The following is a 144,179-nucleotide window of genomic DNA, read 5'->3' as shown; positions in this document are numbered from 1 at the left end:
TGTGCTCCATGTTGTCCTTCCTAGGCACCATCCGCTGGGACTTGCGAGGAGATGGAGGAATGTTCCCGTGTACAGACCGCTGGTGGACCTGTCGACAATGGAAGAAAGACATGTCATACTGACATACAGACTTGACCGAGCCACTATACAGGAACTGTGTGCCCAGCTGGAGCCAGACCTGATGTCACCCATTCGCCAACCCACAGGTGTTGTAATTTAGCAGTGATTAGATTAAGCATTAGCAGAAGACATCTTGTATTTAGTAACTATTGTGAACATTTTGCGGAATCCATTTTGTATTCATGGCAGCCATTTTCTCTGCTACTTGCTGCCATGTGCTCACCATGTGCTCTGTCCTACCTTTCTGTTAACTGCTCTTGAAATCTGCCTAGTGACAAGTTATATTTAGCATCTCTTACTTTCGCACATGCTCAGTAAGGTCTGCAGCTGTTAGTCCTTGGAAACTGTTAGCTCCTCCTACCTGTCGACTGTGCATTTTCCACATGACTTTACATGTATACAAGTCTTGTTTCCATAATTGTACCATCTCCTTTTAGCCCCTGTGTGGGAAAAGGACCATGCTCTCTCAGTTCAGTGTGCTACTTCAGACATTACCCTAGGGTGCTGTTTGAACTGTAGTACCACCTCATGAGGTTAATAAACTTTTGTCTTTTATTCCAGTTTCTGTGCCAACTTCTTCCTACATGGTCTGAGGACTTTGTGCAGAGAAAGGTGAACCCCTTGCACTAGTAGGCCTTGCTGAGGCTTACTTCAACAAATTGGCGCCCGAACAGGGACTCATCGGCGACTCGGATGCCCAACGGATTGGTTGCGACGAAGGATTGGAATCTCGCTGCGGACGATCAATGCCTGAGGAGACCCGAGTCTTGGCAACCACAGCGTTTTTCCCTTCTTTCTGATTTGACCATCCAGGTGGCGCCGGTCCTCGACTGAGATCCTTTTTGTTCATTCGTCATGCAGTGACCATTTGGTCGCTTTTAGAACTTGGCAGTTGGAACCTGGACACCCTGTGATTGGTAAGAGCCGTTTTACGGCACTTGCTGTGGGTTTTGATGCCTGTGTTTGGTAATGTAGTTTAGCACTACTTACTGTGGCTCTCGTGATTTGGATGACTAGTCAATTTGTATTCTTTGGATTTGATATATAAATTGCAATTTATATAGGCAGGTAATGAGGAGAATTTTCTCCAATTTAATTTTGATTTGAACGGCACCTTAAGTGCTACTTTGACTATAATATTGCATATTCTGCACTATTTTTGGCATGCCTGTTTTTAGCGCACTTCGTAGGATGTGTTGCTTTTGTAATGGTACCAATTTGAGATTGGAAGAATCGCAACCGGCACCCCCAGAGGGGACGTCAAATAGAGATATGTATGTTAAACATTGTCTTTCTTCTATAATGTACAGCACATTATGGAATAAATACACCCGCGCGGATCCTGAGTTACGTTGGCCTATGCATGGGTCATTTGATTTGCGAAAGATTGAGTATGTGGAACAATGCATGTGTAAGCAAAAGTCTAGGCAAGATATGTTTGACTGTGTACGAATGTGGGAGAAAGAAGCGTGTGGACGAGTGAAGCGTGAGCAAGCCTTGCTTGAGAAAGAGCAGCGGAAGAATGTATATGTGAAAGCAATGGAAATGAGAAAGAAAGAAATAAATGACTTAAAGGAGCTAGAAGAGAAAGAACGTAAGCTACAGGTAACTGGCCAATACACTGTTAGGCAACCTCTCTATCCTATCCTAAATGAACCACATGATGATTTATTCTTACTAGATCGCCCTCCACCTCCGTATGTCGTCCCTTCTGCCCCTCATGAGTTACCTAAAGTCTCCAGTTCGGAGCAACAGAAGATGCGGGACAGTCGCTCTATGCTGCCTGCTGACCATGCGTCTGAGCTTAGATCTATTGCTCGTAAAACAATTCGTAGCGTTGTTTCTGCTTCTGAACTTTTAGACAACATGAAAGGGTGGACAAAAAAAGGAGCAGCTATATTTTACTGAGGCATTTGGCTCAGAAGTTATTGAACTATATCGGAAATATTCTGATGAGTTAGAGCCCGATGATGTAGCAGCTGATCATAAGCAAATGCGTGATGGTCTTTTTGTTTTGTCCCAGGTGGCTGATGCAAGCAGGCGTTTAATGAAATTACGTATTGTGGCAGTCCGTTTGCAAGAAGAGAAAAGGGCTCCGGACGCAGTTGCACGAGCATCTCAGACCGAAGGGGCGCAAGGTTCCATCTTTGAAACAGATAAGACTATGATAGTTCACGCGAAACCAATGCGGGAGGCCGCGCCTTCGTATGTTCCTCCTAAAGGATTGGGTACAAATGATGATAAAACTTCTGTTGATGCTAAGGGTTATTTTATTTAAAATTGGGTGTGTACTCCTTGGAATAGGGCAGATGTAATGGCACTTAAAACAGCATTACCTGACCCGCGGAAAAATCCAGCCGCCTTTTATGAGGAAGTTGAGGGAGCAATTAGTTCTTGTACTATGACTTTGGCTGACATTGATTTATTTTTCGGATTGATATTACCGCCAGATATGTGGAGAACTGTTCGTAAAATTGATGATCGTACAGTTTGTGGGGCATCATGGAAAGAAATAGAACAGATGGACGGGGATAGGGAACCTGTGAAAAAGCCATATCAGTTGATTCTAGATCTTCCTGCAGCCATATTAGTTAAGTTGAAAACGATTATTCCCCCTAAAAAGATAGATTGGACTGTTTTAGCGTCTTGTAAACAAAAAGCAGATGAATCGGTTTGAAGAAGCATTTCATGATTTTAGCGGTCAGTCATTGTCAGATGATACGGGCAGACATTTGTTCGTCGATAAATATGTTGCAAATCTGTTACCAGGAATAGCTAGTCATCTAAAAGCTATTGAAAGTTCATGGACTACCTCTACTCCGGTTTCTCTTTTGACTATGGCTCAGTATTATGAACGACAGGAATTAGAAGCAAAAGGTAGCGAGGAGAAAAAGATTAAAGAATTAAAGACGAAGGTTATGTTGGCTCAAGCTTATGGTCCGCCTTTTAGAGGTAGTGATAGAGGTGGACGTGGATCTTATGGTTCTTCTTACACTCGTTCGAATTTGTCTGATGATCAGTGTGTGTATTGTAAGAAATTTGGGCACTGGGCTGCCGATTGTCCAGCACTACGTGTTCAGCAGTGTTCACGTGGTCGGAGACAAATGAGAAATCGCTCAGGATATTCAGGACCTAGAAGAAGCACAAATGATCATGCTAGGGTTGATGCTAATACACGAGGGCAGGATGGGTTGAACACTTTTGATAGACGGAACCAATACCAGATGTCTGATCATGTGCAGCCTGATTTCCAAGATTCTGCTTATGCATAGGATTGCCTAGGATGGGGTAAGGAATCAGTTGAAGTTCCAGTAGATCAGAAGGGTCCCTATGTTACAGCACATGTTTTGGGTCTTACTGATCAGTTTCTGGTTGATACAGGAGCTACTCGTAGCGCCTTGTCTAAACAATTGATTCCAAGGGCTCCCCTGTCTGGCTTAACCATTACATCGATAGGTTTCGATGGAACACCTTCCCCTAGCCCATTGTCACAACCACTTGCATTCCATGTTGATAAATTTACTGCTCCATGTCCATTTTTGCATTCTCCAAATACACCAGACAATATTGTGGGTCTTGATATGCTCAAGTATTTCAGGGCTACAATACGATGCTCTCCTGAAGGGGTGCGTGTTATTTTAAATGGTAATCATCCTGTGATGGAAAGAGTTTGTCTTGTTAAAGAGGATGTTGCATTAGCTTCACTCCCTAGTACTTTGTGGGCTACTTCAGATACTGATGTGGGACAAATGATTATTCCACCGGTACATATTAGTGTCAAGGAGAGAGCTGTATTGCCACGTTTGCCTCAATACAAAATTTCACAGGAGGGCGAAGAAGCACTCACACGAATTGTGCATGATCTTATTGCAGTTGGAGTTGTCGAGGAAGTTCTGTATAATGTTTGTAACAGTCCGATTCTTCCTATTCTGAAAAAGGATACTGATACTAGGATTTACCGATTCATTATTGATTTACGAGAAGTCAATAAGATTGTGATACCACAATATCCTGTGGTATCTGACATCACGACACTCCTTACTTTGGTTCCCCCGACAGCAACTACGTTCTCTGTGATAGACTTGAAGAATGCTTTCTTTTCGATCCCTATTCATCCTGACAGCCGATATTTGTTTGGTTTTACTTTGAATAAATGATCATATAGATTTTGCAGAGTTCCTCAAGGCTATACGGAGAGTCCAAGTATTTATAGTCAGGCGTTAAAACGACAACTTGATTCCTTTGTTTTGTCTGTAGGTGTGGCTCTCATACAATATGTTGATGATATTTTGTTGGCAGCTGATACCCCGGAGCAATGTGAAAAGTGCACTTTGTCCTTACTTTCTTTTCTTGCTTCACACCATCATAAAGTGTCACGAAAGAAATTGCAATATTGTAGACCAAAGGTAACCTATTTAGGTCACCTTTTGTCTAAGGAGGGCCGTGCACTTACATCAGATCGTATTCAAGCAATTTTAGACACACCAGTACCCTCTACTCAGAAAGATGTTCGTGCATTCCTTGGTCTTACTTCTTTTTGTAGGCAATGGATATTAGGGTTTTCACACATTGCCAAACCTTTGCTAGCGCTTTTGACTAAAGATTCTCCAATGCCCCTCCCATGGACAGATGAATGTGAGACTGCTTTCCGGCAGCTGCGACAAGCCGTTTGTTCTGCACCAGTGTTAGGTACTCCAGATTACATGAAGCCTTTTGCACTTTACGTACACGAGAAAGATGGATGTGCATTGTCAGTTTTAGTACAGACACATGGCGATAAGCAGGGTCTCTGTGCATATTTTTCAGCAGTACTTGATCCTGTCGCTCGAGCGTTGCCCGGGTGTTTTCGTTCAGTTGCCGCAACCGCTGTCTCAATACGTCAGAGTGAAAGGATAGTTTTGTCACATAAGCTGTTGGTGCTAGTACCCCATGCGGTTGATGCTCTTTTAAATCAAACAAAGACACAACATTTAACTAGCGCCCGTATGACAGGTTATGAGTTGACATTGTTGGCTCCTCACATTACACTGAAGAGATGTGCGACACTAAATCCAGCTACTTTGTTGCCATATCCGGTGACTCAGCCTCAGTCACAAGAAACACATGATTGTATATTCCTTACCGAAGAACAGACAAAGGGTCGTGTTGATTTACAAGATACGCCCCTTTTAGATGTAGACGGGGAACTGTGGGTTGATGGGTCTTGTTTGAAATTGCCAGATGGTACGACCTCAGCTGCATATGCAATCACCACAATACACACGGTAGTGGAGACAGCTCGTATACCACAGAAGTCAGCACAAGCAGCTGAACAAATAGCTTTGACACGAGCAAGTGTGAACATTTAAACAGACAGCTGCTATGGTTTTGGAGTGGCTCATGATTTTGGTTTGCTTTGGAAGGAGAGAGGTTTTCTCACATCCCACGGGATGCAGATAATGCAAGGAGAATTAGTGCATAACCTCTTGACTGCATTGACATATCCAAATAAACTAGCTATTGTGAAATGTAGTGCACATAAGAAAGTGACCGATAAGATAGGGCAAGGTAATGCTCTTGCAGACTGTGTAGCACGTGAGACTGCGATGCAGTGAAGTACTACTTCTATGTATGTAGTGAAGTCACAAGCTGAACGTTGGCATAATGCTAGACAAGACGTATTAGATATACAGAAATCTGCTTCTGTGAAAGAACGTGAGCAATGTTCTAAAGATGGAGAATTTGATGATGAGGGCTGTTGGCGGAATAAGCAGATGGATAAATGGAAATTGCCTATAGCTTTTGTACAACCTATGGTTCAGATGGCACATGGTCTGGCACATGTTGGAGCTTCAACAATAACGAAGTTGCTTACGCAAGTTTGGGAGCATCCAGAAATTTCCAGTACAGCTAAGAGAGTAGTACAGTCTTGTTTGATCTGCTTACAATACAATCCTGGAAAAGTGACACGTACTCCTGCAGGAGGGTTTGCTACACCAACTGCACCTTTTGAAGTTCTACAAATGGATTATATTCAGCTTGAACGCTGCAACAATTTAAAGTATGTCTTGGTGGTGGTTTGTGCCTTCAGTAAATGGATAGAGGCGTACCCCACAAAGGATAATACTGCCATTACCACAGCGAAGGTGCTTTTGAAAGAATTTTTCCCTAGGTTTGGTGTTTGCAGACTTTTATGGAGTGATAACGGACCTCATTTTGTTGGGGAAGTTATTAAGTATGTCCTGAAAGGATTAGGGATCAAACAGAAGTTCCATGCGGTTTTCCACCCACAATCAGCAGGGTTGGTGGAAAGGTATAATGCTACATTGAAGCTGAAATTAGCGAAGATACAGGCTTCCACATCCTTAACTTGGCCGGATGCATTACCATTGGCATTATTGTCTATTAGGTCAGTGCCACACTCCCGACTTGGCCTTAGCCCCTATGAAGTAGTATTTGGGAGACCAATGAATATTTGGGGAGTTCCTAAACCAAAATCTGTATATGATGTACCTTGTGTCCTGATGAATGATTATTTGGCACAGTTAACCGACAATTTGGTTTCTATTCATCAACAGGTTCGAGAAGCACTTCCTGACAGATCTACAGGTGAAGGCCATGAACTCCGACCTGGTGACCAGGTGATGATTAAGTCTTTTGAAAGATCAAGCAGCTTGGAACCAAGGTGGCGAGGCCCAGAACAGGTGCTCCTTGCGACAAGGACAGCAGTTCGAGTGACGAACCGAAAGAATTGGGTCCATAGTACTCACTGCAAGAGGGTGCTACCTACCTTGGGGGAACCTGCTGTGCTGACCGATCATCGAGAGATTTTGACTACAGAGAAAGGCCGTGCTACATCACCTGACAAATCTGCAGAGGTCTTCCCGGACCATACGACTTCTGGAGTGTTGCGATATAATTTGAGACCAAGGAAAGAATCTGAAAATTGTTTTGAAAAGACTGGTTGAGCTACCGCCCTGGGTTAGTGAAACGGAGAGCCAATGTGGCAAGGGGGGTGGATCCGCCGTGCATTAGAGTAGTGACACCCGTCTTGGCCTGTGGTGAAGAAATCAGCGGCTGCCCAGGGATAAGAGCTCCAACAATTGTTTTTAATTCATTTCTTAAAGGGTCGATTATCACTGTTGCTAAAATGAATAACAAATTGATCATTAGTATTATGGGGTTTGTTGTTTTGGTGGTTACAGCAACAATCACCTGGTTTATTGAAAAGAAGTCTCCTGCTCGTGAGTTTTTTGTTGCCACTACTCCAGTACCAGAGGATCACTATTACTTTACGCTTCCCTATCAGGAGCAGAAGCACCGTCAATCGTACTTCAATAATACTTTCATTCAGATGTTGCATCATACTCATAATGCTACAAATACTACTAACTGTTGGGTATGTGGAATGATACCTGCGCATCAAAAGAAAGGAGGAACACCTTTCATTCCTCTTCCTTTTTCACACAATGGTTCTTGTCAAGCTTGGTACATGCTTTTGTTTGCATCTGGAAAACGTACAGAGGGCGGACTTCTTTTTCGCCTTAATAAAGTGTGCTACCAAGACAAAGATGGGTATCCCCAAGCTAAAGGAACTAAATGGGAATCGGAAGAGTATCAACCGGACAATGTTTCAATACCATATGTCTTCACAAATATACAAGACTCTGACAAGAAAGAACAATTTGTGATTTCTGTTACAAAAACTAAAGCAGATTTATGTATATGAAGCATTGGACGAATTCCATTAGAGATAAGCGATTGTACCTTGATTTTAACTATTGAGAGTGTAAATAATAGTAGTTTTTCAGCTTCACATAATACATATTTTGTTTGTGGTAACTATGGATATTACCAACTACCTGTTGGGTGGTCAGGTGTGTGTTATGTATCTTTTCTATTACCCCCTCTGTTTTTGGCTCCTGCATCATATCACCGAGATTTAAAACTGTTCAATGACATCATTAACAATAGATATAAAAGGGAAATAAGTACAAATGAGGTAGACCAAACGGATACTAGCCTGCAACAATATGTTGATTTTAATTTAGGATTGTTCCCCTTTGTAGGTGTTGCGTTAAACAGTAGGAAAGTGAGACAATTGACTAGGGTTGTGGAAGCTGTTACCAATCAGGCAGCTCTGGCACTTGGGAATATTACTGAGGAGCTCCAAGTTGCGAGGATTGTAGCGCTCCAAAATCGTATGGTACTAGATGTGATATTAGCTGATCGAGGTGGTGCATGTCGAATCATCGGTAGTAGTTGTTGTGTTTTTATCCCAGATCACTCACCTTCAGTATATGATGCAATATCTAAATTGCATAAAATTGCTGCAGAAATCCATACAGAGACTGGTACTTGGACTTTTTCTGGATGGTTTTGGGCTCTTGTTTCCGCCTGGGGCTGGAAACTACTGACTATCCTGTGTGTAATAATTGCAATATTTTTTACATGCTGAATCTGTATTCAGAGTGGTCCAATGTTCTGCTCCATGTGTATTACTGCTTGTATGCCTACCAAAAGAAATATTACAGAAATGAAGGCACAACATATGTTAGATAAGGAAATAGCTGAAATGATGAGCATAAATATACAGGATGAATATTTAGATTATCCCAGAAAGACGAACATCTTCAGCTAATGCTGAAAGGGTTGTCTGTTGTAATTTAGCAGTGATTAGATTAAGCATTAGCAGAAGACATCTTGTATTTAGTAACTATTGTGAACATTTTGCGGAATCCATTTTGTATTCATGGCAGCCATTTTCTCTGCTACATGCTGCCATGTGCTCACCATGTGCTCTGTCCTACCTTTCTGTTAACTGCTCTTGAAATCTGCCTAGTGACAAGTTATATTTAGCATCTCTTACTTTCGCACATGCTCAGTAAGGTCTGCAGCTGTTAGTCCTTGGAAACTGTTAGCTCCTCCTACCTGTCGACTGTGCATTTTCCACATGACCTTACATGTATACAAGTCTTGTTTCCATAATTGTACCATCTCCTTTTAGCCCCTCTGTGGGTATAAAAGGACCATGCTCTCTCAGTTCAGTGTGCTACTTCAGACATTACCCTAGGGTGCTGTTTGAACTGTAGTACCACCTCATGAGGTTAATAAACGTTTGTCTTTTATTCCAGTTTCTGTGCCAACTTCTTCCTACATGGTCTGAGGACTTTGTGCAGAGAAAGGTGAACCCCTTGCACTAGTAGGCCTTGCTGAGGCTTACTTCAACACAGGGATTCCCCCTCTGGTGCAGGTGCTGTCAGTACTCCATTTTTTGGCAAGTGGATCATTCCAAACAACAGTGGCCATTTCATCAGGGATATCTCAGCCTATGTTTTCTAAGGTTTTGTCCAGAGTATTGTCTGCCCTGATGAAATACATGCGGAGCTACATTGTTTTCCCTGAGGTGGGCGATTTGGCTACAGTGAAGGGTGATTTCTATGCCCTTGGACATATTCCCAACATCATTGGTGCCATTGATGGGACCCATGTGGCTTTGGTTCCCCCCAGTGAAAGTGAGCAGGTGTACAGGAACAGAAAAAGTTATCATTCGATGAATGTTCAGGTGGTCTGTTTGGCTGACCAGTACATCTCCCATGTAAATGCCAAGTTCCCTGAGTCAGTGCATGACGCGTACATCATGCGAAATAGCAGCATCCCTTATGTGATGGAACAGCTACAGAGACACCGTGTGTGGCTAATTGGTGACTCTGGTTACCCCAACCTGTCGTGGCTACTGACCCCAGTGAGGAATCCCCGGACCAGGGCAGAGGAACGGTACAATGAGGCCCATGGCCGGACTAGGAGGGTGATCGAGCGGACCTTTGGCCTCCTGAAGGCCAGGTTTAGGTGCCTGCATATGACAGGTGGATCCCTAATGTACTCACCGAAGAAGGTGTGCCATATCATCGTGGCCTGCTGTATGCTTCACAACCTGGCTTTGCGACGCCAGGTGCCTTTCCTGCAGGAGGATGGTCCAGATGGTGGTGTTGTAGCAGCTGTGGAGCCTGTGGAGAGTGAAGAGGAGGAAGACAATGGGGACGACACAGACAACAGGGACACAGTGATACAACAGTATTTTCAATGACACACAGATAAGAATCAACACCGGCATTTTACATGTACTTACAGTCTCCTGCCTCTCTACTGTCTGTGTTTCCCCCAAGTTTCTGTTAACTGAGTTGTGACTTTCCCTTCCGTTTTCAGAGATGTGGGCCCCACCGCGTGACCTCTGCTTTGTTTGCCCATGGACTACAGCTGTGTGACAGTGGTATGTTGTCATCACAATGTAACTGAACATTTTGGCACCGTTATGTCTAATACATTTGTTTAAAATACAAGCAGACTCCAGATATTTTTTGTGCAATAAGTGATTTTATTAAAGTGCTAAATTTAGGGACATGGTTGAAAAACGGTGATGGGTGATAGTGGAGTAATGTCCATGGCAGAGTCCAGTTTTCAGTCTCACAGGTGCATTGTCCATATGCCTGTGAAAGGATGGAGCAGGGGCAGTTTAAGGTTGGACAGGGTGACAATGTGGGACAGTGGGATGACATCAGGGGGTATCCTTTGCTGGCGGGGGTCTTGGCTTCCTACTCTGTCTTCTTCTGAGATCTCAGGCCCCGCTTGCGGGGTGGTTCTTCTTCTGCAGGAGGTGGGGTTCTGGTGGCCTGTCGTTGTAAGGGGGCCTCCTGTCCACTAGCGCCGGCGGAGGTGGTAGCCTGGTCTTGGTCCATGCTAGTGACAGGGGCCCTTTGTGGTGCCACATGGTCCCGCAATGTGGTGACTATCTGGTTAAGAGCCACGACGATGGTCCCCATTGCGGAACTAATGTTTCTCAGTTCCTCCCTGAACCCCATGTACTGTTCCTCCTGCAGTACCTGGATCTCCTGGAACCTGGCCAGTACCGTAGCCATCGTCTCCTGGGAGCGGTGGTATGCTCCCATGATGGAGGAGAGGGCCTCGTGGAGAGTGGGTTCCCTGGGCCTGTCCCCCTCTGTCGCACAGCAGCCCTCCCAGTTCCCCTATTTCCCTGGGCCTCTGTCCCCTGGACCGTGTGCCCACTACCACTGCCCCCAGGTCCCTGTTGTTGTTGGGGTGGTGGGTCAACCTGGGTGCCCTGTAGTGGTGGACACACCGCTGATTGACGTGCCCTGGAGACAGAGGCATGGGCCCGCTGGGTGGGAGCTGTGCTGGTGTTCCCAGAGGGGGTTAGGTCTGCTGTAGCCTGTGGCTGTCTGAGGGGAACCGACTGTCCCGAGGTCCCCGATGGTCCGGGCTGGTCATCTGGGTCCAGGGAGACAGAGCCGCTGTCATCACTGGGGGCCTCTTCTGGGGGTGGGATGGACATTTCTGGACCCTCCTGGGCGGTGTGGTGGCGTTCGGGTCCTGCAGGGGTATAAGAGTATGGTTATTGCTTCTGTGTGTGCCATAGTGTGCAATGGGTGGGTGGCCATGTACCCCAGTGCTGGCATTCCCTTGTGGGGGCTGCTGTGACGGTGGCTTGTGGGGGAGATGGGTATGTGCAGTGGGCATGCTTGGGTGATGGGTGTCCATGCTTTGTGGACGCATGCAGGGCTAGGTGTTGGGATGGGTGGGTTGTGATGGTGAGCCATTTGCAAGGAGTTGGTATGATGGGGGTGGGGGTGAGGGTGGGGGTATGATTTGGCATGCAGGTGGGGTGGGGGGAATGAAGTAGTGAAGATTTGACTTACCAGAGTCCATTCCTCCGCCTACTCCTGCGAGGCCCTCAGGATGCAGGATGTGCAAGACTTGCGCCTCCCATGCTGTAAATTCTGGGGGAGTAGGTGGGGTCCGCCGCCAGTCTTCTGCACCGCGATGTTGTGCCTTGATACCATGGAACGCACCTTCCCCCGCAGGTCGTTCCACCGCTTCCTGTTGTCGTCCCGATTTCGTGGATGCTGTCCCACAGCGTTGACCCTGTCCACTATTCTTTGCCATAGCTCCATCTTCCTGGCAATGGTGGTGTGCTGCACCTGTGTCCCGAAGAGCTGGGGCTCTACCCGAACTATTTCCTCCACCATGACCCTGAGTTCTGCGTCAGGGAACCTGGGGTGTCTTTGGGGTGCCATGGGGTGGTGTGGATGAGGTGTGGGGTGGGGTATGTGTTGTAGAGTGTGGTGAGTGTGTTGGTGTGTGGTGTTTTGTGCGTGGATATTGTGTGGGTGATGTAGTGATTTGCCTCTTTGTGATGGTCTACTCTATTCTGTGCTGTCTCTCTCTCGCCTTCAGTCGCAATTGTGGTCGTAAGGGTTTGTGGGTGATGTGGGTGTGTGTTTTATATTGTATTGGGTGTGTGGGAGTGGTGTGTGTATGTGTCTCAGGTGTGTGTATTTTGAATTGTCCAATGTGGTAGTGTTTTGTAAAGGTGTGTGTATTTTGACCGCGGCGGTGTGTACCGCCAATGGAATACCGCGGTTGAAAAACCGCTGCGGGGATTTGTGGGTCGGAATGGCATGGGCGTATTTCTGTTGGCGTGACGGAGGAGGTTTGGTCATCGCAAGTTTTTCGCTGGCCGTTGGTGTGGCGGACTTTTGTTGATGTCAGGTTTTTGGCGGTTTGCCAGTTGCGGGTCAGAATGACCGTGGCGGTTTACCGCGACCGCGGCGGTGTTATGGCGGTCTTCTGACCGGCGGTAAGCGCCTTTTACCGCCGAGGTCAGAATGACCCCCATAGTTTTCTTGGCCATTATCTAGATGAAGTTGATTGAGAGAGAAAGAGTAACAGGCCTTCGACCTTGACCCATTCACTCAATTAGACACAAATGACGAATGCAGACTGCAGTCACCCTCAAAATATTCCAGCTAGTGAGGGTGTGGGTGAACTCACATGCAGAAATGAAAACGCTCTCAACCAGAATTTGGAAGTTGAGAGTTCTGATATACAGGGGCACAATTCTATTTTGAAGCATGTGTGGGGGCTGAAAGATTTTCCACACAGCACTGACAGACACACTTTTGGAATGTAGCAGGCATTGGGGGGAAATACCACAATAATGAATGGCTTACCTTGTTAGAAAACAAGAGGTGATTTGCCTCCAAGAAACATGGGCCAATAGAGCGATTCATATCAATGGGTTTCGGTCAGTCATGACTCTGGCTATGTAGCAGTGGGGGGGGGGGTCAATATCACCTCAGGCGCTAAAGTAACTAAATGTAGGACCGACGCCCCTTACTACCAGCTAGTGTTGCTGTCTATGAAGGGCAGCCCGTTAATGCTTTTGGTTAATTTTTACCATAATAATTTTGTGAGATCTAACGTTGAGATTTTCTGCCCTAGGGAAGGCCATTGAGGAAATGGTTTGCTGCTTAGATAAGGATTTTGTAATTATATGGGGTTGGGATTTCAATGTCTCTATATGCCTTTATTCCATAGGGGACAATAGAATCTGTGGATTAAATGGTTAAGATGATTGCAACTATTTCTACTTTAACCACAAACCCTGTGGGGACAAGGTAAATATTCTTATGAGGACTCAGGATTTAGTGATGGCAAGTGGCATCTCACCAACCTTTACACCCCCGATATTACTTTTATTGGGGGTGGTCTGTAATTGATCACATAATGATGTCAAGGTCCTGGCAGGACAAACTGGGTGCATTTAAGTTTGTGCCAAATGGCCTCATTGATCATTATCCACTGCTCCTATCATTCCAATATGGTTTCAAAAAGAGAAGTTCGCAGAAAATGGAAGGCCCTGTGAAATACCATAGGAATAAAGGTGTGCTATGTAAATGGCAAAAAGTAGACAAATAAACTCTCCTAAGTAGGGTTGTGGGCAAAAACTTGGACACCTTTGAAACCTGCCTAAACACTGAGTTATGCCTGTCTCAGATCCTGGGAGCTTTTGCAGACATTGCAAGGCAGCTAGGACACATTTAACTCTACCTACCTAATCTCCTGAAATCAGACTTTGAAAATGGTTCGACAAATCAACCACTTATGCCCAATCAAATCTCATGCGGGTGTTAAAATCCACTCTGAGAAACAAATCAGAGGTCTCGAAATGCAGGGCTCAGTACAAGAAGGCAGTTTCAGCTAGGAAGAAAGTGATAAGAGAAGAAGCATGGGAGAAATTGACCATTGCCTCAGCTATTAATCACTGGGCACAATTTTGGAAAGTCATCAATACCCCTTTTTTAGCTCTGACGCAAACAAAGGTGTTGAGGTACACATCCCAGAGCAGACATGCGTCAGTTTTTTTACAAAGCTGTATGAAGGTCATTCGGATGTCTGCAAAACAACCGTTGTAAATGCCCCTGCCATACCTGGCATTAAATAACTGGACATTCACCTGAACAATGTCATACTAGCTATTAAGGGCTCATTGCCAGATAAGGTCCCAGGGCCAGATAGGGTCCCAGCTGATCTCTTCAAGTACAACATTGATCTTTGGGCACCAATTTTGGTAAATGTTTTCAGAGCTGCATCAACCTCTGTCCTCCCTCCATCATGGCCTAGTGCCATTATTGTACCAATCTTTAAGAAGGGAGACAGGAGTGACCCTGTTTGGTAATGTCCAATTTCTCTGATTGACGCCACCGCAACATTTTTGGGAGAATCCTCCTGGACCATTTGGAAGCCTGGTCTCCAGACAATAACATCATCTCCAAGTCTTAGTTTGGCTTCAGAAAGGCGGTGAGGACAGTCGACCAATGCTTGAAGCTCCAACTGATTAGTGAAACGTATGTGGGGGCGAAGCAAGGGTATCTTTGTTTGGCATTTATGGACCTAACTGCAGCTTTTGACAATGTGGACAGAAGCAAATTTTGGGCGATGCTAAACAATAAAGGTGCTAATCCAAAAATAATGTCCCTGTTGGCCCAACTCCACAATGATGTGGAAGCTAAGGTCAGATTTGGGCAAGAGGGGCAGTGTACCAGCCCCTTTAAGGTTAGGAAAGGGGTAAGACAGGGTTGTGTTCTTGCACCCTTCCTTTTTACATAAATGGTCTAGAGGGAGCTCTGCTTGACGAAAAGGCAGATCCCACTAGGGTCGCCGACAGACCACAACCAGTATTAATGTACGCCGATTATTGAGTTCTGATGGCTTGGACTGGGAGGGGCCGTCAAAAACTCTTAAGCAGATTTGTGGATTTCATGATGGGCTTGGGTTTGTCCACAAATAAAACAAAATCATACACTACCAAGAACTAGATTCCCTCAATTTTACATTGAAGGTATCTAACTGAACAGTGTGAATACCTTGACGTATTTGGGGATCCCCTTTGACAATGGGTCTAACTGGAAGCACCTCAGATAAATCAGGGTCACACAATAAAACCACGCAGTGGCAGCTCTACGCAAATTCATAATCATACTAGGCTGTGCACCAATAAAGCCCATTACCACCATCTATAAGGCAAGGCCTACTTTGATTGTCAGATATGAGCTGGGGTATGGGGCTATATGGGCTCATCATCGCTGCAAATAAGAGAAAATACATTTCTGAGAAGTCTACTTTCACTCTCACAGAGCGTTCCCGCTATAATTCCACATGCAGAATTAGGTCTCCCTTTCCTGGAGCCTGGGTTATGTACATTAAAGAGTCCCTGAGCAGCCTTGACTGATCAGAATTATTTTTTAACCCAACCCTGGGACCATAGGCAAGCAGGACATCCCAGTAGTAAAAAATTAATTCCAAGAGAAATGAGCTACTGATAGAGAGAGGCATGATCTGGGGAGAGGCACGGTGGCAGCTTATCTACCCTTATGTATTACATCTAAAATAGAACCTTATCTTTTAACTGTCCTGCGGCACTATAGATTTTTCTTGACCAGGTTTAGTCTGGGCCTGGCCCAGGTTTTAGTGGCTTATCCCCCTAAGGTGCACCACAATAGGGACCTAATACCCTGTCCATGTGATATGCGTTCAGAACAATTGCAAATGGATATGTTTTATTTTGTAAGCTGTACAAAGAGCAGAGGAAGATTTTTTTAATGCCACTTCTTAAATCACTAAATATCAGGAGGTGTAAGGAAGTTATTCTTCATCTGCAGTTACTCCAGTCTGATATGATCTGTACAGCTATTTATCGTGTTATTGCTGCAGCAATAAAATAATGTAAATATCTTGATTCTAATTGCTAAGAACCTTGCTAAAAATTTGTACAGCTTGGCAAACAATATTTTAGATGACCAAATGACTATCTGATCAGATATGCAGATTTTAAGAGGTTCCAATTATTGTACTGATCTTCTTATGTACATATATCACATTTGCTATTTGATGATGTACAGTTCTGCAAAGAATATTTTATGTACACATATTCTACTGCTATTTATTGATGGGTTTTTTTTTCTCTTATCTTTTTAACCTATTAATTAGCTTTGCACATATGCTCTTTTATGGATTTCTACCAAAGATCCAAATAAAGATTTTCTGAGTCTGAGAATGAACAATTACTAAAACTAAAGAATGAAGACGTTTTGGAGATTACTGCTATTGGCAAAATGGAACATCAAGGAGTAACTGTCCTACTCAGTGGAAAATTGCAAGAACAATTGAACTCTTGGGAGAAATCGATATCCAGGGCAGCTGGACTAGAGAAGTGTTCATGTTTCCTTAAAAACTATAGAGTAATTTCACTATGTAATTTAAGTGTTGAAGAAGGAATAGAAAATGGTGCAATGGGCAAAGTTATTGATTTGATTAATTTCCTAACCATGATGAGGTTGAATTCTGAACTATACATTTCTATCAGGTTGATGGTGTTAAGTTATGATGTGTTGTACACTTTTTGCAAAAACAGTTCCCAGTCCCTCTTGCGTATGCTGAAACTATCCACAAGTCTCAAGGTTCAAGTGTTGATGCTGTCTTTATTAATATTGGAAGTACTGCATTTAAAAAAGAAGCAATGTTGTATGTAGCATTGTCACAAGTTTGAAAATTGCCTGGTTTGTTTCTTGTTTGTTTTGATGAGAAGAAGTGTACAGGAAATGAAAATTGTGTGGGAGAGTAAAACAGATTAATAAGTAAATATGCTCCTCATTTAGGACACCATCCTGTTTATGAAAAACTGGTATTATTTCCAAAGCGGAAACTGACAAAAGAGTCAACGAATATTACAGAAAAGGCAGACAGCAAGGCTAAACAAAAGGTGTCAAGAAAAGAAAATTGTAAAATGATGGACATATTGTAGGTTACCAGTTGGAGAACAGTAATGGTGTAAACTGCTATGTTAATGTTGTTCTCAATGTTCTCTTCCATTTACCACATGTTGTAAATGTAATTCAAGCAAAACCACGGAACACATTATGCACAGACATGTTACACTGCCTTCAACGCTTATCTTGTGACAGAAGTGTAATATATTTTGCTTCAGCATTTGAGAACCAGTAGACAAATATCTGTAGTATATACTCTAAAAGCTCAACAAGATGCACAGGGATTTATTATGGTGATCCTTGGAGTTTTAGAAGAACCAGATATAAATAGATATATTTGGACTGAGTTATACATGGAACCCTGAGGGTGTATATTGCTCTTACTCATCTACTGGTGAAATCCAATCTGAGCAATTTCTCTACTTAACTCTGCGGGATTCCAATAGTGTGTCTTTTGATAAACTATTAAAAAAGAGTGACCAAAACATGACCTGTCCAAGTTGTAAATCAAATCTCCTGTCTACTTTGCTTATAAAGAGAAGTAATAAATACATTATAGCAATGTTTCAATGATACAGAGCCAAAACCGCCAATGTGCCACTCAGTCCCCTAGGGTGGTAACAGCCGCTGGGCTGGAGACTTCGGTCTCCAGCCAGGCGGCCGTCACAATCCCACCATCAGGATTATGACCCCGCCGACCGCCATGGTTTTCGTGGCAAGCGTACCGCCACAAAAACCATGGCATTAGACACTATCAGTGCCAGGGAATTCCTTCCCTGACATTGATAGGGGTCTCCCCTGACCCATCTCTCTCCCTCCACAGACTCCCTCCCACCCTCCCCCTCCCTCTCCTGCCCCGCACATTTACACACCCACACACGCACACATACACATTCATACAAACACGCATACCCACATCCACCCACGCATGCACACATACATACCCACACACCACAACACACACTAACATACATTGTCGCACACACGCATTCACAACACACAACATACATGAACACTCACATGCAGTCATTCACGCACGGATTCAACGTGACTCACACCCACATGCACGCATACAAACACAGACAAACCCCTCACACAACACCCCCACATATGCAAACAACACCCTCCACCCACTCTCCTGTCAAAGAACCCAACTTACCTGCTTGCAGGGGGTCCTCCGGCAGGAGATGGGACGCGGCGCTGCTCCCAGCAGCAGGATCCACCAGTAAAACACTGCCAGGCAGCTTCATGGCTCATGATACTGTCGGCGGTGTTTTGCTGGCATGGTGCTGCAGCTGGCAGCAGCACCACCTTACCGCTGTCCGCCGACATGACCATCTACGGTATTCCGCCAACCTTCTGGTGGAATTCCGACTACGGTCATAATGCGGGTGGGCGGCTGGTAGCCATGGCGGTGGTATGTTAGCAGCCGTCACCATGGAGGTAGGCGGGAAAGCCTCCCAATTCTTACCTAATATTCTTTCAGCCAAAATTCTAAGGAGGATTTGTGGAAAGAAATATGAGGTACAATCTTCTGTCTATGTGGATCATTTCTGCTTGAGATATCATTCAGCGCATTAGGGGTGATATTTTGAAAAAGATGACAAAAAATGTGGATGAAATATTTTCAAGTGATTTCTAGTAGAAAATATATATACAGCTTTCTCTCCACATGGATCATCACTGTTTAGGACATCATTCGGCCTATCAGGAGTGATGACAACAAAAAGATATCCGAAAATGAAATGTGGATGAAATATCTTCATAGGATTTCTTTGAGAAAATTACTTATGGTTTTCTCTCTATGCAGATCCTTGCTGTTTAAGACCTAATTCGGCCTATGAGGGGTTATGTCAACAAAAGGATATCCAAAAATTAAGTTTGGATGAAATACCCTGATAGTTCTGGAAGAAAACAAGTGTATGTTCTTCTCACTATGTGGATTATCATTGTTTAAGACATCATTCAGCTTATCAGGGGTGTTGTCTACAAAAGGATGTGGAAAATTCAAGTGTGGATTATATTTGTTCATAATTTTGTACCAGGTATAATAATAACCAAAATGTTTTTAGTATACAGCCTTTTGGTTAGTGTAGGAAGTGTGGCTTAAAAAAAATTACAATTAGTGAGTGCAATTCACAGTATCACTTACTTGTAGTGAAATACTGTGGAGTTATGTTTTTGTTCTATAATCTATATGATTGTTTTTCCCCACTGTTCAATTATGATTTTATAATACTCTGTTTATATGTAGTAGTACAAAGTCTGAGAACAGGAAAGAGAGAAAATAACATGTTTTACTATAACATCCTATACTGATCCAGCATAAGTAATGTATACTGCTTTGTTTCAGACATCTTCTAAACATACTACTAACATATATTTATGTTTTTTCTTCTTTTCAACAGTGTTTACAGACATATGTCATCAAACCTGTGCAGATAGTAGTAGTGGCAGAGACACATTTCTTTCAGATACTTATGAAGGCAGTATTTCATATGTGTTGCCACCAGTTTGTTATCTTGTCACTGACCCATACAGTACCTGACATGCACACTCAGTCACTCTCCCATGTAAGCACTCACACAGCTGTACAAACGCTACTTATATGTTCTCTCACTCACTCATTCAAATAAATATATTCTCACTCATTTACACATACTACAATCAAACAGTCATTAAATCATCAATACATCACTGGTACCCTCACCCATACACTATTCATGCACTCACTGATGACACACATATCCCCTCATGCACCCACTTATTCACCTATACAAGTCATACCCACTCTCAATCACCCATATAATCACTCATATACCACTCACTCACCCACAGTCACTCATAGACCCTATCACTCATCCATATAGCCAATCATTTACCCAGTCATTTACTCATACAGCTACTCACACACCGTATCACTCACCCAAACAGCTAGTTATGCACGCAGTCACTCACCAATACAGTTCTCATGCAGTAACTCACTCACCCATATACCACTCATTCAATCACTCACACACCCACTCATGCACTAATTGACTCAGCTATTTAACCACTCATATACCCTCTCACTCTCCTATACAACTATGCATGCACCCAGTCACATACTTATAGAGCTAGTCACATTCCCTATCACCCACCCTTACAGCTACTCATGCCACAGTCAATCACCCATATAGCTATCCACATACCCTATCACTCACCCATACAGCCACTCATGCACCCAGTCACTCACCCATACACCCACACATGCACCCACTCGACCCACTCATATACCACTCATATACCGAATCACAAACCCATACACCCACTCATGCACCCAAGCACTCATCCATACAACCATTCACACACCAACTCACCTACCCAGACAGCTACTCCTCACTCATACAGGTACTTAAGCACCCCATCAGTCCCCCATATAAGCAGTCATTAATCCAGTCACTCAGCCATGTAGCCACTCATGCATTTACTGACCAATAAACACAATCATGAAATGACTCACTCACCCATACAACCACGCTCATAACCTGTCACTCACCTGTCCATGCACTTATGCAACTTATAACTCAACCATACATGCACCCCATCGCTCAGCTACTCATGCAGCCACTCACTCACCCATACATCACTAATAAACTTACTCACCTCTAGACACACCGATGCACTCTCATAATTTCACATACATAACTGAAGCGCCCCCTTACTAACACATAGACACACTCATACAGTTAGAAAATCACCAACACACCCATTATGCACTTACTCAGCCACTCATTCACCAGTCATATGCTCAGTAAATATCTCATGCACAAACGTATGCAAACACAAAATTAAGAACACGTATGTAGACAATTTCAAACCAACATATGACATATAATTAATCTATTTTCAAACAGAATAGGAAGTTCTAAAATGTTTTTTGATTTTTTTTGTGTTTCCTAATAATTAAGTTGTTTTTTTTTTTTGTTGTTTTTTGTTCAAAACAAAAGTTTTCAACATAGTCCTATATAACAAACTGCACAAATCCTCCTTGAAGAATTGAAAAAAAAAAGACTTAAGAGTGTTGATGCTGTTTATGATGCTTGAGATTGATTGCTCCAAACACTCAAAATAGCCTTACATTTGAGGCAATGTTGTCCAGCAGCTGCAAATTCTGGAACAGTCACTGGTGATTGTGTAGATAGCACCGGTGCAGATGATGTGCCTGGTTGTGAATCCTGGTCTCTCAATATTCCAAGTAGAGTTCCCTTTCCTTTTGTGCTCTTGCAAGGCATCCACTATGCATACTTGGAAGGTGTTTCATCATTGATGAAGTACCACAAGAGCATTTCCGTTGGGATCCCTGAAACAGTACCTTTATGCACAAGGTGCATGTCACCTTGCGAGTGTTGACCTTCTCCACCCCCCTCGGAATATCAAAAAAGGTCCAACCGATACTCTCCTTCCTTTTTCTAGGATATTCTTCCTCATCAGAATGATTGCTTGGGAGGTCTTTATTTAGTGTGAAGCAGCTGCCATCTGTTAACGTTGCAAAAATAGTCAAGCACCAAAAAAAAGAAATAATAATTGCTGGGTAGAAGCACAGGTCTGTTCTCATGAAACACACCCAAAGGATGAGAAAAAAGGGTGGTGTCTTCCTTTACAAATAATGAAAAGTTATTCAATCAATCAAATACTGGTTTGCCTGAGTCACATGGGGGCCACGACGTTGCCTCGTACGCGCCGTGGGGGTGTTGCGATGTTGTAGAATGTATTACAAACACGATTTAAAAGTTATGTTTGCATTTATAGTACTTTTTGCATTCCATGACAAATCCTCTTACTTTAAATTATATTTCAAAACTGTATTTATATACAATTTCATACTCTTAAGAAAATATGCTAGAGTCGCGTCACCGTCGCGACCCCAGAAATACGTCATGGGGTTGCGTATGCATCACGATTCCGGTAAAAGTAGGGCTATGAAAAATATGTGACCCGCAACTGGTCCCATGTGACCAGTTGCAATGGGTTTGCAACTCCACAAATTAAAAAAAATATATATATGTATATATTTTAACACTATGTTAATATACACATTTTAGAACAACCAAAAAAAACTGATAACACCAGTTAAAAAGAAACAGTTACAGGTTACATTTACAAAATAACATTGAAAAAAAACCATAGAAATTCACTGAAAAATACAAGGGTGATAGCGACGTTATAGTTAGGAAATAGAATTTAAAAAATCCTTAGAAATTCACTGAAAAAGTCAAAGGTTACAGGGGCGTTATGATTAGAAAATACATAAACTATATAGAAATCCCCTGAAAAAAACAAAGGTAAGAGGGACGGTATTGTTATGAAAACTAATTAAAAAAAACCTTAGACATTCACTTAAAAAACTAAAGGTTTTATAAAAAAACTAAGATGTTTTAGTTAGGCTCAGACTTAACACAAACAAAACCATTGAAATTCAGCAGTTATAGTTACCTGAGTTAACTATAAATAATGGCCCTGCAATGCACTGCTTATGGCCTCACATATTACATCACTCATGACATTGTCAGTGACATCACTGATGACAGCACTGATGACATCATCCAGAGAATCTCTCTCACACTCTCTCGCACACCTGTACAACCTCTCATACACCCACTCACAAAACCCTTCACAGCCTATACAAGTACTCACAGACCACTCACTCATCCATAGAGTCTCACACAGGTCCATTCGTTCACTTATGGAGTCACTCATGCAGTCACTCATAAATACACCCACTCACCTACACATACAATCACTCATGCCCTCACTCACTCACCCATACAACTTCTCATGAACCCTCTCATTTACCCGTATGGTCACTCACACACTCTCACTCACGATACATTTACTCATACATCCATTCACTCACCCACACGGCCACTCACACATTCACTCACCTATACAGCTACTCATGAACCTACTCACTCTCCCACAACCACTCATACACCCACTCACTCAATCATACAGCCACTCATACACCCTCTCACTCACCCACACAGTCACTCACACAGTCTCTCACTCACTAATAGATACTCATTCATCTACTCCCTCACCCATAGAGACATGCAGACAGTCAAACACTCACTCACCCATACAACCACTCATACATCCACTCACTAACACATAAAGCCACTCATGTACCCACTCACTCACTCACTCACCCACTCAATCATATAGCTACTCATGCACCCACCCACACAGCCACTCATACAACAGATCACTTACTCACTCACATATACAGCCACTCTTTCATCCACTTAGCTATACAGGAACTCACTTACTCATACATCCACTCATGCACCCACTCGCTAACCCATTAAACCTATACACACATATAAACACATTCACACAGTTACACACATAGGCCCTCATTACGACCCTGGCGGTATAGAACCGCCAGGGCTGCGGCACGCGGGAGTACCGCCGACAGGCCGGCGGTGCCCCGCGGGGCATTCTGACCGCGGCGGCTTAGCCGCGGTCAGAGAAGGGAAAACGGCGGTCTCCCGCCGGTTTCCCGATGCCCCCAAGGAATCCTCCAAGCTGCGCCGGCTTGGGGATTCCGACTCCCCCTCCCGCCATCCAGTTCCTGGCGGTTCTCCTGCCGGAAACCGGATGGCGGGAGGGGGAGTCGCGGGGCCCCTGGGGGCCCCTGCAGTGCCCATGCCAACGGCATGGGCACTGCAGGGGCCCCCGTAAGAGGGCCCCAAAATGTATTTCACTGTCTGCCTTGCAGACAGTGAAATACGCGACGGGTGCAACAGCACCCGTCGCACCTTCCCACTCCGCCGGCTCGATTACGAGCCGGCATCCTCGTGGGAAGGGAGTTTTTCCCTGGGCTGGCGGGCGGTCTTTTGGAGACCGCCCGCCAGCCCAGGGAAAAACTCATAATACCCTCCGCGGTCTTTTGACCGCGGAGCGGTATTATGGAGGGCTGAATTCTGGCGGGCGGCCTCCGCCGCCCGCCAGAATCAGAATGAGGGCCATAATGTATTTTAAAAGCAGTATTTTAAATTAGTAGTATATCTACTCTAATAATGTAATCTTTGTAGGGCCTTAGTATATATCTGCTTAACAATTACAATGTCTTAGGAAACTCACTCACTGGATGAAGTCATCAGTGATGCCATTTGAGATGTCATCAGTGATGTCACTGATGATGTCATGAGAAATGTAATATGTGAGGTCATAAGCAGTGCATTGTGAGGGCATAAGTTATAGTTAGCTCAGATAACTATAACTGCTGAATTTCAATAGTTGTGTGTGATTTAAATCTGAGCCTAACTACAATTTCCCTTTTGTCTCTTTTAGTACATTTCTAAGGTTTTATAATTCTACTTCCTATCTATAACTTCCCTGTAGCCTTTGTTTTTTCAGTGAATATCTATATATATATATACATATATATATTTATGAATATATATATTTATGAATATATATATATATATATATATATATATATATACATATATATATATATATATATATATATATATATATGTATATATGTATATATATATATATATTCACTTAAGAAAACAGAGGTTACGAAACGTTGTAGTCAGGAAATAGATTTAAAATAAACCTTAGACATTCACTAAAAAAACACTCCTGCTGCTGCCAATAGGCAGAAACCAACATAGGACCAACCATCAATACGGGAGGAGATAGCTGCAGTAGCTAAAGTTGGAGGCAATGACCTTCAAATATTGCCAGCTAGTAGCCCTGGAATGAGAGGATCAGGAGGCACAGGCCCAGTCACAGCAATGTACCTCTGGCTGCCAGCCCTGCCTCCAGCTCATCCTCCAACTCAGCCATAGCACTGCCTGTAGCTGGGGTCCTCCACTGCTACCCATACTACCAGTGCCCTCCCCTCATCAGGTCTAACAACAAATCACTGCCTCCTACAATGCCTGACTCACTTCACACATGAGATGGCTCTGCTCCATCATGGGCAGCAGGACTTAGCCTGCAAAATAGATGTGCTCAAGGTCCTTTTTATTTATTTTTTGTTTTGGTGGGAGGGCATGTTGTGGGTTAAGTGGGTGATTGCACAAAGTTAGTCAATGGGTTTAGTTTATTGGAGATTGGACTTTGTGACTTTGGAGTTTGGATTTGTACTAACTTTTTGGGACATTTTGGCTTGGGGAGGAAGGCGGGCCTGTTGTTTCCTAAAAATAAATAGGTTTTACTATTTTTCTTTCATTATCTGTCTTTTAACTGCCAGTTGGTGTAGTGTACTTTATGATAGTAGAGTTGACCTCTGAAAACGTTTCTCAAATTTTACCTCCTAAACTTTCCCTGCCTGAAGTCTCTTGCCAAGTATTATTTCAACAATCTTCCTAAACCCTATTGCAGGGTTTCCCAAAAGGGTGGTCATTTTTATGGTGCTGGTACTAGTGTTCTCTTGCTGTGTGTCCAGGGAAGACATCACAAAGCGAGGTGAATCCCAATGGTCGGATTTATCAGAAAGATTCTTTGTTCATCACAGACAAACATTCTGAAAGAGATGGTATGAATTAGTGGGATATTGGCAAATTAGCGAAGACTTAGGCCAGACCACCATGAAAAAACGCTTGCACTAGTGTGTGCTATCTGTAGGACACTGGAACAGAATCAGATATTTTTCCAGTGTCTCGCGATAGTGCACACTAGTACAATTTTTTTTTTTCTGTGACTCTTCTACACTATGATGATGTGTTATTACGTTATCCCTTTCATGCCTGGGTGTGTAAGTGGGGCTACTGTGGGATCTCATATTGTTCAGGTAAGAACTAAGATCCCACAGTGAGTTGGTACCATTTTTCTCACAACTGCCCCACCAAGTGTGTAATCCATTTATGGTGTAAATTAAGTCACACCTCAATAAATCACACCGCCTGGGGGTAGACGGTTAGGGGTTTGATGAAGGGATGGGAATGGGAAGTTAGTGGAAGGTGTGACAGAGACAAACACTACACAACAACAATAATCATCAGACTAATGAGCAAGGAAATGAAGGACACCATTCAATTAAATTCATTGCAAACAATCCATCAGCCCCAGTGACCCAGGTTTGTAATTTGTGATTTATAAAGCGCGTTCCTACTCAAAGAGCATCGAAGCGCTGGGAAGAAAGCACGTGGTAAAAAATAGACAGAGGATAAGAAAACTAACAGAAATAATGACGATAGAAAAACATCCAATAGAAGAAACTTAAACGAACTAAATCCAAAGACCCTGATCTTGATGTACCAAAAAATGAACGAGGAAAGAGCCAAGTTTTCACCTTTTTCCTAAATTTCATATAGCCTGATCCTTTCCTAATATTCTGTGGGAAAGAGTTCCATCCTCTGGCTGCAGCTACTGTAAAAGCTTTGTCTCCCCATTTGGCTTTATGTGTGCGAGGGACCTGAATCAAGTGAGCTTGGGAAGACCCCAAGCTTCTTTTAGGTACATGCAGGAAGAGTCTGGAAGTCAGGTACCGTGGTCCTATTCCATGAACTGCCTTAAAAGTAAGACAGAGCGACTTAAACTAGATACGCTGCGCCACTGGTAACCAATGTAATTTCCTAAGACTCTCTCTAACTGATATACATCGTGGGCGATTAAGAACCGCTCTGACAAGGGAATTCTGAACTAATTGGAGTCTTTTTATCAGCCCCTAATCCAGATTAAGGAACAGTGCATTACAGTAGTCTATCTTGGACATTACCAATGCCAGGATGGCAGATACTCTCCATTCATGTAACAGATAAGGGATGATTTTTCTGAGCATTTTAATTGACCATAAACTGATGTTTACCACATGATTAATCTGTTTTTTAAAAGACAGATGTTCATCGAACAAGATGCCTAGTTTTCTAGTAACAGTAGTGGGCACAGGGCAGTTACCACATTCAGAGGGCCACCAGCGTGAGTTCCATAACTTCTTTCCAGGTCCAAAACATAAAACTTCAGTTTTGGTGGCATTCATTTTTAGCCAATTGGTCTTCATCCATTTACTCATTTCCACCATACAATTACTGAACCGATCTGCAACCTCCTCCCATGGCTGATTAATAGGAATAATAAGCTGGGAGTCATCAGCATAGGAAGATGGAATGAAACCAAAAGTACTAATTAGACTACCCAAAGGCACTACATACACATTAAACAATGTGGGGCTGAGTGAAGATCCCTGCGGAATCCCACATGGCAGAAGATAAGGTCTAGATTTGAAATCACCACAGCTAACTGTGGTCCATAAATTTGTAAGAAAAGACAAAAGTTTAAGCGCCTTGTCCCTCAAACCCACATGATGCAAACGGGACATTAATAGTGTGAGAGAGATAGTGTCGAAGGCAGCGGATAAATCTAAAAGAACCAAAACGGCCCCCTTGCCTTCATCAACCATCCTTCGAATAGTATCAGAGGAGGAGATTAGGGCAGTTTCAGTACTATGCCCTTTTCTGAACCCGTTTTGGGAGATATCAAGAGCATCCGCTTTTGTTAAAAACTCGATCAATTCAGAGTTCAAATTTCTTTCTAGAATCTTTGCCAAAAACAGGAGACGTGCTATTGGCCGCAGATTACTCATGTCCTGATTATCCCCCTCTGGTTTTTTCTTGAGGGGTACTACTATTGTTTCTTTCCAGATAGATGGGTACTCCCCAGACATAGCTACCTCTTGGTAAATGGAGACCAACATCCGTGCCATTAAATCCGGAACCAAGTGAAAAATGGAAGGAGGACACGGATCCAGAGGGGAGCCCAATTTAATTTCAAGAATCTTCTTTTTAATAGTATCCATGGAAGGGGGTTGGAAATATTACAATATAGCTAAATGTTCTGTCACTCACACAGTTCTAAAAATTATGATTGATAAAAGAAAATGATACTGTATATCAATGTCAAATTGGGCAGTACAGCTGCATTTTTCTCAGGATGTCCTTCCAGGTGCTTAGCTGAACTGGTCTGGTAAGGTAAGCACTAGGCAAGAGTATTATGGAGCTTTCACCCTTTGTGTCGAAGAGGAGAAGGTGTGTGGACTGTAAAAAAGTAACAATATTGTAGTGCCAAGGAGAAGGACAGAAGGTAAGCTTCATGAGGAGTGGAACAAGAGGCAGAGCAAGAGCACATGCTTCTGTAATCATGGTGACTAATATGTGATTAGCTGAGTAATTTGAGCAATTTTAAAACCAATCCTAGACAAGTAGGTGCATGTACCTGGCTGATCAATCTCACAACTTTCATACCATTCACCCCTGTCTCTGTCCAGTTACACCCCCTCACCACAACCATATAATAAAGGAGTTTAACATTTGAGCCAGGACAATACTCAGCATTTCCAAAATCAACACGTTCCAGTCTCCAATCCCTCAAATCAAAAGGGCTGATTAGGACTCTTGAAGTCATCATCGTGTTGGTTTCCCTTTGAAGTATATAACTTCCTTTTTCTGGCTGTCTATTGAGGTAGACCCACCATGAGTACTGACTACGAGTAATGAATCAGCCCGACTGACAATGAGATTGAGAGAGACAGACCTGTAGTGCACTGCTTTTAAAGAACAAGAACAGCAAAATTCTTTGAGCATTTTTTATGTTTATTAAATTAACAGACTGGTCTGGTCTGTGAAGAACCAGAAAAAAGAGTACAGCAATGAGTAGACCATGTAAGTAAATCTAGCTAAGTGTGAATGGGCCAATCACCTTCAGGCATGATCACCCATCAGCCCCAAACATTTCAAATCATTGAAGTAATTTGTTGAACACCCTCACTGTCTGCCACCACATCACTCATCATCACTCACACTCACTCAATACATATTACTCATTAGTGCAACAGTTACCTGTTCCAATCCAAGCACAATGGTTCACAATGGTCATATTGTATCTCCTCTGTTCCCATGGAAACAACAAAATGACAGTCTTGTTAATTGAAGGTCTTCACTGGGGCAGCCCTGCTAGGAAATAAAATAAAGAAGGATAGGCATGGGATTGAGGCAGGCATTGTCTTCATGTCCTTTAACCGGTTCTGTGCCCAGGACGTAATGGTTACGTCCTGAGGCACAGTGCTGCTGTGCCCAGGACGTAACCATTACGTCCTGGTCACAGAGCCCAGAGGGAGCACTAGCGCTCCCTCTGTGGGGTTTCCCCCCCTACCCCCCCAAGTCAGGGATGAAATGGGAAGCCCTTCCCCTTCCACCCCGACCCCCCCAACCCCCCCTGTGACATCAGCGCACGAGTGCGCGCTGATTTGTCACAGGGTCTCCCCCATCGTGCTGGGGGGGCAGAAACCTCTAGGCACCAGGGATCATTTTTTTCTTTTTTCTTTTTGTTTCTTTTCGTTCTTTTTTAGGTGGGGAGCGACCCCTTAGGCAAAGGTCGCTCCCCTAGGGGGCAAATTATATTTAGGCCATTTCGATGAGGACAATCTGCCCCCAAGGGGGGCAGAAACCACTAGACACCAGGGAGTTTTTTTTTTTTTTAACGTGAATTTCACGCAAGGGGAGCGACCCCTTAGGCAAGGGTCGCTCCCTGGGGGGGGGGGGGAATTATTTTAGGCCATTTCTGCCCCCCTGGGGGGTAGATCAGCCTATTTTGATTAGAAACCACTAGGCACCAGGGATTTTTTGTTTTTTTTGTTTTACAGATGGGGAGCAAATTGTATTTAGGGCATTTCTGCCCGCTTTGGGGGAAGATCAGCCGATTTTAGGTCAATCTGCCCCCAAGGGGGGGCACAAACCACTAGGCACCAGGGATCTTTTTTTTGCGCCGTCACGCAAGGGAAGCGACCTTGTAGGCAAGTGTTGCTCCCCGGGGGGGGGGGGGAATTTATTTTAGGCCATTTCTGCCCCCCCTGGGGGCAGATCGGCCTATTGTTATTAGGCCGATCTACCCCTAGGGGGGGCAGAAACCTCTAGGCACCAGGGCAATTTCTTTTTTTGTTTGTTTGTTTTGTTAGAGATGGGGAGCGACCCCTTAGGCAAGGGTCGCTCCCCTGGAGGAGCAAATTGTATTTAGGCCATTTCTGCCCGCTTTGGGGGCAGATCGGCCGATTTTAGGCCACTAGACCACTAGGCACCAGGGACCTTTTTTTTGCGCTGTCACGCAAGGGGAGCGACCTTGTAGGCAAGGGTTGCTCCCTGCGGGGGGTGGGGGGGCAAATTTATTTTAGGCCATTTCTGCCCCCCCTGGGGCAGATCAGCCTATTGTTATTAGGCCGATCTGCCCCCAGGGGGGGCAGAAACCTCTAGACGCCAAGGCAAATTGTTTTTTTTTTTTTTTTTTTAGTTTTTAGTTTTTTTAGAGATGGGGAGAGACCCATTAGGCAAGGGTCGCTCCCCTCGGGGGCAAATTGCATTTAGACCATTTCTGCCTCCCCTGGGGGCAGATTGGCCGATTGTAGGTCAATCTGCCCCCAAGGGGGCAGAAACCACTAGGCACCGGGGATTTTTTTTTTGGCGCCAATGTCACGCAGGGGGAGCGACTCCGTAGGCAAGGGTCGCTCCGGGGGGGGGGTTGGCGGGGCAAATTTATTTTAGGCCATTTCTGCCCCCCCGGGGGCAGATCAGCCTATTGTTATTAGGCCGATCTGCCCCCAGGGGGGGCAGAAACCTCTAGACGCCAAGGCAAATTGTTTTTTTGTGTTTTTTTTTAGTTTTTAGTTTTTTTAGAGATGGGGAGAGACCCATTAGGCAAGGGTCGCTCCCCTCGGGGGCAAATTGCATTTAGACCATTTCTGCCTCCCCTGGGGGCAGATTGGCCGATTGTAGGTCAATCTGCACCCAAGGGGGCAGAAACCACTAGGCACCGGGGATTTTTTTTTGGGCGCCAATGTCACGCAGGGGGAGCGACCCCGTAGGCAAGGGTCGCTCCCAGGGGGGGGGTTGGGGGGTCAAATTTATTTTAGGCCATTTCTGCCCCCCGGGGGCAGATCGGCCTATTGTTATTAGGCCGATCTGCCCTCAGGGGGGCAGAAACCTCTAGGCACCAGGGCAAATTGTTTTTTTGTGTTTTCTTTTTGTTTGTTTGTTTTTTAGAGATGGGGAGTGACCCATTAGGCAAGGGTCGCTCCCCTAGGGGGCAAATTGTATTTAGACCATTTCTGCCCCCCCTGGGGCCGGCTGAGCTAGAGGCCAAAATCCACTGGTAGCCACTGTTTTCTATGAAAAAATGTGATGTGTCCAAGTTGTGTTTTGGGCCATTTCCTGTCGCGAGTGCTAGGCCTACCCACACAAGTGAGGTATCATTTTTAACGGGAGACTTGGGGGAGCGCTGGGTGGAAGGAAATTTGTGGCTCCTCTCAGATTCCAGTACTTTCTGTCACCGAAATGTGAGGAAAATGTGTTTTTTAGCCAAATTTTGAGGTTTGCTAAGGATTCTGGGTAACAGAACCTGGTCAGAGTACCACAAGTCACCCCATCTTGGATTCTCCTAGGTCTCTAGTTTTCAAAAATGCACAGGTTTGGTAGGTTTCCCTAGGTGCCGGCTGAGCTAGAGGCCAAAATCTACAGGTAGGAACTTTGCAAAAAACACCTCTGTTTTCTTTCCAAAAATGTGATGTGTCCACGTTGCGTTTTGGGGCGTTTCCTGTCACGGGCGCTAGGCCTACCCACACAAGTGAGGTATCATTTTTATCGGTAGACTTGGGGGAACGCTGGGTGGAAGGAAATTTGTGGCTCCTTTCAGATTCCAGAACTTTCTGTCACCGAAATGTGAGGAAAATTTGTTTTTTTAGCCAAAGTTTGAGGTTTGCAAAGGATTCTGGGTAACAGAACCTGGTCAGAGCCCCACAAGTCACCCCATCTTGGATTCCCCTAGGTCTCTAGTTTAAAAAAATGCACAGGTTAGGTAGGTTTCCCTAGGTGCCGGCTGAGCTAGAGGCCAAAATCTACAGGTAGGCACTTTGCAAAAAAAAAAACTCTGTTTTCTTTAAAAAAATGTGATGTGTCCACGTTGCGTTTTGGGGCGTTTCCTGTCATGGGCGCTAAGCCTACCTGCACAAGTGAGGTATCATTTTTATCGGGAGACTTGGGGAAACATAGATTAGCAAAACAAGTGTTATTGCCCCTTGTCTTTCTCTACATTTTTTCCTTCCAAATATAAGAGAGTGTGTAAAAAAGACATCTATTTGAGAAATGCCCTGTAATTCACATGCTAGTATGGTCACCCCGGAATTCAGAGATGTGCAAATAACCACTGCTCCTCAACACCTTATCTTGTGCCCTTTGTGGAAATGCAAAGGTTTTCTTGATAGCTATTTTTCACTCTTTATATTTCAGCAAATGAATTGCTGTATACCCGGTATAGAATGAAAACGCACTGCAGGGTGCAGCTCATTTATTGGCTCTGGGTACCTAAGGTTCTTGATGAACCTACAAGCCCTATATATCCCTGCAACCAGAGGAGTCCAGCAGACGTAACGGTATATTGCTTTCGAAAATCCGACATTGCAGGAAAAAGTTACAGAGTAAAACATAGAGAAAAATTGATGTTTTTTTCACCTCAATTTCAATATTTTTCTTTTTCAGTTGTTATTTTCTGTAGGAAACCCTTGTAGGATCTACACAAATTACCCCTTGCTGAATTCAGAATGTTGTCTACTTTTCAAAAATGTTGCGGTTTCTGGGATCCAGCATTGGTTTCATGACCATTTCTGTCACTGCCTGGAAGGAGGCTGAAAGCACAAAAAATCGTAAAAATGGGGTATGTCCCAGTAAAATGCCAGAATTGTGTTTAAAAATTGGGTTTTGTGATTCAAGTCTGCCTGTTCCTAAAAGCTGGGAAGCTGGTGATTTTAGCACCGCAAACCCTTTGTTGATGCCATTTTCAGGGAAAAAACCACAAGCCTTCTTCTGCAGCCCCTTTTTCACATTTTTAAAAAAAAAACGAAATTTTCACTGTATTTTGGCTAATTTCTTGGCCTCCTTCTGGGGAACCCACAAAGTCTGGGTACCTCTAGAATCCCTAGGATGTTGGAAACAAAGGACGCAAATTTGGCGGGGGTTGCTTATGTGAACAAAACGTTATAAGGGCCTAAGCGCGAACTGCCCCAAATAGCCAAAAAAAGGCTCGGCACAGGAGGGGGAAAAGGCCTGGCAGCGAAGGGGTTAAGGCCATGGGGAGTCTTCTTCACTGCACAGTGGTTAAACTCCATTATGGCTATTTATGTGAATAAATGGTGGGGCTGCCTAAGTCAGACACAAAATATATAATGTTCCTCTAGCTATATTATTATTATACATATAAATACACACACACACATATATATATATTTTTATATTATTATTTTTTTGGCAAAGCAATTCAGCGATAATCTGAAAGTCCTGTGGTGTCCTACTCAGTCAGGGAAGTATAGTTCATCCTCAAACACAGGTTGTTTGCCCAGACGTTGGTCAACTAATCTACTTGTGTCTGATCAACTACTCTCATACTCCTCGAGGGGGTTTCAGGAACAGTACAATCATGTTGTATGAAGTGTTGGTTCATTTCAATAATGGTCAATGTCTCCACATTGGAGGAGAGAGACTGGTCCTTCTGACTGTGACATCTGTGCCAGCTGTGCCAGCTTAACAGACACTTAGCAGGTAAATTGGCTACTGGACAAGCCAAACACTTTATTGTTAGCCTGCTGAGCTCTGGCCAAACAGTCTACTATTTATAGAAACATTTGCTCACCAGTAAATACAACATGATTAAATAATTTATTTTAGTTGTTTCTGTTTTGGTGACAGTAAAGTCTTGCATACGCCATGAGGGAGTTTGTGATTATTTTTGTACTCTTTGTCTAGGGGTAAGTAGTCTTAGTGCAGCCTTGTGAACCTTTCTTTTGGCTTAAGTGATGTTAATGTAGCCTTGTTGGCACCTTTCTGTGATGAGTGGTTTTACTTCAGTCTTTCGAAGCTCCCTCTACTGAAGAATGGTGTTACAGCAAACTTGTGAAGCATGACCTGCACCAAGTTGAGGGGAAGTGACTTTAGTATATACATTTGCATAGACACATTTTCTATGTTAATCCGATGTGCTTGTTTTCCATAGGGTACATTATTTGCTGGTTCATAAATATAAGTCCTAATTACAGATTTCAATACAGGTTTTTCTTAATGTTTGCAATAACACCCTACTATTTATAGGAAATTGTATTCAACATTAAGTACAGCACAATTAAATAGTATATTTTTGCTAGTTATGTTATGATGTTAGGAAAGTCCCATACACCCCACATGGGAGTTTGCATCTTATTTTGGGCAAGTGGTGTAAGTGCAGCTTTTTGAAGCTTTCACTAGGGGGTGAGTGGTGTTCATGCAGCCTTATTGTCATTTAGAGCAGGCATGTGTGCATCACTCTACAGGAATTAAATATTTGTTAGCCTCTTTGTATGAGAAGGAGGAAGCTCAGTATCAGGAAATGTGCTGAGCATCTGTCAAATTATTTGATTTGATAGGAGTGTTTTCTGCATACTCACAGTACATACAACACTCCAATAGGGAATATGCTGCTCCACAAGTAGTTACAGTAGTACTCAGATAAAAGTAGTTGAAATGTCAATCACAATGCTGTGGTGATGTGGTTTCAACATAGAAATCTACCTGTACACTCGAGCTATGTTAATGACAATCTAATTTTTAGTAGTATAAATAAATATACCAAAAATGGTCTATAGTGAGTAATTTACAATAAATATCTTAAGTGTTATGAAAATAGCTAATGTAACTTTACTATACCTAGGGGCTATCAGTTATTGAGAAGTGCAAGTGTCTAGCCATTTCTTTTTTGGGGAACTTGTTTTTTAGGTGTATGTGTACATGTACCAGGGTAAAAATACACTCACACAAAGTGAATAAAAATCCAGTGGATGGAGTGGGTTGGTCTGTTGATCTGTTCATTTTGGAATGGGTAAGTGACATGTCAACAGACCAATGTTAAAAGTGTGTTGAGTGGTAGCTGCTATATATATGCATGTATTTTCTATATGATGTTTATTTGCACATTATTGAGCGGGCTAGGCAGTTAAATCTGTCGTTAGGTCAGATCTATAAAGGAGGGATAAGGATGTGGAAAATCAAGTAAAAGTATGTTCCAGTCAGTTGCTGCCAATTCTGGTTGACTTAATTGAGGGAGGGGTTTAATATTCTTGGCCTTGGAGTTGACTTTACTGTAGTCATATATAAACATGAACAAGAGCAGAATGCAGTCATTTACAACGAAGTCAGCCAATGGCTGAATTGGATTGATTCAATGCCTGATGTTGTACCCTGTAGTGCCCAGAATAAAATGTTACTGACACAACAACAGATTAGTAGATGAAGATGGCTGACTGAAAGTCCCTCAAAACAATTATATTATGTACAAATTGTACCAAAGCCAAAAGGCCTTGGCTAAGGCCAGACCTACAAATATCCTAAATTACGCAGACATTCAAGTCATCCTCTAGCCTCTAACCATCCCTATTACAGCAGAAAGGACAATGTGAGAGAAATACAATTAATACTGAGAAAATTATCTGCTTTCTGCAGCTGCTCGTACACCAGAGGGGAGGTTTATCAATATTTCATGCAATTCAACACAGCAAGACACCTTGCTTCAATGGGGGAAAGAGAGAGGGCAAGAATGTGTCATATTTACCATTATATGCTGAATTCCTGTAATCCCCTTGTGTTGACACACTTCTGGCTCACCAGCACCAATGCAGGCACCCTTGTGCCATGGTGCAAGGGTGCCTGCAATGCAGGAAGGGTAGTTTGTTTTCTGCAAAAAGGGACATTTTCCTGCACAAACACAATATTCTGAGCCTTTTCCTATTTCCATGTATGCTGCAGCACACATAGAAAGAGGGGAAAATAAGTTATTTGTCCATGTTAAGCTTCCCCTGGGAAGGCCTGCTATTTTGGCGCATTCTCAGCTCTACCAATTTCAATTTGATTTATTTCATGAATTGGAATTCCGAAGAGGTCCACATGCATAGATACTACATAAAATATCATATGACAATAAAGATAAAATTCCTAAGTAAAACTGAATAATAACATTACAATATCTGTGAAAAGTGATCCAATCACAATACTCCCCATCAAACTGATATTCCATAATCAATCTCAAACAGTACTGTAGATTTATAAAGTACATCAGATTAGAATATTTAGCTTCTATATGAAAAGACATTAAACTCAACCTCTCTAACTCTACAATATACTTCCTATAAAGTGCATCATACAGTGCAAAAAAAGAGTACCCTAGGAGAGGCCACTCATTACTTCCCCAACGCAAAGTAGTATTGGCTTGCATAAGGACAAATATAAAGCATATACTAAAAATCCAAAGTAAGAAGTGATCTGTAAGATGCAAAACAACCAGCCCTTTGCCCGTCAGATATTTATTACAAAATATTATCATGCTTTGCTACTCAGTAAAAGACCCCTCTTCCTTATTGCACTGTAAGATTTGTATAAAATGCCTCCAAACTGCTGGAGTAGTTCACTTACATTCATCCTGTAACCACCAATACAAGGAAAACTCAATATGAAAATTACTTGAAAAATTAAAAAATCCTAAAACAAAGTATTTCATTAGGCGAATTATACAATAATTTCATGGCCTCTCCAGCAGAAAGAACACTAAAAATCAAATAGAGGGGTTTCAACCACTTTTTCCTAAATGTAGCTAAAGCAGGACGAACAAATAATACATGCTTAAGATTCGGCACTCTCAATTGGCAAAGATCACAGATGTTAGAGGATCCATCCCATTTCGAGGTTAGTTCTCTAAGTGGCACTCTATCTAATCTCAACAGAATGAAAAAGCACCTCAACCCATGTGGGAGATTCCAGGCAAGGTATGGCTGAGAATGTTTGAAAATCACTGATTTCGTTAATATTACAAGTCTCCTCTTTAAAAGACAGAACTCAAAATCCAGGGAAATACCTTTGGATCGTGTCGCCTCTTTCAAGGTTTTTTTTAAAACAGTGAGTGGCAATGATGGAATCAGGTCTTGGTCAAGCTCAAGCAATTGCACAGCAAGATTATATTTCTCTTAATCTGCTGAAGATTTCTATGAACGCTAAGGCCCTGAGTTATACTTTTTGATGTTAAACTGTGCCAGTTGGAGAATTCTTGTCCAGAGCTGAAGTTCCTGTTTAATTATTGCCATCATCAGGGCCAACTGCTCCAGATGTTCGCATTGACCTTATGAGCCCCTCGATCTCAGTCACAGAGGGGGGACCAAAGCTATCCAATCCAGTTCTATTACTTGTACTCAGGTCCTCTGGCTCCATATCCAGATTTTCCACGTATAGGGAGAGTATATACTCCCTCAGTCAGCCTCTGCTATCTGATGGGCAGTAGAAGATTCATGATTTCCACAGCCTTCAGAGATAATAGCCCAAAGTTTACGGGAGTTTTTAGTCAAAGTGGCTTCCCTCAATGCGACCCACTTCTGTTCGGCCCCCTCCTTCCTTATACCTAACTTCATTCATGCTCTTCTTATTTTTAATAGGGATATTTTCCTAATCCTATCCTTAGGCTCCCATTCATACTGTTGCCTGACCAATTTATTGATTTCTCTATTGAGCAATAAGACAGATAACTTTACTTTCTTTTGAGCAAGCTTAATACGCTTAGGCTGATCACTTTGAACTATGTATCAGAGAAGTTTGGTGAAGTAATTTAACGGATCCCCACTCCATTCGCCAATGTATCTCACTGAGCTTTCAAGTACTTCTTTAACAGATAATATTTTAGCAGGTGTCCATTAGCTTCTACTCATTTTCTCATTCCAACTAATGTCCTTGCCCTTAAAACTCCAGGTCTCTATCCAGGATAGCTGCATTTTTTATGACCGGTCAAGGATCTTATGATCACTAAACGGCATATCAATGATTATCATATTCTCCACTAATTAGGTGATAACATAGGAGGCCAGAAAGTAGTCAATAATAGAACTTCTCTATAGAGATTTATGTGTAATGACTGCAGGAGAATCTGAACGAAAACACCCATTAAGATGATCCAACAAAGGTTCCTCAAACCTTTCAATAAGATGTACCCCCTTTTATCCATCCTAATTCTGGGGGGGATAAGATGGAAGGGATATTAAAAGTGGTTGCCCCTCTCTGAATCACAAAAAATGGAGAGAAATAGATTAGAAATTTTACAATTTAAATCCCCCATTATCAATACCTCATAAGCACTTTCATGTGGATTTCAACAGATAGCAGAAATATGAATAAACATATGTAATAAAGCTATATCATAATCCTTATCTGGTGGAATATAGACATTTACTATTAGCAAGGGAGTTTTCCTGCCATTCTCCAATATTGGGTACACTCCCACTATCTGAAAAATATTTGAGGAGACTGGAAAACTAACATTTTCCTATTTATGGTTGTTGCTTAACAACATAGCTATACCCCTTTTTGCGTGTCCTTTCTTAAAAGGCTGTGCCTTTAGACATAGGACCGAATACCCGGGACAGGTAAAATCAGAGCTCCAGGCTCTGGGATGCAGATTAAATCAGCCTGTAGAGAACTAAGGTCTAATTTTCCAGGATGGTTCCTTATTCCTGCGGCATTCCAAGAGACCACTGAGGGATTAAGGTTAATGGCTGGGTTGTACGAACTTTCCGTTTGCCAGAGTGCTATTTAGAGCCCCCTCCAACCAACTCCAATTTTCCTGTTTGGAACCTGAATAATGTGAAGGAGCATCTTCCATAAACTTCACCATGGAAATGGGAAACTTTCGCTTTTTCCAAGGAGGAAGAAGTACGGTCAAGCACTCAGTGGGGATTAGTATCATTCGAATTTAAGACGGGGGAATGCTGATAATTGAATGGAATTTCTTTTCCCCATACTGGGACAACATCTGTGCCTCTATGTTTTAACTTCTCACAATTAACCAAGATTAGATTTATAACAATTTGGAGAAGAACCAGACTTTTGTCTTTATCACTCCTACACTCTGATCAGGAAATACTTGAGAAATGTCACTGCTTTCAATAAATGTTAGCTCCTCTATATGTGTGAAACAGGAGATTAAAAAGTAACAATTTGAAATTAAATTCAGATCAAATAAAGCAGAAAACTCTAGACATTCAGGGGTCTCCGTATGTCCTTTAGTAACTTCCTCCCTATGGTTTACTTCCCCTCCGTTATAAAGATCGGATGTAGGGTTCAATAACACTGCATTTGCGCTCACATTACAAAATAAGATGGCACGTGGATTTAAATCAGACACCATGATCAATGTGGCTGGAGGATTAGTCTGTTGTACACCCCACAAAAGGGTCAAGTCTTGCTCTCCCCGTGGGGGAGGAGATCCAACGTTTCCCATGTCCTGGTGGGAGGAAGTTCCAGCAATGCCCATGTCCACAAACTTAACCTTGCTTGGGTTCTTTTTAGAGATTAGCCGTTTTCCCTTTTTTCCCCCTTTTTTTATTTTTTCTTACCCATTTTCCTCTCTTTAACAGGTTTTATGGCCAAGATCCAATTTTGCTCTGCCATCGACGAGTCAGGGTATACTTTGGGCAGAAAAAAGGGAAAAGGGTCCACCGGAGGGTTTAGCTCATTGTTCAAGATAACAGGTTCAAAGATGGTAGAAAGGGGGCTGGAAAAAAGATTTTCCAAGGAATAGACAACACTCTCTTGGAGAAAGGAATCCTGTGAATTTGAACATTTCAAATGTGCTTGTGGCTTGCCCACCTGAGTTCCCTGATCAGAATGAGTGGGCCGATTACATGAATTCACAGGCACACAAGAGTCCGAGGAGAACAAAATTGGTCTAGGACCTTGACACCCCAATTTTTGATGACCATCCTTTGCGGCCATTAATATTTCTCATCCAGGTCTGGTTTAGCATTCTTTTAATCTAAAAGGACTTTCAATATGGATATTAGTATGTCTTGAGTATGATCAGAATTGTTTATTGAATTTTCTAAAAGTACCAAAATCGACGATAGAATTCTCTCAAGACATTTAAAGGACTCTGAAAATACTATGGCCCTCATTAGGATCTTGGTGGGTTATCCCTCCGAGATCTGTGCTTATGGTCGACAGAAGACCGTCAGCGCGAAGAACCCTCCACTGGCAAAATAATCAACTTCCAGCTGGGTCGGACGGCGGCAACAGTGTTTCCGCCCACTGGCCCAGCTGGAAACAGGGCCTGAACATTGACGCCGGCTCCAAATAAAGCCAACGTCAATGTGGCAGTGCAGCAGCACCCATCGCGCGTTTCACTGCCTGTAATTTGGGAAGTGAAATGCGCTATGGGGCTGTGCATGGGGGCCCCTGCACTGCCCATGTCAAGTGCATGGGTAGTGCAGGGGCCCCCAGGGGGGCCTGAGTCACTCATTTGGTGGAATGCAACTCATTTTCCAGAGCCTGGCAGATCTGAAACGCCGCCAGGCTTCCTGGTGGCGGGAGCCTGACGGTGGCGGCATTTCCACAGTGGTGGTTCAGCAACTTTTAGAATATGGCGGTCTGGACCGCCATGCCATTGGCGGCAATGACTGCCACCGGTGGTGTGGCGATCCAGACCGCCATGTTCTTTATGAGGGCCTATATATTGATCTAGAGGGCCACTCAGACGATTCTCAGAGAACACAAGCTCTGGCATCAAGTAAGACAATAATGGGGAGAGTGAATGATCAGTAGGAGTACTAGTAAACAGCCTTAGACCGGGGAACTAATTTTCAGTTTACCATCCAAAGGCGTATTTGGACAACTAGCAGAAAAATTCCTTGCACCATATATGCAGTTCAAGTCAATATCGGGGAGGGTAAAATCCCCTTCTCCAGAGATGCCAACCACATTTGCCAAGATAGAGATGTAATTCACAGAGTCCCCCCCGGAAGAAGAGGGCTTTTCCCTCACAAGGTTTAAATCCACATTCTTTCCCCAATTGTCCACACAGCTAGCGGCTAAACCGTTTACTTTTATTGAGGACCGGTTCTTCAAGTGGCTCCTCTTGGACTAAAGGGAGGAAGGAATTTTTGCTTTTTATGTTCAAACGGGGAATACCCTTATTTCTTAGGGGAATAAACTTGGCCTTTTTACATGCCTGACCAAGAAAAGTCCTGCTCCTATGCAGGCGTTTGGCAGTCATCTTTGCAAAAAAGAGACTCCCTTGCCCCCAACCAATACCAGTACCTTAGTAAGGAGAGCACTGTGAAGAAAACACATTAATGTTAGAAGAATGTAATAAGCTGATACATTCGTCTTTTCCAAGGAGACAAGCACATTATGGCGGTCATTACGACCTTGGCGGGCGGTAGGCGGTAACCGCCGTGTGGCCGCCAATGCGGCCGCACTCACGCGGCCCTCATTATGACATTCCTGCTGGGCCCGCCGGCCCAGCGGGGATGAGGCCGCAACATAGGAGCCGGCTCCTAATGGAGCCGGCGGTGTTGCGGCCGTACGACGGGTGCAGTTGCACCCGTTGCGCTTTTCACTGTCTGTTATGCAGACAGTGAAAAGCTGGCCGGGGCCCTGTTAGGGGGCCCCTGCACTGCCCATGCACTGCCCAGTGGCATGGGCAGTGCAGGGGCCCCCAGGGGCCCCAGGACACCCCTTACCGCCAGCCTCTTCCTGGCAGTGCAAACCGCCAGAAACAGGCTGGCGGTAGGGGTGTCATAATCCCCAGGGCAGACCTGCTTGCAGCGCTGCCCTGGCGGATTATCACCGCCGGGGCTAAAACGGCGGGAAACTGCCGGCCCTGGCGGTGCAACCGCGGCGCTTCCGCCGCGGTCGTAATAGGGCTGGAAGCACCGCCAGCCTGTTGGCGGTGCTTCCTTCCTATTAGCCCTGGCGGTCTCGGACCGCCAGGGTCAAAATGACCACCTATATCTCCAATCAAGGAGACTCCCAGAAGGGCTCTAGGGATAGCGAGTGCAAGGGGCAGCCCTCCTGGGAAGAGCTAGAAAGAGCTGGCTGCACTGGCCTAATGTCAGCCGCTTTCTCTCCACCACAGGGGGCCACAACTCCAACTTTACCTTCTTCCCCGAATTAGATTCTTTACACCTCCTTCACTGCACTTAATCAGCCCTTATTTGCACTTTTGCACACTTCTCCAACTTTTGCCACTCAACTTTAGTGTCACTGGCCTTTGAAGGGCACACGCTCAAGGGTCCACACTCCGGGCTGTTCTTACCACTGTCTCTGCTTCATTTCCTCATTCAAAGACCATGTCCAGCAGGTGGCAGGCAGCGTCAGGGATCAGGCAAGAATCAAAAAAGTAAAGTCCCCCTGCCACCAACAGCACTGGAACCTGGAGGGCTGGGGAGCCTGAGGAGCCTAGAGAGCCTAGAGAGCCTGCAAGCCTAAGGGCTGGGGCGGACTTGGGGGTGCTTAGAGGTGCTCCTTGCACCACCCCTGATGCCACTCCGCTCTGCCACTCCAAGCTGGGGCTTCACCTCCTTTTGTGGCTCACGTCTTCCTGTGGCCTGCGGCTGCGGCTAAACCTCCCATAAACTCAGTCTGGGGGAGGGGAGTACCATGCTCTGCATGTCAGAGCGCCATACACCTTTCTCCTCAGCTCGTGACCCACGGCTCTTCTTTCTGCTACTCCTTCCTTCCTGCTGCAGGACTGCAGGGGTGTACCACACACCACCTTCTTCTGCCTCTTGCAGCTTTCCTCTCTCCGCTGGACTGCGGACTGTGGACCGCGAACTGCAGGGAGGACCGGGAAGGTTGAGAGCACCAGAGGATCTCAGGCCATAGGGCAGCCAGGTTGACCCGGCCTCAGGAATGGGTGCATTTCTCACCAAACGCCACAAGAAGCTCCACGGCAAAGCTACACTATGCCTCCTTGCGTCTATGCGTCAACATTTAATGTTTCACGTTGGGAACATTTTCAGGTTTACCACTCTTGGTGTGGGAACACCCAGGCTTCACCCATGGAACACTTCCCTAGGGCAGAGTAATGCAAGGCAATGACTTGCTCTGCCTTGTATTACTCCAGATTTACCAACTACTTCAGGGCCATGCAAGGTGGACTTGCATGGCTTGGTAACTCTGACTTTAGTGGTGCATTGTCCTTGTGCTGTATTTCATGATTCAAGGGCAATGCAACACCATGATACATCTCACCCTGGGTCCTAGAGAGTAAAACACCACAGGATAATAAGATACATATGAAAAAAAAAAAAAAAGTAAAAGAAGCAATGGTATCCCTATGCCTCCACCACCCCAAAATGCCCATTACCCTTACATTATTTTCTCTGACTCACCACATGGACCTGCCCTGAATTTCCAACAACATCCAAACAAAAATAATAAAACCCTCAAACAAAATAACATTCTGGTGTCCTGACATCCTTAAACATCATTTCATCAAAAAGGGAAGAACTGAATTAAACTTCCTCGATTTTTCAAAAATCAAAAGGTGGACGATGGAGCAGACATTGCAGATAAAGTATAAAGGATGCTTTCTCTCCAGCTTTTAATCTAAAATGACCAAGGAATCAACAGAAAAAGCAAAGGAGTCTTGAATACTGGAAACGTAATTTTGTACTGTATACGTATTAACCTCACAGTATGTACAACCATCCACTAAAGTTGCACATAATGTAAATGTTGATAACTCTGTTTACATTCCCACCTAACACCCGCATACATCATGTTACATAATCCTGTAATATTGCTATTTTGGCATCACAAGTCTAATGTGAAATTTGATAATGTTATGCAAGATTGTACCAGTGTAATTATTGAGCATGAGCCCAAAAAATATATGAAATGGGAAGACAATAAATAGAGCCGTCAAGTGGCACCATCTCATTCGTGACATTTAGCCAGTCCTGACGTTTTAGCCAAAAGAACATTGCATCACAACTCGTCGTGGAGTAAAAGGACTTGACTGACTAACGGTGTCGAATGTAACATACAAACACCACAGAGTGATGGGTGTTACTCTTATATTAATGTAATGGTACTTACTCGGAGGCCCAAAGAGGCTGAAACCAGTTACTATCTTAGAAGTTTTCCTAGCCTGGCATTTCGGGCTGAACTGTTCTTATTAGAGCAAGTCTAATTTGGATATGTGTGACATTTGCCTGGAGTGGGCAAAATAATAATGGATTGGAATGTGGCCTGAGTAATTATCAGTGCATGAGGTGAATAGGAGCATTCTGCCCATCACTTTTTGTTTTATTTAAACACATGCCACATGGCAAACCTTTTATAATAAAGGTATTATTTGTGTGTTGCTCACATTCTGGGACGGTGCCTTTGTTAATCTGAACAAGTACATCCTGCTCTGTGTTCATTCCCAGTGGAAAGGTCCTCATTTTGTTTCAGTGAGCTAATCAATTAAATGGTCTATAATTTCCCTTCCTTTCAATTTCCCCTAGCCATACTTATTACTGGCTGAAGATAAATTGTGAGAAGAACAGTACAGTAATCGTTCACTTTCAAACTGAAGATTCCATTTTAAAGTCGGGTGCATAAATTTATATGCCTCATAATACAATTATCGAGTCAATTACAATAATGCAGCTAATTATTATATATATCATTGATCTTTCCTCAAGAAACCCTCATGCATGCAAAACTACAACCATTAAAAAAATTAGGGGCATATTTAAGAAAAGTGGCGCTGCACAGTGCAGCACCACTTTTCTTGCACCCCACAGAGCCCCCCTATCTCCACCATGTGTGTGTCATATCTAAAATACGGTGCACCATGGCAAAAGTTGGGGGACTAGCATCATAATATTTGATGGTAGACGGGGCTTTGCAGGACTAGTGTCATAAATTTTGACGCTAATCCTCCAAAGCACCCAGAGGCCCATTGTACCCAATAGACGCCTTCTTTCAACGCCTGCCCTGAGCAGCCGTTAAAAGTGGCGGAAAAAAATAATGCAAAGAAATCTTTTGAATTTCTGTGCGCCATTTTTTCAGCCCCCCTAACGGGCGAATGCCCTCTTTGCATACATTATGCCTGGCACAGGCATAATGTAGTGCAAAGTGTTACAAAGTGGAGCAATGCATGCATTGTGCCACTTTCTAAATATGGCGTTGTTGACCTTCTTACACCACATTATCGTAAACAAAAATTATGCTAATGTGGCATTAGAATGGCGCTAAGGACCCTTAAATATGCCCTTTACTGTCTTAGCATTTCTATGGAAGTGCACCCCGACCCATCCACCCCTCTGTACTCCTTGTGAGAAACCAAAGACGGCCTCATTGGATGGTTAAGAATAAAGAGAAGTGCACACAAATAGTTGAGATTACTTGAGTTCTTTGTAAAGCACTGTAGCACTCAGTCATTAATGGCCCTGTATCATTAAATTATTTTCAATAAAGCGTCCATCATTCCAATGCTCTTATAATAAATATTATTCTCAGATTTTCCGGGAGGCGTTCAAATACCTGAAAAAAGAGATCAAGAACCCAACAGAAACGAAGACACTTAAAAAAACTCACTTGTCCCTTTTGATCATGGATCATAGATACACATATTTGTACTACTATTACATATAGATATTTCACCTTTCAACTTCTTGAGAATCTGCGATGTGATGACTTGCCTGTTAACGGAAGTAGGGCTGCAGGGATGCTAACTTGGAGCCGATTTCCAACTGAGGCCCATATTTATACTTTTTGGCGCAAACCTGCACTAACGCAGGTTTGCATCAAAAAGTATAGGCCGGCTAGTGCCATTCCTAGATGCCAGCCAGGCGCCATATTTATGGAATGGCACGAGCTGGCGCTAAGGCCCTGTTAACGTCCCAGGGCGTGGGGGGAGCCGGGGTTTGTGCACCAAATTATGGCGCTACACAGTTTAGAGGCAAAACAATTGCCTCTAGGCAGTGTAGCGCCATTTTCTGGCGCACAAGCCCCATGGACATGGCTCCTGTCTCAGTAAAGACAGTAGCCATGCCCACCACCCCAATGGCCATGCCCAGGGGACAGATGTCCCCTGGGAATGGCCAATGGGGCCAATGCGATGCAGGGGACACCAAGTCAGGGCCACGGAGCGGTGTTGGGTCCCCCATCCTTAGATGACCTCCTAGTGTGGGTAGGGGTGGGTGGAGGTGTCCGTGGGGACAGGGAAGGGCACCTGTGGCAATTTCCATGGTCTCTGACCATGGAAATCTGCACCTGCCCAGGCCCAGGCATTAAATAATGGTACTAAGCAAGCTTAGCGCCATTATTTAAGGCCCCCATCCCCTCGTGCCAGATTTTAGCACGGGGGATAAATATGGTGCAAAGGCCATATCGTCCTTTTCTGGACAGAAACGCCTACCTTACATCTCATCTATAACTTTGGCGCTAGATGCGTCTAGCGTCAAAGTATAAATTTGGAGTTAGGTTTGCACTGAATTGGCGTAGAAAAAATGATGCTAATTCACCACAAACCGAATATAAATATACACCTGAGTATCAATAAGAGAGTAGCTAGGGAGCCGCAAGTGACTGACTGTGAACATTAACAAGTACATCTCTCAGTTTAGGTGTGGGATAGCAAACTGCATGTTCCCTTTGCAAAAAAGGCTGTCACGAAAATGGTGAGCAGGGAGTGGCAGATGAGAACAAACTTGGAACACGCTTTGTTCCACTGACATGGAGTGGTATAGAGTAAAGTGGAGGGTTGTGGAGGGGTGTTCAGTGGACTGGGGTGTCCTGGACTGCTGCAGAGCTGTGTGAGTACAGTGGAGTGTTGTGGAAACAGTAGAATGCTGTGAAGTAGAGTGGAGCAGAGTGTTGTACAGAGTAGTAGAGTGCAGTGTCATGGAGTAGAGTGGAGTAAAGTGGAGTACAAAGCAGCACAGTAGAGTAAAGTGGAGTGGTGTGGAGTATTGTAGAGTGGACTGAGTACAATGGGGTAGAGTGGAGGAACATAGAGTGGAGTAGAATGAGAAGAGCGTCATAGAGTGGAGTGGGATAAATTGTTGGAGAGTTGGGTGGCATAGAGTAGCGTAGAGTTGCGTTTTGCAGAGTGAAGTACTGGGGAGGAGTGCAGTGATGTATCATAGAGTAGAATGGAGTGGTGTGGAATTGAGTAAAGTGGCGTGGAGTGGCATGGAAGGGGGGGAGAAGAGTGTTGTAATGTGCAGCATTGTAAAGTGGAGGAGCGGTAAGTCGAGGGGCATAAATTGGAAGGATGTAGAGTGAAGCAGAGTGTCATAGAATGGAGTGGCATAGAGTGGAGTAGAGTGTCATAGAGTAGAGTGTCATATAGTGAAGTGGCACAGAATGAGACAGAGTGTCATGTAGTGGAGTGATGTAAAGTGGATTGCCGTAGAGTGGAGTATCATAGAGTAGTGTGCTGTAAAGTAGAATGTAGTAGGGTGAAGGGTGTCATGGAGTGGAGTATCATAAAGTAGTGTGCTGTAGAGTAGAGTGTTGTAGGGTGAAGGGTCATGGAGTGGAGGGTCATAGAATAAAGTGGAGCAGAGTGAAGTAGAATAGAGTGGAGTGGAGTAGGGTAGAGTGGAGTAAAAAGAAGTAGAGTGTAGTAAAGTGTTGTAGAAGTGAAGTACAGCAGAGTGGCATAAAGTGGAGTAGGGTAGAGTGTGTCGAGTGTTGTGGATTGTCATGCAGTGGTGTGGAGTATCATAAAGTAGATTGGATCAGAGTGGCGCAGAGTAAAGTAGAGTGGAGTAGAATGTCAGAGAGAGGCATGTAACGGCATAGAGCAGAGGGTTATAGAGTGGAGGAAAGTAGACTGGAGGGTCATAAAGTGGAGTAAGGTGTTGTAAAGCACAGTAGAGTGGAAAAGAGTGGAGTGACTTAGAGTAGCATAAAGGGCCATATTTATACTTTTTGACGCAAAACTGCGCTAACGCAGTTTTGCGTCAAAAAAATTAGCGCCGGCTAACGCCATTTCGATGCGCCGTGCGGGCGTCAAATTTATACTTTGACGCATGGCGGGGCAACAAACAGGTGGGAGTCATTATTTCGTGACGAATACAGCGGCGTCAAGTCGTAAAGGAAACCAACGTTAACGCGACGCAAATGACTGTGGGTCGATTTACGACAGCGCAACCCGGAAAGCGCTGTTTATTTTGACGCATTTGCGTCAAATTTACCCGCGGAAACTGCCCTTTCAGCAGAGGAGAGCCAAAATGGATCCCAGATGCCACAACAGACCCCAGGAAGATGACAGCAGACCAGGAACCAGCCAGGATGATCCATACAGGAACCAGGACATGTTCAGAAAAAAAAGAAAGTGTCGCTTCAGTGCAGAGGAGCAGGAAATCCTGGTTAAAGAGGTGACGGAACACCAGCACCAATTGTTCATCACCTCTAAATTGCCTATCAGTAGGAGAGAGGCCATATGGAAACAAATTGTGGACAAGATCAACAGTGTGGCTGAAGAACGCAGAACAGTCACCGAGTGTAAGAAACGCTGGCATGACTGCAAACGTAGGACAAAAGAAAAAATGGCCAGGAACAGGAAGGCAGCACTGCAGACTGGAGGGGGGAGTCCAGCACACCAGGAGGCCCTGGACTACATGGAGGAGATGGTCGCAGCCGTCATCCCTGAGGAGATCGTCACAGGGATTCAAGGACAGGACAGCGCAGACTACCACGACACAACGCACATGCAGGGTAAGTCGCATGGGGAATCATAATACAATAATGATAACTGCAACCGGGGGGGAGGAATACCTACTCCACAATGCATGTAACTCAGCATATATATGAAGTGGCATGGGTAACGGGGCACGGCAGGGGGGCATGGCCAGCACAGACTGAAGCTGGGGCACGACAAAATACAGCACTAACAACAGTCCCATGGGGCCATCCTGTAATCACAACAATGGAGCCAAGGGAAGGCAGCGACAGGTGGGAAGGCCACTACGTCAAACTTAGATCCAGGCACTCGTCAGTCAAAATGTATCCTACATAAACTAGGTCCCCATCTGTAATCCAGTAGCCAAAACAACAACTGCAATGTAACTGCGACAACAGTTGACAATAACACCTCTGATCTCTGTGCAGCTATAGTAGCAAATGGCAGGAACCTCCCCATGGAACATACATACCTAAATTAGGGGGTGAGGATGACATCTGCAACTATTTATAGAAATAAGACAAAGGCACCAGTACACTCAAATGCCAATGTCCATACTTGACACATACATCAGCCAAATTAAATAGCAATAGGAGCCACACAGCACTAAGGACACACACATGCTGCATACGTCAGGGTCCCTCACGTGCCTGGCTAACAAGGCAACATCACTAATGTCATACTGCTCAGACAACAACATTGAGGAGGGGACACATGCAACTGGTCACTGAAACACACCTGCACAGTCTGAGAACCAAATAGGACCTTGATACGATAAACAGGGCAATCCAATTAAACACACATTACCCAACATCATCTTGAAACATCAACAATGTTTACATCCATACCACATCCTAACATTGCCATGCATAGGATATGCCACATAACATGTACATTTAGGTCAATGTGAATAAAAAGTGTTTGGGGCAGGTCCTGAGAGGCAAGTGTGCTGCCAGGGCATTCACAACACCCACAGCCAGTCAAAGTGTAGTGTGGTAAGTTTTACGTATACTTTGCGCATTAGCTTCAGGCTTTAGGCCTTTGTGCACCTTGCCCTGAATGTACTTTTACTCATTTGCTAACAGCTTAGAGCCTCTGTGCACTTTGCACTAAATGCTAATTGTTAGGCTTCGTATCAGTAATTTTGTAAATAGCCAGTTCTACGGTGTTGTTTTTTAGTCATATCAGACTGTTTTGCCTACTTCATCACTGCAGTTCTCCAGAACATATTCACTCTGTGCTCCAGTCAAGGATACAGTCTTGTACATTGCCGATAGACGTGGTAGGAGTTCAGATTTGGCGTTCCTGCGTAGGGACACTTTGTCATCACGATGACATGTTAGTTATAAAATCACTTCCTTGTCCCAATACACGCAAGAGGGAGTTTCCGAACAGTGAACCACAACTAGACGCTGCCAGCCTTGCTGCAGATGCTGAACCAGATCACAGGCCATTGCTCAGATATGAGGGCTGATGTCTCCCCAGTGATTCAGACAGGCAAGCTCCAAGCTAAACATGCTGTGCTCTAAATAGAACAAGCAGAGGGAGAGTAGAAACAGTTAGGCACCAAGATAGCTTTGTTCAAATGTTTTACACTCCTGGTGACTATTTAAATTCTACCATGTTGTATTGTTTGGGTTATTGTGGCTCACACCGAATTATCTAAAAGTCAGTTGTTTTATGAAATCATCATATAAAACCAATGTGGTCTTTGTCATTTGTATATGAGATCATACTGGAAAAGAGAGAATTGGTTTGGATCTGAGTGACCACGACTTCCCAGAGAAGTTCCAAAGATGTCATGCGCTCGGCTGTCTAATCATTTCTTTGCCATGGGAGACATGAGGCACTGCTAGTTAGCCAGAGCAAAAAAGAAAGAATTAGGGTGACAGAGTTATTTACAAGTGGGTCAGACTCAGTCCCCCACACCATTAGCTATCCTGCTGCCTAGAAATCCAGTAATCTCATGTAGGATAATGAGAGCCCACGCGACAAAATGTCTCTCCATAAGAATAGATATACACGGAGGGACGAGTAGGACAAAAAGATGGCTATTCCCAAATTTGGACAAAGCAACACCTAGAGGCAATTAGGCAGACAAGTCTGATAACTCAATATCATACATGTGACACACAGGTGGGCCTTAGGCCTATAACAATGCCCATATGAAGGACAGCAGATACCAATACCAAACCAGAGCACAAAGTTAAGTCATCCAAAGGCTTGCATCTTATGGCAAAATTGTCACAACACAGACACACTAATTGTACCCTCTTTCATTGCAGAGGAACATGGATCTCCTGCAGATATGCCTGTCCCTGATTTCCCTGATGACATGGATGACGAGCCCATAAATATTTCCCAGGAGACCATCCAAAAGGTCCTTGAAAGCCTCCAGACCCCACCTTCAGTCACAAGGAGGAGCACAGAAGAAGCAGCCATCACAGAAGAACCACCCACCACCCCAATTGTGAGACCTGCCAGCTCCAACACAGCTGAGGACTCTGACGACACTGGCACCAGCTTTGAAAGAACTGTAGTTGGTGTCCAGCGGGAGCTGGCCAAGGAGGTGCGGGTGGAGATGCAAAACATGGCAGCCAGCCTTGAGGGGGTGCGTTCGTGCATGACGTCATTTGCAGATCAGGCAGCTGCTACGGAAGCCCGAACATCTCTCTTGCAGGAACTTGCCAAAACACTGAAGGTAATCAGCACAGCTGTCATCCAGTTGACACAACACCTACAACTGCAATCCAGTCAACGTGTGCACGAATGCAACATTGAACCCCTCAGGGCCGACCTGGCTGCCTACCATCGTGATGTGGCTGCCATTCTCAAAAACCAGCAGGCCCTCCTTGCTGCAGTACTGCCCTTAATAACTCCACAGGGAGCAGCCCCCGGGATGTCTGCCTCCACGTCTTCTAACACTGAGGTGTGTGTTGCCCCTTCACAACCAACAACAACAAGGACAAACCAGGCAACACACACATCAGAAGAAGAAGACATGGAACAGATCACATTCACACAGAAGAGTACCCGGAAGCACTAGTCCCTGCACCATGGCCTACTTTGACCAAGGTCCTACGTTTTGACAAATGCCAGTCTCACTACAACTACACTCAATGACTGTTCTGCAATCCACTGTATGACTTGTCAGCATTGCCAGTGAATGTCTCTCTCCTACTATTTGCCAATTCCTGTCCCTCTGCACTGTCTGTGACATCACCCCAGCATGTCAGGAGCATCATCCACACCCCTTCTGTAGGATCACTATGTAAGAATGCACCAGAACGGACCCAGCAATCATGGACAATGGACATTTTGCACTACAGCACCTATAAATAAATAGCACTTGCACACCTAATATGTCTCTGTGTTATTTCACACTTCAACTGTGCAGTACATAACTCCAAAGTGCCTGTGTGGCAACCATGTAGCTTGTCAATACAACTGTCCTGACATCATGTAGTCTGATACATCTGTGCAGTGGCCAGGATTGCATCATAGCCTTACCATACTGAGGAGAATAACTGATGAAGGGACTAACCACACACAATCATGGTGTTTTGGACAGAATGATGCACCATCTATAGCAATTCTAGTCAACTAATGGTGGCTGAGATATGTAGGCACCATGCAATACTAAAACATGAAGTTATGCTGCAAAATGTAAGCAAACATAAACAAATAACACTGCATCAATCACCCTTTCTGAGTATACTTCCATGAAGGAAAGTCATGCAGAATTAGCACACACATGATGTAGGTCAGCAATGAAGGCAACAAGACGAGAGTGTTAACAACACCTCATCTACAATGATCTCCCTGAACATCACACTGCAGTCCGACCTATGAAATTACCCACAATAACAAGTCTGGAAGCACACCTTGTGAAGTAGAATACATACTCACCAACACAAAACCTTGGTGATCAATGCAAACTACCAATGGTGGGTCTCCCAAATGGTGGATACTTACCAAGTGATCACAGGGGTAGCTGGCATGTTAAACCTCCATTTTCTGGGGATGGCTAGCACAGGACACTAATGTCATACAAAAACATTCACCTACACTGATGTCAAGGCCATGATAAAGTAGCACCTAACGCATCATGTAAAGGGCTAACTATATATTTATTACTATTTATTCACACAAGAGGCAACTCAGGGAAAAGTAATACCTACACTAATCTAACCTGACTACTACTAACCCACAACTGTCCCTAACTAACCTAAGCTAAACTTACTCTACACATATAACGAAACGATCTAAACATCAACCCCCTACCCACCATTATGAGACAGGACACATGCAGGACAACACTTACTAACCTACACACATACTATACTATCCTAAACAAGCATATATATATTATTATTTTTTTATTTTATTTTTTTATTTTGGTTTTTGTATTTTTTGTTTTTTTTAAAGAAACAGGAATCCCAACATTGACCCCCACCCACCCACCCACCCAAAAAATAAAGATAGAAAGAATAAGGACCCCCCACCCTCTTCCCTAACACTAACTAAGCTAATTACCTATACTAACCTAATACTAATCCCCAAAACCCAACTATCAATACAAAATAGGAAAGAGGAGAGAGGGGAGGGGTAAAAGTAAAACAAGGCAAATGTCCTAGAGGTTGGCCCTCCGTAGGGTCCGCCTGATGGAGCGAACCCTTTTTTTTATCTACGCCACATCCTGGCTCAGCTTGTCCACCTTATTAAACACCTTGTCCAATTTACGGCTCAATGCCAGGAATGCGGCTGGGTCCACAGGAGGGGCTGATGCTGTCTGTGTGCCGGCCGAGGTGGACCTTGTGCCAGCAGTTGAATGCCCACTGGACTGTCCTGGTTGTTGAACATGGCTGGGTCCAGGTCTGGATGAGGAGCCAGGGTCAACTGTGCCCGACGTTGCTGGGGCCACTTGGGGAGACCTGGTGGATGTGGTGTTGGTGGCTGTTGTGGGCAATGTAGGCCCACCCTGTGGTGAGGCCCACCATGCCCCGGAGGCCCGATGTAATTGAAATTTTCGGGCCATCCTCTGGTACCCCGACTGCACCTGCAGGATGTGCCAGTATCGCATGGCACGCCTCTCAAATTGGTGTCTATCTGCGGCACTCATGTTTGCAGCTGTGAAGAGAAATGGCAAATATTTACCTTTGGAATTGCATTGGGTGGAGTAGCACAATGGGTTATTTGTACATTACTTGTAATGTATTTGTTGCAGCAATTGTCACAACATAGTTCACTTAAAGTCTCAGAGGAAGTACATGTGAAGCCTGCATACATAAGGGCATCTCACACCTAGTATATCCATGTCTCTACATGATGGATGACATCAGCCTAAACTACTCATCCAAATAATGCCTAATGCATCTGACATTATGGCTGAACCTCTTCCGCATACTGACTTCACTACATATGTCACTCTATGTGATAACTATCACAACCCTCACTCAATGCCATTTGTAATTTGTGGTTTGCTAATATTGAACCCATGGGCCATAACCGAATGTGTACACTAGGGGCTAGATGTAGGAAGACGGAAAATTGCGACTTTCAATTTGCTATACAGAACGGTGTCTCCGACACCGTCTGCGAGTCGCTATGGGGTCGCAAAGACCCATCTCATTAATATCAATGAGGTGGGTCCCAATTTGCGCCCCCTTAGCGACTATGGGCACTCACGGGGATGGAGGCCTGCTGGGAACAGCAGACCTCCATGTCCGTGACTGCTTTTAAATAAAGCAGATGTTTTTGTCCCCAAGTGTAGCCCGTTTTCCTTAAAGGAAAACGAGCTGCACTTAGAAAAATAAACCAAAACCTTTATTTTCGGATTTTTTCAGGGCAGGTAGTGGTCCCTTGGACCACTGCCTGCTCTGCCAAAATATTTTTGGGTCCACTCACAAAGGGGAAGGGGTCCTATGGGGGCCCCTTCCAGTTTGCGAGTGGGTTACCATCCACTTCAAGTGGATGGTAACTGCCACTCCCTTTGCGACCACGTACTCGGTCGCAAATGGAATTGCATACCACTGCGAGTCGCAATTAGGAAGGGAACACCCCTTCCTATTTGCGAGTCGGAAATGCATTTTGCGAGTCGGTTCTGACTCACAAAATGCATTTCTGCATAGCAAACAGACGTTTGCCACTCGCTAAGGGCGATATTTGCCGTTTGCAACTTGAAAACTGTTTGCTACATCTGGCCCTAGGTTCCAAACAAAGTTGCAAAAGGTCACAAGTACGTGTAACATACTGGTTGCTACAGTCCTAGGTACCCTATCCCCAATCACATGGCAGTCTTTGAGGGTGGGGTGGGAAGAACAACCAACAATCCCAGGTTCAATGCACACCCAGGAGTGTATAGAAAAGTCAACAAGTATGTGCCTTCACACACAACACCAATGAAGGGCTAGCAACACGTTGGAGTCAGCCAAACATTGTCATATCCAAGGTCCACACATGTCAAAATGCTCTGACTCAGGCCAACATCACATACTATCATTGAGGCATGTTTTACAACACACACACAGGAGCAAGAACACTCATGATCATGAGTCAACTGAACACCTAGGCCATTGCACTCTAGTCACACACACTTCTAGTTCAACTAGTGGAAGTACATGCCCCCGGAAGCTGCACATTTCATACAAGCCATTTGCCAAAGCTATCTGGGAGAATGTCAGTCTGATATGCAGACTCAGTTCAAGCCAAGTCCCAGAGCAACTCTTACATTAACCAGTGTATTCCACATGACTCATCCCATTCCCCATAGCGGCCCAACTGGAATGACCTACAGCCCCTAAATCTGAGAGATGGCTAAGTATTGGTCTACAGAAACAGAAGTGATATTTGAAATCCCACTATAGCAACAATGCCAATGAACGGCCAGAGCATCAAATCATGAATTCTGTTGAACACACAGTAGTCCATCATGCATCACTAGCAAACAATTAATATAGCACTCAGGCCACACTCACTGTAGGTATCGGGGTCCTCAAAATGTGCCACCTCTCCCACGGTGTACGGTGCTGGTCCACATGTAAAGCATGAAAGGAAGAATATACTCAGACTCGGTGCACTGACAAATAATTGCAGTTACTATGACACTGTGTGAATATGACATGGTAATGATACACTTTCCCACATGCTCATACTGCATGGATGAATTTTTATTCAACATTAACATTGGATGAGTCTCCTGCTACAGTTACACACCCTACTACACACATGAAGTGGCCAAGGCAGTCAGGTGTTGTCAAAGATACCCCTCCATTAGTATGCCCCAACAATAATGGCTTGCATACATCTCATCATGTGCATCCCAGAGAGACATCCAAAAGCTGTTTACTTGAGGACTGCATGACCCCTCACAATCAAACAGGCTAGGTGGACATTTTCAAAACACAGCAACCAGACACACATGTGACATATGTGTGGACAACATAGCTAACTTCATGTGACGTGAAGGCACCACACATTTATAGCATCATCATGGGTTTACAATTTTCTGTCTAGCTATGGCGTCAACATATGTAAGTATGTTGTTTCTACATGACTTTCTCACTGGCCAATATGACCTGTAGAGTTTAAATAGAGGCATTAACGTGTCGCTTGTCTGACACAAAGGCAACACTACATTACATACAGCTACAGGCATCCGGTATGTGTTGAAAACATGAGCCATCTGACTGCTAGCATTGGTCTTCCTACACATTGTGCAACAAATACACATTAGGGCCCATATTTATACTTTTTTAGTGCCGCATTTGCGTCATTTTTTGACGCAGAAACGGCGCAAACTTGCAAAATACAATTGTATTTCGTAAGTTTGCGCCGTTTTTGCGTCAAAAAGCGGCGCAAATTTGGTGCTAAAAAAGTATAAATATGGGCCTAGGTTTCCCTAGCATTACACACAGTCAGCTACTTATCTAGCAGATTGGCTAACAATCATCACATGTCCCCACACAGATTTCTTTTATTCACATGTAATTGATTTGTACTCACCAACATGGCCACCAATCCTGATTCCCAGGTGGTCCAGCAGGTCCTGCTCCCTGGATATGAGATCAGCCCAGCGGTGCTTTAGTTGATGCTCATTCCTCATGCTCCCGTACACCCGGACCAGGTGATGGCGCACCTTCCCCCACCGGACTTTACGTGCCTCCGTGTGATACCCCTGTATCACACGGCCCCCAGCCTCCAGCATGAGTGGGAGGAAATGGCAAACGAGCCAAATGAATCCCCCCAATTCCTCCTCACCCATCCTGGCAAGCCGAGGCCTACCTGACATATTAACTAATTTAAAGGAGAAAAATGAGATAAACAAGTAAAAGTGGGAAATGGGGAAAGGTAGAGTAGTGAAGGAAAAAGAAAACTTAAGAAAAATAGCCCAACTAACCCCAAAGTTAAACTACCCAGAACAGACTCCCACAGACAATACAAACAAATACAGGATTGGACAAAAGTACACTAAACAGACTGAGACAATATTAGACAACAAGACTAGGATCACAAAAAGACAAAATACAAGGTACACAGGACACAAAAGCAGTTAAACACAGGACTACACTTTTCACACAACCACACAGTCTAGATAAATCTGAGACTGCAAAGTGAAAGTGAAAGTTAACTCCCAGTACAGATTTTGTAAACAGGATATCCTATTACATCACTTCCTGCATAAAATGGCCGCCGTTTTTATTTTCCCGTTATGCGTCATATTTTCACGCATACACATTGTGCGTCATATTTTTTGACGCATAACATTGCACATAATGCAGAGTCAAAATGAATTTCTTCATTGTTCCCTTACATTATTGTGAGGCTGAGTTTACAGTTCTAGTGTAGAATTAATAAATTAATAAGGTACATGACATGTCCACCATATTGTCCATGTTGCGTCAAATTTCCACGCATACAGCATGGGCGTCATAATTTTTTCACGTACAGGAGTGCACAGAATGCAGAGTCAAAAAATATGATATGAAAATTAATAAATTAATAAGGTACATGACATGTCCACCATATTGTCCATGTTGCGTCAAATTTCCACGCATACAGCATGGGCGTCATCATTTTTTCACGTACAGGAGTGCACAGAATGCAGAGTCAAAAAATATGATATGAAAATTAATAATTTGATAAGGTACATGACATGTCAACCATATTGTCCATGTTGCTTCACATTTCCACGCATACAGCATGGGCGTCATAATTTTTTCACGTACAGGAGTGCACAGGATTATGACGCCCATGCTGCAGAGTGCCATAGAGTGGAGTGTTGTCGAGTGGAGTAGAGTAGCGTGGAGTGAGATAGAATGGTGTAGAGTGGAGTAGAGTGGCATATAGTGGAGTAGAGTGTGTAGAATGGCATTGCATACAGTGAAGTGTTGTAGAGGGGAGGGGCGTAGATTGGAGGGGAGTAGAGTGAAGGGGCGTAGAGTATCATAGAGTATTGTAGTGTGTGTTGTAGAGTGGTATGGCATAGAGTGAAGTGGATTAGACTTTCGTAGCATGGATTGTCATAGAGAGTCATTGAGTGGAGTGGAGTAGAGATGAATAATGTCTCAAGGAGTGGAGTAAAGTGACATACAGTGAAGTAGAGTACAGTAGAAGCAAAAGAGGGAAATAGAGTGTCCAAGAGTGGTGTAGAGTGTCATTGAGGGGGTGACATAGAGTGGAGGGGTGTAGAGTGTCATAAAGTGGAGGACCATATAGGACCATATTTACAAAACGTTTAAGCAGTCACAAAGGGTCCCGTTTGCTGAATCATGCCATTTGTGACCACTAAAAAGCATTGTTGGATGTACAAATGCCCTATTTGTGATTTGCAAATAGGGCTTGCCAGTGGGTATTAGGAATGGATGTGTTCAGGACCTCCCTTCCTAATACTGAATCACACAGGTATGTGTGAATGTATTGCGACCAAAATGCAGACGCAAAACATTTACATTTTACCAACTCCTTGAAGGAGGTGGTAACTCATTCGCAAATGGGAAAGGATCCCATGGGACCCCTTATCCTTTGTGAAAGAGGGTGAAAACATTTTTTTGTAGCAGTCCCATGGACCAGGGCCTACTCTTTTTTATTTTTGAAACCCATCATGTTTTCTTTAAGAGAAGATAGTCTGCATTTAAAAAAGAATTGCTTTATTGCAAAAGCAATCACAGGCATGGTGGTCTGCTGACCCCAGCGGACCACCATCCTGGTGATTGTTGTGATTCACACTGGGGCACATAGTGAGACCTACCTCATGAATATCAATAAGGTGGGTCTATCTGCAATCCAATGTGACTCACACAATTGTCAAACTAACATTTGTACATGGGTGTTTGTGATTTCCTAATTGCAAATAGCTAAAATTCAGAATTAGGAAATCGCAAAAAATTTTTTGTACATCTAGCCCATATTGGAGGGGTCGTGGAGTAAAAAGGTGTAGAGCTGGGTGGAGTAAAGTGTTGTAGAGTGGAGGGGCATAGAGTGGCATAGAGTGGAGTAGAGTGGCGTTAAGTGGAGCATCATAGGTTGTCATAGCATGTAAAGTCTTACAGTGAAGTGACACAGAGTGGAGTGGGGATAGGCTAGAGTGTCATGGAGTGTCGTAGATTAGAAAGATCTAGATAGAAGTAGAGCAGGGAGGATTACAGTGGAGTAAATTAGAGTAGAGTGGCATAGCATAACTTAGAGTGGAGTAAAGTGTTTTAGAGTGGAGTAAAGTGTTTTAGAGTGGAGTTGAGTATAGTGGCTTAGAGTGGGATAGAGTGGAGTGGAGTGGCATAGAGTGCCGTGGAGTTTCATAGAGTGGAATGAGTGTCATAGATTGGAGTGTCATAGAGTGGGGTATCCTAGAGTGGAGTATAATAGAGTACAGTGGGATAGAGTGGAGTATTGTGGAGTGTCATAGTGGAGTGCTGTAGAATGAAACAGAGTAGAGTAATGTAAAGTTGAGTAGAGTGGCATGGTGAGGCAAAGTATAGAGTAGAATAAGGAATCATAGAATGGAGTGAAGTGATGTAGAGTGGAGTACAGTACAGTGTCAAAGTGCAAAATGACATAGGCCCTCATTACAACCCTTGTGGTCGTGGTATAGCTGCGGTAATACCTCCGACAGGCTGGTGGTAATAAATATGAAATTATGACCATGGTGGAAACAGCTCAGACAGACAGCCACTTTAACATACCGACCGTCAGGGTGGATACAATAGGCACCATGGCGGTAACCAGTAACAGCCAGGCGGAACAAAATGTTCCACCCAATGTATTATAACAGGCCAATCCACCACCTTTTCCGCGGCAGTACCAATGACTGGCGGAAACACTGCACAAAAGGGAAACAACTCACCTGTGGATACTCAAGGAAGAACTACGCCACCATGGAGCCCGAGTTGCATGTGTTCCCCATGCTCTTCTACTTACTGTTCCACTACGAATACCAATGCCGACGAAGACGACCACAGTGAGTACAGCTGCCTAGAACACAGGAGAGGTGGGGAGGAAAAAGAGAGTGACACACACACACGCAACATGCAACATCCCCACCCCAACACCACACACACAAACAGATGCAGTAACAGTACATATTCACCCCATACCCCTCTTGAATAATGGACAAAACAAATTGAATAAAGTGAGTGTAATAAGATAAAATAGTAAAAATATGTGCATCCAAAACAACAAGTATATAGATATATAGAAATGTAGGGTCACTGCCCAGTCCTCAATGTCCGTGGGCCACAGGGCCACATCACATAGTCCAAGGCCCCACCTAACTCCTGCAACAACATGGAGAGAACACTGCAGGGACATCAGGTTGAAAATAGCCAGGCACCTCAGGGGGGACGGGGAAAGCAGCCGGAAGATGGTACAACGCCACTGGTCCTGGAGGGGGCAACATGCCCATCACTCTGTCCTGGGGAGTGCAAGGCCACATTCTCTCAAGTGGGTGATTTCCCCACATGCTCTGGAGGAGGCAACATGCCCTGTGATTGGTCCTGGGGAGTGCAAGGCCACAGTGTCTCAAGTGGGTGACTTGTCCACATGCCCAGGAGGAGGCAACATGCCCATTACTCTGCCCTGGGGGCACATTATGCCCAGTGAACTTCATCCTGGGGAGGATGGGGTGAGTGGACGGCTTCTTCCACTGGTTCTGGAAGGGGCATTGTGGCAAGTGAGCTTCATCCTGGGGAGGAAGGGGTGAGTGGATGGCATCTCCACTAGTTCTGGAGGGTGCATTGTGCCCAGTGATGCTGATCTTGGGGAGTGCAAGGTCACAGTCTCTGAGCTAGGTGTCATACCTACAGGATTTGCATGGGCCAGGTCACACAATAGCCCATGAAGGCAGGACTACACACTGTCTGCCGGACCGGATGGCTGTTCAGTGGTGGCAATGGTGGTGCTGCTGCTGGTAGTGGTTAGGGGATGCTCCAGCCCTTCCCCTGAAGCCTCAGAAGGCTGCCCACTGGGGCTGCTGCAGCTGGTGGTTGTGCTGTCAGTGGTGGTCAGAGGCTCCAGCTCTCCCCCTGCAGCCGTGGATGGCTGCCCATTGGGGCTGCTGCTGCTGTTGGTGGTGCTGGTAGAGGTGCTGGCAGTGGTGGGGAGAGGCTCCAGCCCTTCCCCTGTAGCCTCGGACTGCCCACTGGGGCTGCTGCTGCTGGTGGCGGTGCTGGTGGCGGTGCTGGCAGTGGTGGGGGGAGGCTCCAGCCCTTCCCCTGCAGCCTCGGATGGCTGCACCACCATAGTTGGTGGTGGGGGCTCCGACTGAGTCCCTGCACCTGGGCCCTTGTTTCTACAGCCTGCTGTTGCAGGCCCCTTGCCCTTCCTTCCTGCAGCTGGGGCTGCCTCCTTGCCCTTCCCTGACGCACTTGGGGCTGACTCTTTGCCCTTTCTTGACGCACTTGGAGCTGACTCCTTGCCATTCCTTGATGCACTTGGGGCTGGCACCCTGTCTGTCTGGCTGGTGGGTGGCCGGGATCCTTTGACCCCTGGAGAAGTTGGGGACACTTCCCATGGACTGGGTGGCTGAGGTGCTTGCCTGGGTTTTGACCGCCCTGGTCTGACGTGAGAGACTGGGGGGGAGGGCTAGGAAAGAGGTCAATGGTGGCGAGGAAAAGCTTCTAAGGGACATTGGGGCGGGAAGAGGGAGATGTTTTGGAAGTGGAGGAAGAGGGATTGGTTGTAGGAGGTGTCTGTCTGCTGTATTTGGGAGAAGGTGCATGGGCTGGATGCTGTTGTGAGGTGGATGGCTGTTGGGTGTCTTAGTGCCTGCGTTTGTGTACTTTGGGAGGAGGGGGCACAGACACAGTGGGAGAGGACACAGGGGACATGTGCATGGATGTGGGGTGGTGACTGCCAGTGAGGGGTGTGTACTGATAGGGGTGCTGGTGATGGAGGTAGTGGATGAGGATGTAGTGCATGCAGATGTGACACAACTGGGAGGGAGGTGGAGGATGAGGAGGAGGGGGCCACAGTGGATGTCGGTATGTCTGCTTCTGGAAGGTGTTTGTGTGAGTGCCTGTGGGATGAAGTGTGGTGCTTGTGTTTGCCATGTCCACTCTTGTCTGTTGTCCTGGGTGACTGCTTGTCTGCCTGTGTGCTTGGGATAGGTTGGGGTTGAGGGGAATGGGATTGGGTAGAGGAAGATGGAGAGGGGAGGGTGGAAACAAGGACAATGCCTGCCATCAGAGAGGATTGATCACTGTTGGGCCACCAGGCCAGTGTGAATGCCCTCCAGGAATGCATTGGTCTGTTGTATTTGGGCTGCCAGCCCCTGGATGGCATTCACAATGGTTGACAGCCCAACAGAGATGGATCTCAGGAGGTCAATAGCCTCCTCATTCAGGGCAGCAGGGCTAACTGGGACAAGGCCTGAGGTGCCTGGGGCGAAGGAGATGCCCACCCTCCTGGGTGAGGGGGCACAGGAAACTCGCTGAGGGGCTGCTGGGAGGACGGTGCTGGAATGGGGGTGGCGGCTGTACCTGTAGCTGGGGTGGTCACAGAGGTGTCCGCCACCACCAGGGAGCTTCCATTGGAGGAGGTATAAGTGTCCGAACTGTCCCCTCCTGTCTCTGCCGTGGTGCTCCCCTCGCCCTCCGTCCCACTGGTGTCCTCACCGTCCGTGGATTCGGCCTCCTGGGTCCTGTGGGATGCAGCTCCTCCGTCACTTGTGCCTCTGCTCCTCCGCCAGATGATGCTAATGCCCATGAGGACAGGGTGACAAAACAAAAAGGGGGGAGAGACAAAGGATACACTTGGTCAATGACGGCATCAACACCACCGTTGGCGTACACAACACACTCGCACACAGGGAACAGCCCTACACACTAAGCAATGTACTGCCAGTCAAAATGCTAGTTACCAGCCCATGGATAGGGACACCTAATGCCAATTGCAGCATACCTGAGACCCACAGACCCCTGCCCAGTACTGGATGCCTACTAGCTTGTTTGGAGTACTTTCACATCAGAACCCTGCACAACATTGGACCTACCCTGCAATGCCAGGCCTGGCCTAGGGCAAACTACAGAGCCCTCCCCCACACCTGGATACCTCCCCACTAGGCACAAGTTGTATATTACGGTACTATACTTACCCCCTTGTTGCTGCTGTGATGCCCCCAAGTGCCCATCCAGCTCTGGATAGGCCATCGCCAGTATGCGGTCCATCAGGGGTGGTCAGGGTTTGACGGGCACCCCTTCCTCGTTGGGAGGCGATCCCCAGCTGGGCCTCTGCCATCTTCCGTTCCCAGAGTCTCAGGTCCTCCCACCGTTTCTGACAGTGGGTGCTCCGCCTGCCATAGACCCCCAGGGTCCGCACGTCCTTGGCAATGGCACGCCATATTCACTTCTTTTGATGGACGCTGACCTGCAGAGGAAATGCACGCAGGGAAAGGTATAAGTCACACCGTCCTGCCAGTTACACTCATGGCCTACCATACCGCTTCCCATCCTCTTACGCACAGACATGGCATAGCATACATGCAGCACGCTTCCCAGGGCCAATCCACCCACCTCCCCGTATGAGGCCTGCACACACAGCACTCCATGCATTTAGTCCACATGCATCGTACACATGGTGTATTCACCTGTTGGTATGGATGCCCATATAGCAGTCGGTACTGGGGTAAGACCCCATCCACTACTCTCTCCAACTCCGCCGAGGTGAAGGCAGGGGCCCTTTCCTCAGTGACATGAGCCATGGTCGGTTCCAGATACAGTTCACAGCAGCACATGCTGTATAGGTCCTCTCCTGTTGAAGGTCAGGTAGCAAGTAAGAGAACAGATAGAAAATGGCGGTCATGTTCGCTGAGATGTGTACCATCACCGCCGGCGTACATCACCATTGGCCACTGTAACCCATAGGTCCCAATATAAACCAATGAGGAGCTGCACGGTGGTTCTCGACCACCTCCCACAACGGCGCACAACGTCAGCAGAATTACCTCATTTCCACTTGCCCCACCATACAGGACAGGTGGGCGCCATTTCGGGGGGGGGCAGGCCATGAATCCTAACTGCGACACAGTACACAAATGCACATTCTGGACATATCCCACCACATTAATGTAACAATCACTAAATATATTGCTCTGTAGTGGTTATAATGTACAGAAAATGACCAACTACTCACTCCTTTGCCTCATAGATTGCAACCGCTGTGGATGAATAGGAGATGGAGACATCCCCCATGTACAGACCCCTGGTGGACTTGGCAACTATGGAGGACAGGCACATTATCCTCACCTATAGACTTGACATGGCCACAATCACTGAGCTGTGTGCCCATTTGGAGCCTGACCTAATCTCTGCTATCTATCACCCCACTGGGATCCCCCCTCTTCTGCAAGTGCTATCAGTGCTCCATTCCTGGCAACTGGCCCCTTTCAAGTGACAGTGGGCTTGGCAGCAGGAATGTCACAGCCAATGTTCTCAATAGCGCTGACCAGAGTGTTGTCTGCCTGATAAAACACGTGCTGCTACATCGTTTTCCCCCAGGTGGAGGATTTTGCCACAGTGAAATCTGATTTCTATGCTATGGGACATATCCCCAACATAATTGGGGCTATTGATGAACACATATTGCATTTGTCGTCCCCCCTTGCGAAATGAACAGTTGTTCAGAAATCGAAAGAGCTTTCACTCCATGAATGTGCAGATGGTGTATGTTGGTGTATGGGTATGGTGTGGGCCCTAAGGGTTAGTGTGTGGCTAACAGTTGTCCCTCGATATTTGCAGGTGACTCTGGTTACCCCAACCTTTCATGGCTACTGACCCCTGTGAGGAATCCCAGGACAAGGGCAGAGGAATGTTACAATGAGGCACATGGGCGAACAAGAAGAATTATAGAGAGGACCTTTGGCCTCCTGAAAGCCAGGTTTTGTTGCCTCCATCTAATAGGTGGATCCCTGTGCTACTCAACCAAGAAGGTCTTCCAGATCATCGTGGCATGCTGCATGTTGCACAACCTTGCCTTGCGTCGCCAGGTGCCTTTTCTGCAGGAGGAGGAGGCTGGAGCTGGCCGTGTGGCAGCAGTGGGCTCTTTAGACAGTGAAGATGAGGAGGCAAAGGATGAGGATGAGGACAACTGAACTGCAATTACTCGTCAATACTTCCAATGAGACACAGGTAAGACAGTGTTGATACACATATAATTGACAGTTTGATGTGTGCCATTGTGACAGGCTGTGCATTCCTACTTCTATGGCCACTCATTGTACCCTTTGGCATCTCTTTTTGTAGATATTGGTGCCTCACTATTGCTCCTGGTGTGTTCAGTGCATCCAACTACAGGTCTTTCCAATGTAAACATTACTGTACAGTTGAATTGCATTCTTTGAACCTTAGTTAAACGAATAAATTTTGACAAATCTGACATACACCATACTTGTGTAATATCAAAGTGTGTTTATTGCAGTGCTCTGAAGAAGAGGGGGTAGTGCAATGGGCTGAGGTGATGGTGGAGGAAAGTCCAGGCCAGGATAGAGTCCAGTCTATTTGTATCACAGGTGCATTGTCCAAGGGGGCATAGCAAGTGGAGCAATGGCAGTTCAAGGTGACAGGGTGGGACACAAGGGTAACAATCAGGAGAGTCTCATTTCCTGGCTGGGGTCTTGGCAATCCTCTCTGGCTTCTGCCTGGATCGCAAGGAACTTCTGCGGGGTGGTTCTCCTTCTGCAGAGGGAGGGGTGCTGGTGGCCTGTTGGTCCTGTGAAGGGGCATCCTGTCCACTAGCGGCAGCGGAGGTGGAGGGCTGTTTGGTGGTTTGGCTAGTGTCAGGGGCCCGGTGGTGTGCCACTGCCTCCCTCATAGTGTTGGCCATGTCTGCCAGCACCCCTGCAATGGAGACCAGGGTGCTGTTGATGTCCTTCAAGTCCTCCCTGATCCCCAGGTCCTGTCCCTCCTGCAGCCGAACGTTCTCTTGCAACTTGTCCAGTATCTGGCCCAGGGTATCCTGGGAATGTTGGTATGCTCCCAGGATCGTGGTGAGTGCCCCTGGAAGGTCTGTTCCCTGGGCCTGCCCTCCGTCACACAGCAGTCCTCCCAGCTTCCCTGTTGTCCTGTGCCTCTGTCCCCTGAACCGTGTGCCCACTGACACTGACCCCATGTCCCTGATCGTCCTGTGTTTGTGGGGTGGCCTGGGGTCCCTGATGTGGTGGACACACTGCTGATTGACGTGTCCTGGGGACAGAGGTATGGGCCCACTGGGTGGGTTCTGTGCTGGTGTTTCCTGAGTGGGAAGGCTCTGTGCTGGTGTGTGACTGTGCCTGGGTAACCGATTGTCCGGAAGTCCCTGATGGGCCAGGTTGGTCATCCAGATCCAGGCGATCTGAGATGCTATCATCAGTGTGGGCCTCTTCTGGGGGGGCTGGATGTTGCTGGCACCTCTTCGCTGGTGACATTGGCTGTGTCTGTGGGGATGTAAATGCAGTGTTATTGTTTCTGTGTGTGACATCATGTGCATGGGTGAGTTGCCCTCAATGGTTGTTATTTCCCTGGCAGCTTGGCCTTGTGTAAGTTGTTATTTGGTGGGCTAGGTGATTCTCCCTACTGTGCATGCTGTGGTGATAGGTGTCCATGCAGGTCTGTGATGGGTGTCCATACATTGGTGTTACATGCAGAGCTTGGTATGGGGACGAGTGGGTCATGATGTTGAGGTATGTGGGAGGCGGTGGAGTGATGGGAGTGAGGGTAATGGTGGGGGTATGTGATGGCATGCAGGTAGGGGGTTAATAGTAATAGAGAGTTGACTTACCAGAGTCCAGTCCTCCGCCTACGCCTGCCAGGCCCTAAGGATGCATGATTGCAAGACTTGCTCCTCCCATGTTGTTAGTTTTGGGGGAGGAGGTGGGGGTTCACCGCCAGTCCTCTGTACAGCCAGTTGGTGTCTTGCTGCTATGGAACACACCTTCCCCCATAGGTCGTTCCACCTCTTTCTGATGTCATCCCTTGTTCTGGGGTGCTGTCCCATGGCGTTGACCGTGTCCACAATTCTCCACCATAGCTCCATCTTCCTATCAATGGATATCTGATGCACCAATGATCCAAATAGCTGAACCCCTACCCGCAGGATTTCCTCCACCATGACCCTTAGCTCCACCTCAGAGAACCTGAGGTGTCGTTTTGGTGCCATGGGTGTGGTGTGGGTGTGTAGGGGTATGTGTTGGGGTGTGTGATGTGGGGTGCCTGGATGGTGTATAGGTGATGGTGGTATGTGGCTGTGGTCTTGTCTGTGGTCTTGCTATCTCTCTTGTGGCAATTGTTTGTAGTCGTAAAGGGTTGTGGGTAATGTGGATGTGTGTTTTATAGTGGTGTGGGTGTGGTGTGTGTATGTGTGTCAGGTGTGTGTAGTTTGAATTGTCCAATGTGGTGTTGTTTTGTTTGGGCATGTGTATTTTGAGCCCGGCAGTACGTACCGCCAATGGTTTAGCGCCATTGAATGTCCGCCGCACTGATTCGTGGGTCCTATTGTTGTGGGCATAGTTTTGTTGGTGTAACGGTGTGGGTTTTGCTACCGCCAGTTTATCACTGACCTTTGGGCTGGCGGACTTATGTGTGTGGCTGTATAGTGACGGATTGGTATGTGTATGTCATAATATGGTTGGCGGCTATCTGCCACCGCGGCGTTATGTTGGTGGCAGTCGGCATGGCGGTAAGTGGATTTACCGCCAATGTCATAATGAGGGCCATAGTGTTGCAGAATGTTGTGGATTTTGTGTAGAGAAGAGGATTGTAGAGTGGAGGGGCAGAAAGTGGAAGAGTGTATATGGAATAAAGTGTTGTAGCGTGGAGTGCTGTACGGTAATGTGGAGCAAAGTGTCATGAAGCAGAGTAGAGTGTAATATTGCAGAGTAGCATAGAGTGTTTGAGACTGGAGGGTCATAGAGTGAGAAAGAATTGAGTGGTGTAGATAGAGTGGAGTAAGGTGTTATCGAGGGAAGTGGAGTAGCTTGGAGTTTTAGAGTGGAATAAAGTGATGTTTAGAGTAGTAAGGTACAGTGGAATAGAGTGTCCAAGAGTGGCATAGAGTGCTAGAGTGCCAAAGATTGGAGTGTCGTAGATTGGAGTGGCATAGAGTGGCTTGAGTGTCATAGAGTGGAGTGTTGTAAAGTAGAGTGGCATGGAGCGGTGTGGCCTAGAATGGCCTAGATTGAATGGTGTAGAGTGTCATAGAACTGAGTGGCATAGATTGGTGTAGAGTGGAGGAGAGTGATGTAAAGCGGAGTGTCATAGAGTGTAGTAGAGTGGAGTGGAATGTCACACAGGTGAGTATCATAGAGAAAAATCATGTAACATAGAGTAGAGTACAGCGTTGCATAGTGCTGTTGAGTGGAGTAGAGTGGAGTGTTGTGGAATGTTATAGAGTGGAGAGGCATGGAGCGCCAAATAGTGTAGTGCAGTAGAGTGGTGTAGATTGGAGTAGAACAGCATAGAGTGGAGAAGCTGGCATAGAGTGGAGTAGAGAAGAGTGGCATGGAGCAAAGTGGCATAAAGTGGATTAGAGCAGAACTGAATAAACTACTGTATAATGGCATAGAGTGGAGTGGCGTAGAGTGTAGTGGCATTTAGTGTCAGGTAGTGATGTAGATTGGAATATACATGGTTTGGTAGTGCACCTCCAATACAGACAACACATTTTCAGTTGACATGACCATCACTTTTGCACAGACACAGTTTTACTGATAAAACTATACAGGCACAAATGATGTCTGGAAATGGTATCACCTAGCTTCATTTGTGCTTAATTCTGATATATTCTGAAATATTTTTATGGTTACTTTACGAACATTTAAATTTTGGTGTGTGCTAGAAAATGTATTTCCTTTCACACCCCACATTATCAGATACATCCTCTCACTTTGAAGTCAGAGAAAGAAAAGTAAAATAAAGCTGCCACACAAGACAGAGCCTGATGTGTGACCTCTGTCCTTAATTGTACAGCAAATGTGACAAGATAAGAACAACATTTAAAGGCTGCTTTAAAGAAAGTGGGCACTCGTGGAAGAATACATTAAATAGGCTAGGCTCCACAGGAGAGACAAAGACATACTGGGCAGGCTAAAACAAATAAAGACAGCAAATATAAATTAAGCAAATCTGAGTTATAATCCACAAAGCCAATTGTAAGCAAAAGCTGGAATGAAATCCTAGGTCAACATTCAGAATGTCCCCAAGATGTCTTTAGCAACCATACAGTTCTGCTGTCTGGTAGGCTTCGATCTAATAAAATGAACCTGTGGTGTGTTAGTCCCGTCAAATGAGGAGGAAATAGAAAGGAGGTGAGGATCAGGTAAAAAGTCAACAACCATTAATTCCGCAAATACATCACAACTCTGCTATCCTCCGTTGTCAATAGTGGGTGGAATAGCCAAACAAATTAGAAAAAGCATGCATCATACTCCAAAAAAAAGCTTGCCTCTTACTACGGTCGGGTGCAACTTTAGGGTTGGAAATTGAAACGTGATCCATCATGACAGATTCAATCTAAAGAAGAACAGGGAGAAAAGTATTGAAATACAGGAAATTCAGCTGCGGCCATCAAGTGAATAGTGTGGCCAATGAGTACTTGTGCCAACCTCGCCTTTTTAAAGGGCTCAGAACACTATAGCTGCAAACTTATGTATTTCTGAGAACCCACCAGTCAACGAAGTGAGATATCTGCCGTCCCTATTAGCTACTTTAGTGTTCCATCCTTATTTTTTAGCATCACTAAGGACTATTCCTCTCCCGCAGATTACCAGTTTTTGGGAAGTTATCATATAGCAACAGCGAACATTACACACAACTATCAAAATATTAAATAAATCTAGCATCATTATATTTATATCGTGTATAAAATCCAACAAAAAGTAAATTGAGTCGAAATAACATAAAGATGTCAGATGTATAAAAGGGAGGACATGGGTACCAAGCAAGCCTAAGTGTACTTGCAGTGAGGATCACTGTAAAATGACAAATAGGGAGGATTTATATTATATTCTCTAAGCGTAATTCAAACATAGCTTCAGAATACTAGTTCACATTTACTCACACTGCAGATTATTGCTCCTTAAATTGTACATTTCTGCTTCGATCACACCTGCTGTACGTCTTAATAATGGTACAAGGGTTGGCTGGCTCAGTATTTTGTTCCATTATGAAGTTAATATTGAACCACGTTAAAGGTCGTGACTACTATACTTGGAATTGTGTTTAAAGACAAGTAACAAGGTTTTTTCCAGTATTAATAAAACTACATAGGTGTCCTATTCCTCGAAAGTGTCATAACACGTTGCCTGCAATTATCACAAAATTCATTACAGTCCCAGCAAAACTGTCAAGGTCTCAATGTATACGAAATGTAAAGAACCTTCTAAATTGCAATAGAAAGTTTGATGCACACTACCAGGTGGAGTGAGGAAGCTTGGAATGCTTAACAGGGATTAAATTGCAGCTCCTGCAATCGGCCTCTTCCATATAAACTAAAAACGTATCTTAAAGTCACACAAAAATCTACAGCTATTAAGAGTGCATGTTAAAGGGTAGGATAAGGGCGGTGATATTATGGGAAATGAATGCGGCACACAAGATTCGGATCAGGGAGTTTAGTTCAGTTTTTATCGTCTGTTTTGCATATATTGAGACACTGGATAGGCCATCTGTTAATTAATGTCTTTGTCTTATGTCTCCTCTTCTTTCCCTCCTAGGCGTTGGGTCACGGTTTATTGGCTGGTGGAGGACCCTCGAGTAACAGAAGAGACAGCCACGGATTTGTGGTCAGATAAGTGGTCTTATGATATTTCTTGTTTTTAGAACTAAAGCGCAGGGATGGGAAGGTCTATGTCTGTGAAGGGGGAAGAGGTAGTGAAACACCACACCAATCCCTTAATTTCCCGTGTATCTTTTGTTGACTGCATATATTATAGTGCACCCTTTTCCCTCAGCCCCTCCATCCCTGGCCCTTTTCTCTCCCCATGCTCTTTTGAATCCAGTGCCAACCCCGAGCCCGTACCTGGCTAAGGTGTTGCAGTGGGTCCTGACTTTAGGGTCTTCTGCTTGAAGGTCTCGTGCCTCAGGGGAATCTGTCAACTCCTGCCCTTCTTTTTTTTGCTCATACTCTCTTGCCTCTTTTCTCCTTGTCTCCTCATGTCTCCTTTCCTGCAGCATGCCATCTTGTCTCCTTCTCCTGCCGCTCGACTTCCTCCCTCCTTCTCCTCTCTGTTTCTCTCTCTGCCCATCCACTGTCCTGTAGCGTTCTTCTCCTCTTCACGTCAGCCCGCGTTAGCAGAGCGCATCCTGGTGAAACCCAGCTCTGCTCGGTGCCCCCGGGGTACTCCGTTTTTGACTCAGTGAATACCATTGGAGGAGCGCTCTCCGTGTCCTCCCGTCCACAGTGCACTAAACAAAACCACCCTAAATCAGTTTAAAAAGAGAGGGCCTTCAACACCTAGTATTGGCAGTCTTCAAGCAGACTTAGAGTGTCTTGAGTGGTTAGTCCCAATGACAGCATCTTTTCTTAGAAGCCTCACAGCAAAGGCACGATTCAGACCAGTGTTATTGAAGTATAGACAATATCAAAGTTTGCCTTAAAGCACCAGGAGTTCCTTGGCGAGTTACTGGCATAATACTCCACTAACAAGATGGCATAACATAAATTTTCTTTTGACAGACTTGGTGGACTTGATTTCAATATTGAACCTTATATTTACCAAGATTCATGCAACACAACTTAGCAAGCCACCTTGCCGCTCTGTGCTGTATTTACTGTTATATGATGCATTCTTGATCTCTCCCTATGCTGGTGCACAAACCGCTGCCTAGCATCAACGCAAGCACTGACACAGGCACCATTGCACCATTGTGTAAGGGTGCCTGGGTTGTAGGCAAGATTGTTTTTGTGTAGAAAGGGACACCTCCCTGCACAAAAACAATCATCAAAGGCACTTTTCTCTTTCTACATGTGCTGCAGAAGACACCATACTTAGGAAGAGGAACTAACAATGAGAAATAAAGCTATTTCTCATTCTTGCATCTCTATCAGGAAAGCAGACAATTCTGACACATTCCCAGGTGTACCAGTGTGGGCAAATCTGGCAATGTGTTGCAACGCAAGGGTGGATACCTGGGAACACCCATGCTCCACCCACGGCACAGTTCCCTGCTACAGTGTAACACAAGGTAGCAATTTGTGCTGCCTTGGGTTACTCTAGATTTATCAAGGCACTCAGGTCCAAGCATAGCCTCGCATGGCTTAGTAAATCTCATATAGGTTTTGCTTTACCCTTGCATCACCATGGTTGATGCAAAGTTAATGCAAATCTTTTGAAACATATGGGCTTGAGTTTGAGGTATCTACCAGAATACCCTTCGTCTTCACTGGAGAAGGAAGGCAAATAAATAGAGATGACAATACAAATAACTACCACAACCCAACTGTAAAGATGACGCACACACGGATGGATTGCTCAACTCTAAAAAAGTACTACTTGTGAGTTTTATATACTGTTGATGCCTTGAAAAAACTCATAGGCTGCATTTCTAGCCACAGAGTGAAACACGCTTTGGCAGGCATTTCTACAAAAAGTGCATTCTAAATAGATACTTGCTTTTTAATATTAGTGTCAACTGCATTTCCACAAAGTTCTGTTGGACTGTTACGTAGGAATAAAGGGCATTCCCTGGGGCTGCGCAGTATATCGCATTCTACTACAGAAAGCTAGTAATGTTGGCACATTACAGAGCAACACATCACGAAATGTTCTCCAAAGACCAAAATAAACAGGGCCTTCAACAAACCTAGGATTGGTAGGACTAAGGCACTGGCTATGTGATCTGTTTGAGTGGAAGCATGTCTTTCTCAGAAGCCTCACACCAACGTTTTGAAGTAGGCAACACCAAACGTTCGGCACTTAGCATTAATTAATTTGTTGGTGAGGTCTAACTTGACAGTTCAAAAAAATCTTCCTTTGGCTCAATTGATGTTACAACTGTTTTAAAGTCGATAATCAGACATGTTCCATGCCTTCATTGAACAAGGAATGTCAATTTTGTCAGTAGGTTATTCACAATTTCCCTGCATAATCTCGGAGTGTCTGGATAAGAGCTACATGGGAATGCTAATAAGATATCTAACTCAATAGAGATTTTGAATCCAATTGTCATCTTCTATAGAGACACTAGGCATAAGGACAACACATCCACAGTGATGTCAATGCACAATGGACAGCCACTGAAAAACTCACCCTCCACTGGCATGCTGAGCAAACAAATAAATCCTTGATATCCCCCGAAAATCAGAAAATATCAGTTTGGACGCAGAATCATAACTACACCTATTACTAAAATATTCTCTGTTGTACTCGTGTGCTAGAGCCCTCTGAGGTGACCAGTAAGTGGTGTGTTTAGTCATTGCACTAAGGCCCAGATTTAAGAATAACGAACAATTGCGCTAACAAATTACCACTAACACCATTCCTTAACGCCATCTATCCCCCATATTTAAAAATGATGCACCAATGTACTACGGAAAGGTTAGAGCCCAAAACAATTACGCTAAGCATTGCGATACGCCGAAAGGAAAAATTACGATAATGCTGTAAAAGTGGCATTAGAACCTTTTGCAGCACATTTTTTGATGCTATAGGTGTGAGCACCATGTTTAACACCATTAGCATAAAAAAATGCACGAGCAAGAAAAAATCGGGAGACAAGATGGAGAATGCAGGCCAGGAAAGACCACAAGGAGATTCCAATAAGCCCAGTACGAGTTCAGAGGGAAAAGCAAAGTCCCTGGGGAAGGAGAAGAGGAAGCAGGGGTGTTGCTTTAGTGAGAAGGAGAATGACATTGTGGTCAGGGAGGTGACTGAGAACCAACACCAGCTCTTAGTCACCTCCCAAATTCCAATAGGTAGGAAAGAGGCTATATGGCAGACAATAGTAGATAAAGTCAACAGAGTGGCAGAGGTGAAGAGGACTGTCACCAATTGTAAGAAGCAATGGCATGATTGCAAACGCAGAAGTAACGAGAAACTGGCCAGGAACCGAAAGGCAGCACTGCAGACTGGAGTTGGAAGTCCTGCACCACAGAAGGACCTGGATAAGCTGGAGGAGACGGTGGCAACGTTCATCCAGGAGGAGCTGGTCAGTGGAATCGCAAGATAGGACAGCGCAGACTACCAAGACCTACCACAAACGTACAGTAAGTTAAAGGGGGGGACTATCAGGAACTTCACAAATGGCAGAAGGGGGAGACACATAAGACACACTGAATTTTTGCAAATGGGTTGCATCAGGCACATAGTACCAGAATCAAAAGGCCCCATTGCCACAGGAGCCTCACTTTTAGTGATGCTCTTGTGGTGCTATGCACTCCGCCATATACACAATGTGGTGCTAGGCACTTACTGTGACTTAACACCACCTTGTAAATATGGCTGCTACACACGCACCACTCTCCCTGGAAGGTGTGTGCAATCAGTGTGGCATGCAATAGCAACACCGATTGCATATTGTTGTTGCCCCAGATTTAGGACTACATGTAAACCTGAGGCTACGACTAAATCCAGGAATACCCCAGGGGTTGTGTTAGGATGGAGCAACAAGACGAAATGCTTTCTTCCACCTCGTGTCATTGCCCTTCTTATGTGTGCTGCATCCTGCAGAACACATAGAAAATGCAAATGCCCATAAATGACAGAATTTTCAGCAGGAAGGTATCCCTTCCTGCCCAAAGTCCATTCCCCCTGCAGCGCAGCCATCCTTGCACCATGGTGCAAGGTTGTGTGCATTGGCAGTCAGCAGCAAAAATTGCGCTGCTGTAGGCGCCAACACAGGGCTCTGCCATATACGCTTTAAAAGGTGCAGCCAACCATACTGAAAGTGACGGAGTGTGGCACTGCCAAATGTGGTGCTACATTGCACTCCGTCATTTTCCTTGAAACCTGGGCAATAATCGGCCAACACTTCAGATGGACCCATACCTTCCCCCTATATGCACCAAGCATTTTTCACCCACCCTGGCAATCGCTTCCCTGTTGCCACGGATCTAACTGTCCAAATGTAACACTCAGTGTGAAACATGTCCTACACTAGTTGCACAGGGTAGTCCAACAACCTCCATGCACCATTTGGGAATGAGCACAAAAAATGAACAAATAAAACATATGAGCATGTCTGTGATCATTTGTGCTACTGTACAAGTAGCTTCCATTTCACCATGTAACAAGGTTGCCTGAGTTGTGTGAATGGTTGGCGTTGTGCATAAAGGGACACCTTCATGCGTAAGAACTGCCACAAGTGGCATCAATGTTCCACTACAGGCCCAATGTCACTAGTCTGTAATGCAACAGTACCATCACACAAATAGTTGCCTATGTGGATCCAAGCTTCCCATTCCCCTCGTGCCATATTAACAAAGTCAGAAAATGCATGCATTGATCCACTTTGTGCATCCTTACACCAACACATGCCTGTGGCAGATGTGTTGTATGCAAGGAAATGTCCCTTATGCAGGGAGGGAAGAACTAATGGGGCTGACAATCCATAAAGGTTGCACTGTGCCATCTAATTACCACATGCGGGAGGCCTGCTAAAGGCAGATGACAAAGTGACACAATCATTTTAAGCAGTGACCTCCCTGTGCTTTGCTGCACTACTGCATTCATTCATGGTACCAATGCAGTAAAGCACCAACATTGTGACAAAACTCATTAGACTACTGTGGGAATGTTCACTGTGATGAACAGGAATGTAAATGACGGGCTACCATGGTGTCAGTGGCTGGGGCAAGTGGTCTGCATGGAATATGGTGGTGTGGGATCAATGCACCAAATACCTTGAAAGGTTGGCTTATGTGTGATGCACAATGCAACACATAATAAACAACCACAACCTGGGGTCTGTAACATGTCACTGAGCTGAAAGTAGCAAGTAAATGATGAGCCATGTAAGCAGCCACTGCAATCAAAGATTGACCTTTCACTATCCCATTGCATAGGATGATGCCTTACCTCCTGCAGATTTGCCTGTCCTGGATTTTACAGATGACATGGATGACCAGCTGCCGACCATAAATGAAGAGACTCTCAAGGATGTCCTAGGTTCCTTCCAGATATCACCTCCAGTCGCAGGGAGGAAACAGTGTTGTGGGGTCTCCATATGAACCACCCAACTACCAACACACAGCACCAACCAGTCCTGCCACAGCCCAGGACTCTGAGGACCCAGACATTACCTTTCAGAGGACAGCGTAGGAGTCAAGCGGGAGCTGGCACAACAGGTGCGGGTGTAGATGGAGACCATGGCAGGCAGCATAGACAGAGTGCTGCCATTAAATGGGCACGCAATCCCCACTATGTGGACTCCAGCAGTCCCTGGCTGATATAGCTGGTGTCATGAGGCAGAGGCTTGAACAATTTCCCTCTTAACGTGACAGCAGAATGATATATATCAGTCTGGGAGCATATAAATGTCGGCATTGTGTGAGGCAATGTCAATGAGAAAAGAATCACATGACGTGTGGCTTACTGTCAGACACAAAGGCACACAGTAGGACTAAAATATGATAAAGGCAACCGATAGTATTGTGGACTAAAAACAACTTACTGAGCCTTCCAAGCTTGTATTGTACATATATCCATGCAAGTTGACATATGGCATAAATGTTTCAGAACTCACGTGTCAGGAAATTTCCCTGGCAAATGTAACAATACAACAAGTATGTGAGGAACTGAAGAGCATATTTAAGACTGTAACAAGCAGCTGTCAGTGCGCCAGTATCCATACCCTAAATAAGGTGGACTTTAATATGCGTAACATTAACAATGGCAATTGATTTTGCATCATTACCTGTCAAAGATTTTGTATCCATACACAATCTGAGTGTCAGGAACTGCGCTGAAAACTGTCTTGAGTAGCTGATGTCATAGTGCTGCCAGAGAGCTTCTTGGTTATTGAGGATACATATAGTCAGACATGTAAATCAATACTGAATTCACACCTTAAAGCATTTCCCCAACTTGTCCAGTGCAAACATGAGAACACCCAGATGGTCAATCATCATGGACACCTAATTGTCAAAAATAACAGAATTTATTGATGCCTAAAAGCAGAACCTAACTAACTTAACTTAACTTAATCCTACAGCTATCTATCCTAATCTAAACGTAACCTATACACATAATGTCACTCAATAAACGTTGTTGCCCCCAACCCTTATGAGACGATAGACATGTAGGACAACATGAACTAAAGCTACATATATACTAACTAATCCTATGTCCTAAAAAATATATATTTTTTGTATTTTATTTTTGTATTTTCTTTTTAAAGTACATATACCGCTAAACACAACCCCCACCCAACCACCCCAAACAAAAACAATGCCTAAATCCCACCCACCAATCCCACCTACCAAACTACACTAACTATATCTTACAACTGACCTACTCTATCCTACCTATCCTATGTCTAACCTCCTAAAACCACCCAAAACTTTAAACAATGCAGACTGGGGAAGGGAAGGTCCAGGGAAGTGGTGAATGGCCACACCTGCAGCTTCTTCAGCTTCCTCTTGATGTACTTTAATATTTTGTCATTTCTGGCATTATCTTTCTCAAGTCTGGCCAACATACCCTTGACCTCAGCCAGGTCTTTAAGCATTTCTGTCTCAAAGCTGGACCCAGTGGCAGATGGTGGTGGCTGTTGTGGTGCTGGTGGCATTAGATGTGGTGCAGATGTTAAAGGTGCCAAACCTGATAGAGCAGTACGGACTCTGGGTGCTGAAGACACTCCTTTAGTTGGGGGGATTGCAGGCTGTTGAGCTGGTCCACCATTAGGGAAGGCCTTCCACGACCCAGATGACTTTTCAGTGCGCTTCCTCCTTGCCATCTTCCTGTAACCAGCCAGACCTTGCAAATGTGCCATAAAAGTTGAACACGTTTTGAGAATTTCTGTTTCTGGGCTGGAGTCATTGTGGCAGCTAAAGCACGAGGAGAACATGTCATCAGTAACTGTGTTGGGTGGAGGAAGAACAAGCATTCATTGCAAACAGCATTTTCTGATGACACATTTTGTCAAACCAGTAGGCCAACAACAAGGGCCAGAGACAAGATTATACTTGTCTGCCTAGCAAGTCTCTAGAGTATTTTTTACATGTCACGGGGATAATGACTCTCCAAAGTTGCACATTAGGACCAAGATGTGAGAGGGTCTAGGGCCTCCTTGCACCACATTAGCATTGTAAGCAATGTGGCGGTTATAAGGCACAGCAAGGCCAAATGGTCAGCAGAATATCAGCAACGTGGTGCATTACCTGCATTGTGCCACTGTGTCACCCCTTGAGCCACATTAGGCTGTTGCCAGGCATGATGTATGCAAGGGTAGCATTACCTCAGTAGGGTGACTGCCAAAATGGCACACTGCAGTCTAAGAGATTCAGATGCCTCATTGTATTTTTGCACCTTTTCTTGCCAACTCAGAGATGGAATTAAAAGGGGGCAGGCCACTGGTCTGTACAATCCAGGGTTGGCGTTAGATTCTCTTGCACTAACCATGAATTGTACATCATTTCCATCAAGATGTTAACCACAATTGGCACATACCCAGCGCCATGGTGTGGTGGTATATCATATACAGCACACACATAGTGGTGGATAAGGGGCACTAAGGACCGCAAGAGAAGTGGCGCAGCACTGGGTGCAGTGCCTATTTACTTGCATCTGCCCTTGTCTGTGCACAAACTTGATACACCTCCCAACTACCAGGTACACACTCACCATGCACATTTCATTCACATGTGATGTGGCCATGCTTGCTCACAACTATCATGATGGCTGAAACCTGTTGTTTTATATGCACACATTTTATTTGCTACAATCCATCTACTTGGCCCACATCCATCTGGAGAAGACCGTAAACCTCTATGTGTACTCAAATTACTGTTGTCCTTCTCAAAAGAGCTCCTTGCAGGTCTGTTGCCTTACTTTATCATTGAAGAGCAGTGAAGCACCGGTGGTGCAAGTGTCTCCTGCGAAAAGCCCATGAAGAGCTCTACCCAGGTATGTATATTGTACCATGTCCTGACTACATTTGTGCCATGTGTGGAACATAGTGCAGGAACAGGTGCTGTAAAAATATATGTTTTTAACATCTATGGATTGTAGAAAGCCAGCACCTCTGACACATATTGTGACTGATATCAGAGTGTGGTAGCACATGTTGGCACCTGTGCATCATTCAAATTATTCCACATCCTCTCCATACCATCAGATTTGCTAAGATAGATGATAGTGTCCAAATTGACACACAGTCCATTTGTACATGGCTTAATACACATCAAACCCTCTCAGACACAACACTGTATGTACACATGTGACATACAAGGTGACACTTACTGGTTGCATTGTGGTCACTGAAAGTGGAAATCTCATCTATGGTGTAGCGTGGAGGTCCGCCTGCAGGACATGACAGGAAAACATGGCTTTGTGATTTGTGAACAAAGATTAGCATGGACAACTGTTACACATTGCACTTGTTTAACTGAGTGACCTAGTCATCTCAGTGTTAGGAATGACCCACTGCTATCTCCAACATGTCAGTCAGACAGACATAGGTAGCACCCAATAACATGTATAGCAAAGTGACTCACCCATACATACATGTCTCTGATTCATACATCACACTTCCTGGGGGACAGAACACTGTTACTTGTGGTAAGATTAGGGGCAGTTTATAGGAACATGTTGCTGCACCTAGTGCAGCGCCACTTTTCTTGTGCCCGTTAGCAACCCCCTACCAACACCCTGTGTGCGCCGTATCTAGGATAAGGCACACCATGGCGCAGGGTGGGGTCAATGGCATCATAATTATTGACGCTATTGAAGTACCGTTCTGGGTTAGTGCCAAGATTTTGTACGAAACCTGGACAGTACATAGGGGCCCTTCATAATTAATGGTGTGCCCCCTTTTGCTACCTGGTCTAGGAAGGTGTGGAAAATGCCTGAATGACTTACACAAAGAATTCTCTTGGTTTTCTTTGTGTCCTTTATTGTTTTGACTCCCATAATGGTGGAATGGCCACCTTGCGTACATCGTGCATGGCACAGGCATAATGTTGTTCATAGTCTCACCAAGTGGCACAATGCATCCAACTTTATCACACTTTCCATTACAATATGCCTGCACCAGCCATCATGTATTCGAAGTTGGTGTTTGCCCGTTAGAGGGGGGGGGCTGAAGAAATGGCACATAGAAACCTAAAGGAACATTTGGCCTCATTTTGTTCTGTACATTTTGACTCCTGCTCAGAGCATGTGTTAAAAGGGAGAACACCCTTACATTTTGGTGGCCTACTTTGTACTTATCAGGGTTTTTATCAATTTCATGGCAATAACCCAGAACAGTAAATCAATAGCGTGAATTTATGACGCCATCGCCCCCTAACCTGTGCTGTGTCACACCATATCTTAGATACAGCGCACACATTTCAGCTGTAGGGGGTGATGAACAGGGTGCAGCGCCACTTTCTTTAAATCTGCCCGTTGATATCCTCACCTTTCTCATGACATGAAGTTGTCCCTATGCCCTAGTGTCATGCACACGCACAGGAGGATGTTGCTATGTTACAGGTTTACTTATCAACAGGTCCGCCAACCTGAACCACCAGATGATGCAGGGGATCCCCTTCCCTGGCAATGAGGTCCACCCACCGGTGCTTGATCTGGTGATTTCTGCGCTCCACCTTGAAGTCCCTGCACAGCTGGAAAAGCTCCTTCCCCCAGCACAGCTTCCTGGCCTCCTTAGGGTAGCGCATGATTACAATGCCTCCATTTTTCACCATATTGAAAACTTACCATATTAACCCCCAGTTCATCAGGACTCATGCACTGTGCCCTTCCCTTGCCAGACATCCTGCTGTCTCCCTCCACAGCAACCAATAACCCACAAAAAATTTATAGAATACCCTTCTAACCCCAAGGCAAACACCACACAATACAAATACAATGATAGGACAATAACACTGCACAAAACTTGCAAGTACAACAAATTGGACTGAACAACAGGACACAGCACAAAACTCTCAGCAACCACCACTCCTCAATCAGCACCTGCTCCACACAACCACTTTCAACCACAGACAGTAAGACTGCAAAGTAAAAGTGAAAGTAATTTCACTTTACCATGTGTGCAGCCAAGGACTCCTGTAACCTCACTTTCTGGGTGTATGCATTACGTTTTCTGATTTGCATTGCTTTTTTTTACACATGACAGCCATTCGTGTAATTTTTTCATGAAGGCTGACAAGGCCTGTCGACTTGCAATTGAAGCGCATGGGCCAGGCATCATTTTTGGCATGTGCGATGTTTGTAAGACAATATTGTGCCTCCAAAAATGTGATGCATATTGGCATGCGTGGATTTTGAAGGGAAGGCTGAGACCACAAGACATTTCAGAAAAGCATGGTGCCAGGCGTCATCTAAGTGTTTTGCGATGTATGGAGATGTACCATATGCATCAAAAATGTTGACGGATACTGGGTATGTGTAGATTGTGGAGGGAAGGCTGAGACTGCAAGACAGCTCAGATGCGCATGGTACCAGGCGTCATTTTATTGTTTTGTGATGTATGGAGATGTACTATGTGCGTCCATTTTTTTTGATGCATGAGAGCTATCCGTGGGTTTCGGTGGAAAGGCTGACAGTGCACCCACATTCACATCCATTGTTACAGGGGCTTTACATCTATGTAGTTTGTATGATTTTGCTACATGTTTGTGCATGTGCATATAATTGTGTACCAGTAACATAGGAATGTGTTACCACATGCTTGTATGTATCTGTGCTGCATGTGAGAGCTGATACTGTTTGAAAAAGTGCCTTGTGTGAAGGCTCTTTGCCACATACATGTTTACACATGTGCACTGAGTGTACATAAGTGGTGCTACTCATGTTGTGGGACTATCACATTGTCTTGGCCGAATTCCGACTGTAAATCACTATACACAACATAAGATGGGAAGGACCATGTGCAATACATGTTCAGGCATATCATACCCTTAACAAATCTTTATAAAAGGGTGTGGTTGAGAAAGGCTGGGATAAGATCCTGTAAGTCATTTCGATGCGAGTGCAGGTATGTGCACACTCTGGTGTATTGAGAGGAACAGAATTAATGGTGCAGAGCAACACATGTAATGTATGGTTTCCCATGCATGCAAAATGTTGGAGATGGTATGCTGACATGTGTCATTGTTGGTATCTATGTGACATGTTTCTTTTGTGGAAATATATGTATCATATCTGATAAGTACTGCATGATACAGTGGTGTGTTTGTGGATTGGAAACATATCAAATCTCTATTCCATCTAGCTTATAGGTAGGCCATTGTTCCAAAGCTGTGTACTCAGATATGTGTAGAACATGTTTCGCAATGGGGGCATTTTTACTGGTCATGATAAGTTGTATGTTTTCATGTGACACATACACATATTATCATGTCAATTGTACTCATTTGTCCATCTGCAAATTGACAGCACCAAGCCTGGTCCACCTAGCTGGGACATGTGTGGACATATTTAGGTGTTATGTGTGAACAACATACATTTTCAATGTTCAGTTACGCAAACTTTGATGTTATTGGCAGATAGATGAAATTGTATTCAATCTGTATGGCAGAGTGCTGCAGTGATGGCACCCTAGTCATCAATGCTCAAGTGGCAATTTGAACGGCCATACAGGGCCATTGTTGCATGTATGAACACCGGGTGACTGTGGTCACCTCAGCTCAGTTCACAGTGCACCATCAACAGGCCTCAAGAGTCAATGTAACCTACTCATGGGTTTGACAGGCCGTTGGGTGGTGATCTGCCATCCTCATGGAGGATCATCATGATGATCCTTCCCAGGCTCCTTTACCTATTACAAAATTTCCCATACCCGGTCCCTAAGACTTGGTTCAAAGAAATAGATTCAACGGCACCCTAGTTTCTCTGGAGCGGCACCCGTCCTAGACTGGCCCTTTACACCTGCCAACGGGACGTCTATGATGGGGGGTTGGGAATGTCCAACATCCACCTTTACTACATTGCAATGCATTTGCTCGCAATCAATGACTGGGTGGGAGGTGGCTGGACTGACCCCGCATTCCGATTGGAGCTTCAAACACTGAGCTACCATGGAGTTTTTGATGCCTTGTACGGTGGCCCGATCCCTAAGACCGGTCCGGAAGTGACAAGAAAGATTAGAATGGGGTGGCGTGAGGCCCAAAAGGTGTCGGGTTGGTGGGGTCGCCTCACCCAGCAGACTCCTCTCTGGCACGGTAAACTACTTGCGAACGTCGCAGGACTGGAGGGATTCCAGAGGTGGGACAACATAGGAATCTCTACGTTGTGGGATGTCTGGGAGGGAACGCACCTGAGGTCCTTCATGGAGCTACAGGGACTCTTCTCGCTACACAAGACACAATTCCATAAATACCTTCAGCTTCACCATGCTTTGTCCATGCACATACGAGAGGGAGATTGTGTCCCTGTATGCAGCCCTTTGGAGGCAAAAGTGTTGATGGGAAATTTAGGCAAGTGTGGAGTCTCCCAGATATACCGTTCCTTACTGGTCAGCACTACCAGTCCCCTGGGGGGGCTCCGCCAGAAATCGGAGGATTGGGTGGGACCAATGGAGGAGGAGGACTGGGTGGAGTCATTGATGGCCCCTCGGGTATTAACAATGGCCACGCAATTCCGTTTACTTCAGACCCTATATCTACACATGGCATACCTCACTCCTACTAGATTATATAAAGCAGGCCTCCAACCCACAGCTAACTGTCCCAGATGCTCCGGTCCAGACACTGACTTTTTCCACATGGTTTGGGCATGCCCAGTTATAATGATTTACTGGAGGGCGGTCATAGGAGAGGTCTCTGAGGCCCTGCTGGAAGATATTGATGTGGCCCCATTACCACTTCTGTTGGAGGTCATGGGCGAGCTGGGTCTAAGGAGAGCAGACAAGATTTTCTTGGGAGTGGCATGTTTGGTGGCTAAGAGAGACATAGGGGGTCATTCTGACCCCGGCCGGCGGCGGTAGCCGCCGGCCTGGCTGAGACCGCCAGAAGACCGTCCCGCGGTCAAAAGACCGCGGCGGTCATTCTGGGTTTCCCACTGGGCTGGCGGGCGACCGCCAAAAGGCCGCCCGCCAGCCCAGTGGGAAACACCCTTCCACGAGGAAGCCGGCTCCGAATGGAGCCGGCGGAGTGGAAGGTGTGCGACGGGTGCAGTAGCACCCGTCGCGAATTTCAGTGTCTGCTAAGCAGACACTGAAATTCAAAGTGGGGCCCTCTTACGGGGGCCTCTGCAGTGCCCATGCCATTGGCATGGGCACTGCAGGGGCCCCCAGGGGCCCCACGACACCCCTCACCGCCATCCTGTTCCTGGCGGTCGAAACCGCCAGGAACAGGATGGCGGTGAGGGGGTCGGAATCCCCCATGGCAGCGGAAAACCGGCGGGACCCCGCCGGTTTTCCGGTTCTGACCGCAGCCATACCGCCGCGGTCAGAATGCCCTCAGGAGCACCGCCAGCCTGTTGGCGGTGCTCCCGCCGACCCCGGCCCCGGCGGTCAAGGACCACCGGGGTCGGAATGACCCCCATAATGGCAGAGTGGAAGGCCGGAGTGGTGCCAGCTTTGAATAAATGGAGACGCGGAGTGGACTGGTGCGCACAATGTGAGAGGCTGGTGTATGAAGCCAGGGGATGCCCAAACAAATGCATCAAAGTGTAGGGGAAATGGGATGATGCGGCGGGCTCTTAGCAGGGAAGCAGTGCAACTGGGAATGGGATACCCTCATGAGGTTGAAATATAAACAATTGACTATTATTTATTTGTATAGAACTGCTCTTCGATGCCCAGAAGTGGTCCAGGGACCGACCGTCCGCAAACAACAGTTGGTGTTCTGTTATGTGTATTTTTATTTTTATTTTCTTGTTTTCACAAAATCAATAAAAATCTCTTTATTAATAAAAAAAAGAAAACAAAAAATATTCCCCTTCTCATAGGTCCCAGAGTGCACCACATAGGGACCTCTGGAATAGACCATATTTGCGAAATGACCAGGGGCAGTGTTCTCACAGAGATTACTACTCCTCTAGAGGAGGAGGTATGGCCCATATTAGCAGCCTTTTCATTTCCCCAATGGTCAAGGGCATGACACCAATTACCTAGGACGTAAGTCTCTTGTAGGAGAACAATATCAGAGGAGTCTGGTTCGAAGTCCTGGAGCACCACTCCCCGTTTGACTTTGTTGCCATACGTCATTGACATTCTTAGGGTTGACTTACTAACTTTGGACATCTCACTGTATGGTTACTGGACCACACAAGGGGACAAAGCTGTTTGGGCTTTAGACTTGTAAGAGTGAATATCCTGTGTGTCTCAGCTATGTTGACTGTATGTTTATTGCCTGAACATTAAAGACAACAACTATCCAATAACCTCTCTTCATTCATCACTCCCCCCTTCCTGTTACACTGTGCTTCAGAATCCAAAATGCCCACCTCCCCAACTGCGCATAGTGCCTGTTCTCCTAACCAAATACAATGCTAACTAGTAAGCATCACTACCACCTTCTGGCACCAAGGCATCCCCTTACTGGAATGCCTTTACCAAGTTGGTGTTTCATATTCTCTGTCTCAATCTTGCACCAATCACTGACTTAGGTCCATTGCAGGCTGCTTCCAGCCCACCCACATGATGCTCTGGGTGCGTCTCCTGTGCCACATTAACAATCCCATGAGCCCCTGTCATCTCGTCATGAGTCCTAAGATCCATTAGTGTGATCAGGATGATGCCTCAGGCTAGGCGTAATTTGTTTTGACCCGGATCTCCACTTTAAGTGTTCACTATTCTCTTTTGCCATGCCACCACCCCGGCTCTTGTTAGGGGGGTCGCAGTGTCTTGACCCTCTTGCCACATGACACAATCAATCCAGCCAATCACGACCAACTTCTGGAATTGATAAAAAGTGTGTTTTGCGTGTTGCAACTAATCATAGCTGCTCCTGATAAGTCTTTGTTCACTTGTGGCCCCATTCCCTCAGAGACCTTTCACCTAGAGGCAACTGTGGTGCAGCCTCTGGACCCAAAGACTGAAACTGGGGAAGAAGGTAACCCAAGGATTACCTATATGCAATGGAGGGGCACTGCAAGCTGCTTGGAGAATCACATCCCTGTATCAGATGTTTAGGAGTCTTGCTGTGATGGGACAAGGATGTACTCCAGGTTTTCATGGTATACCTGGGATGCGGAGGGCTCCCTCCACCTAAAAGATTTTTGGAAGTCGATGTATTTGCAGCAGTCTCAAGATGAGATCGTCCACAAACAGGTCCAATGCCGGACCCTGGGTAGTTGGAGGTACCACTAGTATCCGAACATTATTCCTGCAGGGCCAGGCCTCCAAGTCTTCCAACTTCTCTCACAACTGTTCTACTGTAGCTTCACATCTTTTGCCATACATGGCCACATGCTCACATTTGCATTCCGCAACCTATGTAACATTCCCAATGAGTGTACTTTGGTACTGTGATGACTCATGTCACCTATGAGTAGAGAACACGACACAATCAAGTTTTCTATGTAATTCATCACAGATACAATTTGCCAAGGGTCTGTGGCTTGCTAGTACATTGCTTGACTTACATGCACATTCCAAGGTGATTGGGTGTGTTACATCTAGACATTTATGTGCATTGATCCCTGTATGTCACTCTCTTGCTAATACATGTGAGTGGCACTGAGAGGTATGTTATCAATACTCACAACTGATATTGTCGTTTCAGATTTAGCTAGTTTACCTAGCAAACACAAACCTACCATTGCATGTTCTTACTATCCTTTACCTACCTAGCCCATACATCTGTACTGCAGTCTTCACATATATTTCCTGGTTGGCTACAGGCATATGTCAAGCCAACACACTTGGGTGATATGTGTATTACAACTTAAAATGTATTAGTTACAGACAATGCCTACATTCCACCAACACATTCATGTTGTGGTGATAACAAAAAATATGTCTAATGTTCGTGACTATGGGGCAGATTAAAGTGAAGTGGCGCAGCAACCAGTGCAGGGCCACTTTACTTTACCTTCTTGGCATCCTCCTTCCGCCACCATGAGTGTGCCGTATTTTGCAGACTGCACACCACGGGACAGGATTTGGGGCAATATCATGTAAGGTATTTGAAGCAACTGATTTACTGTTCAGGGTCAGAGCTAACCCTGAACAATACTCAGGGTCCAATTGGTACCAATGTTGTGCCCCCTTTAAACAGCTGCTCTGAGCATGTGTTAAAAGTAGCAGCAACATATGGCACAGTTGTTTTATTTAGATTCCAATTCACCATTTTGGTTCGCCCCCAACTACTGTACCCCCCTTCTATACTTAATGCCTGTCACAGGCATTTTGTGGCACAAGGTGTAAGGAAGTGGCCCAATGCCTGATTTTTGGCACTATGAGTTTCTGCTGCATAGATATTTGCTTAGTTGGGCCATATTAGCATAAGATATTTGAAACTAATGTAGAACAAGGATGCACTAGTCCCTTTTAAATCAGGGCCTATATTCCAAAGCTGTTTACAACTGTTGTGGTGTAGTCATGGTCTCAGAAATATGGGCAAGTTACAATTGGCATGTGATGGTGTAAAAGTGTACACCATGTACATTCTGAGTTTACATGATTTTAATGATGTATTTACATGGTGATTCTTGGAGTACAGTTCTATGTGAAAGCATTTTGCACTATTAGTTCTCTTCTGTACACTACTGCAGCAGTGTTTTGTTGCCCTCCCTCCAGTTGTAAACCACTGTTGTCATCCTCCTCATTGGGGACATCTACTAGTTCATCCCAGGTGACATGTGTGCGTAGACAAATGTTGTGCCAAATAGCACACACAAGGATTATTTTGCAGGCAAGGAGTTGTGCATATAACTGGCCTCCTCCTGTGAGATGTAGGCACCTGAACTTTGATTTAAGGAGAGCAAATGTCTGTTCCATATCATTTCTTGTCCTTCTGTGGGCTTCATTGCATGCCCGCTCTGCATCTGTTGTTGGATTTCCAAAAGGTGTCATGACCCATGACTGGATGCCATAGCCTTGGACAGCTGCCAAGTAATGTGAGAACATGTGTCAATCATGCACATTAGTTATTTACTAGTTTCCATAGCCCGTATTTGTTTTGATTGGAGTGGTGTATCAGACTTCCATCTGGTATTGTGTGTGTTCCTGTATGGATGGGTGGTTGGATTGGTCTGTGGTGGTGCACTTTCTGATCATGGGTTGTGGGTTAGGTACATGGTGATTGTAACTTGAATTTTTGTCAAACAGTTAACCAAGGCCAAACGTGTGCGGTGTTCTCTATATCTGAGGCAGGGGACCAGATTTACAAGGCCTTACCACCTCCTAGCACAACATAAGCCTCATTTTAATGAACATTTTTATGGGCCAACTAGACAAATGATGACAGGGTCATGTTTACAAAGTGGCACTAGCCATGCAGTGCAACACTTAGTGAATCTGTGTGCCACATTATACCTGCACAAAGCTTCATGTATGCACAGGGTGTGTTCCCGCTTTGGGCAAAGGCTAAAATGGTGCAGAGGAATATAAGAGGTTTGAATGTGTAGCTTTTATCAGATACTTTTGACGCCTTCACAGAGCAGGCGTAAGTATTGGGCACACCGTTGCGTTAAGTGTGTCCCTATGTACTGTGTAGGATTTGCACCATGCATTTGGCATTTATCCTACACAGTCCATCTATGACATCTATCTTGTTGACACTATTGCACCTACTCTGCGCCGTGGTGTGCCATATATTGACTACTGCACACACATGTTGGGTGTAGGGGTGCGCGAGTAAAATAGCACTGCTTTAGATGCTGCCCAACTTTTCCGACATGTGGCCCTTAGTGGCTTCACTTTAGACCTGGACTGTCATGTATAGTCTAGTTTGTTGACATTTTTAACAAAAATTAACGGCTCTCACTCCTTTCTAGGTGCTGAAATATTTGATTTATGGTTTAAATAATACTGACATATTCAACATTTAGGTTGAATGAGTACTTAAATGCTTAATTTAAAATCACTGTTTTAATAGCTTTTTTATATTTTTTTATGCAATAGAGTTATTGCATTGACATTTTACCATACTCGTATGTACTCGGGATACATTTCTTCAAGAAAGGTCCCCATGTTAGCAGCTGCCGTGCAACTGCTCTTGAGAAATGTCAGGAAAATGAGGGCATAACAGAACGGAAGTTGTTTTTGTTGATTAGCGAGTGCTTCCTGATTGGTGAATAGTGAGGTTAATATGTACAATCACTTCATAAAATGCTGGCAGAACAAGTGACATTGATGTGCTGCGTTGCTTCAAAAAGAGAACGCAGATCAGTGTCATAGTTTTAAAGATACGGTACAGTTCTGTTCTCTTCCAGCGCCGGCACCATAGTGACTGCATACCTCATAGTGCCAATGCAAGCACCCTTACATGATGGTGCAAGGGTGCCTGCATTGTGATTAGGACAGTTGTTGGCAAGGCAGAGATTCCTTCCAGCACCAAACTATACGTTGATGCTATCTCCTCTTTGAATGTGTGCTACTGAATGCACCCCACATGCAAAAAAGGAAACAATGTTGGATAAATAAAAATACTTCTCCTTATTATGCCAGCCTCAGGTAGGCTCACCATTCTTTGTAAGTATGGGTTTGTGTTAAAATGGGCGAATGCCAGGAATACCCATGCCCCACCAATGTTTAGCACACCTGACTCAAGGTAATGAAAAGCTATGCGCTGCCTTGCATCAAAGCCAAGGAAAGACACATAACTTGGGGTTTGCTTCGCTTTGTACATTCCAAGATTAATTTTCATCGAGCTGTGCCAAGTAAGTCACACAACTCCGATTCAAGATCTTAGGAAATCTGGATACTTGTGGATAAGCTGAACTGTATCTTTTTGAAAGACTCTAGGGGATGTCCATTGATCATATGTAGTTGCATTTTCTGCCACATGCTGCTTTCTTAAACATTTGTTTACAAGAATTCATGTATTTACATTGAACTTCAGATTGGGAGCACAAAGATCAACCATAGTTACCACAAATCCAAGTCAGCAGCTTAATCTTAAAAATGTTGCAAAGACTTCAAAAAATACATCCAAAGATGCCATGTGTCTATCTTTGAATGTATTTGTAATGTTCAACCAATGCTGTTCAATGACAGCCTGCCTAAATGTGCATGCATACACATCAGCTAGCTTTAAATGCATTTATAATATTTGGATAAATCCTGTTTTAAGATGGTGACTGTTGGGATGGTGTTTGGGGCTCCACTCACTTGGTAATCTAATGTGTGCATTGAGACACATAGGCCTGTCCTTCTCCAGAGATATTACAAAACTCCAGAGATATTTCAAAACTTTGTGGTGGTCAACATTTCTTTTAGAATATCTTTGTGGTGTGATGATAGTTTTCCTTTTGCACAAGTAAGACACTGGATCGGACAATTAATTATTATGTCATTTATTTTATTCTTTTGAGTTCAAATGGTATATTTGCAAACGGAATTCGAAGAACTTTAAGTAGAACTCCTGTAGTTTTGAGAATTGGATCCACAGCATAAAAAGGACTGTACTCTCCTTGCTATTTTACTAACAGGATGTATGGCATTTTGGGGCCAATTCACAAAGGCATGCAAAAGTACATAATAATGTACTACAATAAACTACTTTAGGTGGTTTCATAAATGCTTTTGTGTACTGGTCTCTGAGTCTCTACTACCCATGCTAATTCCCTAAGAGGCCTTTGACTATGTATCCTCTCTACTCAAAGTGTCAAGTGTGGACCGGGTATTATTCAGCCAAGGTGGCAGAGTCATAGTAAGATAGATCCAGGAACCCAGAAACAAAGGAACCACAACCAGCACAATTGTGACCCTGTAGGCCCTGTCTTCCCTGTGGTCCCTGAAATGAGGGTCTGACAGCTCCACAGATGCAATAGTTTAATGAGAAATTATAATGTTGCATGTGAACAGCATGGTAGGTGCCAAAAAATAAATAAAAAGCAATGTGAGCAAGGCACAGCACAGAGGGTGCTTCAAGCAGGAAGTACTAATGGAGCACAGAGAAATCAGGAGAACAGTTAAAAAAATATCTCAGGAGGGTAGGGCAGTGGAAGCAACAGTTGAGGAGAATTTAAGGAGTGGCCTGAAGCAATACAGGGAATGAAAGGATGTGAAGGGAGACATAGCACACAAGAAGAAATCAAGAAAATGCATGCATTCCCAAGAACTGCAGAAGTAATATAAAAATGTAGTTCCCAATATGCAAGAAATCTGTTGTAGTTGGATGGCTGGGTCTTCATGTAAGTGCTGGGATCCACAGGATGTAAGTACTTTACTTAATTTGAGGTTATTTGTTTACCACTGCAGTCTAGTTCTATTAGGGCTGTTAGGTGGGTGGAATGTTCCCTTCTGCCTGAAGAATATGGCAGAATTTTTACTAAAGTGTGTTAATATTTAATGTGGAGTTCTGGGCAAATTTTGCAACCGTCACCTGATGGAATTGTTCTCCTGTGATGTTTCAGAATATGCAACCTGATGAGCACAAGTGATTTGGTGTCACCTAGCATGATTTTCTAATGCAGGTGGTCGCTGGCATTCACGAACAGGCGCATTCAGAGGGCTGCAATTCGAGATTCGGGTGGTCGCTGGCATTCACGAGCGGTCGCATTCAGAGGGTTGCAAGTAGCAAGGTCAACTCAAATGGCAACACGTTCTTATGCAACTCATAGTGCAGTTCACATTGATTTTCAGTGCTGCTCACAGTACCTGAGCTAAATTGCAGCATGAGCTGCATGTTTTCCATCCATTGGCAGAATAACGAGGAATCTCACAGAGTTTTTCTGTAACTCCACAGAATTCTGCTGACTGAAACTTTAGAAGTTCTTCACACACCTATTGCCCACTCAGCCCATATACACATACACATACACACACACACACACACACACACACACACACACACACACACTACGGACACACACACATTCACACACACAATGGACACACACACACACAATGGTTCTACATCTTTCTTTTTCCTTACACACACAGGACAAACATCAAACCAATGCACAAATGATCCAGAACAAGAAGACAATTACCCAAAATTTCTCCATCTTTCACAAACAATACACAAATGCCCAGAAGAACAATACACTCCATCACACTTGCTCATAAACATGCAAAAGTGCATTCCAGAACTCCAACATGGTCAACACCCTGTCACACTACTTGGCCAAACCAAAATGACCATGTGCCAGATGGGAGAAAGCATCTAAATCTGCACCCAACACCATGTCTTCAGGAAGCTAAACAAACACCAGAAAGAAAATCTCACACATACTACACTGACAGCCTCCAGTATCAATCAACACAAGCTTTATTCGGTCACATTTAACCATCAAAGCAAGAAAAATTGCAACAGATAAAATACTAATGTACATGGTAAATAACCAGATAAAAGAATTTAAAAGAGAGAAAAAAGAAAAAAACAACAATCATAAGAATAAAGAATAAAAAACAAAAATACGTATATGGCGTGCGGCCGCAAGGGACTAGCTAGCCACCTAAATAGAAAGGGAAAAAGGGAAAAACTGTCACTCATCAACAACCTTGATACAGCTTGCAATATCTCATATTACTTTTAGCATCAATCAGGAAAAAGTCACAACAATCATAAAACCTTTGTATATAATAAATGCTAAATGAGCTTAAAAACACTAATCAATTGAGGACAAGTTAATTTGCTGTTTTTACGAATGTACCATGCGGCCGCAAGGAACTTGCTGACCGCATAGATTAAAAGAGGAGAACTATCTCTCATTAACATCCTATGTGCAACTTTGCAGTGTCTCAAGCCCAGGATCCTACAAACTTGGCGAATACACCCATACCTAAAATGGGCATACAAACTTTTACTTAATAAATCGGGAATTAAATCCAGGAAGGGTTCAAAATGGGGATACCATTTGAAATCAAGAAATTGTGATGTCAATCGACCATGTGACATGCATAACACATGTTTGTTCACAACGTAGGACTAGTAGACTGAGTTCAAATGTTGCTTTAGCACCCTCCCTAGGTTATAGGGATGGGTCCAGAAATCCCCAAGTCCCAGAATCTGGAACCACCTTGAAACATGCTTGAGCCAGGGGATAGAAAGTGCATTCGGCCTGCCTAAGATGTCTTGTAAGGATTACTTATATACAGCTAACTCGGGGGTGGCCCAAATGCGCACCCAAAAAAGTAGAGGTCTTAGTGCTATTACATCGGAAATATGGGGAAACCCGAGGTCCAGAAAAACTGGAATCAATGGTGTATTGTGAGGGCATGCAAGAAGAGCCCTTGAGGAATTATTTTCTCCTACAGTTAGTTTGCTAACATTAGAGATGCCCAGATATCAGCACTGTAGGATGCCGCACCCTGCGCCTTTGCTAAAAAGATCTTAATAGCCGGAGAAACAGCTTTAACAATAGTAGAATTGTAAAAACGCAGTATGGCCCCAGATCTATGCTGGAGAAGCGTGGCGCTCTTGTCAATTTGTACCTCCCAATGCATGCTGTTTGTGATTCTTACTCCCAAGTAATCGATAGAACATACCTTACTTAGGGGAGCCTCATTAAGTGAAATAGTGCATCTTCTGGTGGGGCCCTACTAAAGATCATAAATGTAGTTTTACTGGCATTGAGCTCCAATCCATTATCTGCGCAAAATGCACTAAACCTGTCCACCAAGACCTGAAGACCCATAGGGGTTTTGTAGATCAAAAATGAGTCATCAACGAACAGAAGAATCTGGATTTTTTGGTAATTCAAGGAGGGGACATCGTTTTGGCAAGCGGACACAACTTGCACCACTTCATTAATAAACAAAGAAAAAAGAGTAGGGCCGAGAAGACAGCCCTGTCGGATCCCCCTCCTAATATCTATTCAATCAGTAAGTTCTCTCTGATTCCCCCATCTCACTCGCGCATAAGTGTTCTCATGCATCCTATATACTAGGTGTACTAAGTTCTCCAGGATACTGATTTTGCGCAAAACTTCCCATAACTTCCCTCTGGGGACCAGGTCGAAGGCGGCTTTTAAGTTCACAAAAGCAACATACAAATTTTGTTTTTCTAGAATGACATATTTCCAGAATAAAAGGGAAAGCCTAAAGACCTGGTCCATCATACTGATTTTTGAACGAAAACCAGCCGGGAGTGGAGATAATACCTGGTTGTCTTGAACCCATTCCATGAGCCTATCTAGGACTTGCTTAGCAAAGATTTTTGGGAGGTTGTCGATCAGACTAATTGCTCTGTAATTTGAAGGTAGGCCCACATTGCCATTTTTGTTTATGGGAATTATTTCCGCCCCATGCCAGGTTTCCGGGATAGGACCACCTGCTGCTATAGCATTTGATAATGAGTTTATATACCATGACCAAATAACAGGTTCTGATTTAAACAAATCCCCCGGTATCTTACTGGGGCCAGGTGCCTTAGCCGGTCTTAAAGAGTTAATAGTGACTCTGGTTTCAGCCATTGAAAAAACAATATCTTCTACTGAACCATCAGCAGATGATCTGCAGTCACCGACCCCATGGCACAATCCAGCCTGAGATGAAGACATAGGGTCCTGTTGGGTGGATAAGGCATAAAGCTCAGTAAAATGGTCCACCCATCTTTCGGGCTGGATGTGCATGCTGATAGTACTGTTACCCCCTCTGTATCTACTAGCCATCAGCTTCCAAAAGGACCCATCATCTTGGTTCTTAATTGCATCCTGCATCCCCTGCCAGGTAGCATTTTCCCAATCTTTCTTGGCTAGTTCCAGGGCCTTGTTGTACCTGAGCCTAGCATCTCTAATTATCCCCTGAGATTGCGTATTAAGGGCTGATTTTAAATTGAGCTTCGCATCAATACAATCCTTATTAAACCATTCCCTAGAATGAATATTTTCAGGGGGATGCCTAGAGATGGTTTCCTTGAAGAAGTTGCCCTGTAGGGTACTAGCCATTTCTGCAGGGATACTCAGAATTGGGATATTGCTAGCCTCTTGCTCATCAAAACTGGAAAGTAATTTAAAAAAAGATGAATCAATTTTCTTAACCAAACATGGATTTGACATTACTTTTGGCCAGCGAACACAAGTTTGTCTATGATTCAGAAGGGGGGTCTGAACATCAGTGTTCCCTGAGTTCTGGACTCTACCAAACGCGTGGCTAGTTAAGGTAAGACATAGAGGTTTATAGTCACTATCATGACGGGGTTCTACCTTCATGTCTAGAGTGCTAGTCCAAAGCCTAATATCCACCAGGAAATAATCGATAACACTGGAAAAGGGCCCTTGTTTGAAGGTGGGGGCAATGTCTAAATCAGATCTAGTGCGGCCATTACATGCTCTTAGTCCAAATCTAGAACAGAGAGAAGTCAACTGCGAGGCAGCACATGATCCGGTGCAATGGACATTCTCATTAAGTTGGGGAATACCCCAGAATTCATCCTCCTCGATTAACAGGTTGCTATTAAGCGGATTCGGTTCAAAAGTACAGTTCATATCTCCTGCAACCACTAAGAAAATTGATGAGTGCAGGTGCTCCATGTATTCTGTTAACTATGCTAGTACTTGGGACTCTATTCCTCGAGAAACAGACCTTGCAAACATGTTAATCAGAATCAATTTAAAGCCAGGTTGAAATGTCAATTGTACACCCAATAGATCATGTGAATTAAGACATAGGGGGTCATTACAACATTGGTGGTATAAGGCGCTTACTGCCGTGCAGAAGACCACCAATACACCGCCGCGGCCGCGGTAGACCGCCACAGCTATTATGACACACATCAAGGAATCCGCCGAAATTCAGACACCCACACAACACCGCCACACCAAAGGTCAGCGATAAACTGGCGGAAACAAATCCTCCACCTCCATGCCAACAGAAACACGCCCATGCTATTACGACCCACGAATCCACGCGGCGGTCTTTCAACCGCGGTATTCCGTTGGTGGTACACACCGCCGCGCTCAAAATACACACACATATACAAAACACCGCCACATTGGACAATTCCAAATACACACACCTGATACACATACACACACCACTCCCACACACCCAACACAATATAAAATACACACCCACATCACACACCAACCCCTACAACCAGAAATTCTGAGAGAAGGCCAGAGAGACAGCACAGCTATTGACAACCCCATCACACAGAGGCACACAACACAATCACCCACACAACATCCACGCACAAAACACCACATACCACTACACTCACCACACTCATCAACACATACACCACCCCACACATCACACACAACACCCCATGGCACGCCAAAGGCACCCCCGCTTCTCCGAGGAGGAGCTCAGGGTCATGGTGGAGGAAATCGTACGGGTAGAGCCACAGCTATTTGGCTCACAGGTACAGCACACATCAATAGCCAGGAAGATGGAGCTATGGTGCAGAATAGTGGGCAGCGTCAACGCCGTGGGACAGCACCCAAGAAATAGGGAGGACATCAGGAAGAGGTGGAACGACCTACGGGGTAAGGTGCGTTCAACGTTGCGGTGCAGCGGACTGGCGGCGGACCCCCAACTCCTCCCCCACAACTAACAACATGGGAGAATCAAGTCCTGACCATCTTGCATACAGAGGGCCTCGGAGGAGTCGGTGGAGGATGGGACACTGGTAAGTCAAATCTTAACTATCATCCCCCACCCTACCTGCATGCTATCACACACCCTCACACCCTCCCCTATCACCCCAAATCCTCACTAATCTACCCATGACACCAAGCACCCATCCCAACACCAAGCCCTGCATGACACAACTAAGCATGGGCACCCCTCACTAAAGCATGCCCACTGCACATACCCAGAACACCCCCAACCATCACCACACAAGCCCCCAAACAGGAATGCCTGCACTGGGGATCACACACACCCAACCATTGCACACCATTACACACACAGATGCAATAAACATGTTCTTATACCCCTGCAGGAACCCGAAGGAACGTCACCACACCAGAGGGTCCAGACAACACCACTCCACCCCCAGAAGAGGCCCACAGTGACGACAGCAGCTCTGCCCCACTGGATCCTGATGACCAGCCCGGATCATCGTGGGCCTCAGGACAGTCGGTTCCCCTTGCCCAGCCACAGCCCAACACCGAGCTGCCACCCTCTGGTAACACCAGCACAGCACCCACCCAGCGGGCCCAAACCTCCCTACCCAAAACAGGTCAATCAGCGGTGTGTCCACCACTACAGGGCACCCAGGCTAACCCACCACCCCAACAACAACAGGGACCTGGGGGCAGTGGTAGTGGGCACACGGTCCAGGGGACGGAGACACAGGAACACTGGGGAACTGGGAGGGCTGCTGTGCGACAGAGGGAGGACAGGCCAAGGGAACCAACTCTCCACGAGGCCCTATCCTCCATCATGGGAGCATACCACCGCTCACAGGAGACAATGGCAACGGTCCTGGACAAGTTGCAGGAGACCCTGCGTCTGCAGGACGAACTGTATTTGGGGTTCAGGGAGGAGCTCAGGACCATCAGCTCCGCCCTGGGCACCATCGTAGGGGTGCTGACGGATATTCAAAAGACCTTGAGGGACACCGTGGCACTCCAAGGGGCCCCTGACACTAGCCAGGATGACAAACTGCCCACCACCTCTGCCGGCGCTAGTGGACAGGACGCCCCGCCACAGGACCACCACACCAGCACCCCATCCCCTGCAGACGGACAACCACCACGCAAGCGGTCCCTGCGATACAGGAACAGGACAGAGCAAGATGGCAAGACCACCGCCAGGAAATAAGACCACCCTGATTGTCACCCCACTGTCCCACTTTGTCACCCTGTCCAGATTGGAACTGCCCCAGCTCCACTTCCAATGCCCAGATGGGCAGTGCACCTGTGAGAACAATAGACTAGACTCTGCCATGGACATTCCTCCACCATCACCCATCCCCATTTTACAACCTTCCTTGATTTTTTTAGCACTTAAATAAACACCCTTGAAAGCCAAAAAAATCTTGAGTCAGTCTATGATTTGGAACTTTGTATTATCAATTACAGTGTCATAATGGGTTACCCATTGTAAGGCTAACATACCAATGTCACACATCACAAGCCCTTGAAGGATGCAAGCAGTTGACACGTAGGTTACCACACTTGTGAAACTGAAATGGAAGGGTACAACTCAATTAACAAATAGTGAGTGAAATGTAGGTACAGGATAGAGGTAGACGTGTGAAAGTTTATGTAATGTTAAACCAGAAAATGTTCTCACCTGTGTGTCATTGGAAATATTGCTGTATGACTGACTCCCTGTTGTCGTTTTCTTCATCCTCAGCTTCATCCTCATCACTGTCCACTGGCTCCACAGGCTCCACAGCTGCCACAACACCGTCATCTGGATCATCCTCCAGCAGAAAAGGCACCTGGCGTCGCAATGCCAAATTATGGAGCATGGAGCAGGCGATGATGATGTTGCACACCTTCTTCAGTGAGTAGAATAGGGATCCACCTGTCATGGGGAGGCACCTGAACTTGGCCTTAAGAAGGCCGAAGGTGCGTTCGATTACCCTCCTAGTCCGCCCATGGGCATCATTGTAGCGTTCATCTGCCCTGGTCCTGGGATTCCTCACTGGGGTCAATAGCCAGGAAAGGTTGGGGTAACCAGAGTCCCCCAATAGCCATACACTGTGCCTCTGGAGTTGACCCATCATATCAGGGATGCTGCTATTCCACAGGATGTAGGCGTCATGCACAGAGCCAGGGAACATTGCATTTACCTGCGAGATGTACTGGTCTGCCAAACAGACCATCTGGACATTCATGGAATGATAATTCTTCCTGTTACTGTACACCTGTTCACTCCTGCGGGGGGGGCCAGAGCTATATGGGTCCCATCAATGGCACCTATGACGTTCGGGATATGTCGAAGGGCATAGAAGTCACCTTTCACTGTAGGCAAATCCTCCACCTCAGGGAAAATTATGTATCTCCTTACGTATTTCAGCAGGGCAGACAACACTCTGGACAGCACGTTGGAAAACATAGGCTGGGACATCCCTGATGCCCTGGCCATTGTTGTCTGAAATGACCCACTTGCAAGGAAATGGAGCACTGACAGCACCTGCACGTCAGGGGGGATTCCAGTCGGATGGCGGATTGGTGATTGTCCGACGAAACAACGAATTAAAAAACAACTACTGCCTTAACAACGAGGTCGGAACACCGACCTCGTTGCTACTACTAATGATTTTACCATGAATGCCTTAACAACGATATTTCTTTGTAAAGGCATTCCTGATAAAATCATTAGCAATAGGCACCATTCACCCTACATCCCTTACCCCACCCCCCCAACCCCACCCCAAAACCTAAAACCCCCTGACCCCCCACCCACTCCCCAAAACCAAAAACGTCCCACCCCCCAACCCCACCCTAAAACCTAAAACCCCCTGACCCCCACCCACTCCCCAAAACCAAAAACGCCCCACCCCCCCAACCCCACCCCAAAACCTAAAACCCCCTGACCCCCCACCCCCTCCCCAAAACCTAAACCCACCACTTACCTTCGCCAACTGCCTTCTTTGTACCTTAACCACGCATGTTCGTTGTTCAGAACATACGTAGTTAAGGCACAAAAAAACGGAGTTGTGGTTAAAAAAAGCGTTGTTGCGCTTTCGTTAACCACGACTTTCGGAGAAAAAAAGTAGTAAAAAAGGATGTTTCCCCGGATTGGTGACATCAGGTCTGGCTCCAACTGGGTACATAGTTCCTGGATTGTGGCTAGGTCAAACCGGTAGGTGACGATGATATGTCTTTCTTCCATTGTCAACAGGTCCACCAGCGGTCGGTACACCGGAGGATTCCGCCATCTTCTCATATGTCCCAGCTGACGGTGCCTAAGAAGGACAACAGCGAAGAACCAGTCACTATTCCTCCAGGTATGTACCCACAGTTACACAAAAGACTACACCAGACAAAAAACCCTTCCTGTATTTGTGTTGAGAATAGGCCTAGAATGACGCAGTAGTAAATGAAGCCATGTGGGCCCCTGAAATGGCGGCTGCCTGACCTCTAAACTGGGACAATGGGATTGTGGGGTAACTGCGCTGGCGTTGCACACCGTCGCGGTAGGCAGTCGTAGACCGCGGCGCAATGCTGCATTGGTTAACATTGGACCCTATGGGTCCCAGGAGCCAATGAACAGGTGCGCCGGCGGTGATGATGCGCACCGCCGCGGAAGTCACCGCCATTTTCTATCTGTTCACTCACTAGATACCTGACCTTCGACATGAGAGGACCTACACTGCTAGTGCTGCTGTGACCTCGGTCTGGAAGCGACGATGGCTGCTGCATCTGGGGAAAGGGCCCCTGCCTTCACTGCACAGGAGTTGGAGAAACTTGTGGATGGGGTCCTCCACCAGTACACGCTACTCTACGGTCCTCCAGACCAACAGGTTAGCACACAGGGAGCACGTTGTATGGGCTAGGCCTGGGTGGAGAGGGCTGGGTAGACAGGGAAGGGGGCAGAGTACATAGAACAGTTATGCATGGGAATGAATGGGCCACATGGCCAGAGTAGGGAGGGGGCCACTCACATTGACTGTGCAGTTGGTAATGACTGTTCCTCTTTCCTTGTGCATGTCATGTAGGTCAGCGCCCTCCAGAAGAGGGACATTTGGCGTGCCATCGCCAAGGAGGTCCGGACCCTGGGGGCCCACCAGAGACGGAGCACCCACTGCCGTAAGAGATGGGAGGACATTCGCCGCTGCAGCAAGAAGACGGCGGAGGCTCAGCTGGGGATGGCCTCCCAACGTGGGAGGGGTGCCTGTCGCACCATGACACCCCTGATGTTCCGGATCTAGGCGGTGGCCTACCCGGAGTTGGATGGGCGCTTGAGGACATCACAGCAGACACAAGGGGGTGAGTACAACCTCATTCAGCGGACTTTGCGTGCAGTGGAGGGGTCTGGGTGGGGGAGTTGGGCTGTGGGTGTCCCTAGGCCAGGGCGAGTTAGGTAGGCAAGGCCTCTCCGTAATGTAGGCCATGTGGCACTCAACCCCATCTCAGCAGAGTGCCAAGTTGAGATATAGTTGCCCCTGTGGCATCCATGTGCGCAGGTTTCCACCATTGCCATGTAGGCCATGTCCCAGAAATTGCATGTGCAGAGGTCAGGAGCACGGCGTAATGCAGGGGGCTGCTGCATCTGTCTTGTCCACCAACGGTAGCGGCATGCCATGCACTAAAACTCTCTTTGTTCTGTCCCCCCCCCCCTTTTTCTGCTCTCCCTGTCCTTTTGTACATCAGCATCATCAGGCAGAGGTACAGTGGCACCGGAGCACGAGGGAGCTGCATCCCACATGGCCATGGAAGGCCACACCACAGACTCTGAATGCACCAGTGGGCCGGAGGGCGAGGGGAGCTTCACGTCGGCCACCGGATCACCAAGCAGCGACACGGACTCGTCCGCCGATGGGAGCTCCCCTGTGGTGGCGGCACCACCTGTGCGCCCCGCTTCTACAGGTACATCTGCCACCCCCCCTACCAGCACCGTCCTCCCAGCAGCCCCTCAGTGTTCGCCCCGTGCCCACTCACCCAGGAGGGTGGGCATCACCTTCGCCCCAGGCACCTCAGGCCCTGCCCCAGTCACCCCTGCTGCCCTCAGTGAGGAGGCCATTGACCTCAGGTCACTCACTGTTGGGCAGTCTACCATTGTGAATGCCATCCAGGGTCTAGAAAGGGAGTTGCAATACGGTAATGCATTCCTGTAGGGCATTCATTCTGGTCAGGCTGTCCTTCAGCGAACCCTGCAATCTCTGGTCTCAGCACTAATGGCAGCCATTGTCCCTGTGTCTAGCCTCCCCCCTCCAACTTCCTCCACCCAGACCCAATCTCCTGTATCCCTGCCCATCCCAAGCACACCTACAGACCAGCATGCACACAAGTCAACACACACAAATAGCTCAAGCAAACATAGGCACCACACACACCACAGGCACTCACGCAAGCCTCACCCACATACAGACACAGCAACATCCACTGTCTCCACTGTGTCCCCCTCCTCCTCTTCTCCCTCCCCCCTCCCAGTCTCGTCTACACACACACCTGCATGCACCACATCTACAGGCAGTAGGACTCGCACCAGGACACCCAGCACCACAAGCCGCTCACCTGCACTCGCAACCTCCACTGCCATTAACACGACCCCTGTGTCCTCTCCCAATGTGTCTGTGACGCCCCCTCCCAAAGTACACAAACGCCGGTAATCACTCACCCAACATCCATCCACCTCACGACAGCCTCCAGTATCTGCACCTGCACCCAAAACACCTAAAGTGACACCTCCTACAACCACCTCCTCTTCCTCCACTCCCAGACCCCCTCCAGCTACCCATCCCAGTGTTCGTCAGAAACTGTCCCTCTGTCAAATTGACCTTTTTGCCCCCACCCCCCCTCCAATTCATCAGTCCCGTCGTAGCGCCTCAGCCAAAAAGCCTCCAGTACCAGTGGTGCGGGTTCAGGTTTTTGGAGTGCCCCGGCCACCAGGGCAGGCAGTAGGACCCGGAGCCAAGGCACTGGCAGCCCACCCCCTGTAAATGCTCTGAAAATGGAGAGTGGACGACGGGACCGTCTTAAGACTCCTGGTGGGACAACAAGTGACATGGGATCGAAGGCGATTGGTGAGTCAGCTGTAACTCCAACAAAGGTGGGGAAGGTCCAGAGGAAGTCTGCCCAGCCTGTTGTGAGTGTCATGGCGGCGAAGTGCGCCATCATTTCCGGCGGTCCAGACACAAACGCCAGCACCGTCGTCACTGGTCCAGAGACCACCGCCAGAGTCACAGCCCAGGAGGGCCCAAGTATCGTCATTGGTCCAGAGACCACCGCCGGAGTCACAGCCCAGGAGGGCACAAGTATCGTCACTGGTCCAGAGACCACCGCCGGAGTCAAGGCCCATGAGGGGCCAGGATGCCACAGCCCTCTGGGCAATGATGGAACGTCATGCCACACACCAATGCCCATTGTAGAGATCGTCATGCCACACACCAATGCCCATTGTAGAGATCGTCATGCCACACACCAATGCCCAGTGTAGAGATCGTCATGCCACACACCAATGTCCGTATCAGAACCGCCATGTCAAAGCACCGCTGAACAGGGCAAAGACCGCCATGGCAAAGCACCGCTGAACAGGGCAAAGACCGCCATGTCAAAGCACCGCTGAACAGGGCAAAGACCGCCATGGCAAAGCACTGCTGAACTGGGCAAAGACCGCCATGGCAAAGCACCGCTGAACAGGGCAAAGACCGCCATGGCAAAGCACTGCTGAACAGTCCTGAAACGCCATGTCAAAGCACTGCTGAACAGTCCTGAAATGCCATGTCAAAGCACTGCTGAACAGGGCAAAGACCGCCATGGCAAAGCACCGCTGAACAAGGCAAAGACCGTCATGGCAAAGCACCGCTGAACAGGGCAAAGACCACCATGGCAAAGCACTGCTGAACAGGGCAAAGACCGCCATGGCAAAGCACTGCTGAACAGGGCAAAGACCGCCATGGCAAAGCACCGCTGAACAGGGCAAAGACCGCCATGTCAAAGCACTGCTGAACAGGGCAAAGACCGCCATGTGACAGCACCGCTGAACAGGGCAAAGACCGCCATGGCAAAGCACCGCTGAACAGTCCTGAAACGCCATGTCAAAGCACCGCTGAACAGGGCAAAAACCGCCATAGCAAAGCACCGCTAAACAGTCCTGAAACGCCATGTCAAAGCACCACTGAACAGTCCTGAAACGCCATGTCAAAGCACCGCTGAACAGTCCTGAAACGCCATGTCAAAGCACCGCTGAACAGGGCAAAGACCGCCATGGCAAAGCACCGCTGAACAGGGCAAAGACCGCCATGTCAAAGCACCGCTGAACAGGGCAAAGACCGCCATGGCAAAGCACCGCTGAACAGGGCAAAGACCGCCATGGCAAAGCACTGCTGAACAGTCCTGAAACGCCATGTCAAAGCACCGCTGAACAAGGCAAAGACCGCCATGGCAAAGCACCGCTGAACAGGGCAAAGACCACCATGTCAAAGCACCGCTGAACAGGGCAAAGACCGCCATGGCAAAGCACCACTGAACAGGGCAAAGACCGCCATGGCAAAGCACCGCTGAACAGGGCAAAGACCGCCATGGCAAAGCACCGCTGAACAGGGCAAAAACCAGTGGAGAGCTGCATCTACTTGAGAGACTGTGGCTTTGCACTCCCCAGGATGGCACAGTGGGCAAACCACCCACTGTAGAGACTTGAGAGACTGTGGCTTTGCACTCCCCAGGATGGAACAGTGGGCAAACCACCCACTGTAGTGACTTGAGAGACTGTGGCTTTGCACTCCCCAGGATGGCACAGTGGGCAACCCACCCACTGTAGAGACTTGAGAGACTGTGGCTTTGCACTCCCCAGGATGGCACAGTGGGCAAACCACCCACTGTAGTGACTTGAGAGACTGTGGCTTTGCACTCCCCAGGATGGCACAGTGGGCAAACCACCCACTGTAGTGACTTGAGAGACTGTGGCTTTGCACTCCCCAGGATGGCACAGTGGGCAAACCACCCACTGTAGTGACTTGAGAGACTGTGGCTTTGCACTCCCCAGGATACATCAATGGGCATGGAGCCCCGTCGTGGATCTGGCTTCGCATTCATCTGGCTGAGGTGCCCCCCCTTCCCTTCCCCCTGAGGTGCCTGTAGTGTTTCTATCTGATGCCCCGGCAGTGTTCTCTCTGATTTTGGTCAGGTATCTATTGTGGGCCTCGCCCATGCATTTTTGGACTGTTGGTGCACGGACATTGTTGTGTACATATCTGCACTACTTCTCGGATTGTATGTGTAAATAAGAGTGATTTTGAGATATATATATCTGTATATTTTTGTATGACATGTATATTGACACATTACAATGTTTGCCCGAATTTCGCATTGACTTTGCATTCTTCCGGGGGGATTGTGGGTTGTTACTGTGATTTTTGTGACTGCATTGGTGTGTATGTTGTGATATGCGAGGGTGGGGGTGTTTGGTGGGTGTCCCCCTAACTTTTGCCTCCCCCCTCCCCGTGTCATAGGTGCAGTACTCACCGGTATCTTCTGCGCCTACGTAGCTGTTGGTCGTAAAGGAGCAGAAAAACAAGGGCAGGTAGGATTGGTAATTCCGGCTCCATGGTGTCCTCGTTCCTCGTGGGATGTGTTCAGGTGAGCGTTTTCCCATAGCAAAAGCTGTTTCCGCCGTGTTTTTATCCGCGGTGCATCCGCCCCGGAAAAGGTGGCGGATTGGCGGGTTGTAATAGTGTGGGCGGTACATTGTCTCCCGCCTGTCTGTTGGCGGTAACCGCTGCGCTGCTTGTCTGTACCGCCGTGGCGGGTGGTGTGTTAAAGTGGCTGTCTTTGTTGGCGGTTTCCGCCAGGGTCATGATTCCCTTTTTTTGTCCGCCGGCCTGTTTGCGGTATTACCGCACCTTTAACACCGTTCGCCAGGGTTGTAATGACCCCCATAGTACTGAATGATCACAATTTAGTTTCTTGTTCAACAAAATCGTAAGACCCCCCTCAGTTCTGCCAAAGCCCCCAGATGCAGGTCGGGCCGCAATAAAGTAAGTCTCAAACCTGTCTAGAATGATCAACTCTTCAGCCCAAGTTTCCTGAAATAAGCATATATCCTGCTTGTTGATAAAACTAACCCACTCTGGGTTTCCCAACTTTTTAACCCAAGTATGCACACACTGAAACTTCTGAAAACGTCTGAAAAGACAACATTCAAGCATTGATGTAGTCTAGTACTATCATCCCAATTCTAGTCCAAGTCAGTATAGCAGACCAACATCTTAAGGTGCCAGGAAAACAAAGCATTCATACCATCCAGCTACACCCACTTAAGTTACATCTAATCTTCTCAATGTTGGCTGATAGCAGTTCACAAAATGTCAAAGCCACTCCCCAATGTATTCTGCCTCCAAAACCCCTTACAAATCTTTCTATTTGTACAAAATAAAACTGGTCCCAGAGCATACTCAAGCCGAGCTTGTAGCTTTGGACCACAATACAAGGGTCACTTCATACATCTAGAGTAACGCAATGCAGCACAAATCACTCTGTTTTGTTACCCTGTCCTGAGAAGGCATTCCATGGATGAAGTGTCGGTATTCCCACACATCCACCCATGGGTCTTGGCACATTCCCAGATTTTCCATTACTGGTAGATCTTGGACTGCATTAAACTCCTACACCTCCCAAGATGAGGCATAATGAGGAGAAATATCTTTACTTCTTCTTGTTACTTCCTATTCGGATATGTGCTGCATTCTGCAGCACAGATAGTAAGAGAAAATGCACCTCAGGATTGATTTTGTGCAGGAAGGTGCCCCTTCCTACACAAAAACAATCCTGTCTTCAACACAAACACTCTTGGACCAACACCTTAAGGTGCCAGGATAACAAAGCATTCATACCATCCAGCTACACCCACTTATGTAAAATCGAATCTTCTCAATGTTGGCAAACACTAGTTCTCAAAATGTCAAGGACAAACAAGCCACTCCCCAGTGTATTCTGACTCTTAAACCCCTTACAAATCTTCATATTTGCACAAAATGAAACTGGTCCCAGAGCACACTCAAGCTGAGTTGTGGCTTTGAGCCACAATACATGGGTTACTTCATACATCTAGAGTAACCCAATACAGCACAAATTACTTTGTTTTGATACCCTGTCCTGGAAAGACATTCCATGAGTGAAGCTTTGGTATTCCCACACATCCACCCATGGATCTTGGCACATTACCAGATTTTCCATTACTGGTAGATCTTCATCTGCACTAAAATCCTACCTGTCCCCAGGTGATGCATAACAAGGAGAAATATCTTTACTTCTTCTTGTTACTTCCTTTTCTTATATGTGCTGCATTCTACAGCAAACATAGAAAGAGGAAAATGCATCTCAGGATTGTTTTTGTGCAGGAAGGTACTCCTTCCTGCACAAAAACAATTCTTTCTTCAACACAGGCGCTCTTGCACCATGGTGCAAGGGCACCTGCATTGGTGCTAGGTGCACTTTGTGCACCAGCCCAGGGAAAGGACTGGAATGCGCCATGCAATGTTAAACAAGGTGTTTTCCTACCCTTTCTCTATCACGTAGTGCAGCAAGGTGACTTGCTACATAATTATTTGATAAATATGCCCCTGAATACTTTAGTTATTACTGAAACACGGTTATCCAATGTTTCTACACTGTATCTAGAAGTAGCAGTTTCAGAAGGATATAGCATCCAGCAATTGAACAGAATGGGCAAAAGAGGAAGAGGAGGAAGTGTCACAGTTGATTATAAACAACAGATTAAATGAACTGTAATAGGTTTTAAGATAATAAAACCAGCAGAGCTATTAGCTGTTAACATGATATTGTTAGCCACTAAATCAATCACTTATATACTCGTACACTGTCCACCAGCCAATTGGTAACTTTGTTACCACTTAGAGCTCATTTCTACTAGCACTAAATGATTTTAACATTTGAGTCAATTTAGGAAACACAAGTGAATTAACAGACCCTAAGGGTTGTCAAACAAATGATTCAACACCTCGAACATATTGTAGAACACTGTATAGATTTAAAGTTCTCAAATTCTATTTTTCTACAAATTCAAAATGTGATTCAATTAGTTTGAACAGAGCACTACAGGATCCTGGTAAAGTTATGGATCCAGGTACAAACCACTGAATTTAATTTTCATCATAAGAATACACCATGTCGAGTACTATCAAGAATCACTGTTGAGAATAATAATTCTTAATTAGCTGGCTTATTAAGACCTGACAGTGTCGATGTCAACTTAACAGTAAAACCCATTGATCAAGGGACTGAGAAAGCTGCAAATGCAATTGTACCTATGAGAATGGGAAGGTTTTTAGGAAAACCTCCTCAGCAGCCTGTACAACGATTCATTGAGAAGAAGCAAACAGGAGTATAAGGTCCATGAAAGGAAATGGCACAAACATTATAACATACATGACAAAATTAAATATGTTGAAGTTTTAAAGAAATATAAAAATCTGACTAAGGAACCAAAAGTGGCTTTTTTTGTAGCCAAATTACAATTACATTTGAATGTGCACTTTCCTTCTAAGCTTTGCATGATCCATGTTTTGCTTGACTTGCTTCAAATTCCAACATACATTAGCTCAGGAGAATTGTTTCTATTGTATGTTATGCATGGCCTATGTATGACGCTAACTTCCTCCTATAACAAAGAAAACTATATTATTTTATTCTTTCCATCTGACTGACCTGCATGGGAATTTCAGAACTTGCTTCTTTATGAAAAGGTTTATCTTGTGAAGTTGTGTGAGAGTGGAAATGGCGGAATGAGAATAAGCATAAAAACCTATACAAGTGTATGTTTTTTCAGAAAGTGAAGCACATGAGAAAATAAACGAATGTTTCCAGATTAATGTTGAATGAAACATATTGCGTCACATGTTTAGACTGTTCCTTGCTGAAACCTATTATCTTAATAGAAATGATTTTGCTCTCATGAATCGCCGCTCCTGATTGGCTGTCCAACATCTTGGATGAAGCAAATTTGCTAACATACATTATTCATGTTTCAGGAATAAAAAGTGTCCCAGGGAAGGAACAGAGAGAGATTGCTTCTAGGAAAGGACTCAGGATTTTGACTTAGCCATTTGCTCTCAGACCCAGACTCTATGAGCTCTTGATGCAGACAGATTTGCTTTCTACCTAGACTTTTCTTTATTATAAAGAAGTCTGTTATAGTATTTCTAATGAGTACTGAAAGCTTTGCAAGCCAGACCGCTACTAGAAAGTGCTCTTTTTGATATTCATTGACTAAAATGTTTACTTTTTCTGGTTTAGAACTTTAGAATAGGGATAGATTGTGGGACCCGCTTTGTGCAATGTTCTGTAAACTTTAATTGACTAAGAAAAAATAAACTTCAAACTTATTATAAAATTAAACTTTTAAACTATAACTAACACTTGCATTATTGACTCCAAAAAGGTTATGAAATGTATTGTTCTGGAGAACTGCAGCTTGTACTGTATACCCATTCCCATGATCCGCTCCTGGGATTCTAAGAGGTGGGGAGTATTTTATACTTTTTGGATTCTCCGCCCTCCTATTAGTATAACAGTAATGTTGAAACTTACACCACTTGCCTATGGATTTGAGAGCAGGTGGCCATGGACTATCTCTTTTCGGTCATAGGATCTCACTGCATCTTTACACAATCATCCTCTTCTGTCAGAACTTAGTCCAAACTGCCACTAGAATTTTGCTGGATCTCCATGCAGGTTCTTTTAAAAACTTGTCTTTAGAATGTTGTATTTCAAGGGTATCAGCATGCACCGTGAGTGGTGTTGTCCCTAACAAACGTTTGCGCTCTCCGATGGACTCTGCTCTAATTATTTAAATCTCACACATTAGGATGAAGCTGTAAGCATTCTCAGTGAGGATGACATTCCAGGGCAAAGGTTTAAAAGTTTAACCAAGAATTTAGGTGCAGAATTACATAAGCTGTAACATCAATCAATTAAGCATATAGGCATTTAAATGATAAAGTACTGAAGAACTTAATAAAGTTCTGCTGACAATCCTGTAGAGATTCACCGCCTAAGAAAGAGAAAAGGTTAGTACTGCAGCAGAGGAAAAGCAGGTCCTTTTATCATACTTTAAACAAAGTACTTCAAACATTCATTATACAAGTGCATGGATGACAGGATTCACATCAATGAGGCACAAGAATACATATTTTATTACATAATGCATTCAGTGGTTCTCTTACAATTCTACTATATTAGATTCAGATGTTCCCAGAGTTAATTCAGGGTACATGACTTGTTACATAGTATGTGGTTTGGTCTGTGGCAGGAGACCAAAGAAGGAGTGAAAACAGAGGACTTACCAGACTGCCCTGTTGGTCTGCTCCTGAGGCAGATCCTGGCAAACAAAACTGAAGTAAGGTGAATACCAGTGACAACAGACCAGGATTGAGGAGAATACTAGGAAACAAAGGAATGACTATTGCTGTTACAGGAGAAGGAGACACAGAAAGTGACAAAGGACTAGGAAGGGAAGAAGCAGTTTAAGGGGAGGAGCTGGAGGCAGGGGCAGGTGAAGGAAGAAAGCCGACAAGGAAACCGGAGTGGAGCTTAAGAACACCAATGCCAAACAAGTTGCTGAGCGGAAGGGTTCAGAAGCACCTGCAGAGTGTGGCATACCAAATCAGACTGAGGAGAAGGAGAAGGCGCTGCTTCAGACACCCCACCGGGTCAGTCTGCAGACCCACCGCACTTCAGGATGAGAATGGCCAACCCATGTTTTTAGAAAATTCCCCAGGTGGAGAGGGGAAAAGGGGTGACAAGCTAATCAAAATAAGTGACTGAAATTAAAAGCTTCACCATAAATACAGTGAGTATAATTTAGGTGGTATTATGATATGAGATTGGTGTTCTTTCCCTTTGTGTTCTATTACAAAATTTGCAATTGGGTGCCTTCAATGAGACTAGTATTGATTATCGGGTGAAATACAGAAAACCTCAAACGGGTTATCAAACAGGAATGAGAGGCAGGATGTAGAGAGTGAGATAACTCCTACAGTTTTATTTAATTTCATTTTATTTTATTTTATCAAACCACTAAGAGAATAAAAGATTGTAAGAACTGTCTCCTGACAAGAAAAGATTGAGAGCAAGAGAAGCTGATAGTTAGGGAAATCCTACAAAAGACTCCTATGGTCAAACAGATAAACAGGAATGTAAGAGAGTCAGTATTGAGAAGAAAGAAGAAAGAGATAATTGAAGATAAATGGAAAGGAAAAGACAGAGCTAAGGGCTTCTTCCTCAAACAAACTGTGGTTTCCTTTTAACTGTGGTTTCCTTTTGTTTCTGCTAATGCCTCCGGACGGGTTGGTGTCTAAGAAGAGAAGAAAGAAACATTACATGAAGCTTCAAATGTCAACCGAAGCCTGGGCAAATCCAAAGAGAATATTAAAAACCAGACATATCTATTAGTTTCCGTGGCCACTAATAAAGAGACATGATACAAACCATTACCAAGCTGTATGTTAACCAATCTAGGTGAAGTCTAACAGTCTAAGACATTTAGGGGGTCATTCTGACTCTGGCGGTCATGGACCGCCAGGGCCAACAACCGCGGAAGCACCGCCAACAGGCTGGCGGTGCTTCCTGGCCAATTCTGACCGCGGCGGTAAAGCCGCGGTCAGAAAAGGGAAACCGGCGGTTTCCCGCCGGTTTTCCCCTGGCCATAGGAATCCTCCATGGCGGCGCTGCAAGCAGCGCCGCCATGGGAATTCCGACCCCTTCCCGCCATCCTGTTCCTGGCGGTTCCTGGCATGGGCAGTGCAGGGGCCCCCTAACAGGGCCCCATAAAGATTTTCAGTGTCTGCTTTGCAGACACTGAAAATTGCAACGGGTGCCACTGCACCCGTCGCACCCACTGGCATGGGCAGTGCAGGGGCCCCCTAACAGGGCCCCATAAAGATTTTCAGTGTCTGCTTTGCAGACACTGAAAATCGCGACGGGTGCCACTGCAGCCGTCGCACCCCTTCAACTCCGCCGGCTCCATTCGGAGCCGGCTTCATTGTTGAAGGGGCTTTCCCGCTGGGCCGGCGGGTGGCCTTCTGGCGGTAGCCCGCCGGCCCAGCGGGAAAGTCAGAATGACCGCCGCGGTCATTTGACCGCGGTACGGTCTTCTGGCAGTTCCCGCCAGGCGGGCGGCTTCCGCCGCCCGCGGGAGTCAGAATGACCCCCTTAGATTGTCTTTGAGTATGTGATTGGGAAAATCTCAGCTTCTCAGTGGAAGCCCACAATATGTCATTGCAGCAGGATATAACAATAACAGTAATCACACAGTAAGTTACAATGGGCCTGATTACAACTTTGGAGGAGGTGTTAATCCATCCCAACAGTGACGGTAAAGTGACGGATATACCACCAGCCGTATTACGAGTCCACTATATCCTATGGAACTCGTAATATGGCTGGTGGTATATCCGTCACATTTGGGGCGGATTAACACCTCCTCCAAAGTTGTAATCAGGCCCAATGTGTCATCCAAAACGTACGAAAACAAAAAAAATTAAAAAGTTATCGTGAACCTGATTCCTCATGGATCAAACACTACAATTCAAGAAAACAAATCCCACAATGGCAAAATCTTCGCACAAGAGTATGGAGCCATTGAGGTAGGCGGTACGTTCTATATTTCATGTTATATCCTTAGGATACAACCACAGCATGATAGGTCCTGTTGAGAGTCCATTCTCCCTTTAAATGTAATTCAGTCCAGGCTTCATCAAGCACATAGACATCAACATTCCATTAATTATCATATTTTGTAAGGTATCCATACTCAACAATCTACAACATCCCCACTCAAGCCATGCGTTTACAAACATAACATGTCATTAAACAACCTTGAAAGTGGAAAGACACGAGTCATTCAATCAGAATACAATGAGACCAAAAATGGTCCTGAGTGGGATAAACACAAGAACAGATTGGAAGTGGAAAGCCACTCAATCAGAGGAGGCAACTGAGAGAGACAACAAAGTCGTCCATCCTGGGCAAAGGTCTGATCCAAAGTTCCCTCTATATGCATTAGAACCAACGATTGTGCCCAAAATAATGCTAAAGCTGTTGGTTGGGGAGACATAGAAACGATGCATTTAAAAAAATCTTCTGCTTTTTAAAGTTTGTTATTCTAATGTTGAAAAAACCTCAAATAAACTAAAAGTAAAAATCATTCCTGAAGAATCCAAAAAAAGTAAATCATTAGTTTCTTTGGTGTAAAATACTGAAGAAAAGTAAGCACCCAAGTTAGAACAAAAAATCAGGAAGGAGGTATTCAAGTTTTAAAATATGAGATGTGACAGTTTTCTTGAAACAATGCCAAAAAGAGCAAATGTCATGACATTCTAATGAAACCTTTCAAATAAAAATATAAGATTTGAAATGGGCAGGTACATAGACAAATTCTGGTGTTCTGCCATTGCCCTTTAATTATGTGTTTCTTTCATCTTTTGTTCAAAAAGTGCACTTCATTTTATAAAAGTCCTTTCATCTGGAAATATTGGGCCATCCATGCATGATATATAACTCCTCCAAAGTTGTAATCAGGCCCAATGTGTCATCCAAAACATACGAAAACAAAAAAAATTAAAAAGTTAGCGTGAACCTGATTCCTCATGGATCAAACACTACAATTCAAGAAAACAAATCCCACAATGGCAAGATCTTCGCACAAGAGTATGGAGCCATTGAGGTAGACGGTACGTTCTATATTTCATGTTATATCCTTAGGATACAACCACAGCATGATAGGTCCTGTTGAGAGTCCATTCTCCCTTTAAATGTAATTCAGTCCAGGCTTCATCAAGCACATAGACATCAACATTCCATTAATTATCATATTTTGTAAGGTATCCATACTCAACAATCTACAACATCCCCACTCAAGCCATGCGTTTACAAACATAACACGTCATTAAACAACCTTGAAAGTGGAAAGACACGAGTCATTCAATCAGAATACAATGAGACCAAAAATGGTCCTGAGTGGGATAAACACAAGAACAGATTGGAAGTGGAAAGCCACTCAATCAGAGGAGGCAACTGAGAGAGACAACAAAGTCGTCCATCCTGGGCAAAGGTCTGATCCAAAGTTCCCTCTATATGCATTAGAACCAACGATTGTGCCCAAAATAATGCTAAAGCTGTTGGTTGGGGAGACATAGAAACGATGCATTTAAAAAAATCTTCTGCTTTTTAAAGTTTGTTATTCTAATGTTGAAAAAACCTCAAATAAACTAAAAGTAAAAATCATTCCTGAAGAATCCAAAAAAAGTAAATCATTAGTTTCTTTGGTGTAAAATACTGAAGAAAAGTAAGCACCCAAGTTAGAACAAAAAATCAGGAAGGAGGTATTCAAGTTTTAAAATATGAGATGTGACAGTTTTCTTGAAACAATGCCAAAAAGAGCAAATGTCATGACATTCTAATGAAACCTTTCAAATAAAAATATAAGATTTGAAATGGGCAGGTACATAGACAAATTCTGGTGTTCTGCCATTGCCCTTTAATTATGTGTTTCTTTCATCTATTGTTCAAAAAGTGCACTTCATTTTATAAAGGTCCTTTCATCTGGAAATATTGGGCCATCCATGCATGATATATAATTGCCCTAGTATAAAGAAGGTCAGGTATTCTTTCACATTGTAAAATACATGAGGAAGTGGCAATGTCAAAGGGCAAGCTTCTCACTTTTTCTAAAACAAAAACCTATGAAACTAAAACTGAAGCACCTCCTTCATATTATGAATGACTACCCTGACTCAGTGCAAAGTGAAGGGCCTCTTTGTATGCACCTGCTGTGTGTAAAGCGAATTCATTTGACCAGATATTTCGCCAGATTAGAGCTACATTTCCAACAACACAGTTAGAAAACCGAAGGATTTGACCCTTTCTGTTTAAGAGCTGTGCTGTCTGAAAATAACACACACTAAGGCCCTCATTATGGCCCTCAATATGACATTGGCGGTAAATTCCACCTACCGCCACGGCGACGGCCGCCAACGTACTGTCGCCGTGGCTACCGACCATCCATGCCATTATGACCATAGACGGAATTCCGCCAGAAGGCTGGCGGAATTCCGTCGACGGTCATGGCGGCGGAAAGTGGTAAGGTGGTGCTGCTGCTTGTGAGATTGCTTGTGTGTCTGGATGTATGTTCGTGAGTGTTGCTGTGAGTGTGTATGAATGTATGAATGCGTGGGTGAATGTGTGCATGCGTGTGTGTATGGGTGTGTAAGTATGTGCGTGTATGTGTGTAAGTGTGCGGGGGTGGGTGAGGGAGGGGGATGGGGGAGGACTCTGGGAAGGGGGAAGGAGGTGGGGGAGACCCCTATCAGTGCCATGGAAGGAATTCCCTGGCACTGATAGTGCCTACCGCCATGGTTTCAGTGGCAGTACAGAAACCACTGAAACCATGGCAGTGGGTGGGGTCATAATGCCATTGGGGGCCTAGTGATGGCCGCCGGGCTGGATGCTGTAGTCTCCAGCCCGGCGGTCATTACCGCCGTGGCAGTCGGTGTGGTACATTGGCGGTTGGCTTTGGCCAAGCCGCCAATGTCATAATAGTGGAGGTAGGTACCGCCAGCCTGTTGGCGATATTACCTCCACTAGTCCACCGACCGCTGGGGTCGTAATGACTCCCTATGTCTTTTCAGAAGACCGCCGTGGTAACGGCTGCCAACAAACTGCCACAGAGGTGTCAATCCGCCATGCCAGATAATGACTCACAAACACAAAACCATCAGAAAGCAGCCAAAACAACAATCCCACCAGAACTAGCGATGGTGAAAAAACAGTCAGTCCCACCACCCTCCCCGCCACGCCTACAACACACTGCCCTCCAAATAATGACCCACGAATCACCACAGTGGTCACTGAACGGCAGTTACCCATTGGCGGTGCGGACTGCCGCGATCGATTTGGCCACTCCACACAAACCTAAGCCTACATTGGCCAGATGGAAAAATCCAACCCTGACACATATACACACACCGTACACATCCACCAACAGCACTACAAAACACCCCCCCACGAAACCCACAAGTCAATGCAAAAGCAAAAAACTAGCTACATGTTGCCAGCCCAAACATTTACAGAACTGCACACACAAACCACAACCACCTATACACCCGTCACACATCACACACCATACACCATACATCATCACCTAAAACACACAATGCTGGACACAATCACTACTCCACAGCATCTCATATACACACACCCTGCATCCCTATAAACCATTCCACTCTCTGTATACATACACAAACTACACCCACTACACAATAGGTGTGTCCCCACAAAAGAACCCCTGTTTCACTGATGAGGAGTTGCGGGTGATGGTAGATTAAATTGTAAGGATTGAGCCACAGCTGTTCAGTGCACAGGTCCAGCAGACATCCGTTGCCAGAAAGATGCTGCAATGGTGGAGGATCGTGGACAAGGGGAACTCTGCAGGAACCTATCCACACACAAGGAACAACATAAGAAAGAGGTGGAACGACCTACAGGGGAAGTTGCGTGCAATGGCATCCAGGTACCATATTGTCATCACGAAGACTGGTGTGGACCCCCATCTCCTCCCCCACAGTTGACAACATGGGAGGAGAAAGTTTTGGCTATCTCGCATCCAGAGTGCCTCCCTGGAATCACTGGAGGGCTGCACACTGGTAAGTCACCATTACTATCCTACCCCCATTGATGCCTGCATGGCATGCCACCCCATCACCCTGACTCCCTTCACCCCACTCCATCCCAAACAGAGAACCACCCCCATGACCACCCGCAGCTGTGTACCCCAGCATGCTCTACCCACTGCAAGCACACCCCTCCAAGCTCAGCATACACAAACAACAGTAATGTATGGATAGCATGTGGCGCTACCAATCCCACAATCCATCACCATACACAAACCAAAGGTGGACGAACAACACCCATCCCACAGGGAAAGGCAGAAATGCTGAATATGTAACTGATAATGACTGTAACAAATCTCACACATGTCCACAGGTACCTCAGCCAATGTCAGCAGCCAGCATGTGCTACGTCAACCCAGTCCTCCACCAGAAGAAGGCTCCAGTGATGACAGGAACTCTGGATGTTTCGATCCGGATGATCTCCCTCACCCATCTGGGACCACTGGTCAGTTGAACACCACAGGCAACCCCCAGTCCACCACAGGGCACCCCACATCAGACCCCAATATCACAGCAGCTACCCAACGTCCCCAAACCTGTGTCCCCAAGACACGTAAATCAACAGTGTTCCCACCTGTACAGGGATCTGAGTTGACACCTCACAGGCAAGGCAGTGTCAGTAGAAGTGGGCACACAGTTCGGGGGACAAAGGCACAGGGGGCCAGGGCCAGTGGGAGAATAGCTGTGCGCCAAGGGATGGGCCAAACGAGGGAACCGACTGTCCAGGAGGTACTCTCAAATTCCCTGGGAACATACCAGAAATCCCAGGACAGGATGGGCCAGGTGCTTACCATCTTACAGGGAACCAGAGGATGCGGGGGAACACCACCAGGAGGTCATGCAGCAGTTGCAGGACTCAAATGCCAACATAGCCTCTACTGCAGGGGTGCTCAGTGACATGGGTACCATCATGCATGAGTACACAACATACCAGCGGGCCCCTTCCACTAGCCAGTGTACTGACCAGCCCTCCACATCTGCTGCAGCTAGTGAACAGGAGGACCTGCCACAGGCATCACAGGCCGCCAGCACCTCTCCCTTAGCAGAAAAAGAACCACCCCACAAACGTTCCCTGTGACCCAGAAAGCCACCAGAGACTGTAGCTAAGACCCAAATCACTGCCAGGAAGTGAGCCCCTCCTTAACCCCTTCGCTGCCAGGCCTTTTCCCCCTCCTGTGCCGAGCCTTATTTTGGCTATTTGGGGCAGTTTGTGCTTAGGCCCTCATAACTTTTTGTTCACATAAGCTACCCATGCCAAATTTGCGTCCTTTTTTTTCAACATCCTAGGGATTCTAGCGGTACCCAGACTTTGTGGGTTCCCCAGAAGGAGGCCAAGAAATTAGCCAAAATACAGTGAAAATTTAGTTTAAAAAAAAAAAAAATGGGAAAAAGGGGCTGCAGAAGAAGGCTTGTGTTTTTTCCCTGAAAATGGCACCAACAAAGGGTTTGCGGTGCTAAAATCACCAGCTTCCCAGCTTTCAGGAACAGGCTGACTTGAATCAGAAAACCCAATTTTTCAACACAATTTTGGCATTTAACTGGGACATACCCCATTTTTACGATTTTTTGTGCTTTCAGCCTCCTTCCAGTCAGTGACAGAAATGGGCATGAAACCAATGCTGGGTCCCAGAAACCGCAACATTTCTGAAAAGTAGACAAAATTCTGAATTCAGCAAGGGGTAATTTGTGGAGATCCTACAAGGGTTTCCTACAGAAAATAACAACTAAACAAATATATTGAAATTGAGGTGAAAAAATCAGCAATTTTTCTCTACATTTTACTCTGTAACTTTTTCCTGCAATGTCAGATTTTTTAAAGCAATATACCGTTACGTTTGCTGGACTCTTCTGGTTGCAGGGATATATACGGCTTGTAGGTTCATCAAGAACTCTAGGTTCCCAGAGCCAATAAATGACCTGCACCCTGCAGTGGGTTTTCATTCTATACCGGGTATACAGCAATACATTTGCTGAAATATAAAGAGTAAAAAATAGCTATCAATAAAACCTTTGTATTTCCAAAATGGGCACAAGATAAGGTGTTGAAGAGCAGTGGTTATTTGCACATCTCTGAATTCCGGGGTGCCCATACTAGCATGTGAATTACAGGGCATTCCTCAAATAGATGTCTTTTTTACACACTCTCTTATATTTGGAAGGAAAAAATGTAGAGAAAGACAAGGGGCAATAACACTTGTTTTGCTATTCTATGTTCCCCCAAGTCTCCCGATAAAAATTATACCTCACTTGTGTGGGTAGGCCTAGCGCCCACGACAGGAAATGCCCCAAAACACAACGTGGACACATCCCATTTTTTGACAGAAAACAGAGGTGTTTTTTGCAAAGTGCCTACCTGTAGATTTTGGCCTCTAGCTCAGCCGGCACCTAGGGAAACCTACCAAACCTGTGAATTTTTTAAAACTAGAGACCTAGGGGAATCCAAGATGGGGTGACTTGTGGGGCTCTGACCAGGTTCTGTTACCCAGAATCCTTTGCAAACCTCAAAATTTGCCTAAAAAAACAAATGTTCCTCACATTTCGGTGACAGAAAGTTATGGAATCTGAAAGGAGCCACAAATTTCCTTCCACCCAGCGTTCCCCTGAGTCTCCCGATTAAAATGGTACCTCACTTGTGTGGGTAGACCTAGCGCCCATGAAAGGAAATGGCCCAAAACACAACGTGGACACATCCCATTTTTTTTTAACAGAAAACAGAGGTGTTTTTTGCCAAGTGCCTACCTGTGTATTTTGGCGACTAGCTCAGCCGGCCCCAGGGGGGGCCGAAATGGCCTAAAATAAATTTGCCCCCCCCCCCGGGGAGCGACCCTACGGGGTTGCTCCCATTGCGTGACGGCGAAAAAAAAAAAAGATCCCCAGTGCCTAGTGGTTTCTGCCCCCCTTGGGGCAGATTCACCTAAAATCAGCCGATTTGCCCCCAAGGGGGGCAGAAATGGTCTAAATACAATTTGCCCCTTCAGGGGAGCGACCCTGGCCCAATGGGTCGCTCCCCATCTCTAAAAAAACAAACAAAAAAAAAACGGCCAAAAAAAATTTGCCCTGGCGCCTAGAGGTTTCTGCCCCCCCGGGGGAAGATCGCCTAATAACAATAGGCCGATCTGCCCCCAGGGGGCGTAGAAATGGCCTAAAATAAATTTGCCCCAACCCGCCCCGGGAAGCGACCCTTGCCTACAAGGTCACTCCCCTTGCGTGACAGCCAAAAAAAAGATCCCTGGTGCCTAGTGGTTTCTGCCCCCCTTGGGGGCAGATTGACCTAAAAGCGGGCAGAAATGGCCTAAATACAATTTGCTGCTCCAGGGGAGCGACCCTTGCCTAAGGGGACGCTCCCCATCTGTAAAACAACAACAACAACAAAATCCCCGGTGCCTAGTGGTTTCTGCCCCCTTGGGGGCAGATTGACCTAAAATCAGCCGATCTGCCCCCAAAGCAGGCAGAAATGGCCTAAATACAATTTACCCCTCCAGGGGAGCGACCCTTGCCTAAGGGAATGCTCCCCATCTGTAAAACAACAACAACAACAAAATCCCCGGTGCCTAGTGGTTTCTGCCCCCCTTGGGGGCAGATCAGCCTAATTAAAATAGCTGATCTGCCCCCATGGGGGGCAGAAATGGCCTAAAATAAATTTGCCCCCGGGGAAGGATCTTACCCTAAGGGGTCGCTCCACTTACGTGAAACACGAACAAAAAAAAATACTCCCTGGTGTCTAGTGGTTTCTGTCCCCCTTGGGGGCAGATTGGCCTCATAAAAATAGGCCAATCTGCCCCCAAGGGGGGCAGAAATGGCCTAAATATAATTTGCCCCCTAGGGGAGCGACCCTTGCCTAAGGGGTCGCTCCCCACCTAAAAAAAAAAAAACTAAACAAAAAAAACAAACACATTTTTTTTGATCCCTGGTGCCTAGAAGTTTCTGGCACCCCTGGGGGTAGAAAAGACCTTTAAAAAAATGCTCTGATGTCACGGGGTGGTGGGGGGGTCGGGGGCTTCCATCCCTGACTTGGGGGGGTGGAGGGGTCCCCCTCAGAGAGAGCGCTAGCGCTCCCTCAGAACGGGTTAATGTCTCCCTTGTGTGCCACTGAAACACCTTGTTTACTTTGTATTTCTATTGTTCCTTTTCCTTTTCCCCATGGATACTGGACCTGTGCTACAAATTAACTGGGCCATTACAGTGAGGATTTTGCCCACTATCACCCTACTCTATTGCACTATCCCTTCCTTTTTATCATTTGAAAAAACACACTTAAATACAACTGAATGATTTGTGCTGTTATTTCATCAACATGCAATGACTTCACCTTTATTATCCTGTGCAAATGTAATGTAAATTGTGAATCCATCCACTGTACCATCAGTTTGGGGTACACATTACCAGTGTAAGAGCATGCCACAAGTCACCATCCAACAAACTGTGAAAGCAGTCTGTTGGCATTACATGAGTTCACAGTAGCGACCACCCCAACATCTACAAAAAGGGAAACCATTAGTGACATTCAAATGAGAAATAGAGCAACATGAGCCTCTGTAACATAACAGCCTACATTCAGCTGGTCACTTCAACTCAGACATTTGCATAGCAATTGACTCCAAACACCATAAGTGAGGAGAAACAAGTCATTTCAGGTCCTCACATAAGATACCACAGTATTAGCTATGCCATGTTGTCAGCATGCCAATCCCACCTCTGGACCACTTAGTCTGGGCCACACTGTCAGGAAAATGGAAGTCACAGAGCAGTAGTGTAGGCGCATTGTAACTAACATAACATTCCCAGCAACAAATGCTAAGTACTGTATGGAATAAGGACACAGTTTGCAGTGGGCATGCATTTGAAAATGCTAAACTACTGATACATAGCATGGGCTGAATAAGCTTGGTCACTATCACCAGAACACTGACATGGCTGACCACAGATAGAACATTGTCAGACCACATAATGCACACATTTGTGCTTGGCACAACACAGCAGCCACACAACACTTAATTATAATGGATGTATGAACAGAAGTACAGTCTTACCTGAGTGTCATTGGAAGTACTGCAGTATCAGATGTGTCCTTTTGTCCACATCCTTCTCCTCCCCATCCTCATCACTGTTTTCAGTGTCCTCTACTGCCACAGGTGCATTGTCTTCCCCCTCCTCCTGCAGGTATGGCGCATGGCATCTGAGGGCCAAATTGTGCAGCATGCAGCAGCCCACCATTACCTGGCAGACCATCCCGGGAGCATAGATGAGGGGTCTCCAGAAATATGGAGGCTCCTGAGCCTGGCTTTCAGTAGCCCAAAAGTCCTTTCGATTAATCTTCTGGTCCAACCATGTGCTTCATTGTAACGATTCTCTGTCCCTGTCCTTGTATTCCTCACTGGTGTCAATAGCCAGGGTAGATTTGGTTAGCCAGGGTCACCTGGAAGTAGTGGGAGGCACACATTACTCATGTACAATAGCACAGAGTACAACTCCAGATGGCATACAGTGGCATACATTGTGTGAAACTTCAAGCTCACCTATGAGCCACACTCTCTCTCTCTGTAGTTGTACCATCATCTGTGGGACACTGATGTTCCTCAATACATAGGCATTCATGCACAAATCCTGACAACATGGCAGTAACATGGGAAATGTACTGATCAGCAAGGCACACCATCTGGACATTTATTGAATGGTAATTCTTCTTACTTCTGTACACCTGCTCATTTGTCCTGGGAGGGACCAAGGCAATCTGGGTCCCGTCAATGGCCCCAATCACATGTGGAATGTATCCCATTGTATAGAATGCAGCCTTCTCAGTGTGCAAATATTCACTGTGGGGGAATGATATATAGCTGCTCATGTGTTCCTGCAAGGCAGCCAAAATTCTACTCAGCACTTTAGAAAACATTGGCTGTGACATACCTGCAGCCAAGCCCACAGTTACCTGGAAAGAACCACTGGCCAGGAAGTGGAGCACTGTCAGCACCTGTACTGTAGGGGGTATTGCTGTAGAACTACGAATAGCAGGAATGAGATCTGACTCCAACTGTTGAAACGGTTCAGCAATTGTGGACCTGTCCAGACGATAGGTGAGTATAATAAGGCATTCCTCCAGTGTTACCAAGTCAGCCAGTTGTCTGTACATGGGTGTATGCCTCCTCCTCCTCCACAGTGGTTGGTATCTAAATAAACCAAACATCAGAAGTGTGTGACAACAGGAAGGATGGACACACAACAACGCAGTACACAGAGCAGTCTCATCCAATTCACGCAACCAATGATTGGAATTAGCACTGATGTCCTCTACATGCAAACAAACTTCATACTATACATACTATTCATTTGCCACTGTGTCTCACAGATTTCGTCGCAGCCGTGTGTCGTGATTTGCAGCATCCCATTTCACATGTTCTGTCAACTACCCATCTGTAAGCAGACCACTGGTATGAGATCCAATTTGAGTGCCAGAGTGTATAACCAAACCAAAGCATGTAGCAGATTGGAATTGCCTTGGTGTGTACCATTGGTACCTATGATGCGGAATAAATTGACCGCCATGGGTACCAGCATCAGGGAATGGCAACCGCCTGTCCTCCATGCAGGGAGAGGTGGAAGTGACCTCACTCTACTGGCTTTTGGGGTCATGGTGGAGGGTGGTCTGCACCCCCGTACAACTCCTCATTGGTGAATATGGAAGTCTATGGAGCACAGGGGCCAATGATGATCACCGCCAGCGGTGAAGGTGTTCACTGGTGCAGACTTGATTGCCATTTTCTGTATCCCACTTCACTTGATTCCCGACTCTCACCATATCAACACCTCCACTGCATGTGCTGCTGTGTCCTGTGTCTGGAACCTACAATGGCCCATGCTACAGGGGATAGGGCCCCAGCCTTCACATCTGAAGAACTTGAAAAGCTTGTGGATGTGGTCCTACCCATGTATGGACAGTTGTATGGGCCTCCAGAAAAACAGGTGAGCACCTTTTGGGTACTTTGGATGCGATATGGCTGTATGTAGATGTATGTGTGTGCAAGCAGTGTGTCATTTGGGGAGTTTATTTTTTGCTGAATGCAATGTGTACGCAGAGGTACAAGTTATGTGTAAGGTTAATGTGGGATCTATGCAGTTTGTAAGCCATTACTGTAACAGAATGTAGGATGAAGTTCAGGGTGGTCTTCTGTCTGTGTTCCCTATGCAGTTCAGCACCCATCAGAAGAAAGAGGCATTGCGTGCCATCGCCAAGGACGTGCGGACCCTGGGGGTACGTATCCAGCAGAGACCCCACTGCAGAAAGAGGTGGGAGGACCTGTGACACTGGGCCCGGGAGACCGCAGAGGCCCAGCTAGGGACGTCCTCCCAATGGCATACTGGCGGTGGCCAATCTGGAATTGGATGGGCACTTGAAGGCAGCACAGCAGCCACAAGGGGGTGAGTACACACTGTGTAGAATTTTTCCCCTGATGCCTGCCATGGTGCTTGGGTGTCAGTGTATGGTCCAATATGTCCATGTAGCTAATCTTGTACAGTCCTAGTTGGCAATGGTGAGTGGTATGTACATTCTGTATTGGCAATTAGCTAGTATTCCATCTTCATTTGGGACCTACATCCTGACTCACCGGTGTTGTTGTGATGCTCTGATGTCTACAGCCAAGGTGGTGTGACCTGGTAATTGCACGTTGTGCAGTTACTTTGTTTGAATTGTGTAGCTGTTCTATTGTCAACAGGCAGATATGGTTTAGTGAATCCCAGTAGGTGTCCAGATGGCAGTGTCTGAGTTCATTTCTGCTGTTGTTCCCAGGCAATGGTTTGGTATTGTGGTTGTTACTGCACAGTGTTACTTCCGATGAGTCATTGTGATGTGTATGCCATATGTGCTGTTATTGCTCTCACTGACCCTGTGCTCCCTTTCTTTCTCCCCCACCTTCTCTCTTTTTCTTCTCCTGTCCTTGTGTGCATTAGCATCATCTGGCAAAGGAGCAGGGGCACCGGTGAGTGGGGGAGCTGAAGCTCCCTGGTTCTAGCGGACCCCTTTGGGATGTCCACAGCTACATCATCTTCCTCCACACCCGTACCAGCACTGCCCTCCCAGTAGCCCCCTACCCAGTTGCCCGTGCCAGAAGATGGGACAACACCACTGCTCCTGGAGGGGCTCCATTCCCACGGCGATGTCCTGGGGAGTGCAAGGCCACAGTCTCTCAAGTGGGTGGTTTGCCCACTGCTTGCTCCTCGGGAGTGCAAGGCCACAGTCTCTCAAGTGGGTGGTTTGCCCACTACTTGGTCCTGGGGAGTGCAAGGCCACAGTCTCTCAAGTGGGTGGTTTGCCCAATGCTTGGTCCTGGGAAGTGCAAAGCCACAGTCTCTCTAGTGGGTGGTTTGCCCACTGCTTGGTCCTGGGGAGTGCAAGGCCAGAGTCTCTCAAGTGGGTGGTTTGCCCACTGCTTGCTCCTGGGGAGTGCAAGGCCACAGTCTCTCAAGTGGATGCCTTCTTCCACTGGATCTGGAGGGGGCTTGGTGCCCAGAGTGTTTCATCCTGCCAAGGATAGGATGAGTGGATGCATTTCTCCACTGGTTCTGGAGGGGGCTTTGTGCAGAGTGGGCTTCATCCTGCCAAGGATAGGGTGAATGGATGCATTTCTCCACTGGTTCTGGAGGGGGCTTGGTGCCCAGTGTGCTTCATCCTGACAAGGGGGGTGAGTGGATGCATTTCTCCACTGGTTCTGGAGGGGGCTTTGTGCCCAGTGTGCTTCATCCTGGCAAGTAGGGGGGTGAGTGGATGCATTTCTCTACAAGGTTCTGGAGGGGGCTTGGTGCCCAGTGTGCTTCATCCTGGCAAGGAGTGGGGTTAGTGGATGCATTTCTTCTCTGGTTCTGGAGGGGGCTTGGTGCCCAGTGTGCTTCATCCTGGAAAGAAGGGGGGTGAGTGGATGCATTTCTCCACTGGTTCTGGAGGGGGCTTTGTGAAAAGTGTGCTTCATCCTGCCAAGGATAGGGTGAGTGGATGCATTTCCCCTCTGGTTCTGGAGCGGGCTTGTTGCCCAGTGTGCTTCATCCTGGCAAGAAGTGGGGTGAGTGGATGCATTTCTCCAATGGTTCTGGAGGGGGCTTGGTGCCCAGTGTGCTTCATCCTGACAAGGGGGGTGAGTGGATGCATTTCTCCACTGGTTCTGGAGGGGGCTTTGTGCCCAGTGTGCTTCATCCTGGCAAGTAGGGGGGTGAGTGGATGCATTTCTCTACAAGGTTCTGGAGGGGCCTTGGTGCCCAGTGTGCTTCATCCTGGCAAGGAGTGGGGTGAGTGGATGTATTTCTTCACTGGTTCTGGAGGGGGCTTGGTGCCCAGTGTGCTTCATCCTGGAAAGGAGGGGGGTGAGTGGATGCATTTCTCCACTGGTTCTGGAGGGGGCTTTGTGCAAAGTGTGCTTCATCCTGCCAAGGATAGGGTGAGTGGATGCATTTCTCCACTGGTTCTGGAGTGGGCTTGGTGCCCAGTGTGCTTCATCCTGGCAAGGAGGGGGGTGAGTGGATGCATTTCTCCACTGGTTCTGGAGGGGGCTTGGTGCCCAGTGTGCTTCATCCTGGCAAGGATGGGCTGAGTGGATGGCTTCTTCCACTGGTTCTGGATGGGGCTCTGTGTGGGGGTGGTGACTGCCAGTGAGGGGTGTGTTGTGATGGGCGTGCTGGTGATGGAGGTAGTGGATGAGGATGTAGTGCATGCAAGTGTGAGTGGAGACGCTACTGGGAGGGAGGTGGACCACAAGGAGGAGGGGGACACAGTGGAGGAAGTGGATGTTGGTGTGTCTGCATGGGAATGGTGCTTGTGTGAGTGACTGTGAGATGAAGTGTGGTGATTGTGTTTGCCTGAGCCACTTTTGTGTGGTGATTTGGGTGAATGCTGGTCTGAAGGTGTGCTTGGGATAGGTTGAGGTTGAGGGGATTGGGGATGGATAGAGAAAGTTGGAGGAGGGAGGCTAGAGACATGGACAATGGCTACCATCAATGCTGGGGCCAGAGCCTGAAATGCTCTCTGTTGGGCCGCCACACCGGAGTGAATGCCCTCCAGGTACGCCTTTGTTTGTTGCAAATGCCTCTCAACACCCTGGATGGCATTCAGTATGGCTGACTGCCCAACAGTAAGGGATTTCAGGAGGTTAACAGCCTCCTCACTGAGGGCAGAAGGGCTGACTGGGGCAGAGCCTGAGGTGCCTGGGGCGAAGGAGATGCCCACCCTCCTGGGTGAGTGGGCTTGGGAAACACGCTGAGGGGCTGCTGGGAGGGCGGTGCTGGTAGGGGGAGTGGTGGCTGTACCTGTTGTTGGGGTGGGCACAGAGATGTCCGCCAGCACCAGGGAGCTTCCATCAGAGGAGGAGTTGCTGTCTGTGGTGTGTCCTCTTGTCCCCGTTGTGGTGCTCCCCTCACCCTCCATCCCACTGGTGCCCTCACTGTCGGTGGATTCGGCCTCCAGGCCCATGTGGGATGCAGCTCCCTCCATTGCCGGTGCCTCTGCTCCTCCGCCAGATGATGCTAATGCACACAAGGATATGGTACAAAACAAAAAGGTGGGGAGGGACAGAGGATACACTTGGTCAGTGTCAGCAACAACACTACCGTTGGCGTGCACAACTCACAGGGAGCAGCCCTATGCACTAGGCCATGCACTGCCATTTACTAAGATGGTCACCAGCCCAAGGCGTACAATGCTTAACGCCATTAGCTGCACACCTGAAACCCACATGACCCTGCCCAGTAGTAGATGAACATTAACACTATTGGGGGTGGAGTGCTTCACAGCCTGCCCAACAAGGGACCTATCCTGCCATGTTCGCCCTGGCCTAGGGGCACCCACAGCCCACATCCCCCACCCAGGTAAACCTGAAAACGCACACAGTCATGAATCTGAATCTGTACTCACCTCCTTGTGGCTGCTGTGATGCCTTCAAGCACCTGTCCAACTCCAGATAGGCCACCGCCAGGATGTGGAACATCATGGGGGTCAGGGTACGACGGGCACCCCTTCCTAGTTGGGAGGCCAGCCCCAGCTGGGCATCCGCCGTCTTCCTTTCCCAGCTGCGTAGGCCCTCCCACCGTTTGCGGCAGTGGGTGCTCCGCCTGTAAAAGACCCCCCAGAATCCGCACCTCCTTGGCGATGGCATGCCAAATACCCTTTTTCTGATGGGCGCTTACCTGCATGAAAAGACAGTAGAAAACGGCATTAGTTAACCGTCCACCCCATCACACTGATGGACCACCAGATCCCTCCCATCCCCTGACGCACATACATTGACCACCGTACATGCATCACCCTGGTCAGGACCCCCAGCCTCCCATACATGTGGCTTACACACACAGCAATCCATACATTCATGGCCCACGCATCTTGCTCACAGTGTACTCACCTGTTTGTCTGGAGGACCATAGAGTAACGTGTACTGGGGTAGGACCCCATCCACCAGTTTCTCCAACTCCTCTGCTGTGAAGGTAGGGGCCCTTTCCCCAGACACATGAGCCATTGTTGCTTCTAGACACAGGTCACAGCAGCATTTTTAGTGTAGGTCCTCTCCTGTTGAAGGTCAGCCAGCAAGTGAGTGATGAGATTGAAAATGGCGGTCACATCCGCGGCGGTGCGTACCGTCACCGCCGGCGTACATCACCATTGGCTCCTGGAACCCCTAGGGCCCAATGATAACCAATGCGAAGTTGCGCGGCGGTCGTCGACCGCCTACTGCAACAGCGCACAATGCCAGCGGAGTTACCTCATTTCCACTTGTCCATCCTCACAGGTGAGGCAGCCGCCATTTCAGAAGGGCACAGGCCATGGCACCTAACTACGTCACAGCAGACATTGGCGCAGCAACTGACTCTCAGATTTACATACAGGTTCTGTAAAGTAAAAGGTGTATCTTGATGTGTGATTAAGACATTCTGCTCACCGTTTTCCTCCACAGGCTTCTTCTGCTGAGGATGAATATGAGATGGCGACATCCTCCGGTGTACAGACCCCTGGTGGACCTTGCGACTATGGAGGACAGACACATTATCCTATTCAATGGGCTGGGGTGATTGTGGAGGAATGTCCATTTAGAGTCCAGTCTCTTTGTATCATAGGAGCGTTGTCCAATGGGGCATAGGAAGGGGAGTAATGGCAGTTCAAGGTGGACAGGGTGACAGTGTGGGACAGGAGGGTGACAATCAGGAGAGTCTTATTTCCTGGCGGGGTTCTTGGGAATGTTCCCTGGATTCTGCCTGGATCGCAGGGATCGTTTGAGGGGTGGTCCTCCTTCTGCAGGAGGTGGGGTGCTGGTGGCCTGTTGGTCCTGAGGCGGGGCCTCCTGTCCACTAGCACCTGCGGAGGTGGAGGGCAGTTCTTTGGTGTGGCTAGTGTCAGGGGCCCAGTGGTGTGCCACTGCCTCCCTCATGGTCTTGCCCATTTCTGCCAGCACCCCTGCAATGGTGACCAGGATGGTGTAGATGTTTTTGAGGTCCTCCCTGATCCCCTGGTACTATCCCTCCTGCAGCTGCTGGGTCTCCTGCAACTTGTACAATATCTGGCCCATGGTCTCCTGGGAATGGTGGTATGCTCCCAGGATGTTGGAGAGTGCCTCCTGGAGAGTGGGTTCCCTGGGCCTGTCCTCCCCCTGTCCCACAGCAGTCCTCCCAGCTTCCCTGTTGTCCTGTGCCTCTGTCCCCTGAACCGTGTGCCCACTGCCACTGACCCCAGTTCGCTGATCGTCCTGTGTTTGTGGGGTTCCCTGGGGTCCCTGTAGTGGTGGACACACTGCTGATTGACGTGTCCTGGGGACAGTGGCATGGGCCCTCTGGGTGGGTGCTGTGCTGGTGTTTCCTGAGGGGGAAGGCTCTGTGGTGGGTTAGGACTGTGGCAGGGTAACCGACTGTCCAGAGGTCCCTGATGGGCCAGGTAGGTCATCCTGATCCAGGCATGCAGAGCTGCTGTCATCACTGTGGGCCTCCTCTGGGGGGACTGGATGTTGGTGGCAACTCCTCTCCGGTGACTTTGAGTAGGGGTCCTGTGGGGATGAAAATGCAGAGTTATTGTATCTGTGTGTGCCATCTTGTGCATGGGTATGTTTCCCTTTATGGTTGTTATCAGCAAGGCAGCTTTGGCTTGTGTGAGTTGTGCTTGGTTTGAGTGTCACTAGTGTGCATGCTGTGGTGATGGGTGTCCATGCAGGTCTGTGATGGGGGTCCATGGATTGGTGTTACATGCAGGGCTTGGTTTTGGGATGGATGAGTTGTGATGGTGGGGTATAAGTAAGATTGTGGAATGATGGGGGTGAGGGTAAGGGTAGGAGTTTGTGATGGCATGCAGGTAGGGTGGGGGATATAGTAGTAAAGATTTGACTTACCAGAGTCAAGTCCTCCTACTCCTGCGAGGCCCTCAGGATGCATTATTGCCAAGACTTGCTCCTCTCATGTTGTTAGTTGTGGGGAGGAGATGGTGGTCCACCGCCAGTCCTCTGTATGGCTACCTGATGTTTTGCAACCACGGAACACGCATTCCCTAGTAGGTTGTTCGACCTCTTCCTGATGTCATCCCTTGTTCTTGGGTGCTGTCCCATGGCGTTGACCCTGTCCAAGATCCTCCACCATAGCTCCATCTTCCTAGCAATGGACGTCTGCTGCACCTGTGATCCGAATAGCTGTGGCTCTACCCGGATGATTTCCTCCACCATGACCCTTAGCTCCTGCTCTGAAAACCTGGGGTGTATTTGGGGTGCAATGGATGTGGTGTGAGTGATATGTGTGAGGATGTGTGGGGTGATGTGTGGGGTGATGTGTTGTGGTGTGTGGTGTGAGGTACGTGTATGGTGTGTGGGTGAAAGTGTTATGTGGCTCAGATTGAGTGGGTGCTCCTGGCTTGTGTCTCTCTGTGTCAGCAATCTTTTTTTTCATTGAAAGGATTGTGGGTAATATGTGTGTGTGTTTTGTAGTGGTGTGAGTGTGTGGGTGTGGTGTGTGTATGTGTGTCAGGTGTGTGTAGTTTGAATTGTCCAATGTGGTGTAATTTTGTACGTGTGTGTGTTTTGAGCACAGCAGTGTGTACCGCCGTGATTCGTGGGTCCTGATACTGTGGGCGTATTCCTGTTGGCGTAACAGTGTAGGTTTTGGTACCGCCAATTTATCACTGACCTTTGGTCTGGCGGACTTGTGGGAGTGTCTGCTTGGTGGCGGATTTCTCAGTGTGGGTCATAGTACCCGTAGCGGAATACCGCCGCGGTCACGGTATGTTGGGGACCATCACCACGGCGGTAGGCTGCATTTACCGCCAGGGTTGTAATGAGGACCTATGTTTACTTAGAAACATGATGGTTTAACCAAGAACAGAGATATCATTTAACCCTAATCCATGGGGATGCTGACAGATAACGCAGGAGGCACCTTGGGGATTCCTGACACCCACAATCACCTCTAAAGCAGACATGCAGACTAGCACCCCATTCACCACATGCACAGTCACCACCACCACCATCACAACCACATGCAGCACACCCACCTCACTTGCAGACACCACCACAAAATACATGCACACAACCTGTTTGTCCTCTCCTACCCTGTCTGCCCCCTCCCAAAACACATAAACGCTCCCACTCAGACACTCAACAGCAATACACCTCACACATGCACACTGTACATGCTTCTGCAACCCAGTCCAGCACATCTATCCCCATACAACCACTCCCTCTACCTCCACTCCCAAACCTCCTCCCACACTCCACCCGTTTCCTTGCCCGCCTTGACATCCTACCTCCTCCTGACCTACCCTGTGTTGTCCATAAAAGGAAGGTCCCGCTACCCCAGCCCTGTTCATCCAGCTCCCAGTCCTCCCATGGTCCCCCTATCATTTCCAATGTCCTACCCCCTCCACGAAGGCTTCCACTCCGGGACACAAGGCAGCCAGTCCCATCACCCACTACAGACCCACTTCTCTGCCCCGTAAACAGAGGAGCAACAGCCCACCTCCTCCCAAACCCAAGTCCAAGGACCCCCTTCCAAGAAACTCCCCCACCACCCAAGAAACTCCCCCACCACTACCCGCACCCCTTTCTCCTGAGGTGCCTGCCTCCAACATTGATGTCCCTGCCCAGTGGAGTCACTTTGGCTGTCAGGAGTCAAGTTGGGCATCTTATGTTTCATTGTGTAGTGTCATGGACACTTTTGGACTGGCCAATGGCCCTTTGTGTATCTAGTTCAATGATTTTATTCCCACTGGAATACAGTGGTTGGACCAAAGGTATTGTCCTGGCTTTCTTTTACTTCTGGCTTCTATTGTTGTACTTTTCTGCAGATTGTTCTCCATGTGTGGTATGTGTGTATGGTGTGTGTTGTTCGTGTGGATATGTCACTCTCCCCTTCCTCCCTTGTGTGCTAGGCGGCTCCACTCACTGTTGTTGTCTTCATCGGCGTGGTGCTCCTGGACTTCCATTGCGTGGTAGAGCATCGGCAGGGCTTCCATTTTGGGTTCCATGGCAGCCACGGACTCCTCTGTGTCCCTGGAGGTGAGTGTCTGGACTGCGGTTCAAGCAGTCCAACCAATGGTTGTATGTGGGAAGGATCACCACCGTGGTCATATTATAGCGGTCTTTACCACCAGCATGGCGGCAGTACTACTGCCATCGCCAGTGTGGCAGTCAGCTGACCGCCAAGGTCATAAGGAGGGCCTAAATCTTTGATTATGGCTGAGTTGGTGTTTTCTAACCGCTAAGCAAACCACTGTTTGTGCAGGTGGCGGAATTCTGAGTTGTGTGGTATTTACCGGGAATGCAAAAAACTCACTCTTTGTTACATTTTAGCAGGTCAAACTTTCTTCAATTTAACGGGAGAAAACAATATGATATTTACTGTAACATGCAGATTAACGTACAGTTTCCCAAAAACTCAGGATAGGTGCTAATTATTGGACTTGATAAATTCAGAATGAAGAGTCAGAATTTATTGGGAGTGATAAATAGTACCTCCTCCCCTGATACATTCATAGTTAGCACCTAACACAGAGAAATATAAGATCAAATGAGTTCAATTTACACACTTCATTAAAACAGATACTATGCACTCGCGCACACAGACACATGTTTTTCTTAACCTCTCTTTCTCATAGAACCCGTTCCCCCATAAGCTGGGATATGGTGGCCATTTCTTTATAAAAAACAGTTTGTTTATAAATCATAACCATACGCACGTTTTTTTAAATGTGCTAATTTTTGGAGAGTCATCAAAATCCCCCGAAGTACACCCGAAAAACAGCTTTCTAAGAGTATTTATAGGGTCTTATCAAGAATCTGTGTGCTGACGCATAATAAAGCAAGGTACCTCTTTTTAGACATTGTATTATTTGAAGCGCATTCACTTATTTAGAAAAATCTTCAGGTTAGGACATAACCTTCAGACAGAGTAGCTCAGGAATGTGGATGCTATGGTCGCCTATTCCTATAATGAAGCTTCTGCAGTAGCTAAAATCCAAACATTATGCATGACAAATGCATTTCACATTCAGCTCCCGGTAATAAAGCCATTTGACTATGCTCTTCTTCTATATTCTCTAAATATTTGGTATAAATGAGCTAAATCATCACTGACACAAACCTAATTAAATCCTCCTGAATCATGAGCTCCTAAAATTATGTTTCTTGAACAGTACATTTCATTATTGGTATAGTTGATTAACCCATTAGCTGCTGGACCTTCGCCTTCCCCCAGCGCTGAGCCCTTTTTTGGCTATTTGGGGCAGTTCACGCTTAGGCCTCCATAACTTTTTGTCCACATATTCTATCAACACCAAATTTGCATCCTTTTTTTCCAAAAGTCTGGGGACTGTAAAGGTACCCAGTGTTTGTGGGTTCCCTTAGAGGAGACCAAGAAATTAGCCAAAATAAAGCTAACTTTTGTTGTTTTAAAAAAAAATCTGAAGATGTTCTGCAGAACTACGCATCTGTTTTTTTCCCTGTAAATGGCATCAACAAAGGTGCTAAAACCACCATCTTCCTAGCTTTCAGGAACAGGCAGACTTGAATCAGAAAAACAATTTTTTCAACACAGTTTTGGTATTTTACTGGGACATACCCCATTTTTACTATTTTTTGTGCTTTCAGCCTGCTTCTAGTTAGTGACAGAAATGGGTGTGAAACCAATGGTAGATCCCAGACAGATAAACATTTCGGAAAAGTAGACAAAATTGCCAATTCAGCAAGGGATCATTTGTGTAGATCCTTCAAGGTTTTCCTGCAGAAAATATAGCTGAAACAAAAAATATTGAAATTCAGTTGAAAAAATCAGCCATTTCTCTCTTTGTTTTCTTCTGTAACTTTTTCCAGCTATGGTAGATTTTTAAAAGCAATATACCATTATGTCTTCTGGACTCTTTTGTTTGCAGGGATATATAGGGCTTGTAGATTCATCGAGAACCCTAGGTATCCAGAGCCAATACACTTTGCAAGGAGTTTTCATTGTATACCTGGTGTACAGCAATTCATTTGGTAAAATATAGAGAGTGAAAAATAGGTATAATAGAAACCTTTGTATTTCTAAAATGGGCACAAGATAAGGTGTTGAGAAGCAGTGGTTATTTGCACATCTCTGAATTCGGAGGTCCTCATACTAGCATGTGAATTACAGGACATTTCTCAAATAGACTTCTTTCTTACACACTGTCTTACATTTGAAAGGAAAAAATGTAGAGAAACACAATGGGCAATAACACTTGTTCTATTCTGTGTTCCCCACAAATCTCTGTATAAAATGGGACCTCACTTGTGTGGAAAGCCTAGTGCCCACGACAGGAAACACCCCAAACCCAACATGAAAGCATCACATTTTTACATTGAAATATGACTTTTTTTTGGAAAGTGCCTAGCTGTGGAATTTGGCCTTTAGCTCAGTTGGCACCTGGGGAAACCTAGCAAATCTGTGCATTTTTTAAAACTAGGCACCTAGAGGAATGAAGGATTGGCTGACTTGTGGGGCTGTCACCAGATTCTGTTACCCAGAATCCTTTGCAAACCTCAAAATTGGACAAAAAAACACTTTTTACTCATATTTTGGTGATGGAAAGAGCTGAAAGCTGAGGGGAGCCACAAACTTCCTTCCACCAACCATTCCTCCAAGTCTCCCGATAAAAATGGTACCTCACTTGTGTGGGTAGGCCTAGTGCCCATGACAGAAAACAACCCTAAACACAACATGGATACATCACATTTTTACATTGAAAACTGATGGGTTTTTTGCAAAGTGCCTAGTTGTGGATTTTGGGCTGCAGCTCAGAATCACAGCTGCAGCTCACTTATGAAAACCTAACAAACACCCACATTTTTCAAAACTAGACACCCAGGGGAACCCAGGATGGCGTGACTTATGTGGCTCTCACCAGGTTCAATTCCCCAAAATCTTTTGCAAACCTCAACATTTTGCAAAAAAAAACACTTTTCCTCAAATTCTGGTGATAGAAAAGCTCTGGAATCTGAGGGGAGCTACAAACTTCCTTCCACCCAGCATTCCCCCAAGTCTCTGGATAAAAATGGTACCTCACTTGTGTGGGTAGGCCTAGTTCCCACGACAGGAAATGCCCTAAAATACAGCATGAACACATCACATTTTTAAAAACTAGACACCTAGGGGGACTTAGGATGGGTGACTTGTGGGGCTATCACCAGCTTCTATTACCCAGAGTCCTTTTCAAACCTCAATATTTGGTAAAAAAAAAACTTTTTCCTCACATTTCGGTGATGGAAAGTTCAGGAATCCGAGGGGAGCCACAAACTTCCTTCCGCAACAGGAATGGATCCCTCAAGGGTCAATGGTTGTCCTTGCATGAGGGCTACTGTTAACCCTGGAGTGATCCATTCCTGATGCAGGCACTAGGCACCAGTCACAGAGGTTGTTTTATCAGGACAAGTGGGGAAACACTGAGTGGTAGGAATTTCGTGGATCCCTGCTCATTCCTGTAGTCTCCGTGATGAAAAAGCAAGGAAAAATAGTCATTTTAATCAACGTTTCACCTTTGCAGGGCATTCTGGGTAAGAAAACTTTGTGGAATCCAAACACGTCACACTTCTGTGGACGGCCCTGGGTGTCTAGTTTTCAGAAATGTCTGTGTTTGGTAGGTTTCCCTATATGGCCACCAAGTCCAGGACCAAATACTCAGGTGACTGTCTTATAAAACCAGGCTGTTTTGTGGTATGTAATTTTGATGTTTCCATAATCCGTTAGGGGCATTTCTCTGTCACAATCACTTGCCCACTCACACAAGTGAGGCAATGTTTTTCTCTAGAGGTTTAGTGGAAAGCTGGGTGGTAAAAAATGTGTGGCTGCCTGCAGATTCTAGGAAATCCCCTCATTGTAATTGAAGGCAAAAGTGTTTTTTAGGCAAAGTTTGTGACTTTAAGTGGATTCTGTGAGAAGGAAAACTGGTGAGAGCCATGCAAGCCATGCACCCTTGGATTCCCCTGGTACTAGTATGTTAAAGTTAATATACCACTCACACTAATTGGTTTAAGCACCTCCAGAAATTATGGTTTCAAAGCCTGATTACTTATCAAAGTATCTGAATATTGCAACCAATCTTTCTGAAAGTCACGTCAAGGCAAGAACCACTTTATGGTCCATTCATTTGCCATTCAGGCCCAACAAACAACCCTTTCATACCGCCAGCTACGGGCCCAATCCAAACAATCACTGCACTCACATTAACTTACCGCTGCCAGACAAGGGCCCAACACATTCATACGCCACATGACAGAATACGTTTGTCTACATTTTACCACCTGTCAAATAACCACCTCCTTCTTCCTGAACATTACCGAAGGCATGCATAACAAACTTTTACTAATGATTCCCATGACAGCCACCTGAGGCTCAGGAAGACATGTTTTTCATGCGCCTTTAGCACACTCAGGGGGTCATTACAACCTCGGCGGTCTGCCTTGCAGAGTTACTGTCCGCTGGCCCAGCCCAACGGAAAAGTCACATCAACATTGCCGCCGGCTCATAATAGAGCCGGCGGCAATGCTGATGTGCAGCGGGTGCAGTAGCACCCCTCGCGCATTTCACTGCCTGAAATTTGGGCAGTGAAATGAGCGACGGGGCTCTGTCTGGGGGCCCCTGCACGGCCCATGCCAAGTGCATGGGCCGTGCAGGGGCCCCCAGGGGCCCCCTGAGTCCCCTTACCGCCAGCCTCTTCCTGGATACCGCCAGCCCCGGCGGTGCGACCGCGGCGCTACCGCCGCGGTCCAAATTCGCCAGGAGGCACCGCCAGCCTGTTGGCGGTGCTCCTGTCGTTTTGGCCCTGGCGGTCAAAGACCGCCAGGGTCATAATGACCACCTCAATGTGCTAAATCCAATTCCTTCCAGTATGTGGATGCAAGTTGGGGGTGTCCGAGTATGCGGTGCAAGGCCTATTCCTTGAACTGAGCAAGCAGATCTACCTTTGAAACTAAGGCAGACATTCTGGGGAATTCCTGCGATGTTCCCTAATGAGAAGGTCATAGGCTATAAAAAAGGGTAGTGTTTGGCACACAGAATAGTCTGTGAGAATGTAGCATTTGTCCCAGCCAACATTAGGTACAGTGCTGTGACTGTAATGAATTTATCATAGAGCAAATTGAACATCTGCTAAGTTCTGATGGAGAATGTACATGAAAAGCAGGTCAAACACTGACCCATACGTGTCATTGTCCTTCAGTGCTAGGATGACACCAATGGGTTTGAATCCATAGGTGTAGATGACCCATTCATGTCTCTGTCCTAATCAGAGTCCTGACTAATCCTGTATAATTGCTTAGTGAACCTATACTAATGCCTTCCGCCATTGCTACTTGAAGCTCAAGAAAACATGTCTTTTATGTGCCAACAGCGCCCTTACTATGCTAAATCCAACTCCTTCCAGTTTGTGGGTGCAAGTTTGGGGTGTCTGAGTATGCTTTGGGAGGCCTATTCCTCGAACTGAGCGACCATATCTACCATTGAAACTAAGCCAGACATCCTGGTGAAGAAATCCTAAGGTCTCTAAAGTGAAAAGTCAAACAAATATCCTGTGGGACTCATTCACCAACACTTCTACTTTTGCTTTGAAAGTGAAGCTACAAATTGAGTTTGCACACTTTCAAACAAGTAGAAATGTTGGTGAATATGTCAGACGGGACATTTGTTTGACTTATTACACTTACTCTCGTTCTTGTTGGCAATCATGATGGACCATGTGTAGCATACATAAGTTCCCTAACAAGCGCTTCAAAATTCAGTCATCCCTTTAACATTTTGCCACACAGGGCACTCCGTGACAATGTGGAATATGTTCTGTCCACTAGTGTGTGCAGTATGGGGACTATAGTGCATGTTTATTGAACACCTACCACTTTCTGACGGTGGACATAGGTGCCAAGCGGGCCATAAGGAAGTTCATGATTTCCTGAAGTAGATGAAGTAAAATTTTGTGGCTGCTTTCCTAAAGAAGCAGTTGCCCATGGACATTCGGTATCCATGCACAGCCACTGAAAGGATTACCCAACGGCAGCTCCACCTCAGTCAATTTCCCAGAACTTTGCTTTCGTATGATACAATGTATAGCAAGTAGGGACACAGAGGCCTGTTTGAGATGGGCACTGGGAACAGTAATACCAACTCTCATGCTGCTTTCCATGCTTCAAGCACACTTTACAGTGACAAAATGGACAATCTTTTTTGGGTGTTTTAGGAATGCGATTAGCAAAGTGTTGCTCCTGCAGCCTTGCCACATCCTGCAGAACATATGAGGTGGAAGCTGCTGCTTCTGTAACAGCAGTGAGGCTTTCAACTGTAGACAACTGGAAGTCAAGGAAAGTCATGAGTCTTTCTGTGGTTGTCTGACAATAAATAACATTTGCATTGTTTGTTGCCATCTGCGAGTTTTACGACATGCATTGTATGGTTGAAGAACCTGGTCGTTTATGTCCACTCCACCCATGTACTTACTGTATTCAAGTATACAGATGGGCTTGTAGACTTTGGCCTTCTGAACCCAAACCATGATGGGTGAAGTGCTCTCCTCATGAATTTTAATGAGCAGGTATGCATCACGCCTATCCAAGAACTTGACTGCGAGCAGTTCGTTGGAACGCAACACAGTATTCTGGGATTTCTGGAGCTTCTTGCAAACGAGTTCCTGCGGGAATCCTTTGCGCTTACAACAAACTGTCCCACAGGCCACAGTGCCAGCTCTGTAGAGCTCACTGAACACCTCTACTCCTGTATAGAAATTGTCCACATAAAGGTTATAACCTTTGTGAATAAGTGGCTGGACAAATTTCCGTATAATCGTACCTGTGATCCCTAAAGTGGGAGGGCAACCTTGCAGGGTTTATGGTTGAGTCTTTTCCTGTATACACTCTCAAGCTGTACACATAGCCAAAATAGCTCTCACACAGCATGTACAACTTTATGCCATACCCAGCTCTTTTGCTCACAATGTATTGTATGAACAGCAGCCGTACTTTGTACAGGATCAAATACTCATTGACTTCTATATTCTTTCCAGGAGTATAGAGCTCTGGAAACCTGGCAGGCAAATGTTTCACGACAGGCCAAATTTTGAACAACCTGTCATGGTCTGGATGGTCCAGGGGCAATGCAACAGACTTGTCATTGTAATGCAGCATGTGCTGCAGAAGCAAAAAAAGATCTCTGTTCATTTATGGTGCGAAGATGGGGGTTACCCAAACTGTGTGAGTCATCCAGGACTGCAAAGTGGGTTTCTGCACGAATCCCATTTTGAGGTTAGGCCCAAAAATCTCTTCAACTCCGCCAGCGAAGTAGGAGTCCACTGGCGTACCCTGGAACGGGACCCTTGAGTGCCTCCATGCTCCCTCGGAAATTGATCCGCACACAAATTTGTTTTCTGCACAGTTTTCTGAAGGAAGTCAACATCCAAAAATAGATGGACGTAGTCAACTGGGAAAAAGTTGTCCGTTACAACTTTACATCCAGCGTCACCAGTAAAAGGTGGCATTTGGGGCTGAACTAAATCGTGGGCGGCCAAGAGAGCATTCTCTCTGTGCTTGCCGCTGCACGCACATGCTCTTTGGGTTGGGTTAACCCGCTGTTGTCCGGCTGCACAGACTGTGCTTGTGAAGAGACAGCACAACTGTCTTCATCGTTTCCCTCAGAAACACTGAAAGAGGTGTTGTCGGATGGGACTCCGCTGACTGAATAATCACTCCCAGATTCTGCCCCTTGTCCTTTCCCTCTGATGCTGTCTTAGTCTCTGATCCTGCCCCAAAGATGTCCTCCATAACCTGAATTAGGGCTTGAGCATCGGTCATCCAACAAGACGCAATCTCTGCTACTGGCTAAACCGTCCCTCTAAAGTACTAGCCTAGGTAGACGGCAGATAGAGTCACACAATTGCTCGTGAGTGTGTGTAATGTGTCCAACAGTAAATGTCATCACCTTACCTTTGCTTCTTCTATGATTCAGCAGATTTTCTGAAAACATTGAAAAACAAAAAAGACTCACTGTTACTCCACTTTACCACATACCTGTGCCGCCGGCCTGGCTGGAACCGCCAGAATACCGCTGCGCGGTCAAAAGACCGCCGCGGGTATTCTGGGTTTCCCGCTGGGCTGGCGGGCGATCGCCAGAAAGCCGCCCGCCAGCCCAGCGGGAAACACCCTTCCATGAGGATGCCGGCTCCGAATGGAGCCGGCGGAGTGGAAGGGGTGCGACGGGTGCAGTTGCACCTGTCGCGATTTTCAGTGTCTGCATGGCAGACACTGAAAATCTTTGTGGGGCCCTGTTACGGGGGCCCCTGCAGTGCCCATGCCATTGGCATGGGCACTGCAGGGGCCCCCAGGGGCCCCACGACACCCCATACCGCCATTCTGTTCCTGGCGGCCAAAACCGCCAGGAACAGGATGGCGGTATGGGGGTCGGAATCCCCATGGCGGCGCAGCAAGCTGTGCCGCCATGGAGGATTCCCCAGGGCAGCGGGAAACCGGCGGTACACCGCCGGTTTTCCGTTTCTGACCGCGGCTGTACCGCCGCGGTCAGAATGCCCATGGGAGCACCGCCAGCCTGTTGGCGGTGCTCCCGCGGTCGTTGGCCCTGGCGGATTTTACCGCCAGGGTCAGAATGACCCCCTAAGTGTAATGCATCAGGAAAACTAAATTGTGGAAAAGATACACACAATATTATGAGAATCTATTCAACAAGTCCCTGAACCTTTGCTTCAGAATAAACTAACTGGGCTTCTAGATCACTGACGGGATTCAGAAATATAAGCAAAATGACTCAAAAATATCTGATAGATGATTACGTCTTTCAAATAGTAGAGATACCTAGCAATAACACTTCCGATTGTGAATGAAGCACAACAGCCAGTTGTTGGTAGATGTGAGAGCACTGATATGGATGGAAGCTTTCAGAAAGTTCTATAGCATTCTTAGCTTCTCAAAGCAGAACGGGAAACAGTCCAAGTAGAATGCTGCCTTTAGTGAGTCAGATGTGCACTCGTTCCTTTCTCCACTAAACGATGTCAGGGGAGTTTTTGTGGGAACTGTGTAATCTGCAATGCAAAGAGCTTTACTAAACCAGAAACTGCATAGAATGTTACTTGACACTAACATGCATATTTATGAGTAGTTTGTACCATGCTTGCCCCTCGCAAACCACAAAGTCATATTTTTGAAGCCACGTAAGGCCACTTTGTGAGGATTTGAATGGCTTAAAAAATATGGAGTAAGGCAAGGCAGCGCAAATCACTGCTTTGCCTCACTCTGTGCAAAGGAAGTAATCCATGGGTGTTGCCTGGGTGCTTCCACACAACTTCCATAGTTATTGATGCACTTCCAGATTTACCAAACCTGGTAAATCTGGGACTGCACCAAAAAGATATGCCCCCCCCAGGAGATGCCTAATGAGGAGAAATATGGATATATAATATGAATATATGGACCTAGGTGTGCTGGAAATTGCATATCATGTATGTTCTCACCGGGATATTTTCGATTGAAACCTCCACCACATAGAGTTCTAAGTCAGATATCTCAAAAGCCTGCCCTATTTCTATATCATTGTGTGTTCTATGGCCCCTTGATGATTGGAACTTCATTATCCTACCCTTCTGGCCCGCAATGCAGAGGCAAGCAGTAACCCAGCCTTGCTGCCCCTGTGTAGTACTTTTGATTAGTATGTGCAAGGGCGTTCTCCACCTTATCTATATCTACTGCCTTGATCTGTTTCCTGGCCAAGGTCAGTTGCCTCTTCCCTTGATGAGTGCCTGATTGTTTATGAGCCTCTTCTAATGCCTTCGCTCATTCCTGTAAGTCAGCCATTTGTCCTTCCTAATCTTCATTAATCTTGTGGAGATAGCTATTAAGGTCACTCTGATTACAGCTTCCCTTAGAGTGGAGTCATATGCTAACAACTTGTTGTTGAGTCACCATGACCGACTGGATGTGTTAGATCCTGATATATGAAAAGGGTTTAAGATAAGAGAGTGGTCCGAGAGCACTGTAACTCCCACTTCCATCTGAATAGTGGCTGCCAAGAGGAATGGGGTTGTTTGAAAATGAGCAATTCATTTGTAAGAGGTGTGATGTGGAGAAGAAGGTGTGGCCCTAGGGGAGGGGTTTTGAGATCCCCAAGCATCCATCAGGCCTATGTCCTGGTCTCTGCCTGCTATTTTGTCAGCATAGGGAGAGAAGGCAACATGACAGAGAGCATTACGGATAAACTGCTCTTGACGATCATTACGTGCATGAAGGGTGGCAAGTGTGAGGGTACATGAATTAACAGAAATTTGAAAGGAGATTCTGTCATCTCCACCTGGGGCTGGAGGACTCAGCCTTGGAAATTAGTGGTCAGCAGCATTGACACTCCCTCATTCTTACTGGGACCTAATCCTTTCCCAATCATTTCTGAGGCAGTGTCTCTCCTGATGGAAACAAATGTCTCAATGTGAGTCTCGGAGCATGGAAAGAGATCAAATTGTACTGCTGGGTGTTTGAGACCTTTGAAATTCAAGCATAATATCTTAACCATGGGAATGGGCTTCTGAATGCAGTCCTACTGAGAAGGAAAAGAGGCCAATTGAGCACCCACTGTGGGATTCATCACTACCTATCCCTGAGTTGTATGGTTCAATGGGGAGTCTAGCCCTAGGTGGGTGGTGGAAATGAACTACGGAAGGAAATGAGAACTCACCACTCCTTCCGTGGGAGTCATAAGGACTAGAGACCAATTTAAGAAAAGTGGCGCTGCACCCAAAGCAGCACAACTTTTCTTGCACCCCTCTAACGCCACCATGTGTGTGCCATATTTGAGATACGGTGCACCATGGTGTAGTGGATCCTATTTAGTTTTAATGAGAATCAGGAGTTTAGCTTAGTCTTCTGGCTTGCAGGCCTGTGACTCCATCACCTAGTTACTTTGAATCTACTTAGCCTTCTCTGTTTTAGCACATTCATTTATTTTATTTTTTCCAAGATTGCTGCTATGTTTATAGTTAGGAAGATGTTTTGATTTCACATTATCAGTGCCACTCTGTGAAGGTGGCACTTTCAGCATCAAAGATAAATAAGATACATAGGTATTCACATCATGTACTTTCCCACTTACATGTGACAGTAACATAATGTACCTTTCAGGGAATTGTTTATATAATTGCCGCCCCAAGCATGCCTTCTTCTCTATTGTTTGGGAACATACCTGTGTCAGGGGTCCTATAAGATCTGTATAAATACATCTCATGCAGACAGGCTTCTCAGAGGGATTCCTACCAGATGCCACCAATGCTTTCTCTGTTACACGTCGCCTTGATGCAGACCCAGCCTTCGTGTCCCCAAGGTAACGAGGGTTGGGGGGCTCTTCTCATGGACATGGTACTGGCAGATTAAGTTTAACACACCTAGCTCTCTTTAAGTTAGAGAATAGGTTCATCATATTGGGGTATTAGGGTTTATTTCGCACCTATTTTACATCTCATGTTATTGCAAGATGGTGGGGTCTTTGTGTTTATGACTCTTGTTTTTACAATTCTGTTTCTTGCATTGTTCATTATCCAAAGCATTGTAGGCCATGCAATTCACAGTAGATTGAAGTCTTGTTAATAAAACCTATTGAAAACTTCACTGCATTTCCTTCATTGCCTGTGTGTGACTGAGATTTATTGCTCATGTGAGCAAAGGGTAATCTCTGTTTAACTACGACTTCCCTGAGATGTCGCACTCTTGAGTCCATGCATAAAGGCTGCCACAAATTACCTTTTACTATGTGGGATTTGGTGAGATACTGCTTGTGAGATGGGAAGGTCAGGCCGACAGTTGTGACTTGTTGTAGGATTAACCTAGTTGCCTACAAACAAAAGTGCTGTCATCTCTAAACCAGCAGTCTTTTCTAGACCAAGAGTCCAACTACAACACGGTGCCACCATCGATGGTGTTTAGGGACTAATTTACGGATGTCCTGAGTATCACTGTCTCACACATAACAGGTACCCTAAGTAACATTGTACAGAGACAGTCATGGTCTTTGAGATGATCCACCTCAGCTGAACAGGGA

Source organism: Pleurodeles waltl, chromosome 3_1 (genome assembly GCF_031143425.1).
Source record: "Pleurodeles waltl isolate 20211129_DDA chromosome 3_1, aPleWal1.hap1.20221129, whole genome shotgun sequence".
Classification (NCBI taxonomy): domain Eukaryota; kingdom Metazoa; phylum Chordata; class Amphibia; order Caudata; family Salamandridae; genus Pleurodeles; species Pleurodeles waltl.
This window is presented reverse-complemented; position numbering follows the sequence as displayed.